General features: G+C 45.9%; 5 protein-coding genes across 5 annotated transcripts in view; 3 read left to right on the forward strand and 2 right to left on the reverse strand.

The window, feature by feature from the left end:
• Positions 1–551: 551 nt before the first annotated feature.
• SLC29A1 (solute carrier family 29 member 1 (Augustine blood group)) lies at positions 552–21,204 on the forward strand. Its single transcript, XM_056853021.1, has 12 exons — positions 552–628; positions 3,568–3,649; positions 4,968–5,158; positions 6,643–6,782; positions 7,440–7,574; positions 8,067–8,164; positions 8,395–8,491; positions 8,979–9,058; positions 9,170–9,278; positions 10,613–10,698; positions 18,996–19,195; positions 21,093–21,204. Exons 1-12 carry the CDS (start codon positions 567–569, stop codon positions 21,202–21,204), a joined length of 1,392 nt encoding a protein of 463 aa, XP_056708999.1. The 5' UTR covers positions 552–566.
• A 13,474-nt stretch (positions 21,205–34,678) lies between these two features.
• On the forward strand, positions 34,679–53,855 carry HSP90AB1 (heat shock protein 90 alpha family class B member 1). Its single transcript, XM_056852268.1, has 12 exons — positions 34,679–34,797; positions 38,009–38,155; positions 41,055–41,261; positions 43,246–43,405; positions 44,536–44,669; positions 46,168–46,479; positions 47,805–47,970; positions 48,609–48,799; positions 49,245–49,392; positions 50,850–51,118; positions 52,294–52,627; positions 53,710–53,855. Exons 2-12 carry the CDS (start codon positions 38,009–38,011, stop codon positions 53,817–53,819), a joined length of 2,178 nt encoding a protein of 725 aa, XP_056708246.1. The 5' UTR covers positions 34,679–34,797; the 3' UTR covers positions 53,820–53,855.
• Positions 53,856–57,965: 4,110 nt separating this feature from the next.
• Positions 57,966–74,457, reverse strand: SLC35B2 (solute carrier family 35 member B2). Its single transcript, XM_056852716.1, has 4 exons — positions 74,417–74,457; positions 62,053–62,246; positions 61,070–61,230; positions 57,966–58,901 (listed from the first exon to the last, which is right to left on the reverse strand). Exons 1-4 carry the CDS (start codon positions 74,425–74,427, stop codon positions 57,966–57,968), a joined length of 1,302 nt encoding a protein of 433 aa, XP_056708694.1. The 5' UTR covers positions 74,428–74,457.
• Positions 74,458–81,603: 7,146 nt separating this feature from the next.
• On the reverse strand, positions 81,604–105,841 carry NFKBIE (NFKB inhibitor epsilon). The gene is made up of 6 exons (XM_056853288.1): positions 105,477–105,841; positions 87,152–87,254; positions 85,931–86,165; positions 85,751–85,839; positions 84,257–84,505; positions 81,604–81,769 (listed from the first exon to the last, which is right to left on the reverse strand). Exons 1-6 carry the CDS (start codon positions 105,839–105,841, stop codon positions 81,704–81,706), a joined length of 1,107 nt encoding a protein of 368 aa, XP_056709266.1. The 3' UTR covers positions 81,604–81,703.
• Positions 105,842–131,768: 25,927 nt separating this feature from the next.
• TMEM151B (transmembrane protein 151B) overlaps positions 131,769–143,499 on the forward strand; it is a 17,647-nt gene continuing 5,916 nt past the window's right edge. The window contains exon 1 of the mRNA XM_056852982.1: positions 131,769–131,868. Within this exon, the coding sequence (XP_056708960.1) occupies positions 131,770–131,868 (99 nt within the window). The 5' untranslated portion in view covers position 131,769. The remainder of the gene's footprint in view (positions 131,869–143,499) is intronic.

The raw sequence follows: 143,499 nt of genomic DNA on the forward strand, positions 1-143,499 counted from the left end.
TTGAGTGAAAAAGTGGGCTGGATCAAGTGAATCCCTGCTGAGAACACAGCAGATACCACCAATGTAAAACTAACAGTGCAATCCTAAAGAGTTACTCCAGTCTAAGACCATTCATTTCAATGGGCTTAGACAAGTAACTCTGTTTAGGATTGTGTTGTAATAGAATGAGAGGTATAATTTTCTTCACTTATCATGCATGTGTTTCCAGAGAAATCAACAAAGAGAGGCTGGTTAAAGCCTTTATTGGACATCATATTGACATGAAACTTAAAACAATCACCTGAGTCAGGTTTTTCTTTAAACATTATATACTATATGAGAAAACTACATTCATCTTGATTCTGTGCAATGGAATTCACACTGATACCCCGCCCCAATACACACACACACACACACACACACACACAATTGTACATAGATCCAAATGATGAATCTTATACTGTCTCATTACTCTCTGTTGGGTTTTTGTTTTGTTTTTTAATTATGGCTCTCCATTAATTTCATTTTTTCCTGTTTCACTCTTCAGGGTGCTAGCAGTGAAGTAAAGCAGTGAAAATCCAGCAAACATGAAAGAGTCCTATACACTTGCACAGAATGCTGCGACGACAGACAACAGCCCTCAGGACAGGTATGGCTGGGGCATAAGGGCAGGAAGGAAGATAGAAAAGTGCAGACAAGATGCACTTTGCCCCACAATATTTGCTAAACACTGTACAGAACTTTCCCCCATTGTTCTGAAGCTAGTACTTTCCCCCTGCATGGATATAATCTTCCTGTGAAGGAAAAAAGTTATACACTATAATGTGCTATGCCTATGTCACGGCCTCCCTATGGGGGGGGGCATGGCTCAGTGGTAGAGCCTCTGCTTGGCATGCAGAAGGTCCCAGGTTCAATCACTGGCATCTCCATTTAAGGGACTAGGCAAGTAGGTCATGTGAAAGACCTCTGCCTGAGACCCTGGACAGCTGCTGCCGGTCTGAGTAGACAATACTGACTTAGATGGACCGAGGGTCTGATTCAGTATAAGGCAGCTTCATGTGTTCATGTGTATGTCACGGTTTTCAAGCGCCCTTGCCCTCGTCATGGTCATTTTAACTACCATCTAGCCCCTCTTTTTTCCAAGCATGTGACTTGTTCCCATATGTTTCAAGGTACGGATTTATAGACAGTCCCCCCCCCAGTGGGTGCAGCAAGGGCCTTCCCACTCTGTTCTTCTGTGATGGTGAGGAAACATAGTAAGCCTAGCAGCTTACTGTTCATACCCTTAATCTTGCATTTTGTTTCCCGATCTCTGTATCAGTTAATGGCATGGTCCAGCTGCACACATTCCTAACCTGAAAAAGTGCTCCTACAGCATTTAACAATGACTGTATCATGCCCTTATTTGTTTACTGATCTGGACTTGTGTTATAATTTTTATTTATACCTTGCTTTTCTCTCCAGTGGGGTGGGGACTCAAAATAGCTTACAACAGGAGTGTCAAACATAAGGCCCGCAGGCCTTGAGAGCTCTTATCTGGCCCGTAAGCCAGCCGAGGCAGCCACCCCGCCTCTCGATCTGGGATGGTGAGGCATAGCCTGGCCGGACCAAGTGGCATTTATGTCATATCCGACTCTCGTAACAATTGAGTTCAACACCCTGGCTTACAACATTATTCTCCCTTCTTCCATTTTACCGTCATGACCAATCCTGTGAGGTAGGCTAGGCTGAGAGTGTGTGACAGGCTCAGTGTCACCCAGCAAGCTTCCATAGCAGTGGGGATTTGATCCTAGGTCTCTCAGATCCTAAACACTAATCCATGGGTCCCCAACGTGGCACCCATGTGCACCGTGGCACTTGCCAACACCTTTCCTTGCACAAGTGAGCGGGGCCAGGATCTGTGCCACCACAGCACAAGGATCTTCACTGTGTGACTGAAGGTAAGCTATATGTATGCAAGATAATATATTTTTAAATATGTTCATTTTAAAAGAATCCAGTTAAGCAGAGCTTCTGCTTGAAATATGTAAAAGTTCCTCCCTCCCTGACATCTCATGGTTGGCTACACCTCTTGTGGTGTCCATTTTGTGGCTGCGCCCACCACCCTGCGTCAGAACTCCAAAGGTGCTCGCAAACTTGAAAATGTTGGGGGATCCCTGTCCTAACCACTGTTCATCCCAAGTTCTGGAGATGTTATTGGAATTGTTCTTTTGGGAGATGAGAACAAACACTCTAAAGATTGCAAATATGTAAATTTCAAAGGGAGGTGATGGGTGGATATTAATCTCGATGTTTGTATAATCCCTGAAGGGTACATTTACAGAGCAAGTGTCCACCAGCGCTGCTGGATTTCCCTCCCCCCTCCCCCAATGCAGGCGGGTGACTTACAAACCATTCCTGCATCCAAACACACAAGCTGGTGCCAGGACATTCAGTCCTGCCCCGTATCTGACTGAGCTTGGGAGTGGCCTTCCCTCTCCCCTCGTTTCATAACTTGCTTGGAAAATCCCCTGGACTGCAGGCAATAGAGAATAATAAAATGGCAATGGTAAGGAAGTGCTTTGCGTTGGAAGAAAACCGGAGCAGCCGGCTAGTCCCCTTTTTGCAGCTCCCGTGGAACAGCAGGGGGCAGGAGGTCACTGAGCCCCTATATCGCTCATGATAGCTCCACTTGCTTCGCATGGACACATATGAACACACAAAGCTGCCTTCTACTGACTCAGACCTTTGGTCCATCAAAGTCAGTATTGTCTATTCAGACCGGCAGCGGCTCTCCAGGGTCTCAGGCAGAGAGGTCTTTCACATCACCTACTTGCCTGGTCCCTTTAACTGGAGATGCCGGGGATTGAACCTGAGACCTTCTGCATGCCAAGCAGATGCTCTACCACTGAGCCACAGCCCCTCCCCATCTCCAGGGCAGCGCGTCTTCATCTTCAGGGCAGGAGTAGCAGTAGCAGATGAATGTGACCACTAAACATCACCTTTTAGTCTAAGGCTGCAATCCAGGGGGGGGGGATCTGCACAGGAGCCGGCATGACCCCGCGCCGGTGTAGGTGCTGCTTTATCATGGGGGCGGGGGCAAACACGCGGCATCCGGGAGAGACGGACCTCCGCTGGCCCCCGTTACCAGCGCAGCCAGTCTGGGAACTAAATCCCGGAAGAGAACAGCTGCACCGGCGTGGGGGGGGAGGCGTTCCCAGGGTGCTCCTGGGGCGAAGCTGCCTTTGGGCAGCTTTCTAACCCCATTTGCCCCAAGAATGCCCCCATGCGCACCGGCGGGGCTGCGCCACCCTTTTTGATGGCGTAGCCTCGATGTTTTCAATGGGGAATTTCCCCCCATTTTTCCATTTTTACCTTGTTTCCCTCTCTGCGGCGTTCGGGAGCGTTGGAGCCACACCCCCTCCTTTAAGGCTACTCCCCTTTTAAGAATGAGCTGCCCGGGTCACACCTGGTTGGCCACTGTGTGAACAGACTACTGGACTTCACGGACCTTGTTCTGATCCAGCATGGCTTTTCTTATGTTCTTACGTAGTGTCCAGCTTAGTCCCCACTGATTCCCCCCCCCCCGTTTTCTTTTTCTTTTTGCAGGTTTAGGGCCGTCTGGCTGATCTTTTTCATACTCGGCCTGGGGACACTCTTGCCATGGAATTTTTTCATGACAGCTACAATGGTAAGTTCACAAGTGTTGGGAATAGTGTTGCCCTCCCCAGGTCAAGGGATTTGCTGTGATGGGTATACCACACTAAGGAATACTACTGAGCTGCTTGAGGGACTGGAAGGGGCCTTGAGAAATAAACCCATATGCTGGCTGCATCCCTCAGCCAATGCCCTTTCCAGCAGGGAGTTCCAATGCAGCCTTGAACCCCCTTCTCTTTCAGTAAGTGGGCAGTAACTTCCTTGAGATAATAAGCATTTGCCAAGATCCTCTGGTGCAGCTTGCGCCGTAGCCAATAAGTGTGAGGAAGTTCCAGAAATTAGTCCATTATCTGAGCGCTGTAATATCTTCCATTTTGGTAGGACTTACGAGCGACCACCGTAGTCTGGGCTATGCCTATTGTCCTGTGCTTCACACATCTGACCAATTCTACCTGACTTCTGGTCGCTGAAATATTGAGGGAGTTGAAAGGTGTGGCAAAGGAAGACTTTGCAAAGGGAAGACAGGAATATTAAAAAAACTAAAGATATATGCAGTCCTCGCTTCTTGAGGGCCGCTTGATGAGTATGACTGAGAAGAGGGGCTCTGTCCTTTCTCAATATTTATTTTCCTAGACATAGCCCCATTTACCCACACGGTAGCAGTGCAGTCCTTATATATTTCCTTTAATGCTGTCAAAAAATGGTCCTTGTATTCCTCTTTTATATAGTATATCCCACAAATATTGATGTTTAACTGTATCAAACGCTTTGTATACATCTAACTTCAAAAGGGCTAATCTTTCACTCCTGTGATTTATTATATTTAAAATATTCCTTATAGGGTTTGCTATTGATCTACCTTTAATAAACGCATGTTGATCAGGTCCAGTCAAAGCTGACATGTACTGTTATAGCCTGTTCGTTAAAATTTTGGTAAAAATTTTGTAATCCTGATTAAGTAAACTTATAGGCCTATATGAGGATGGAGACAGGGGGTCTTTGCCAGGCTTAAAGTAACAACTATCTTAGCTGCCCTCCATGACTCTGGAGCCTTCAGTCCATCTAAAATACTATTGAATAATTTCTGCATCTGCGGTATTAATATTTCACTTGATGCCTTGTAAAATTCTACAGTGTAACCATCGAGGCCGGGAGCCTTAGCCTGTTTAATTTGATCAATCACCCCTTGAATTTCCTGTGGAGTTATGAGAAGAGGGGCTCTGGTCTGGTCTTGTGATGAGCGAATACAAGGTGCAGTTACACTGTGGAAGTGTTTAGTAGCATAGTGCAGGCCAGCTCTTATGTCAGTGAAGTTTGTTTCCTTCATGATACCGTCTCTGCCCGCTTTCCAGTACTTTACCAGCCGCCTGGGGGAATCCCAGAACACATCCTCTGTCGACCGTGTTGCTGATGTAAATGTCACAGGGAGGGGGGCAGATCCTCCTCCCACATACCTTCAGTCCATATTCAACAACGTGATGACCATCAGCGCCATGTTGCCTCTCCTCATCTTCACCTGCCTCAACTCCTTCATCCATCAGAGGTGAGATTTTTGCAGCTTCCTCAAAAATGAGTCCCACACACCCGTCTCTTTCCTGCTTTGTCCCTGCTCCCCTTTCTGAGACCCAGTGTGGTGCAGCGGTTCAGAGCAGCAGACTCTAATCTGGAGAAACAGGTTTGATTCCCCACTCCTCCACATGAAGCCTGCTGGGTGACCTTGGGCTAGTCACAGTGAACTCTCTCAGCCCCACCTACCTCACAAGGTGTCTGTTGTGGGGAGGGGAAGGGAAAGTGATTGTAAGCTACTTTGAGACTCCTTAAAGGTTGAGAGCCCTGACCTGGATGGCCCAGGCTAGCCTGATCTTGTCAGATCTCAGAAGCTAAGCAGGGTCAGCCTTGGTTAGTATTTGGATGGGAAACCACCAAGGAATACCAGGGTTGCTGTGCAGAGGAAGGCACTGGCAAACCACCTCTGTTAAGGTTGAGAAAAGTGGGGTATGAAAACCAACTCTTCTTCTGGCCCAGCCATTATGTTTGGGGATGTAGGATCTACTCCAAACTTAACCTTCCCAGGAGGACTCTGTTCCAAGCTCATCCCACAATATTTCTTTGGTTTCTTTTCATTTATCAAGTTGTGGGTGCAGAGTATCCCAACATAAACATAAATATTATCGTTATTCATAACTAGCATTGTCAATTTAAAAATTTGTTACCAGAGATTACAGTAATTATTTCAGTATTACCTAAAGGAGAACTGAAACTGGCGTCGTTTGTCAAGGCAGGTTCATTCATGTCTGAACCAGAAGTCAAACTGGTTTCTCTGAGGTCCGCAGCAAATATTTTCTCCATTGGTTTTCTTATACTGGATGGAGCTTATATATGTAATTAGAAGCCACTGAACCTTGTTAGTTGAAGCAGTCATTTCAAGAGGATTGAACAGTTTTCATTATATCCAACAATATGATGACAGTTGTCCAGACGTAAGAACATAAGAAAAGCCATGCTGGATCAGACCAAGGGTCATCAAGTCCAGCAGTCTGTTCACACAGTGGCCAACCAGGTGCCTCTAGGAATCCGGCAAACAAGACGGCTGCAGCAGCATCCTGCCTGTGTTCCACAGCACCTCATATAATGGGCATGCTCCTCTGATACTGGAGAGAATAGGTGTGAATCATGACTAGTATTCATTTTGACTAGTAGCCATGGATAACCCTCTCCTCCATGAACACGTCCACTCCCCTCTTAAAACCTTCCAAGTTGGCAGCCATCACCACATCCTTGGGCAGGGAATTCCACAAATTAACTATGCGTTGTGTGAAGTTTTTGGAGGGCAGGGTGGGATAAAAAAATGTGATAGATGGTTAGGTAGTGCTTGAATTGGAAACCGAGTTTTCTAAATTAGGCTAGAATTCTTCAGTAGGGTAAACAACCCGTCCCTTCGCATGGAATGTCCTCTGGATATACTAGTTGGGTTTTTAGTTTTCTGCAGTGAGTTTTCCTCTTTGTCTCTGTCCCTTTTCACATTAGGATCCCTCAGCAAGTACGGATCGTAAGCAGCCTGGTTGCCATATTCTTGGTCTTTATGGTAACAGCTATCCTGGTAAAGGTCTCTATGGAGCCGTTGCCTTTCTTCACCATCACCATGCTCAAGATAGTCATCATCAATTGTAAGTGAGGGGGTCCCCTGTTTATTTTTTTTACTCAGTTACAAGATTTATGGTCCCAAGTCATCAGATCGGTTAACCACTAAAAACAGAGCACAATAAAAACACGTCGTGAAACAAGTTATAACCAAAATGAAAGTATGTATATATAGCAACACAGAAATGTCTAATAAAACATAAAGCAGGAAGAAGGATCATTGCTAGCAGAACACAGTGATAGAAGGTGGCTTTGGGTTGGGTGAGGGATTATAAAGACAATTACTTGTTGTCTCATGTTTAGTTTATTTATTTACGGTCATTTGACCAGCAGATAATGTTGTCTCATATGAAGTCTTCCCCTTCACTGATAGTCTGAGAAACTACAGTCTGTCTCAGTACTCTTATTACCCTACTCCATACTAAATTTGAGGGGAATGAAGATGTCAGAATTCACTGCTGCTCCTCTCCTAACAGGAGGTATTGCAGGATGTGGGACACAAGTTGAGTCAAAAAGAGAAACGCTTAACCCCTGTATCTCCAGCTTTTGCCAGCCAGAAGGAAATTGAGTGTGTAGGAGCATCAGCTCTGCTGTGTATGAACTGTGACGATACACTGCACACGCAGACGGTCACCCGTGTATTCCCCTGTGAGCGTTCACATGTCTGCCTTTTCTCCTGACAGCTTTTGGTGCCATTCTTCAGGGCAGCCTTTTCGGACTGGCGGGGCTCCTGCCTGCCAGTTATACAACGCCTATTATGAGCGGCCAGGGCCTTGCGGGGACATTTGCAGCTCTGGCCATGATCTGTGCTATCGCCAGTGAGTAATCCTCTTTTATCACATGGTAATTGCTGTGCAGCTACCCACCACCCTTCAGCGGGGCAGCCAGGACCATACGATGGTCGGATGGGTGGAAAGATCCAAAACAGTCTTTTTATATCTGAAAAGGCAAAGGAAAGGGGTAAATGTAGGATCTTCTGTTCTTTGGGGCTTAACTGCCACAGTGTTATAAAACCCTTATACTTTGGCCAGTGATACTTGTGATGGGCTAGCCCTGGGGTCATAGTAATTTCAGAACAGTTTCCTGCAGGCATCAGCAGCAGTGATTTGGATTCTGTGGGTTGTCTTGTGAGTGATCCTCTGTTTGTGCGAGAGGTTGAACTAGATAATCTCTGGTTCCTTCAATGAAGGGGGAAATCTAAAGGTTCTTAGACGCACAGATCCCTTGGAGGGATGGGCAGCTGCCTCTCTTCCAGTCTAAATTAAGTGTGGAGAGAAGCTTCCACCATGACCACTTCACATCTTTTCCAGGTGGCTCTGAAATAGCAGATTGTGCCTTTGGTTATTTCATCACAGCCTGTGTAGTGATCCTGTTGGCCATTGGCTCCTATATGGTGTTGCCTCGTCTGGTAAGGATTCTGTTTTCCTCTTAATGGGCAAGTGTCCTTGGGGGTACCAATTTCCAGGGCTGGCCAGGGCAGCCTCTCCTGAATGATTTTCTCATCCTCAGGCCAGTCTAGCCAGAATGATTATTCAATTCTTGTTTCAGAACTGCTTCCCAGCAGTAGTGATTTATGGGATTTCCCCCCCCCCCCCAATCCATGCTAATATGAGTTGCATGTCCTGACTTTCTCTACAGGACTTCTTCCGTTACTACTCCATGAAGGACAAGACAGAGTATCAGACCCATGAGAACCATTCTGAACTGGAAACCAAGGTTGATCTTATAAGGAAAGGTAAGTGCCAGAGTGTAAGATAAGTTAAGAGGGAGGTACATGTGTCTAGTGGAGAGCCAGCATGGTGTAGTGGTTAAGAGCGGTGGTTTGGAGCGATGGACTCTGATCTGGAGAACGGGGTTTTATTTCCCACTCCTCCACATGAGGGGCGGAGGCTGATCTGGTGAACTGGGTTGGTTTCTCCACTCCTCCACATGAAACCAGCTGGATGACCTTGGGCTAGTTGCACTCTCTCAGCCCCACCTACCTCACAGGGTGTCTCTTGTGGGGAGGGGAAGGGAAGGTGATTGTAAGCTGGTTTGATTCTTCCTTAAGTGGTGGAGAAAGTTGGCATATAAAAACCAACTCTTCTTCTAATTTGGTGCAGGTGGAGGGTCTCCAGCAGGGCCTAACAGCAGTCAAACAACACACTTCAGAACACATATGAATGAGGCCATTCTTCTCAATCTGAAGTGCTGTCCTTATACATAACTTCCTCTCTTTACAGATGAGCCCAATGGTGTAGAACCAAAGAACCCTGCAAATGTGCCAAACCACGAGTCCTCAGTCCTCAGCATCTTCGGAAAGGTACTTGAGATGCAGATGTGGCCATACCCAGGTGTTTTCCTAAACAGGGGTGTCTGGAGTTGCCTTGGCTTTATTTGTCCACATTATGTATACTTGTGTCCTCCTCCCCAGATCTGGGTCATGGCTGTGTCCGTCTGCTTAGTCTTTACCATCACTATTGGAGTTTTCCCATCTGTCACCGCTGCAGTAACATCAACCATTGCTGGGGGAATAATCTGGGGTGAGTAAAACCGCACGGTTGTCACTGGATCAAGACTAATGACGCACCCAAACCATGTAAGAGATGGGCAGGTAGGGTTTTTTCATAAGAGTTTACATGGTGGTTCCCAGGCGGGGCCCCATCTACTAACTGCCATGATTGACATCAGTTCGCCTTGAGCAAACTAATTTTATGTATTTATTTTTTAAAAAATATAACCTGCCTTAATCGCCTCGGATTCAAGGTGGCTAACAAAGCAAACAGCACGTTGCAAACGCATGGACACAATAATTCACAGTCCAGCAACATGATAAACACAATACAGAAGATAAACATCGCAGGATTAATAACACAGCCAGACCTATCAAAACAGTTTACCTTCTACTATGTGCCCTCTGAAACGCAACCATTTTGCATGCCTTCCTGAATGCAGAAAATGAAAGTGTCCTCCATTCTCACAACAACACCATGTGCTTTTGACTATTACATGGAACTGTCTAAGCTGTGGGTAGGAATCAAACCACAAAGGGATATGTAAGAGCAGGAGAGAAGTCAGGTCTAGTATATACATCCTTCAGTTTTCTGCAGCAATTGCATATAAGTCCATGTCCTTATTTGCGAGGAAGGAAATCACAAGAAACTATTGTAATCAGTGTGTCTTCAGCCACTGTGAAGATGAGACGTAGCCAGGATGCAATCAGAAGAGCTAGGAAAGGGTGGAGAGAAGAATGTGGAGGCTGGCACAGAGCTGAGAGTAGAATTTATGAAGGGCATGGGGTCAGCCCTTGCTGAAGAAAGAGCAGACCTTTGCAGTGAGAACTCGTTGAAAGCTGAGAACGAAGCTGTTTCGTGGACCGTTCAGTCCTGCCTACAAGATGCTCTTTGTATTCTTGCATCTGCTATCACTTTACTGTTCTTCCCCTCCCCTCACATACTTGTTTGTGGCTTCCTAGAGGCACCTGGTTGGCCACTGTGTGAACAGACTGCTAGACTTGATGGGCTTGGTCTGATCCAGCAGGGCCTTTCTTATGTTGTTATGTACACACCAATTTCATCACTTGCATATCTTTTAAAGAATCGGGTTGTTGTTGTTTTTTCACTAGCTTGACAGGCCCCCAAGTGCTGCAGTAATGACTGGGTATAATTATGGACACTACACTGAATAATTCAGCAGCCCAGCTCGTTGCATGTTTGTTGAGTTACATGGTGGCGGAAGACGGGAGGATGTGGGTATAAGTGACTCACAGAAGGACACAGGTGTCTGTCTCATCCTAATAATTCTCTGTGTTCCTCCATTGAATATAGCAGTAGACAGAGATCCTGGCACTGATCACTCTTCTCCATTCTCTCCTCAGCTAAATATTTCATCCCAGTCTCTTGTTTCCTGGTGTTTAATGTCTTTGACTGGGCCGGACGGAGCCTGACAGCTGTTTGCATGTGGGTGAGTGAGGGGCCGTGAGGTGTTAACAGTACTCAATCCACCCGTGTCTACTTTTACTAACACACATTCGACAGGTCAGCAGCACAGCCCTGTTCTTTGTGCTGAGAAATCATGGCGAGAGCTGGGGAAGGGTGTGGAGAGATGCTGAGCTCAAGCCGGAAGTGGAGAAGCAGAATCCCCTGCTGTCTTTCTGGCCTCCTCCTTTGTTTTGTGCCAGGCAACGTTGGCTTCCTGAGAAATCCCTGTCCTTTCATCAGTTAAAACAATATTATTATTACCCCTCCAGTCAGGGTAGCTGAATTTGCCATTGTGCATGTAAAGAATGGTTGTATTAAATGAGAAAATAATTAGATAATTGTGGAGGGGCCGTGGCTCAGTGGTAGAGCATCTGCCTGGCATGCGGAAGGTCCCAGGTTCATTCCCCGGCATCTCCAGTTAAAGGGACCAGGCAGGTAGGTGATGTGAAAGCCCTCTGCCTGAGAACCTGGAGAGCCACTGCCGGTCTGAGTAGACAATTCTGACTGATGGACTGAGGGTCTGATTCAGTATAAGGCAGCTTCATGTGTTCAGGTAAGAAATGTAGGGCAAAGGAGAGTCATCAGTAGAAAGTAGAAGGAAGAAACCATCATCTCACATTGTTCTGTCTAGTTAGGGTGGTCTGCTAAGTGGACTGGCCATAATTTCATAGTCCTCCATGAGTGTACAATTTATGGGCCTGGCACTTGTCGTTTTGTGATCTGTGATCCTTGAGTCCATGTGGCTAGAAGCTGCAGCTTACTATTAATCATTACACAGTTAACAGCCCAGATGCAGTGCAGAATGCTTTCTGTCACCTTAAATGCCAAGCAGCCCATTTTACGTTCGTGTATTTATAGTCTGCCTTTCTCATTGAGACTCCAAGAGGATTGGACTTCCGCTAGGGCAGCTGAGCGAAGCACTCGTCTCCCCAGGGGCTCCCGGAGGGGGAACCAAGAAACGTCTTAAATAGGGGTGTCAACGCGCCACTCTCAATTCCTAAATAGTGGAACAGGTATCAGGAAATCTCCTGCAGCCGATGAAGAGCGGTTTGACTCCTAAACTCTCTGAGTTTTATGACTTCAGAGATTCAGTAGCAGTCCCGCCAGCTTGAGGAGGAATAAATCGCCGCAGACGTCTCTTTGGAATTTAGGCTTCGCTCTCCCCTATTACCATCTAGCAACTATACAGAGGCAAGAATACCTACTCTCCTAAAATCTGAGTAAGTTTAAAAGAACTCCTTTGTTTTACCTGGATTTGGAAGTCCCAGGAGACTGCTAAATACATCAGTCAAATCCGTATCTCCCCACTCAATGTTTAAATGACTCTTTAAAAACAAGAAAAGATCTGAAAACCCGGCAGGGATCTTACCAATTTGATCAGTGGGAAGACATAACAACTAAGATTTTTGAAAGACGCTTCAGTCGCCAATCAGGAACTACTAGGTATAAAGGGGAGGGAGGAGTGGAAACCCCCCCACCCTGAAGAGTAGTCTTTCTAACTAAACAAGCCTTCCTGCCACGTCCTTCCGGAAACAATCTATCATCGCGAGAGAGTCAGAGAACTTGGAATCGGAAGTGTGGTATTAGTGTGTAACTGGCAAATATTTCCCAAGTTCCTGACCACAAAGAAGACGGAAGGTTTATGACCCTGATTCCTGCAGCACCTCCTTGTTATTTACTACACTGGAATTTGCCTGGATCTTATTAACTGAGTTTCAACAGAAATTTTCAGAAGTAGCAACCATGGAATATCTGATTACACAGATGGAACAACTCTCTGCTTTGATGAGCACTTCATTTCAATTTATTATTCAAAAACTGGACATCATCTCAGATGATCTTAAAGACATAAAAACCCAAATTATCACAATGAGATCAGAGGAGATACTAGAGGGCCCTCTAGTTGACAAGAGAGATGAAGAATAGAAGAACCCTGCAAAGGAAACGAGGGATTACAATAAACAAGCTGCAATAGCTCATTTGACAACAATGATTTGAATCTGAGTGATTTTGACTTCTGTCCCCTTAATCTGCTTGATGAACTTTTCAACAGCTGCTTGGAGGACTTAATGAGTAAAAAAACTGGGGCTGTAAGGATCTTTTTCTTTGAATTTGGGATGGAAGATATTGCAACATGGATTTACTATGGAAATTATCTATCTGCAGAAGAGACTTTACCACCAATCTCCAAGGATGCTCTTCGACGATTACTGCTAATGTGGGAAAGTAAGGAATGCTGGAAATTCTGGATAAAGGGACTAATTTAAAAGAGTCTAGTGTCTCTTCTGGCTAAGATCGAAAAGGAACTGGTTAAAAGGATTGGTTATAATGGAAATAGAACTATATATGATATCAACTTACCAGAAAAACAATATGTATTAAATGAGTGTTAGGGAGAAATGGAGGACTTACAAAATAATTAATTTTTAATGGAAATAATCAAATGCTTTTTATTATACTAATCCATTTATTATTAGTGAGATTTACTATTTCTCTTCTTCTTTCTTTTATTCTTATTTCCTTTTTTTCTTTTTTCTTTCCTTTATATGATATTATTAACTATTAATCTTTTTTTCCTTTGAAAAATATATATGTCAAAGAGATCAGTAAATATTAACAATAGTATTAGGATTAGAATTTGGTGCAAAAGAGATTACTAATTTATCACAAGATGAAGGGAGGTGTAGGGGAAGTCAACAATTCTTTATTATATATAATTTTTTTAACAATGTTACCTATTTGTTTTTACTTTTTACTGTTTATGTCATTGTTAAACTGTGATTAATAATTTTGGAAAAATAATAAAAAAATTATTTAAAAAAAAGAGACTCCAAGCGGATTGCAGTGTAAATCGATAAAAGTTCTTACTCTTATCTGTTCCAGTTTCCATTTGTAGCTTTATTGTTTGACACTTCAGATGACTTGGGCCAAGTTGCTTAATCGGTCTATGAAATACGGATAAATTGATGTGTGTGAGACACCGAAGGCCCATGCTCTTGAGATGCTAGGGGAATGACCAAGAAAATGTGGCTTCAAGGGGTGCAGATCAGGAGTCATGGGCTAGGAACAGGGTCTACAAATAGCCATTAACTGTGGTAGCTAAACAGAACCCCCATGTTCAGAAGCAACATATCTCAAGTTCCGGAGACAAAGAAGTTACAGGTACTGAGTGGTCATTACTTCTATGCCCCTCTAAAGAGCACAGAGTCATATCTGGATGGCTGATGCCAGCAACAGGAGAATAATTCCTATATTCTAATGTTAGAGAGAGGCAAGCATGCAGATCCCCAAGGAGAACTCAGAGATGAGGGTGGGTTCTTTTTTAGGTGCCACAAAAAACCACAGTCAGTGAAAAAAGGAAGCCTGAATTTACAGTCTGCTAGGGACCATGACCTAAAGAGCAACAGAGACAGCAATGGAGGAGATTTCAAAATAGGAAGGGAAGGAAAATGTGTGGGAATTTGATCATTGAAGTTTACCAGAAACACAAGCAACAGTGGAGAGAGAAAAATGCAGAAGTGGGAAAGCACAAGGATGTTTCAGTATTTTGCTTGGCCAAGTCAGTGTGGGTTTGGGTGGAACTGGCCTGTTGTCCATGTGGATCTGGTTAAATGTTCCAACATCCCTCTGTTCCCCCCCCCCCGCATCTACGCTAATGTACAGCCTCCCAGTAACCAAGCCCGCGCTCAGGCTGACATGCAGCCAGCTGTCTGGGAAAGTACAAAGACACCTTAGTGACAGGGGCCAGTCATCAGAGAAAGGATCCAGCACAAGCTCCATGATCGAGAATACGAAGAGAGCTTGTGGATTCCAAGAAATGTGTTTTCTGTTGGCCACTTCAACCCACTCACTAGATCAAGGCCAAACTACCCAAGACATTCACTCGCTTTCTTTGCAGCAGCTGCCGACAGTGAGTTTCAGCTCAGGAAAACTGAGCTAAATTGGGCCCTGCACAGGTTTAAATGGACATTCTCCACAGCTGCTGTGTGGCTGTGGGGAAAGCAACTCAGGTCTGGGAAGGGGCAAAAAAGGGTTCCAGGCTTTCTTCTGGCTCTGATTAGGACCAGGGCCTCATACTGCTGTAGGTAAAGGTAGAGGTCCTCTGTGCAAGCACTGGGTCATTCCTGACCCATGGGGTGACGTCACATCCCGATGTTTCCTAGGCAGACTTTCTTTACGGGGTGGTTTGCCAGTGCCTTCCCCAGTCATCTTCCCTTTACCCCCAGCAAGCTGGGTGCTCATTTTACCGACCTTGGAAGGCTGAGTCAACCTTGAGCCTGCTACCTGAAACCAACTTCCATTGGGATTGAACTCAGGTCGTGAGCAGAACTTGGACTGCAGCTTACCACTCTGTGCCACGGGGTTCCTTGCTAAGGGCACTAGCATGTGTATATTGTCTTCAGGGTGCGCTTGTCTCCCCCAGCCCTTGAGCTCTCGAGGTGCAAGTTTGCTGAGGAGATCTGACAGAAAACAAGTCCCTTTGGATATTCTGCATCACATCTGGACATCAGTCCAAAGCAAAGATCTTTTACTCAGTAACCGTTCCCCAGTGGTCTGGAGGAGTTAAATGGGATCATTAAGCTATTCATTACCGAAAAAAGTACTGCTTGTGTTGGCAATAATGAAGAAATTGGCAGAAGGGCGGGAGGGGGGAGTGGTGAGAAAAGGGAGAACTGAGAGGAAATGTGTTGGGATGGATGGGAAGTACTAGAGGTCAGGAGGATAGTTTGAGGCTCTGTTCTTGTATTGATATTGTTACATTCTCACAGAGAGTTTTTATTTTGTGTGGTGAATATTTTATTTGAGTATGCCGTTATGTGGGCAGTAATGGAATAATGGCCCAGCTCTCATAATGTGAGGATAATTTTGAGACAACAAATTCTTATTTATTTAGAATATTTCTGTGCCACCTCTTCAGAGTTCTGCTTGAGGCGACTTGCAATTAAAAACCACAGTATAAAACATAAGCTATTAAAAAGCATAATGCGCACAACAGGTATCACACATGAACACTTCATGAAGCTGCCTTATCAGATCATTGGTCCATCAAGGTCAGTATTGTCAACTCAGACTGGCAGCAGCTGTCCAGGATCTCAGGTAAAGGTCTTTCACATCACCTACTGCATGGTCCTTTTTAACTGATTAGGACCAGGGCCTCATACTGCTGTAGGTAAAGGTCCCCTGTGCAAGCACCGGGTCATTCCTGACCCATGGGGTGATGTCACATCCCTACATTTACTAGGGAGACTTTGTTTATGGGGTGGTTTGCCAGTGCCTTCCTCAGTCATCTTCCCTTTACCCCCAGCAAGCTGGGTGCTCATTTTACCGACCTCGGAAGGATGGAAGGCTGAGTCAACCTTGAGCCGGCTACCTGAAACCAACTTCTGTTGGGATCGAACTCAGGTCGTGAGCAGAGCTTGGACTGCAGTACTGCAGCTTACCACTCTGCGCCAAGGGGCTCCTCATACTGCCGTACAGTGACACATTCGTTCAAGACCCAACGTTTAAAAAGTCTTGTGTAGTTTGACTGTCAGTCCTGATCATTAGACATGATCATTTTCTGTTTACTGCCTCCCCTGCCGTTGCCCCCCTTAAATGATTAAGACTGCTCTCTCGAATAAATGTTGTCAGCATACAACTGTATGAAGCCCTGCCCCGGTCACAGCCAGTAGGCCTCAGTAGGAGGCTCCCCTTTTGCCTCTCCCTCTGCATTAGGGTCAGCGATGTTAACTTGGCTCTTCTTGCCAAGTCCCTGAGCCATATCCCAAGGGGAGAGATGAACTTGTAAGAGAATGTTTCAAGAACAGCTTTGTGGAAAGTTTGACGCCACAAGCTCTGCGTAGGCATGTTTGTGCCGCGTGGCTTGTGCCAGACTTCTTTCCTGCCTCTTCACTTGGCAAAAAGAAGGCTGCCTTTGTGGTTAATACCAAACTGGGTGGAGGTATCAGTGTTGTCTATCCTACTGACAACACTTTCCTTGCTCCCACGGCGGACCAAAGCTCATTTGACAATCAGGGAACAGTTAAGTCTCCAGAAAGTTTATTTCGGTTCTTGGTGATTCATTACCTAGTCACAGTGGAAATTTTCCCAGCAAATAATCTGATCTGTGTTTTTGCCATGCCATGCTGCCTTTTCAGGGGATTCTTTTCTCCATTTTGGAGACGTTTGGAGATTCTCATGGTGTCATAAGAATGGCTTTACTAGATCAGACAAATACTATAAATCATAGATGGAGGGGAAGGAAAGGCAATTGAGTCCAAGCCCCTGATCCAATCGGGTGGTACAGATCAAGCTACATAATCCAGTAGATTGCACAAGTAAATTCACTGCAGTAAGGTACCACTAGTGAGCCTGTGTGGTATAGTGGTTAGAGTGTTGGACTAGGATCTTGCAGACCCAGGTTTGAATCTCTGCTGTGGAACCTTGCTGTGTGATCTCGGTCCAGTCATGCAGTCTCAACTGAACAGGGTTGTTGTGAGGAGAAATGTTGACTTTCTCTACCACTTAAGGCAGAATCAAACTGGCTTACAATCACCTTCCCTCCCCCTCCACACACCCTGTGAAGTAGGTGGGGCTGAGAGAGCTGTGACTAGCCCAAGGTCACCCAGCTGCACATCCCTAGCACACCCTACCAAAAGGGTATTTTTCGGGGGGGGGGGTTCCCTGTTCGGCTTTAGCCAAATGGACACTCCTAGCCTTTAGTCCCTGCCTGTCTCTGATTATAGAAATTGGCTGCAGGTTGTTGCCAGGTGTTTGGGCTGACAGGGTCAGCGTGATGGCCACAGGGAGTCCAAGAATGTGTATGAGGAACAAACTGTTCTCTATGATGTGTCATTTGAACCAGATGCTGAAATACTAAACCTAGGAAGACAATGGCAAACTACCTCAGTTAGACTCTTGCCTTGAAAACCCTACTAAGTTGCCATTATGTCGGCTGCAACTTGATGGCACTTTACGCATGCACACACAGAGCAGCAAGAGTAAAGAAAGGGGAAATCCTGTTTGAACAGTTCTTCACCTTCACACAGGCTTATAGATGGTGAACTCCTTGGGGCAGGGACCTTTATTTTACTTTGCTCTGTGAAACTGTGTATGTATACAATGGTACTAGAATGTTGGAATAAATGTCCTTCCACGCATCCTTTACAGGAAGACATTAGAGAACCCACATGAAACTCTGGGTCTCTGTGTGGAGTATCGACATAATACTTTTATGTTATGGCAGATCTGAAGGGTGCCCACACTACTGCCTGTAATTTGAAGCCTGACACCACCCTGAAGATGTCTAAACTGGACCTTGAATATCACGCTCTGCTTTTATGTGTGTGTAAACTGCCGTCAAGTCGCAGCCGACTTATGGCGACCCCTTTTGGGGTTTTCATGGCAAGAGACTAACAGAGGTGGTTTGCCAGTGCCTTCCTCTGCACAGCAACCCTGGTATTCCTTGGTGGTCTCCCATCCAAATACTAACCAGGGCTGACCCTGCTTAGCTTCTGAGATCTGACGAGATCAGGCTAGCCTGGGCCATCCAGATCAGGGCTCTGCTTTTAGGCTGCCTTTTATTGTTGGGATTGAAATGTTTTTACATAAATAAAACATTCCTATACCCAAACCAAGCCTGCCCAATTTGTGACCCACTGAAATGTACTCAGGCTGCCAGAAGCTAAACCAACCGCCTGCCTGAAACTGCAAAAGTAGGTGGTGAAGTTCAGTGGAGCATTCTTTTGGGAACTCCACCTCTGGGGAGTCTGGTGTGATTTCTTAGCTGTTTTCCAAAACTCACTGAAATTTCCCCAAAACTAAGCTCAGCAAGATTCTACCTTGAAATCTCAATTTAGACAAGGACTTGCAAATTGAGAACAACCAGATGGAGATCAGTAATAGCTGTCATGGAAGAGAAAATCCAGGCATACGTCACTCTGGGAAAATCCACCACAGGGTGAGAAAATCTAGGCTATGTGTGCCAGAAAGGAGGAAACAGGAGAAAGCAAAATGTGATGTGAGGCTTTGTGAAATGCACAGTTGGGAACCCTCCTCCCAGCTGAAGGCTTAAGCAAGGGGCTACAACTTCCAGCTTGAAAACACACACCTACCATTTGTGCTGGAAGCCCAGCTGACCCACTCCCACATTCTCAGACAGACACAGGGGGCAAAAAACACATCTAGCACATGGGGAGACTTGTCCAGGCACATGCTGTGTTAGCTGGTCATCTACTCGTGTCAAGTACTAATTATAAAAGTGTGTAAAGAAATCGGTTCTCTCTTCTCCACCCTCTGTAGCCTGGAAAGGACAGCAACCTGCTACCCTTCATGGTTGGGCTCCGTGTGATCTTCATCCCCCTCTTCATGCTGTGTAATGTGCAGCCTCGCGCAAACCTGCCTGTCTTCTTTGCCCACGATGCCTGGTACATCATCTTCATGATCTTCTTCTCCATCTCCAATGGCTACCTGGCCAGCCTCTGCATGTGCTTTGGGCCCAAGTGAGTATCTCCTCAGAGGGCAGGTCTGAGCAACAAAAGCCACCTGGCCTCACATGAACGCATGATGCTGCCTCATATTGAATCATACCCTTGGTCCATCAAAGTCAGTATTGTCTACTCAGACGAGCAACAGCTCTCCAGGGTCTCAGGCAGAGGTCTTTCACATCACCTACTTGCTTGGTCCCTTTTATCTGGAGATGCCGGGGATTGAACCTGGGACCTTCTCATATCAAGCAGATGCTCAACTTTGACAGCCACTAGAAAATCTTGGGCTTTTGAAGTGGCTCCTGCTCATCTTAATCCACCCCAGGTTATTTCTGTAGACTAATTTGGGTACAGGAATTCCCCAACATTTCTTCAGTATGCATCTAAGCCTGGTGACCACAAACTTTCCTTACTCTTTGGTCCAAGTTTCACGTCACACCCTGAATTCTCTCCCTCACCCTTCCGCAAACTGGAGGGAGTAGGGTTGCCAGGTCTCTCTTTGCTACCGGCAGGTTTTGGGGGCAGAGCCTGAGGAAGGTGGGGTTTGGGGAGCAACTTCAATGCCATAGAGTCCAATGGCCAAAGCAGCCATTTTCTCCAGAGGAATTGATCTCTATCGGCTGGAGACCAGTTGTATTAGGAGGAGCTCTCCAGCTAGTACCTGGAGGCTGGCAACCCTACCTTGGAGCCATGAATACACAATACGTACGAGGAGGGGAAAGACAGCCAACTGTAGGCCAGCTGGTCTTTATAGAGGGCATAGCAGAGGAAGTAGCTCCCAGCATGAGAGATGGGAATTCTCCAAAGGGGTCTGAACCCTGCCAGGCTACCAGCATGCATACACTGCTGGTTCTGTGTGATGTGACACGGCCCTTGTTCTGGCAGGAAGCATCCCCGTTCCTCCTAGAAGGCCATTCATTCAGAGGTGGGCCCTTAGCACAGAGGAGGAGGGCCTTGTGGCATCGGAAAGAATGGCCCCTTCAGAAAGGACAAGGAGCTGCCTAGGAGAGGAAGCCATCTTGAAGCCAGCAAAACCAGGCTGAGAAACCCACCCCCACCCCCATTTTTAAAAGCAATTCCTTCTTTCAGACTGAATGTTCCTCAGGCTACAATAACTGAGTACATTGCCTCTCGGGCAGTGGAAAAAGAGACATCAAAAACTTTAAAATTAGCATCAATACAGAAGACGAATGTTTAATTCATTCGTGTGAATGCATTGGTAAGCTTTTTTTTGCCTTTTGATAATTTATGGCATTCATAGCTAACCAACAGAAAAGAGCAAGCGTCCAGTAGCACCTTAAAGACTTAACAAAATTTCTGGCAGGGTATGAGCTGTCGTGAGCCACAGCTCACTTCTGAAGAAGCAAGCTGTGACTCAACAGCTCATACCCTGCGAGAAATTTTGTTAGTCTTTAAGGTGCTACTCAGTGCTTGCTCTTTTCTACTGGTAGTGGCAAACTAAGAAGAAGAGTTGGTTTCTATATTCTGACTTTCTCTACCACTTAAGGAAGAATCAAATTGGCTTACAATCCCCAGCTTACAAACCGGCTCCCCCTCCCCACGACACCCTATGAGGTAGGTGGGGCTGAGAGAGTGTGACTAGCCCAAGGTCACCCAGCTGGCTTCATGTGGAGGAGTGGGGAAACCAACCCGGTTCACCAGATTAGCATCTGCTGCTCATGTGGAGGAGTGGAGAATCGAACCCGGTTCTCCAGATCAGAGTCCACCGCTCTTAACTACTACATCATGCTGGCTCCCTAACATGGCTACCCATCATTATCTATAGCCTACAGTAACCAAGTTTAACACACATACACACACCCCGCTGCACACAGACCTGGTGAATTGTTTGTATGGAGGGGCTGTTGCTGCTGATCTGACGAGCCTCTTTGCTCTCCTTTCCCCCTACTAGGAAGGTGTTACCACACGAAGCAGAGACTGCTGGAGCCGTTATGGCATTCTTCCTTTCGTTGGGCCTGGCTTTGGGGGCGGTCTCCTCCTTCCTCTTCAGACACGTCATCTAGCAGGACACCAAGAACACCTTGGGGAGGAGGGGCAGAGGATCGGTGCCCTCTGCTCAGAGAGGGGCGGAGTGGCTTGCCTTCTTTCCAAGAACTCATTGCCTTAGCTGATGCACGTAGCATGCGACTTGGAGTGCGGCTCTCCTTATTGCGCCGATGGCTCAGCTCCTCTTCTGTGTGATCTTTTTCCCTTGCCAGCAATGTTTGACCTCTACCAATCCAGCATTATACAACCTTTCTGGGGTACATCTGGATGTTTCCATATTTATGCCTGCCAAGGCCACGATCATTCATTCTCTGCGCTTGAGCAGGGGCTGCTCGCAACTCTCTGTCCTTGTGTTTTTTACATTGTTGTGGTCTCTACTACCAGACAGAAGGGATTTATCCCCCTGTGCCAGCTTTGCAGCCCCACTTCTGCTTATACGGAACCAATGTGAGTACCCAAGATTTATCAGTATCTGCTCCAGGGTCAGAAGGAAAATATTTATCCCTACGTTATTGCAAAGCCAGCTCTGAAACAATCCAGGACTCCATCAAGCCAGTGCTATGCATCCACACCTCAATAACACAGCTGTCCTCTTGGGGATCATTTCTGGCATCTTCCAGCCACATGGCTGGCCAGGCCATACCTAGTCTCCAAGCTGGAAGAGAATATGGCAGACAACCAGCTACTCCTTCCCCAGTTTCCCCAAGCAGAAGGAGCTGCCGTGGGTGCTTACAGACCGAGCAAGCCAGTGATGGCTAGTATTGCTTTGGTAAATTGAACTCTTGGCTGGCCCTCACATTTTCTGCGAGTTATCGGGCTTGAATTTACTCCGCGTTACTTTGTAAATATATATATGTACAGGTGCCATTGTGTATAGACTGCCAACACCCCTGACATTTAACCTTCTCCCCTTCTTAGGAATCTTCTTTCCTAAGATTGCTACCCTACTTTGCCAGTAGGGTGTAGCAACAGAAGAGGGTTGTGAGGGATGTCCCTCATCACCAGTTCTAGAAAGGCTGGGGCCCCTTACCCTGCTCCCACCACCGGCTCAAGGCCTGGCCTTAAGGGCTAAAATTGATTTAGTTTATTTTATGGTTGCTCAAAGCAGCCAGTCAATTTTTAGCTCGTTATATGTGTTCTTTGGATTGTAAACCTCAGTATTTCAGCTGTTTTCTTTAAACTCTTGATTTTTTTATAATCACAAACATTGTCATTTTTTTTAAAAAAGAGAAAGCTTGTAGACCTCCGAGGAGCGGAGGAGCACCGGTGCGTATTTTAAACCAGAGAGCAAATTAAATATAGGGCTTTTTAAAAAAACTAATGTCTGGAGTCTTATTTCAAGAGGTAGAAGAAAGAGTCCAGAGTAGTAAAAGTATTTAGAAGAAGAGTTGGTTTTTATACCCAAATTTTCTCTACCTTTAGGGAGTCTCAAAAGGGCTTACAATCGCCTTTTCTTCCCCTCCACAACAGACACCTTGTAAGGTAGGTGGGGGTGAGAGAGTTCTGAGAGAACAGTGACTGGCCCAAGGTCACCCAGCAGGTTCTCTAGATAAGGGTCTGCCAATAATGAGGAGTGGGGAATCAAAAGCCGGTTCTCTAGATTAGAGTCCTCCGCTCCTAACCACGTTGGGTCTCTTTAGCGTTGCTAATCTGGTGAACTGGATTTGTTTCCCCACTCCTACACACAAAGCCAGCTGAGTGACCCTGGGCAAGTTACAGCTCTCAGCCTCACCCACCTCACAGGGTGTTTGCTGTGGAGAGGGGAGGGGAAGGTGATCGTAAGCCGGTTTGAGTCTGCCATAAGTGGTAGAGAAAGTCGGCATATAAAAACCAACTCTTCTTCTTCTAAGTGTGACAGCACCTTTCAGAAGCAGGGAAATGGCAAGAGAGCCGTTGGAATGGTAGCTGACACTTAGACCAAAGGCAGAGGGTGACATTACTGTGAGAAGGCAGAAGAGATTAAAAGGTTGGTGGTGTGGAAGCACTAAGGTGAGCCACAGTATGCCTTCAGGGCTGCATGAATATGGAACAAGAAGTGCCAAGTCTGGAACTAAGTAGTCAGAGGTCAACATGGAACTCTTGTTTCCACCTCAAAGCTGGGAACAAGGGCTTTGCAGCCAATAAGTGGCAGGTTGGAGGAAACTAGGTTGTCTATGTGGGGGGTAGCGTTTCCAGGTCCCTCTTCACCACCGGAGGGAGGTTTTTGGGGTGCAGCCTGAGGAGGATGGGGCTTGGGGAGGGGACTTAAATGCCATAGAGTCCAATTTTCAAAGCAGCCATTTTCTCCAGGTGAAGTGATCGCTATCGGCTGGATAGTTGGAATAGCAGGAGATCTCCAGCTAGTACCTGGAGGTTGGCAGCCCTAGTGGGAAGGGAGGATAGCACGGAGAAAGGTTAAACATGAATACATACCTCTATCCTGCCTGCTCAAATTGGGCTCCCCCTGCAGCTACTTTGTAATGGAGATGCCCAGCAAGGTACTTGTGCTAGGTATTAAATATCTAGTTCCAGCTTCAATCAGATAGGCAATTATTTGCAAGAGATTTGGAATCTGAAAGAAGGAATTGCTGCCTGTGAATGTGGGGTGAGTGCACACACTACAGGCAGCAGTAAAAAGAGCATTGCATATTTTTTTAAAAAATACTGTTTCCAAAACCTGCTTAACCAAGGGACTGCACACAACAGGAAGTTGAAACCACGGAGAAAGACCTCCAGCCACAATTGCTTGTAACAGCCATGGTGCAGTTATAACGCCATCTGTTGGCCTATCTCCTCACTGCAACACCACACCACACCATGCATACTACAAATACAATTTCTCCCTAAAGGGGACCCAAAGCAGTATACATTGTTCTCTTCTCCATTTTAACATCACAACAATCCTATGAGGCAGGTTACGCACCTTAAGGCATTAGTATAGCAAATAAATCCACACAATTCTAGAGGAAGGCTAAGGCACACTTAGTTGTAACTCCCAACTTGCTAGTTATGTCTTTGAACGAGAAAGAAAAATTCTTGCTGTTTAAGCTCTGAAGTATTTCCAGTTGTGGAGAAAGTGTGGGGTTTCAAGTTGCTGAACAGTGCGGCTCCCATTACAGTAACAATAAACTGTTCCTAACATCATAAGAAGCAGACAACACAGTGTTAGTTGCTAGTATAGCCCACTGACTTGACCTGTTTCACCTTCCTTGCACTGAACAGCTCCGTGTCTCATTTCAAAATACCCAAGCTAAGGGAATATGCAAGAAACACCCCTACAAATGTGGGCCGTTGCAGATTCCACAAGTCTCTTTCTGAACATACAATATATGTTTTAAGTAGTTTAAATTTCTTCTGTGATTCGGGAGGGGAAAGGAACGTCCTGATGCTCAAAGAAGCTGGCTCTCTGCTGTAGAATCATAGAATCATAGAGTTGGAAGGGACCACCAGGGTCAAATGTAGAGCCCACATCATTAGGCGACTTTTGATGCACCCCATTTGACTCTCGGCTGGCACACCTGGTGACTTACCGGTAGTTTTGTCCCAACTTGCTGTTGTTTACCTCCCTGTTTCATTTTAATTGTGTACATGGTGAGCCAGCATGGTGTAGTGGTTAAGACCGGTGGTTTGGAGCAGTGGAGTCTGATCTGGAGAACTGGGTTTGAATCCCCACTCCTCCACATGAGTGGCGGACGCTAATCTGGTGAACTAGTTTTGTTTCCCCACTCCTACACACGAAGCCAGCTGGGTGACCTTGGGCAAGTCATGCTCTCTCAGCCTCACCCACCTCACAGGGTGCCTGTTGTGGGGAGGGGAAGGCGATTGTTAGCCGGTTTGGTTCTGCCTTAAGTGGTAGAGATAGTCAGCATATAAAAACCAACTCTTATTCTTCTTCCTCTTCTTCCTCCTCCTGGTTTTGGATTCATTCCTCTAAATCTCATCCACTGCTTCCTCCTGTGTCAGCAGTTCTTTCTTTTTAAGTGGCTTCCTAAATATTTCAGATTCTTGCATTGATTGGTCAGACAAGCAGATTTTTTTTCATTGTGTTGAGTTGGGATAACTGCCTTTAGCAATGAGAAATCTGGAATTCTTACTTGAACCCTGATAAATCCCATCAGATTTGTTAATAGATTCTGCTTCTATAGCCTGTCACTCCAGCAGTGCACTGTAAGTTTAAAGTCCCCTGACCATCAAGTTAGGGAACAGACAGAATGAGCAGGAATTCTGCAGAGCTCTCACCATATAGGAAACATTCTTAAAGAATTAAGTGTCTAGATGGAGATATAGCTACACATGGTCTATTTGGAAACCACCTCAAACATACTCTAGAGAGTACAGTAAGTTTTGTTATTGTTTTAACCTGTATTACATAAACTTCCTCCATGAAAGCCACAAGCCCTTCTGCCCAGGGCATAGGTTGAACCCCTTTGTCTAAAACATTTCGCTATAGAGAAAATGGGATATAAGTATTTTAAATAAATAGATGCAGCTACAAGGCTCACAATGAGACCACTTTGCCTAGTCCTCCATCATGGTCCACATTCTCTCTGTACATATTTCTTGCTCATCTTTTTCTACGAATCTGTAATCCCCACTGCCAAAAAAACAAAATCCTGGACACAAATACAAACTATGCAACAGAATAACTCACATCTGTCTACTATATCTGTATTTGGGAAAAGGTTTCAAGAAGGAAGGGGGGTGCAACTAAACTTGCCTAATTCATGAAGCCCCGGGCGCAGAGTGGTAAATTGTAGTACTGCAGTCAAAGCTTTGCTCATGACTGGCTCAAGGTTGACTCAGTCTTCCATCCTTCCGAGGTTGGTAAAATGAGTACTCAACTTGCTGGGGGTAAAGGGTAGATGATTGGGGAAGGCACTGGCAAACCACCCCGTAAACATAGTCTGCCTAGTAAATGTTGTGATGTGACATCATCCCATGGGTCAGTAATGACCCGATGCTTGCGCAAGGGATTACCTTTACCTTTTTAATTCATAGCACATCAGGAAACTTCCTGATATGAATCCTTTAGCCTAAGGAGCCTTCCTCACACATAAGTGGTTTTTCTGTTGGGGGAAGAGCCACTTACACTGGAGGAAGGCTTCCACCTTTACTCAGTGGGGAGGTAGCAAGGAAGCCATGAGGTTCCAAAGGTTCTCACAGACTCAAGGGGGTTTACAAAATATTTTTTTAAGGAATCAGACATCCAATGCACAATGCAACAGGACTAGGAGTACAGAATTACAGAAAAATGCCAACAGAAAACTGTCAAAGGCATGATAAACCATAAACCGTAGACAGTGGATTACAAAAGTAGAAGACAGTGCAGTAAAAACAAGATGATTCATACAAATAAGCATTAAACAGAATACAATCTTGTGTGTGTGAGTAAAGTGCCATCAAGTCGCAGCCAACTTATGGCGACCCCTTTTTGGGGTTTTCATGGCAACAGACTAACAGATGGTTTGCCAGTGCCTTCCTCAGCACAGCAACCCTGGTATTCCTTGGTGGTCTCCCATCCAAATACTAACCAGGGCTGACCCTGCTTAGCTTCTGAGATCTGACAAGATCAGGCTAGCCTGGGCCATCCAGGTCAGGGCAAACACAATCTTATTCCCTTATAAAAGTGCCATCCTGGACTATTCCATTCTATTGCAATTCTAATCCCTATATAGAAACGCCCTCCAGAACATTTGTTTTGCACATTCTGCAGATTATAGAGGAATGGGAACCTTCCTGACCTTCTCAGACAGGACATTCCACAAGGCAGGACCACCACACCACACTGGCAGTAGCCATCCACAGATCTATAAACTTCTACTTTTTTTGCTATTCTGAGGGATTAGAAGGGCTCCATTCATTTCATTCCCAGGGAGGGAGCTATCCTGACAAAAAGCAACCACTATTGTTACAACAGGTTGCTGTGTGTACATGCAATCCGATTAAACAATGTGGAAAGAAGTGGAAGGAGGGCAGGGAGCTGTTCCTGTTGGCAGCAGAGGATTCGCAATAACGGGTTTAAATTGCAGGCGGAAATGTACTGGCTGGATATTAGGGGGGAAATTTTTTTAAGTAGTTGTTGTTTGACAGTGGAATCAGCTACCTAGGGAGGTGGTGAGCTCCCCCTCATTGGCAGTCTTTAAGCAGAGGTTGGACGAGCACTTGTCAGGGATGCACTAGGCTGATCCTGCATTAAGCAAAGGGCTGGACTAGATGGCCCCTTCCAACTCTATTATATAGTGTATATTGCAGATACCCCTGAAGAAGCCTTTTGGGCAAAACACATAGGGAATTTCTATTCTGAGTAATAATTTTTTTAACCTATTTTGCACCATCGGCCTTATTTTTATCTCCTGTTGCTGGAGCGGCCCTTTTATTTCTTTTACCGGTAATTGCAATCCAGGCATTAAAAGTGTGCAAAGGCCCTCCCTTAGCTCACTTTTTAGTTTGTTCAAAATTGTGAAAGCAAGCTGAGGCTTGGTGTTGGGATGGGGCAAATACAAGATGATTGTGACCAGCCTCCTAAACAGTTGAAACGATCTTCTAGAGCACCGCACTCCTGCACTCAGCTCCCTAGAATGGTCCCTGCAAAAAAAGCCCTCTGTGTCTTGGAACAGGTACACTGAAAAGTGATCCATCAGTCGACCGGCTTCCTCTGTAGAATCTCCAGCATGGCTGCAATGTGTGCCATAGCTTTGGCCAACGCCAGCAGCTTTGATGTGGGATTAAGGAACATGGAAACATTTTCCAGTAATAGGTCCTTCCAGGGAAGTTTTCTGATCACTTTATTCGGCACTGTGGCATAGAGCAATGCAGCCGTTTGTCATGTTTGTTTCAAAAGGTCCGTCCAGGGCACAGTCATTTCCAAAGATACTTCAAGGCCAATCCACACCACACTCAGAAGAAGCGTGTTTTCTAGGCTGTTCAAGACTTCTGTTATCATTTTGCCATACAAATTTCACAGCAACCTCTGGCTTGAACAATCTTCCAGAAAACAGCCGGGCATTCCCGAAAGGTCATTGTGTGAGGTGAACCAGCATCTTCTTGCTAAACTTGTACTGCAGTTCAAGGGCATACTTCAAGGACAGACAACTGCTCGTACCTCTGGGCTTTGTAGTCAGTTCCGTGCTCATTCTCGCTGAAAAGGGATTTGGACTTACGTTCCTCCAATCCGAGCCCAACTTTCTATCCTTTCCAGCATACTGGCTCTATCCATTTGGTCTAGCAACAGTCCCAGTTGGGAAAGTTACTGCCTGATCAGGCTACTTAGTCACCCCTAGCTTACTCGAAGGGACAAAAAGCAGCCAACCCAAAGGGAACAGGCCAGAACTCGGGAGAGACTCTGAGTATTTGGGAATTCTGGAGGGATGCATCTGTGACGAAGGCTTGAAGTAAAGTAGGGCTTTCAATACCCCAGGACCCAAAACAGGTCATCTTTTACTATTAAGAAAGCATGGTTAATCAGACCAGCTCAGAATCTCAGAATGAATCTCAGACTTGTCCACAAAAGCAAAATTCTCAACACTTTCCTCATGTTTTCTGTCTGGAGTGTGAAAATATTTGCTGTGCCTCACAGAAACTAACAAATCCATAACAAAAGGTCATACCCTGCCAGAAATTGGGTTTGTCTTTAAGGTGCTACTGGACTCTTATTCTTTTCTATAACAAACCCATATTTGAACATCTCTAGTTAAAGTAGAACATGTTTCATCTTCCACGCCTCAACATACGGTAGTTTAAATTTAAAGAGAAAAAGAGAATTATTACCATAAGTTCTATTATTCAACCTAAATATTACAACATCTAGAATTCACTAGAGAAGGGTATTTTGCCATCTTAACCAAACTGCTGTCAATTGTCTCAAACATTTGAACTTCTTGTATATCACTTCAGATTATCATCTAATGAATCATTGGTTTCTTTTTTGTTAAATTGTTTTGTTTGCCACCTGAATGATAGTCATAGAAAGGCTGCCATTTCAACACAGATACATCACAATTCTCTGAATAACATTCCCTCATCCAGGTCTGCATTTCCCATGGCAGGAGAGTCAGTACCAGCAACCCCCAGGAGCTTTTGAATCACCTTTAGCCACAGATTGGAACCTCTCCTTTTTACGGCTCCTGGTTCTCCAAATCAAGCGCAAATAAATAAATTACACAAATAGAGGAGAAGAGAATGTATTAATATTTAAAACAAAACAAGTTTTGGACAGTCCCAAGAATATGGCTCCAAGAAAGGCAAACGAGGAGCTGGGAACCAACGTCAGCCTCATGCCTCACCTACAAGAGCTCATGTCACATTGTGGCGGCCACAGTATAGGCAGCGGTTCTTAATTAGACACAGTAGTCCTTGATTGACAGGCAGGAATCCAACTGGCACTCTTTTCTCCAGCATGGCCCATTGGTGCTGGTTAGAGAGGCTGTGGCTCTGTGATACAGCATCTTCTTTGCATGCAGGAGGTCTCAGATTTAGGCCCTGGCATCTAAAGGGACCAGATGTAGGTGATGTGAAAGACCCTTGCCTGAAGGGACCAATGGCCTGGCTCAGTTTAAGGCAGCTTCATATGTTCAAAGCGACACCTGTTGAATTCCTCTCTGATAAAGAAAACAAGTATCTCAGGAAAGTGCTGCGACCACAACTTTCTTCGGTAATCTCAGAGCAGGTATTGTGATTCAAGGTATTTTGAAGCTACCCAACAAGAAGCCCGTGCCTAAGTGTGCTTACTTTAAGAAAGCCCCCCCCCCAAGTTTAACGGAGCTGATGTTAGTAAGAGTGCCTCACAATCCTTAAGGGTTACAGCATGTTCCACAAGCCTGTACTTCAGAGCGTAAAAAAAGCCATGCAGGATCAAAAGAATAGGTCCATCGTTCTGCTAACCACATACCCAGATGGCTGACAGCAGGACCACAGAGGCCAAAACCTTCCTTCAGTGTTGCCCTTTAGAACATGATATTCAGAGGTATACTGCCTGTAATCATGGATGCTCCATGATAAGCTGCAGTACTGTAATCCAAGTTCTGCTCACGACCTGAGTTCGATCCCAACGGAAGTCAGTTTCAGGTAGCCGGCTCGAGGTTGACTCAGCCTTCCATCCTTCAGAAGTCGGTCAAATGAGTACCCAGCTTCCTGGGGGTAAAGGGAAGATGACTGGGGAAGGCACTGGCAAACCAACCCATAAACTTAAAGTCTGCCTAGTAAACGTCGGGATGTGACGTCACCCCATGGGTCAGGAATGGGTCATTGCACAGGGGACCTTTACCTTTACTTTACCTTTTTTAATACAGTACTATTTTATAATTCATGCAAATAATTATTTTATTGTATTGCATTTTTACCCCCCACTCCCCAACCTGAAGGTTGGGCTCAGAGCGGCTCGATTATGATAATTCCAGACGGATAGCTGTTACTTTGTAGTAGTAAAATAAAACAGGAGTCCAGTGGCACCTTAAAAACCAACAAAATTGTATTCCTGGCTTATTTTAACTGTGCTGGATCTATCCGCCATTAATGTGTTCCTTAAAGCCTCTTTTCCTGCTGCCCTCAGCTTTTCCTAGCACGACTGTTTTTTCCAGTGACTCTGGCCTTCTCATAACGTGACCAAAGTATGACAGCCTCAGTTTAGTCATTTTAGCTTCTAGGAAGAGTTCAGGCTCAATTTGATCTAGAACCCACTGATTTGTTGTTGTTGTTGTTGGCGGTCCAGGGTATCCGTAACCCTCTCCTCCAGCACATTTCAAAGGAATCTACTTTCTTCCTATCAGCTTTCTTCACTGTCCAGCTTTCACACCCATACATAGAAATAGGGAATACGATGGCATGAATTAATCTAGTCTTGGTGGCCAGGGACACATCCTTTACACTTCAGGGTCTTTTCTAGCTCCTTCATGGCTGCCCTTCCCCATATGTGTTTGCATGTTAAGTGCCGTCAAGTCGCTTCCGACTCATGGCGACCCTATGAATGAAAGTCCTCCCAAAGGTCCTGTCTTTGACAGCCTTGCTCAGATCTTGCAAATTGAAGGCTGTGGCTTCCTTTATTGAGTCCATCCACCTCTTGTTGGGTCTTCCTCTTTTCCTGCTGCCCTCCACTTTTCCTAGCATTTTCCCCCATCTAGAGAGCAGCAAATCCAAAGCGGCAAAACCGCCCAGGCAACCATGGCCAGAAGCCTAACTAGGGCCGGCATCGGGGCGCGGAGGGATCGGGGACGGACTTTATGCGCTTCCACTCGGCTCCGCGGCAGTGACGCGGCCGGCTCGCGGCTGCAGCACCGTTGGCGTCGCGTTCCCAAGCCAAGGGCGGGAAAACGAGCGGGAGAGGAAATGGGAAACGGCCGCTGAAGCAGGGGACAAGAAGCCTCGGCCCAACGTCTCCCTCCGCCGCCTCGCAAAGCCTCTTGGGAAATAGTCCCTTCCCCCCCCCCGCTCTCCTCCCCTTGCCAAGGAAAGCCGCTGGCGGAGGCGGCTGCTTCTTCACACCAACGAGCCGCACAGCAGCTGCTCCGTGCTGCGCCGCTTGCGCGGACTACTTCGGGACCGCCTTCCTAGGCCTCAGCCGCACAAGATATAGGGCACGCCGAGGTTTAGGCCGGGGAGGAAAATGGTAGCCTTGAACATGCGTGTTTCCCCCCCCCTTCTCCGTCCCTCAGAAGCGCTGCATGCTGGGAAATAGCCCTCCCTCCCTCCCTCCCTCCCTCCGCCCCCCCCAACGCGAATTTATACTAAAGCTATTAAAAGAAAGGGGTGAGGAGGCTGAGCCTCCCTCCCCGCCCCCAAGCCGGGACTTTTCCTCTTGCAGCTTTCTCTTTCACTTAAACGGGAAAGCCCTGGTGGGTCCCACACAGTGTTACTCGAGCAATATCGAGAGTTATTGTGCTAAAATGACTCAACTGAGGCTGCCGTATTTTGGTCACGTCACGAGACGACAAGAGTCACTGGAAAAGACAATAATGCTCGGAAAAGTGGAGGGCAGCAGGAAAAGAGGAAGACCCAACAAGAGATGGATGGACTCAATAAAGGAAGCCACGGCCCTCAATTTGCAGGATCTGAGCAGGACTGTCAAAAGATTTGGGAGGACTTTCATTCATAGGGTCGCCATGAGTCAGAAGCGACTTGACGGCACTTAACACACACACACACATTGTGCATGGGAGGTTTTGCCTTGGATTTGCTGCTCTGTGGATGCACGTTTTCCCCATCCAAATTCTCAGAACTCAACAATAAGCCTCCCCGGGGCAGAGTTTTGAGAATTCAGATGGGGGAAATGTGCATCTAGAAAGCGGCAAATCCAAGGCGAGGCCTCCTGTGCATAAATGACCATAGTATGTCGGACGTGGGGGTTATTCCCAGTGATGTATTAAGAGTTTGAAAATGTGGTAAAAAACATCACTTTAAAAGGGTTTTTGGATACCACGGCTTATAAATGGTTGGAAGACGTCTTCGCAGCTAAAGGGACCAAACAAAGTGTGAACAGTATTTTTTTATAACGTTTTCAAACTCTTAATACATCACTGGGAATACAAGCGCGATAACCCCGATCCTCTTCTATTGAGGGCGGAGAGAAGCGCAGTTTGCAGCCGTGATATACAAAAAGCACCTGGAACAGATTTGAGGCCGTATTGAACAGGTTGCCCTAAATACAAGTTTCAGCTAATTTACAATTTTCAAGCTGAGTTGGCTCCATTGAGTGTCTAGCACTAGTGTACTGTCAGCCAACACAATCAATAATCTTTTGACTCCTTCCGTTTGAGCCCTTCCTTCACATTGCAGCCCATTCTGAAAAGCGTTTCAAAGGCGAGCTGGACCAAGTGAGGTCAAGTCACAAATCATACCTATGCTGAAGCATTTATATGTGTAAATCTCTGAAACTTCTGCTGAAAACAATTTATTAAAAAGCAAACCTGGGCGAATTCAGCCACAGTGTTTTTAGTTCACCCACCGAATTCACCCAAAGTTCTGACCTCTCTGTTGCCCCAAAGTTTTGACCTCTTGGGCCTCTCTGTTGCCCCACATAAACTGAGAACGGGCTGATGTTGTTAATTTGTTATTTCTCATAGCAGCTTACAACACTATCCCCGCCTTGATTTTGTCCTCACAACAACACTGTGAGATAGGCTAGGCTGAAAGAGACTGGCCTAAGTTGCCCAGCAAGCTTCACTGGCACAGTGGGGATAAGAACCAGATCCTTGTTTGACACTCCAACCACCAGATAATGCTGGAAATGTGTGGTGAACAAGCTGTCTTCGGATATAATTGAAGACCTACTGATAAATTTCCAGGAAACTCAGAACACTTTCAAAACGCTCGTGTATGAAGCATGAAGAATTTGCCTCTCATCTTTATAACCTATTACGTCTTTTCAAATATTTGTCAAAAGATGTAGCTACACTCTCGGTCCATAGAAAAGTTCCAAAAACTGCAGCCATGCATTAACATTTTATTAGGACCAGCCAAAAGATGGCAAAATAGCAAGGTTCTGGGTCCCCCAGAACTCTTCATCAGGCTCCATGTACGACCTTCCAAATTTGATCTCTTAACACCTGGCCTGGGCAGGTTCTGTATGTTACAAATAATTTTTGTTTTCTCTCAAATAACCGGTCTCTAGTTGCAGATCGGGGACAAAGTCTTTCCACGTTGCTAAGATCGTCACCACCGTTGCAGAGATGATGCTGGTTGTGAACCTATGCATGATAGACAATGGATTTCAAGAAGGCAACGAAGGCACTAAGAACTGGGATACAAGAGCCCCCGGGGAGGGGTGCTGGGGGATCTCACCTGACATTGAGACATAGGCCATTTATGCATGGGAGGTTTTGCCTTGGATCTGCTGCTCTGCAGATGCACATTTTTTCCCCATCCACATTCTCAAAACTCAAAAATAAACCCCCTATGCAGAGTTTTGAGAATTCAGATGGGGAAGCGATGCATACAGAAAGCGGCAAGACCTCCCATGCATAAACGGCCATAATAGTGCAGCTAGCTCATTGCCCAGGCTAGCCTGATCTCGTCAGATCTCAGAAGCTAAAGCAGGGTCAGCCCTGGTTAGTATGTGGATGGGAGACCACCAAGGAATACCAGGGTTGCTCTGCAGAGGAAGGCACTGGCAAACCACCTCTGTTCGTCTCTTGCCATGAAAACCCCAAAAAGGGGTCGCCATAAGTCGACTATGACTTGATGGCACTTTACACACACACAGGGCTACCAGCTCGGATGACCTGGCCTCCAGCGGATGGCTTTTCCCAGGGGCCAGGTCTACCAGGCTAGCCTGACCTCGTCAGATCTCAGAAGCTAAGCAGGGTCAGCCCTGGTTAGTATGTGGATGGGGGACCACCAAGGAAGTCCACGGTTGCTGTGCAGAGGAAGGCTCTGGCCAACCACCTCTGTTGTTTTCCTGCCATGAACCCCCCCCCCCCCGGGGTTGCTGTAAGTGGGCTGCGACTTGCCGGCACTTGACACACAGCTCACTGGCACACCCGACCCTTTTAAGGCGGAGGAAGCGAGAGGACGCGTTGGATCCGGACTCTGCCCCTATATAAGGCTGGAAGAGGCGGTCCCAGATCCTCTCCTGACTGTGCTGCGATCTCTGCCGTCAAGACCAGGCCGTGCTCCAGGCCGATCTCCCGCTGCCGACCAAAGTAAGTGGGGGTTGGGGGGGGGGAGAGGACCCTGCGCAAAAGTGGGGGTGGGGGAGGCGGTTTGGGCAAAGGGCGGCGTGCCCTTGAATGCCCGGCGGCGGGGGGCGGGGGCGCTGCTAGGGTGCAAACGGCCACGGGGGGGGGAGGGGGGAGCCATTTGCCACCCGCCGCCATGCGCTGCCCCGCATCGGTGGCGGGGAGACCCCACCCCCACCCACCCCCTAAATACCCGGCCCGGAGCCCGATCCCACCTCGGGGATGCCTGCGTAGGCTGGCGCGTCGGCTTCAACGCGGCTGCCGGCCTAGTCGGGCCTGATGCCGGGGCCCGCAGCGCACGTGCAGAAAGAAGTCCTCGGCGGCTTCCGCGTGCCGGGTGGGAGGGCGGTTGGCCGGCATCTCTTCCTTTCCTTTCTGGGTGGGGGGGGGTGGGGGGACGCATCTCTTTCCCTCCTGGCGCCCCGGCCTTAGATCCCCTCCCCTCGCCAGGCCGGGCGCGAGCTTTGTGCTCAGGCGTGGATCAGGGCCGCTGGAGAAACACGCGGTGCACCGTCGAGCGCCTGCTTAACAATAAGGCTGCCTCCGTAGAGGGCAGAGCGTCGGCATCCTTGCATTAAAGGCGAGTTTCTCATTTTTTTTTTGTTTTGTTTTTTTAATTTAAATTGATTTTCAACGTGTTATAAAACATAACAACAAAAAAGCGTACCCACCACGCGACGTAGTAATTCTTGCCTTGTCAATACAACCCTGTTGCAGATTTAAGAGTAGCAGTTCTCTTACAAAGGAATTTCAAAGGGAGATTGGAAAGAGAAACGGCTGAATTACGGTTGATATTCAGACTTAAAGTCAATGCATTTACCTGGGCTGAATAAAGACCTTGCATTCATGGCTCAGTACCAACGCTGATTTCTCCACACCCATCTCTCCCCTGGACATCACAGGCTCTTCTGCAAGCCACACCTCATCCCATCACGCCTGCTATTCACATTTACATACTGTTAACATTTACATACTAATGCTTGTCTGAATTCACTCTCCTCTACCTAAAGACAGATGGATTCACATTCTAGCTGTATCTGAAGAAGTGAGCCGTGGCTCACGAAAGCTCACACCCTGCCAGAAAATATTTTTGTTAGTCTTTAAGGTGCTACTGGACTCTTGCCCTTTTCTACTAATACACCTCTAGGACAAGTTACTGTTTGTGAATAGCTGGGATGGGTTGGTAATCTTTCTAACCTAAACTGTTACAGAACTATTAAAATGCTCACACAACATAATGTTGGTGGGTGAATACTGCGTTGACCTACTATATATTTATCTCTATATTTGCTGATATCAGAAGTTAGCTTATGTGGAATTTAAACAGCAGATTTAAAGATGATGAAATGCTTTCATAAAAGCGATTTTCTTTATTACTGAAAAATAGCTGCTGCCAGGCAATGACCTTTATTTCAGATATTACCGTGATGTTTTAAATATATGTTTACAGCTTTGGTATGTTGTAAAAGTGGACCGCCAATTCTTCTGGCCATTTTCCTTTAAAACATGACTCAGTCTGCAGTTAGCATCGCTCTTTGATGCAATCACCTTAAAATACAATGGGTATCACAAAACAAGCGTCGTGCACTGATGATATAACATTCTGCAGCCTTGATTTTGTGCATCCTTATGATAAAACCCAGCATCAATATTTGCCCAAAGACACCCTGTGAATCCGGGTATCTGCTGGTCAGCCTGGAGTTCAGACTTCCAGCTTAATCGGATCTGGTCTACGCCTGCAGCACAATCAGGTGGAACAGTGGCTTGTAAGACTTCAGACTGGTGGTTTGTGTGTGTGGGGGGGGTTGCCATTAAGTCACATCTGACTTGTGGCGTCCCCTGGTGGGGATTTCCAGGCAAGAGACGTTCAGAGGTGGTTTGCCATTGCCGGCCTCCGCGTCTTGACCCTGGTATTCCTTGGAGATCTCCCATCCAAATACTTGCCAGGGTCGAGGCTGAGAGCGTGTGACTGGCACAAGGTCACCCAGCAAGCTTCCATGGCTCGGGTGTAGGGGCATGTATCACATCCTACAAACTTTTTGCAATTAAAAAAGCCAAGCACATTGAGTAGAAGGTCTGCATCCTAACAAATCAAGCGCTGAGCTAGTTTCCCACTTAGAGGATTATTGAGGATTGGGAACCACCCTCACCTGTATTTTGAAATAGTACAGTCCAGCCCAGCTAGGGCTGCAACACTTGGGCCACCTCATGACCCCTTTGTTCTGCTGGGTGTCTACACCAGCCTCAGCCAGCATCAGTTCTGTAACATGCAGTTGCACTAGTGACTGAGCTGTGAACCTGGAGGTACTTGGCCCAGATCTTAACCTTTGTCTGTAACATGGGTTACAGATTTACCTTACAGGTTGTTTTAGAGGTAGAGACAAACAGTGTATTATGCTAGGTCATCCACAACTCATCTTGCTTTTCCCCCCAGTGCAGGTGAGGGGTGCTGTGGGCTCAGTTAACCATCCTTTTCTCCCTGATCTAATAAAGGCTGCTTTCACACATAGAGGTTTTGCTTTGGTCTGGGGTAGAACCTGGAGCAGGTTTATTTGGATCATCCATATGGTTTATTTTTAAATTAGTAATTTCTGTATAATAATAATAATGCCAAAGCGATACAGATTTCCATTTTAAAAAGTCCTGGGGGAGGAATAGCAAGCACAAGGCGAGGAAAGTGCAGAGAAAACTGTTGAGTGGATGCTCCAATACCAGAGGGATTTGCAGTGGTACTAAACACATGAAGCAGCCTTATACTGAATCAGACCCTTGGTCCATCCAAGTCAGTATTGTCTACTCAGACAGGCAGCGGCTCTCCAGGGTCTCAGGCGGAGGTCTTTCACATCACCTACTTGCCTAGTCCCTTTAACTGGAGATGCCGGGGACTAAACCTGGGACCTTCTGCATGCCAAGCAGATGCTCTACCACTGAGCCATGGCCCCTACCCTCAATTATTGTAGCGAGAACTGTACAGAAAACTATTGCCTTGTAGAAGCAGCCTTACACCTCTCCAACAGCTGGAAGGGCCTGGAGTCTGTACCACACCTGTAGTTTCCCACAAACTCAATTGCAGGTGAGGGGAGGGCATTTAGAATGGACGAAGTGCAAGGTATTGTTACTAATGTATCATTCCAGAGGAGCGAGGAAGGTATTAACATCTTGAATTGTCTTCTAGATGCCTGAAGAAATCCAGCATGGCGAAGAGGAGGTGGAGACCTTTGCCTTCCAGGCAGAGATCGCCCAGCTCATGTCCCTGATAATCAACACATTCTACTCCAACAAGGAAATCTTTATGCGGGAGATAATTTCCAATGCCTCTGATGTGAGTTGGGGTGGAAGTGTCTGGGGCAGAGGGAGGGATACGACTCCTGTCATCATCCTAGCAGAAGGGCAGTTGCCTGGCAAAAGCAGCTGCGCTGGTAATAACGGGTTGAACCCTCGTTTGCCACCCTCCACTGGGATGTTTGAACCTTAAGGAAGGTCTCCATCTTGTTGAGACTCAACAAGGAAACCTGTTGCGCTGATGAGGGCCTGTCATTAGGTACTTCAGACAGATCCTGCTGAATCAGGCCAAAAGTCCTGCATGTCGAGCTTCCCATTTCTAACAGCAGCAGGCCAGATGCATCCAGGAAGCACACCAGCTGACTGTGAAGGCAATCCTACCCCCCACACCTGGTGTTCAAAGTTATACAGCCTCTTAATCTGGAGGTTCTGTTTGTGACTAATAGCTATTGATAGAAGTATCATCCATGGTTTTTTATTTAATCCCTTCTTAAAGCCATTTGAAGTTTTCATCACATCTTAGGAAAGTAAACAGAAGAAGAGTTGGTTTTTATATGCTGACTTTCTCTACCACTTAAGGGAGACTCAAACCAGCTTACAATCATCTTCCCCTCCCCACAAGAGACACCCTGTGAGGTAGGTGGGGCTGAGAGAGCTCTAACAGAGCTGTAACTTGCCCAAGGTCACCCAGCTGGCTTGGTGTGTAGGAGTGGGGAAACAAATCCAGTTCACCAGATTAGCCTCCCCTGCTCATGTGGAGGAGTGGGGAATCAAACCCGGTTCTCCAGATCAGAGTCCACCGCTCTTAACCACTACACCATGCTAGCACAAGAAAAGCATGCATTGTGTAAAGAACTTGATTTCGCCTGGCTTGAGTCTGTTTCCAATAAATATTAGTGAGTGACCCTGAGTCCTAGAGCAGAAAAATATATATCTACTTCTCTAAGGTTATGCATAATACAAGTGGGGAACCCACAAGTATTTATGGGGATGACTTCCTTTCCCCCTGTATCCCCTTCATCACACTATTTCTTTTTGCTCCTGGCAGCCCTTATTATCCTTTCCCCTGTCCCTGCTTACTTCTCTCCTTCCCAATCCCCACCCAGCTTTTCTTTTACCTGCCCCCGCCCCAGTCTTCAGCTTTGATTATTTATTACCTCATTTATACCCCAGCTTTCTCCCCAATGGGGACTTGAAGCAGCTTACATCATTCTCTTTTCCTCCATTTTGTCCTCACAAGAATGTTCTGAGAATGACCAATCCCAGGTCACCTTGCGAGCTTCTGTGGCAGAGTGGGGATTGGAACCTCATCCTATGATATTCTAACCACTACACTACACAGGGTCTCAGCTATCCTTCCTCCCTCTCCCTGTGGCAGCCTCTCCCCAAGAAAAGCCTGGTCAACTTGCACAAGTAATATGGTAGCAGGTTGCTCAGGTGAGTTGTGTGGAGGCCACTGTTGAGTCTGGCCAAGTTGAGTAACGTCGTGTGAAGGCTGCCACTGGGCCCAGGCAAGTTGTGTGGCATCAAGATGTAGGTATTTTCACACCTGGGTGAGTTGTGCAAATTGCATAGTAGCAAGTTGCCTAGTAGTTGCTGCTGGGTATGGCCCTGATGAGTCTTCCCTCCAGGGCAGGAGGGAGAGGAGTAGGGAGGACTGGGAGGCCAGTGTAGCCCTGGAAAGAGCCCTGCTTTCTCCTGCCTTTTACTGAAGGAAACCAAATTTGCAGGCTGGTAATATTGTGGTTGCCTAGAAAGCCCCATAAAGGCCACTGAGATCTCAGGGCATTCATTTTTTTGAGGTACAGGGACTGCTTCTATTGTGTGCATGTGGGGAGGGATTACGGTAATCTCCCTGTGTGTGTGTGTGTGTGTGTGTGTGTGTGTGTGTGTGTGTATAGATTTCAGATTTTTCAGCAAACCCAGACCTTTTCTCAGATTTGTAGAAAGATCTGCTTCATCTGTTCATGGCTCCAACCTCTGGATTTAAGTATCCACGGATGGGGCCATGCTGAGAATTAGGTATGTTGGTTTTACGGTGAGCGTCCCTCCTTTCCCCCCCTAAAGTAATAATCTCCAAACGATTTAATCCTGCCTTATAGGGAATATGCTTCAAACTTTAGGTCATTTTGGTTGGCCATTTCTGCATTTTCTTGATCTTTAATGCCCTTTTTTAAGGCTACATTTGCTCAGAGGTTTTTCTTTGTCTTGGCTTCCCAATTGCAGCATTTGGAGACGGAGGCAAGGGTCATCCGTCTGATTTGGTCTTCTAATTGTCCACTTTCCAGGCCTTTTCAAACCTGGTTGATATGATCTTGAATGCAGTCCAAGCATATTAGCAAGCCACCTGGACTGGAAAGTGCAAATTTTGGAAGCCTCCCTCCCAGTGACACCATTTTCCTTGCCTCAGCTCTAATAGCTGCCATTTTCCTCTCCACCACTGGCAGGCTTTCTTTAGGTTTTTAAAAAGAATTGGTAATTTCTATTTTGTTAAACAAAATAATGTTATAGCGATGCATCACCATGATTTACTGATTCCTCTGAATTCTCAGCTTTTGTTTTTAAATGAAACTTTTTTGTTGTGGGGCAATCAGGGGCTAGTAGATCCTGGCAATAGATGGCTATGGCATTATTGCCCTGTAGCAGTCCTGCAAGATCTGATTTCTTAAAAAGCTTTTTGGTGGTGTGGCAGGGGAAATAGCATCTGACAAGAGACACACAGCTCTTAGGTGGACACTCTGCTGCTGTCTGTGTGGACACTGAAGTCTTCCTTAGCAAGACTTGTTGTTCTGTGATGCTCTAAGATGTCATCTCTTGCTGAACTGCTTTTGTTGCCTTAAGAATCTTTCTGAAGAAACAGAAGTAATGCAGTCCCCTGACTGGAAATGAAGGTTGGGTCGAGCACCCGTGACTTACCTGTTTTTCCCCCTGTCTTCTAGGCACTGGACAAGATCCGCTATGAGAGTCTGACAGACCCTTCAAAGTTGGAAAGTGGCAAGGAACTGAAGATAGACATCATCCCCAATCCCCATGACCGTACCCTCACTCTGATAGACACTGGCATTGGAATGACAAAGGCAGATCTCATCAACAATCTGGGCACCATTGCAAAGTCTGGCACTAAAGCCTTCATGGAAGCCCTGCAGGTGGGCATCTAGCATCCTCAGGGCTCGGACTCTCCTCTGAGTTACATAGTCTGCGTTATCAGAATACCTCACAGTGTGTAACATCTTGTTATAATCAGAGGCTAAACTTTGACAGCTGCACAAGGCCTTGTGCAGATGGATCTCTGATAATCCTGAAGAGGAGCTGTTTATGCCATTGGCAGGAAGAGGGGGGCAGGAGCATGGGTGAACACCAACGATTAGAAGAGGGGAGTGGCTGTGGCTCAGTGGTAGAGCATTTGCTTGGCATGCAGAAGGTCCCAGGTTCAATCCCCAGCATCTCCAGTTAAAGGGATTAGGCAAGTAGGTGAGCCCCTGCCTGAGACCCTAGAGAGCCGCTGCCAGTCTGATTAGACACTACTGACTTTAATGGACCAAGGGTCTGATTCAGTAGAAGGCATCTTCATGTGTTCAAAAAAATGGGAGAGGCTTGATGTCTGAAGCAAAGCGGGATGGAAAAGGCAGTGGGCATAGAAATACAGACCTGAGGGAAGAATGGCTGCAAGAGGCAGGGAATTGAAACAGAACGTAGGGATGTAAAAATGTCAGGTGTTGGTCTGGTCAACAGAAGAAAGAAAACAATGCTGAAAACAATTAGAATACTAATAAAAGAAACAGCAAAATGGCTCAATATAAATATAATAATTTAACATTTAACAAAGATGGACCAAAACATACACATACAAATAAACGCCATCAATCACATACATCCAGTGCAATAACCAATAGTCCACAAAAGTCCCAATTGCTTATACAATATCCTTACAAGCTTATACAATATCCGACGACTTTGGCAATTGGGACTTTTGTGGACTGTTGGTTATTACACTGGATGTATGTGATTGATGGCGTTTATTTGTATGCATGTTTTTGTCCATTTTTGTTAATGTAAATTGTTATATTTATATTGAGCCATCGTGCTGTTTCTTTCATTAATATTCTAGGTGTTGGTCTGGTGGCATGATGGGACAAGGCAAGCAATCTGCGAGGGAGAGGCATGCCTGGATTTCACATTCGTCTGAAATAACCAACCCAGTAGCTGCCTGCAGGTCTTTTCTATCTGTCAAGTCCATTTTTATCATATCTCTCCTCCAAGACACTCAGGGTGGTATCTGTGGTGCTCTCCTCCCCATTTTATCCTCATAACAATCCTGTGAGGAAAGTTAGGCTGAGAAAGAAGGATTGGCCCATGGGTACCCAGTAAGTTTAATGGCCTAGTAGAGGTTTGAGCTTGGGTGTCCTAGGTCCTAGTCAAACACTGGCCAATGCACTGGCTCTTACGCAGTGTAGTGTTTTGGAAACCCAAGAGGCAGACCGACTGAGGGATTTCCACAAGTGTGCTTTTAAAAAGACCCTCACTTGATTCTGTGAAAAACAGGGTCATCCTGAAAATTATGCTAAGCCCTCATTCCACCACTGTATGAGCCAGGCCTTGTCCACCCACTTTGAAGTACACCTTTGTAGGCTTCAGAGGGTAGCCACTGTTGCAGTAGAAGAGCTAGATTTGAGTCCAGTAGCATCTTCAAGACCAACAAGGTTTTCATAGTATAAGCCTTCAAGAGTCAAAGCTCCCTTCATCAAGTATCTGAAAAACGAAGCTTCCTCTCGAAAGGTTATACCTTGACAATCTTGTTGGTCTCTAAGATGCTAAAGGACTGGAATCTAGGCTCTTCATAGTCTTGAAGACTAGAAACGTGCTTTGTTCAGGGAAAATAAAAATGGACACATTGTTAGTATGCTGAATTCTGTACGCTTTCGCAGTTTTATCACAAAAGTGACAAGTCTTGAAAAAACTGACTTGGATATTTCTCCATTCCCATTCCTATGTGTTGCCTTATTTCCTTCTTGCCAGTGGAACATCTCTTCCTGGCCGTTCGGAAGTCCTCTGTGCATGCACTCCAGTGGTAATACACCAGGTGACTTGTCATCCTTCCCACACTTTTCACGCCTTCTTTTCCTTCCGCAGGCTGGTGCAGACATCTCCATGATTGGGCAGTTCGGAGTTGGCTTTTACTCTGCTTACCTGGTGGCTGAGAAGGTTGTAGTCATCTCCAAGCACAACGACGATGAACAGTATGCTTGGGAGTCCTCCGCAGGGGGCTCGTTCACAGTTAAAGCCGATCATGGTATGTGACGCCTCCAGTGCCATCTGCTGTCCTCCACTATCCAAGGAGAATGCTGATGAGCAGCGGTTCTTAGGCAGGGCTTCCTGGCTCTAGAACACCCAACTGGGGTTGTGCATATTGATATACCAGCACCGAAAATAAACCCAAAATTAGCCATTTCGGCAATATTTGGGTTTTAGTTTTACCGAAAGCCAAACCTGGGGATCTCCCCGAAGCCAAATAGGCAATTCCTGAAAAAGCCAAAATACACCTTTACCGGTATGGGTATTCGGCTTATTCTGGGTTTACCGGAAAAAAGTCGGGCAATAAACCAGATCCCGAAATTTACCGATTTGTTTTTTTGGCACAACCCTACACCCAACCAACCCACATGAGTCTGTTCAGAGTAGAAATGCTAAGTGGGGTTACGGTTTCTTCTCTCTCTCCCTCTCTCCTGTGAAGGCTTTTTGAAGTAGAAAAGTGACTAATCAATTGAATATTTGAATAAACAAATTATTGCCCTAGGTCACAAGTGGTAGGGAAAGGTGGCAATCCTGTGCATAGCTAGTGGAGCTACTAAAGTTTAAGGACTGTAGTAATCCCCATTTCAGCATTTATCTTCAGGTGAGGATGTAACCAGTGAGCAGGACAGCCACCTCCTCTCTATTCCTGGAAGCTTTTTCAAGAAGTACTGAAATGGCACAGAGGCTGAGATATCAAGCATAGCTTGTCAGCATATACTGCCCCCCCCCCCAGTCCCTGCACTACATGGAGAGGACTCCCTGCATCAGTTACACATTGTTGGGATTCTCTGCCTTTGTATTGTCCAGAAGTGCTGAATGAGATTGTAAAGTGACATCCTTAACTCTGGTTGATATAATATAAAGGTTAATCCGAGCTAAAAAGCTTTTCTCAGCCGTAGTGAGCAGCTGTTGGATAGTCATTGCTTCTTGTAGCCTGGAGTGAAGAGGCACTATGTAAATAGAAAGCCAGCATGGAAGGCTGAAAATATAGCTCTGACTTGCATTGATGTGAGATGTCCACTGGACATAAGCTCCAGACTAGCAATCCTGGCCTTATTCAGAGTCCACAACCAGTGCTGCGCAGTGTTTTCAGCTGGTATAACCACTTCCTCTTGCTCTGCGTTTCAGGTGAGCCCATTGGCCGTGGCACCAAGGTGATCTTGCACCTGAAGGACGATCAGACCGAGTACCTGGAGGAACGGCGTGTCAAGGAAGTGGTGAAGAAGCACTCCCAGTTCATTGGCTACCCCATCACCCTCTATGTATGTATGCCAGAGGAGGTGTTCTAGTTAAGGATGGCCTTAATCCCCACAGCTCCCTCTGTGATAACTATTTTAGAGTCTGGTAGAGCCCAAACTCTGCATGACTTCTGAGTCATGACTTTCACTTCTATTTCGTCTTACAACATTTCTCTGTTCTTGTCCTCACATGGGGAAGAATATTGATAAATCATCATTTCCCACATACATCCAGCCCCACCTTTACAGATTTAAAAAAATTTCCCCACTAAATGCCAGGTTTTTGTTAGGTGGTCCTTTGGTTCTAGAATGTTAGATTTCCGGGGTCTTGTATTTTCTGCTGTCGGCAGATGTGTTACTGAAGCTTAATATTTTATGCTACTGCCTGGTAAGATACCCAGGCTGTTTTTTCAACAAAGGAATTTCCTCACAATACCATGAGAAATCAGTTTAATTAAATAATAGGAGACTTTGCCCGTGTAACACAGGGGAGCTGGAAACCACTGAGCATGTATTTTTTAGATGTCCCCTCTACAAGTCAGCCCCCTTCAGTATTATTGATCCTTTGATTAGGGAAATGGGCTCTGGTGAGGAGGGTGAATGGACCAAAAGGTTTCTGCTGGGAGACAGCTCTCCAGTCACCACCCAGGTTGCAAAATATTGTGCAGTAGCAATGAAGCTACGTTGCCTTAATGTACTTCCTTAATCTGTGGAAATGTAAAATTGGGTGATTCCTACTTTTGTTGGCCTTGGTTGTAAACATCTACTCTGTATAGTCAGTTTCTGTTTTACCTGGCACACTAGCCGCAAATAAAATTTATAATAGGAGACTCCTTTGAGCCCAAAGTACCAATCCAAAAATAAGGCATGTCTCAGGGATCCGTTGCTCTGGCTGCTGCTCTCTTCAGTCAGCTTCCGCTGGAGGTTTTGGGTAACTCTGTGCTTCTGCATCAAGTGAGTTTGAGTGACCCTCACAAGAGGCTACCCGGTGTGTTTCAGCATGAGTCATTGCTCTTGGTTTTGCTCGTTCCAGTCAGAAGGCACGCCCAGTGAGTGACTCATGTGGAAATAGACCCTGGGTTTCCCTAAGGGTGCATAATTATTCTCTTGACACTTTAAACTATTTCAGGTATAAAAGCATGCATTCCATTTTTAATTGAGGGAAAAGACATGCCTTTCCTGTCAGAAATCTGAGGAAACACTGCTGTAGAGTGAGGTGTGTCCTATGGTGGGCTCTACACCTCAGGGCGTGGCAATCTTGCCCACATGCCACAAGGCAGAGTAGTAGCCAAATTTTAGATTGTCAGGGAGTTTAAGAAACTGGGAACTTATCTAGCACAAAGAGCAAAATGGCCACGTTGTCTGAAGGGAAGAGCGCGTGTCCTCGTGTGAGCCCGTGCAAACAAGCACTGCGCATGGGACAGTGGTTGAGATGGGAGAATATGGCTCAACACAGGTGATTTCATGTCATTGTGTCCGTCATTGCCAAGAAACATTCAGTGACAGGTTTCCCTTCTTGCAGCTGGAGAAGGAGCGTGAGAAGGAGATCAGCGATGATGAGGCAGAGGAGGAAAAAGCTGAGAAGGAGGATGAGGAGGCTGCCCCCAAGGATGAGGAGAAACCCAAGATTGAAGATGTAGGTTCAGATGAGGAGGAGGAAGGTGGCAAGAGCAAGAAGAAGACCAAGAAGATCAAGGAGAAGTACATCGATCAGGAGGAGCTGAACAAGACCAAGCCCATCTGGACCCGAAACCCCGATGACATCACCCAAGAGGAGTATGGCGAGTTCTACAAGAGCCTCACTAATGACTGGGAAGACCACCTGGCTGTCAAGGTGCGATTCAGTCTGTGCTGAAGACCATTCCACAGAATCAGCTTGGCCTCTAAGGCCCATAGAAATGGCAGAGGGGTTAAGCTGGCAGCTGCTTTTGCTAATGGAGAAGCAGAATCCTTAATGATAAATAGTTGCATGATGCATTTCGAGGACTGAAGTGTTAATGCTTGTGACAACCTGCTGTAATATATGGTCCATCAGCATGCGCTGCTGGGCTTCTTAAGGGTTGCCAATTCCATACCCAGAGAGTATCTCTATACCAACCACTGGCTGCCCAATGAAGAGAAGTGGAGGCAGGTGCACCCTCTCCCATGATGGGGGCGATACAGGACATCTATTGATACTGTTCCTAATATGCAGCTATATGCAGAGTCAGCATGGTGTTTAAGAGCGGTGGACTCTATTCTGGAGAACCAGGTTTGATTTCCCCCTTTTTCACGTGAGTGGTGGACTCTAATCGGGTGAACCAGATTGGTTTCCCCACTCCTACACATGAAGCCAGCTGGGTGACCTTGGGCTTGTCACAGTTCTCTCAGAACTCTCTCAGCCCCACCTACCTCTATTGTGGGGAGGGGAAGGTGATTGTAAGCTGGTTTGATTCTTCCTTAAGTGGTAGAGAAAGTCGGCATATAAAAAACCAACTCTTCTTCTTAAAGGCACTGAATTGCTTGGATTTCAGTTTGTGACGTGTTCTTGGTTCTGCCCATTTCCTCCACTCTTTCCCCCCCTCTTGCAAGAACACTAGGGAATATTTTATAGTATTTCTAGGTGCTGATTAAGTACTGCATGAGTAGATCATGTGGGGAGCTGATATGTTTGAAAGGGAAATGACTTCCATTACCACTGCTTAGTACTGCCAGTCTGCAAATGACTAGGCCTAAAGCTGACTATGTAGGGGCTACGGTAGAGGGGAATGGTGCTTTTGAGAGTGGAAATAATAAAAATGGCTTGGTTTGCCATATTCCATCCTGGTGTTTGGCTTGGTCCCTCTTGGCCTGACAACACCACCCTGTTGTGTACCTGAAAACTGGCCAACTGCAGCTTCTTTGCCATTTAAGTACTAATGAGAAAAACAGTATCTGTGGAGCTTTTTATTGCTTTGGAGATTTTAAAAGGACAGACAGGATGGAGCATCCATAGCATGGTACAAAGAAATCCCAGTACAGACTCTGGAGTTTCCATCTCTTAAAAGGTCAGCTGTGAATATTCTTCCAGTCTCCACAGAAGTCTTTGTTGGGTATCTTTCCTAGCAGGCCCTAAAGCAACATGCCTGTCGAAGGCTGCCAGTCCCTTACTCTTTCCTCTGATGTTTTCAAACTCCACAGCACTTCTCCGTGGAGGGACAGTTGGAATTCCGGGCGCTTCTTTTCATCCCTCGCCGGGCCCCGTTTGACCTCTTTGAAAACAAGAAGAAAAAGAATAACATCAAGCTCTACGTTCGGAGAGTCTTCATTATGGACAGCTGTGACGAGCTCATTCCAGAGTACCTGAGTAAGCGTCTTGTCCTTATCCAGTTAGATCAGTGGTTCCCAAACCTTTTGGGCCACCGCCCCCTTAGTTCCACAGACTCAACCCCAGCTCCTCCTACCCTATTCTATAAAAAGCATTATTCAAAATAGGGATTTGCAGGACTCACTAAAGAAGATAATAATAAAATTTCAAAACCGTAACAGTTAACTGCACATCTATTCAAAATCAAATTAAAACTTTTCAGTTGAAATTTATTCAATAAAACTAATGACCTTGATCCAGTGGTACCAGCCCTTCAAAGTCTGGGAAAAAATTCTGATAGTTCCCACCAGATTTGCCAGCATGGTGCCATATTGTAAATTAGTAAACAACATAGTTGAAGGGGCCCACCTCTAGCGCCCCCCTGCTTCCCCCTTGCCTCTCAGTGCCCCCCTAGGTAATCCCACCGCCCCCCAGGGTGTGGTACTGCCCACTTTGAAAACCACTGAGTTAGATTGTCATTCCCCCCCCTTTCCTCATGGAAAGATCCGTTTTGGGTGTTTGTTTTCGCCATTTTTATCAACCCAGTATCCAAGCACACAGACACACATCTCCAAGTTCATCAGCTGTCATAGGGACTTGCTTTTCTGAATTAACGTACTTGTGCTTTTTTAATGTAGATTTCATCCGGGGCGTTGTGGATTCAGAGGACCTCCCCCTGAACATCTCCCGCGAGATGCTGCAGCAGAGCAAGATCCTCAAAGTGATTCGCAAGAACATCGTGAAGAAATGCCTGGAGCTTTTCGCCGAGCTGGCGGAGGACAAAGAGAACTACAAAAAGTTCTATGAGGCCTTCTCCAAAAACCTCAAGGTGAGAGCTGCTCCGTCCTGCCTTTTTTTTTTTCAAAATCTCAACAGTCATAATTTATCTTCAGGGGAAAAAAACTTTATGATCTTGGAAAGGTTAAAAAAACCTGCATGCTGTAGCATTCAGGGCAGAAAAGTAAGTGGGTGGGTTAATGGGACTCAGCCATCTTATTTCCAGGGATGGAGTTTAAGTAATGTCCTTTCAGGGTGGGGTGAGGGGTTGTAAAACAAAACTGTAGTGCTTTCATAAGAAAGGTAGATCTTTTCATAGGTTCTTGGGGTAAGTTGTCATATTAAGGGTCAGTGCTTTCTTTGAAAAAAATAGGAGCTGTTTGGGGCTAAGAGCGGGGTCCCCCCCACTTATGGCTGATGTTAATCCTCTTGGCGCCCTGGAAACAGGACAGTCTATCAACCCAAGTAGATGCCTATCAAAACTCTTTTGTCCTCAGCTGGGGATTCATGAGGACTCGACTAACAGGAAGCGCCTGTCAGAGCTGTTGCGCTACCACACATCCCACTCTGGCGATGAGATGACCTCCCTCTCAGAGTATGTGTCCCGTATGAAGGACAACCAGAAGAGCATCTACTACATTACAGGTGACTGAGTCTTCCTTGGCAGGACAGGACTATCAAATCCTGTTGCCCCTTGGAGGGACTGTTTTTATCTGGGAGTTTATCGGGCGGAGAGGATCTGAAATTTATTTCTGCCACCTTATTACTGGTTGATGCCTGTCTGTTTGGTTGATACAGGGTTTTCCCTAGAAGCTGTGTGTGTGTTTTTGGTGAACTTCCCTCAGCAGATGGTCTTCCGGCTTAACCAACATGATCCTTGAGTCAGTTCCTAAACTGCTTAGCAGAGGGAGGGAAACCAAGCATGGTGCTTTAAGAGCTCAAACCTGAAAATAAGCAATCGCTGAGTACTGAAAAGCTGGAACACTTCTTAGGGTTTTCAAGACGAATTGGAAACACTCTTCAGATCTATAGCTTAATCCACATAATTTATGCAGACATTTATATGCATACTAGTAAATCAAGCATCCATTCTGCAAGCCTGTACCTGTTCCAGACATTCTGCCCACAACCATGGTTTGCTTGGCTTGTTCTGTGTTGGGATACCGGTGTGCCTTACAAAGCAGAAACCGTGCTTCATGTTTTGTCTGTCAGGCGAACCGCATCTAATTTTGTGACTGTGCTACTAATCAGTGACTGTAATCATTTGAAGGTATACTCTTTCCTTGCCCAGTTCCTAAGACACTTCCAGATGTTTCACTTTTCAGACCTTACTAGTAATTAGCATGTTACCCCCCACCCCACCCCAAATACCTTTTTTCAGAGGCAGGTCAGAGTGCTTCTTCACTGGGCATTCAATACTGGAGTTAGAGAATTTTTCTACTCTTTTTTTTCTGGCTTTAATGATGATCATCGTATTCTTTTAACGTTATTGCTTGTGCTGTCAGGCTCATTGAAAGGTTTTTAGCTACATAATGGTACAGATCTTGTAAATCAATTGGCAATTTGTAAAACAATAAAAATAATTATACATGTATACCAAATTTAAGGGCTGAAGCTCTTTGAGAAGTATGTTCTCTAGCAGTCTGAGTATTCCTGTGAATGAGTGAATGCCCCCAACAGTAAGGCCTGAGCCTTTGTGATATGTTTCTGTGTCTAATAGCCGAATGGATGGCTCGTGCTAATCACGGAAGCAGTGAACTCCGGTCACCCACAGACAAAGTAGGGTTTTCACATATTTGGAGCATTTTACAAAAATGCAGCAAGTTAGGATTTTGGATTCATTTACAGAGGCAAACTCCAGAATGATCTAATGAACACGGAAGATGTCTGTTTTATGCTCTGCTTCTAGCCTGAGGACTGTTTTATCATTATCATTTGAGATACCTCAGCTTGCTTTTTATTGGTATTTTTTTATTATTGACTAGATTGTTTCATGACCTTTTTTTATTGTGGGGCTTGATTTTGATCCGTTGTGAACAGCCTTGAGCAGGTTCAGCATACAGGTTTTCCAAATAAGTAAATGCTGCCTCGTCCTGGTGCAGGTGAGAGTAAGGAGCAGGTGGCCAACTCTGCGTTTGTGGAGCGGGTGCGGAAACGTGGGTTCGAGGTGGTGTACATGACAGAGCCCATTGACGAGTACAGCGTCCAGCAGCTTAAAGAGTTTGATGGAAAGACCCTGGTATCCGTCACCAAGGAAGGACTGGAACTGCCAGAGGATGAGGACGAGAAGAAGAAGATGGAGGAGAGCAAGGCCAAGTTTGAGAACCTTTGCAAACTCATGAAGGAAATCTTAGAGAAGAAAGTGGAGAAGGTAAGCCACTTCATGACCTTCTTTTGATTATTTTTCCTGATATTGCCTTCGGTGCCTGAGTACATACCTGTGGTGGTGGAAAGGGCCATCAGGTCACAGCCAACTTATAGCAACTCATAAGGTTGCCATAAACCCATGGGTTTTCAAAGCAACCTTATGGTTGCCATAAACCCATGGGTTTTCAAAGCAAGAGACAAACATAAGTGGTTTGTACTGCCAGTTAGTTGGAGAGGGATTCCCCCCCCCTTTGTATGCAGCCTTGGACTGCGGATCTCTGGTGCCTTTGCCATGTGTGTGACACAACCAGGAGTTCAGAGCGTGTAATATGTTTACTTTGGGAATGAGTGTAGGATTCTGTCGCTTTCAGAAGTTTCACTGCCTTTTTCAGAGGCAGAGGAATAGGGCATAAAGAATAAATCTTCAGGACCCCGCCTCCCATGGTATATTCCCCCCCCCCCCGAAGAGCGTTATACTCTGTTGATAATAACTTGTTGGTGGTCCCCGGCCCTAGCAGTGTGCTGCTGTCCTCGACTAGGACCAGGGCCTTTTCGGCCCTGGCTCTGGCCTGGTGGAATGCTCTGCCTAGCAACATCAGGGCCCTGTGGGACCTGAAAGAGTTCCGCAGGGCCCTTAAGACAGAGCTATTTTCGCCCGGCCTATTAAAGAGGACAGCCACAGGTGAGATTAATATTGGCCTCCCTTACCCCCCCCTTTATTTTACCGTCAATTTACTGGGGGTGGATAGCCGACCTGGTTTTGAGCTGGTTTGTCTTGGGTTTGGCATATTTTGCTGCAGTAGACACTGTATGTATATGAGTGTGTGTGTGTATATATAGATATATGATGTCTTTTTAATAATTGAGGAATGGTTTTATGGCTAATATGTTTTATTGTTATATTTGTAAATTTTAATGTTGTCACCTGCCCTGAGCCCAGCTGGGCCAGGGGAGGGCAGGTTAGAAGCACGAAAAATAAATAAAATTGTCTGCCTCTGCATAGCATCCCTGGACTTCCCTTGGTTGGCTCCCACCCAAATACTAACCAGGGCCAACCCTGCTTAGGTTATGATGAGATCAGGCTAGCCTGGGACACGCAGGTCAGGTTAGATACTCTTACCATATACTGTCAAGGCCCCACATACTTGTACTAAAAAACCTTTTGTGATGTTTCTCTAGGTAACTGTTTCAAACCGGCTGGTCTCTTCCCCCTGCTGTATCGTCACCAGCACCTACGGCTGGACAGCCAATATGGAGCGTATCATGAAGGCCCAGGCTTTGCGAGACAACTCCACCATGGGCTACATGATGGCCAAGAAGCACCTGGAGATCAATCCTGACCATCCCATCGTAGAGACCTTGCGGCAGAAGGCCGAGGCAGACAAGAATGACAAGGCCGTCAAGGACCTGGTGGTGCTTCTCTTTGAGACAGCTCTGCTTTCTTCCGGCTTCTCCCTGGAGGATCCACAGACTCACTCCAACCGTATCTATAGGATGATCAAGCTGGGGTTAGGTGAGTGTCAGGGTATGAGCCTGCTTTCTTTTAAATTAAAGCAACAGAACCTTGTTAATCAAGTGTTTTCCAGTCTTTGTGGTTGGGCCTGATGTGTTCAGTCCATGCACATGTTCAGTACCTGGTGTGCAGAGCCAGCTCGCCCTCTGAATGTGCACTTACTGTACTAACCCACAGGTGGAACCCTATCCTTGGAGAAAACATAGTGCTCTTCTTCTAGCACTGTGACTTCACAGCTGCGGGGGGTGGGGGGAAGCGCAGCAGCAAGAAAGATCCACTTGAGGTTCTAGCCACAGGCAGGAGAAGGGTGTGAAATGCTTGCATCTCAATCAGTAGAGGCAGAATCTTGGATTGAGTTTCTCCTCCGCCTTGCTCTGAAGACAGGGTGCTACTACACCCACACTTCTGTCTGAGGCTAAGAGTAACTGATGTGGATTGTACTTGTACAAATGCCCAGGAATATCTGAATGGGATTGTAGCCTGTATTACTGGCTGGCAAAGCTTTGAAAAGCTGATGTAGTGTACTAAGAGGGAGTCAGGAAGTTGCTGGCCCCGAACAATAACTCAGTACACTTGTACAATCCACTTATTACGTTTTAGCGCTCTTTCTGCAGTTTGGGGATAATACTAACCTACTGTACAGGTAGCTGTTGTGTGAGGACTGCTAAGAATAGTGTGCTATCCCCCTAAAGGTAGTCCCCAGTGCAAGCACCGGGTCATTACTCACCCATGGGGTGACATCACATCACATTTACCAGGCAAACTAGGTTTATGGGGCGGTTTGCCATGGCCTTCCCCAGTCATCTACCCCTGGCGAGCTGGGTACCCGTTTTACCGACCTCGGAAGGATGGGAGGCTGAGTCAATCTTGAGCCGGCTACCTGAAACTGACTCCTGTCGGGATCGAACTCAGGTCGCGAGCAGAGCTTGGACTGCGGCCCCGCAGCTTACCTCTGCGCCCCTAAGAGCGTTTCATGAGGCCAGTAGCCTACTTCCCTTTACCTCTATTCCCGCTACGCGCATAAACTTAGTGAGGCGATTTCTAATCAGAACTGTGCCTGTACTCGATCCTTCCATCCCTAGGTATCGATGAAGACGAAGTGGCTGCCGAAGAGCCCAGCGCCACCGTCTCCGAAGAGATCCCTCCGCTGGAAGGAGACGAAGATGCATCTCGCATGGAGGAAGTGGATTAAAGGGAATGCTGCTCTTCTTCCTGTCCTGCCCCGTCCTCCCCCTTGCACCGCCTCGCTCAGGGAGGCCCGGCCCCTGCAGCGCTGAGGGCACCCCTCAAGGCGGTTTCTCCTTACTTCCTTCATCAGTGGCCAGTTTGGCGAGGGACCTCCCACCGCCACCTGGCCTGTCTTTCTGCTTATTCAGAAACAGGGGAAGGGGGCTGGCACACACTGGCTCTGGGTTTTTTCCACCACGGTGGGTTTATCCTATGTTTTGCTGGGGGGACCCTGTTGTCCCTCTCTCCCTCCCCCCCAAGCTGAGGCAAACAGCAAACGTCCTTCCCGGTCACGGAGCAGTGAGTTAGCTCCTAGCATCCCGCCCTTGCCACCACCCTTTGTATCCAGAGAGCAGGGACTTGTAATCTTGTTGGCTGTTTGTATTTGGTTTTTGTTTTACTGGAATTAAAATAACAAAGAATGTGGTTTACAATGAAGTGATACCTTGGTGTTTTGTTTCTTTTTGTTTCAAGCCAGCAGGGTGTCCTTACAATCCAAGGGAAGCTTGTAGCCAGACATGGGGGTCCCTTGGTCAGGTATTCTGTTCCAGCGTGCATGTTAGCACTGTAGTGATGTTGCAAGGAAAAACAGCAACGCACATCAGTATTTCTTCTCCACTGAAATGCTAAAAAAGCTTGCCTGTCTTGCCATTTGTATAACTCGATAGGCCGACTATGGCAGACCAGATAAAAATGCACTTACTGACCATACATGTCCAACCCCTGCTCCATATTGTCGGTCTGCAGTCAGATTATTCTGAATTCTACTCTTGTTTCGTAGAGGAGGCAATCTGGTTAGTGATTAATGGTACAGGATTTTTCTTGCGGCTGCTTTGGCATGAATGGCATCCTTATAATGGTAGTTCGGAATTACCCCTGTGCTCCTTTTGTACTATGCCTACCTAATGGTCTGAGACATCACGCAAGCATAATTTAGTCTCCTTCGGGAGAAAGCCAGTACCAGCAGCTCGTGTAAAACTATTTGTGTCAAGAGCTCTTAAACCATATGTAGGTTGCTAAGGAGACTGAAAGAGCACCTCACTTACTTTGATGCTTGGTGATAAGATGTTTGCCCTTGACTAACCAGGAAAAACCAAAGGAGCCTGCCAATACAATTTTTGCTTTTGATTATCTCCCACCATGAAAATACATGAAGAATTCTTAAGAACATAAGAAAAGCCATGCTGGATCAGACCAAGGTCCAGCGGTCTGTTTACACAGTGGCCAACCTGGTGCCTCTAGGAAGCCCATAAACAAGATGGCGGCAGCAGCATTATCCTGCCTGTGTTCCACAGCACCTGATATAATAGGCATGCTCCTCCAATACTAGAGAGAATAGGTATACATGACAAGTAGCCATGGATAGCCCTCTCCTCCATGAATATGTCCACCCCCCTCTTAAAGCCTTTCAAGTTGGCAGCCATCACCACATCCTGGGGCAGGGAGTTCCAGAATCCATACTTATTTGGCCCTTAAGCCCTCTTGTTTTCAATGGGATTTAGTGTAACCGAACACACATTACCCTTCCTTTAAGAAATGTATATAGGTATTTTGTATTGTGACTAATGCAATTGATTCCTTTTCAAGTATTAATTGTACCAAACAGGTGTGTGAGGATCAGCATATCCATGCTGGGCGTAACTTCTTTCTACTCATCACACGAATACTTGAAAGAAAAATTCCAAATCCTGCCAATGCCAAATTTCAAGATTGCACATTATATTTTGAACCCATCCACTTGGTTTTCTAGCCAAAGCAATCTGTAGTCCCTTTTTGTCTTCTTTCTAGAAAATACCATAAGGAACTTTGTCACAAGGCTTCTTTTCAACTCAATACTTAACCAGTCATTCCCAAACTCTTGTCTACATCATTGGGTATTTCTAAAACTGCGCAAAAGGCCCATTTGCATCTGGAGATGGAATGGCAGAATCTTGAACAAAACTGTCCAACAACTATCTCACACTTTGAACAAATTTTAAGCTGCCTTGATCTGTCAAGGTCAGTGTTTCAGGTGGGAAGTTGTTCACATCACCTTTTATCTGGAGATGCTGCAGACTGATCCTGGGACTTCCTGCATGCCAGAAGCTTTCCCATTTAGTTGTAGACCCTCCTTTTTGTCTTGGCACATAAATAACTGGTGCTTGTTCTTTGAGAGGCCTGCGCCAACCACACCCCACATACCCACCTCTGGGTGAGTCACAGTACCAAGTGGGGCAGAATACAACCTCCACTAGCATTTCCATTTGTGATTTCTTATCCTGTGGCTGCAAAAACTCATTTTCCATACTGCTGTTCAAGCAGCCTGAAAATCAACCTTTTGACACACAGGCCAGTAATAAAGCCCAATAGCTAATGGAAATAATAATAAACTGTACTGGCTATTGCAATGTAAGTCAATTGGTTTATATTTGCAAATCCTGGTGTTTTCTCCCCACCAGATGAACGTGAGGGCAAGGCAACAGGAGAGTTACAGTTGTGCAGGGCACAGAAGCTCTACCCTTCTGAGCAGTCACAATTCCTCCATGCCCACCACTGGTTTAAGTCTTCACTAGGAAACACCAACTCCCTTCAAATTAGTTCACGGCAATGACAGCCTCACTTTTCTTTTTTAACAAGTCAGGATTTCAGAATGTAAAATACTGTGCTGAATTGACACGTGTGCAGAATGTACGAGTCTCACGAGACGAACTACGGAACCTGGAGGCTGATCTCTTAACCTGCCTTCCCTCTTGGACCCACGAAAGATACAAAACAGGCTGCCTACCTGTAGCGTCTTTTAAATTTAATAAAAAGGAGAAGTTGTTGTTTCAAAAGTACCGGAAACACACATTTTTCCCTTTATAATGTCAACTTGGCATTAAGAGGGTAAAACCCAGGCTTCAGAGCCAGGGACATCGCTCCAGCCTCGCATCCAGGACTGAGAGCCGCTGAATGGGGAGAAGAGGGCAAAAACGGTCCAGCTTCTGCATTGCCACGGAAACGTCCCCAAAGTATCCTGCCCCTAGGGAAACAGGATAAAAGGGCAGGGACGCCAGGCAGTGTAAGTAGGATAGGCAAGCCTTTCCCCAACGGTGCTGCTTCAAACATAGCTAGCTTCCTCTACAAACGGCATGCCCCCGAACTCTCTGCAACTTCCCTCCACTCTGCGAGGAATTCTGCAGCACGCTCAACATTCACAGGGGGAGCTAGCTGAGCTGGAAGCAGAAATCGAGCCCAGAGGCACACACGGCTTCCAGGTATTATCAATCCCAGTGAGAACCAAGCGCATACCACAGAGTCCCTTTCAAAGATGCAGAGGGTCAGGAAAGCAACATTCTCTTTGTGTGAGGATGCCTTCCTCCCATGCCAACCTGCGAGGAGCAGTAAAAACAAATACCTTCAGCTAGCTCTGAAAAGGGATGTTTCAAGAAGGCAACATTTGTGCTTTTCTAAACTGTACGCAGCAACTGGGCATCCCAGGAAAGTCCTGAGAATAGTCTCAAAAAGGTTGGGATTGCAGTTCAATCAGAAGGGAGGATGTTCAATAGACACCTAGCAAAAAAAGCAAGAGCCAAAAGACATTGGGGGACGGCACACAGCTGGAAAACGTTGCAAGGGGGGGGGTAAAAGAACACACGGGGGTATTCCAAGCCTGAAAGGAGGAAGCTCTGATTTATGAGGGGCTGTTACACAGTAGGACCGTTCTGAAGCCCAAAGCCGCCTCCAGTCAGTGCTGTTTCCTTGTTAAAGAGGCTGGAGTTTGCAGCACCGTCCCAGTTCCCCTTTCCACCAACAGTCTTTTTTTTTGGGGTGGAGGAGGGTTTAAAATAGAAAATTTAAAAGTGTTATATGCAGTTCCAGGGTGACAAGCAGAAACGGCACCGCAGCAGAGGACAAGAAAGCTCCGACGTACTCCGTTCATAAATAAGCCTTCTCCAAAGAAAGAGGCTGCAGAGGAAACCTAAAGTATTATTAACCTCTAGTCTCATTTAGCACAGCGCCCCTGGCAGGCTTGAAATGCTCAGACAGTAAGGCAACAGGAGGAAAGGTCCTGTCACTTCCTCCGAGCCAAGGCCTTAAGAGTTTGGTGACAGCCCCAGAGGGTAGGGGGCTACCACTGCCTTCCAGCCCCCTAAACCTTTTGCACTGTGGTCTCGGCAGGCGGCTTCTTTGCTCTCTTCTTCATGCGGCTGCGGGCGTAGACGCGGAGGAAAAGCGCCATGAAGACCACAGCTACCCCGAGCCCGCCCACCACCGTGACCGCGTGGCCGTAGATGAGGCAGGAGAGGAGGATGGCGAAGGCTTGCCGCAGCGTCATAATGATGGTGAAAACTGCGGCGCCAAACTGGTTGATGGTGTAGAAGATGAACAGCTGCCCGAAAGCCGAGCACACGGACAGAAGCACAGCATGGGCGGCAAACTCGGAGTGGCGGGCCATGAAGCGCGCCGACTCCAGCAAGGCGCCCTGCTCTAGCAGCGAGCCCACAGTGAAGAGGCAGGAGAAGACATTCACCCCAAACATCATCTGCACGGAGGACATCTTGTAGGTGAAGAGTGCGTCCTGCCAGTTGGAGGTGAAGCTGTCAAAGACAATGTAGCCCGCCAGGAGGACCACGCCAGAGAAGGTGGTGACGGTGGAGAGGTGTTTGTTGTGTGTGCTGGAAAGCAAGAACATGCTGACCCCTACGGAGATAAGTGCTGCTGTCAGGTACTCCCAGTATTCGTAACTCTTGCGCGACACCAGCTTTCCCATCAGCATGACTGGAATCACCTTGGAGGCTTTGGCCAGCACCTGGGTGGGGAAGCTGATGTACTTGAGCGCCTCGTACTGACACCAACTGCTGAGGATGTTGGAGAGGGAGGCAAAGGAATACTTGTACATGGGGGCACCGTGACGGGGCTGCTTGGTCAGGGCGCAGTACAGGCCGGCTACAGTGCAGGCGAGGATCCGGTTCATGAAGACGAGGAACTGAGAATCCTTGAACTTCTCGCCAGGGTCTGACTCGGTTGCTCCGTATGTTCTGGTCATCACACGTTCCTGGAGGACACCCCATGTCAAGTAGGAGATCTGCAAGGCAAGAAGAAGAAGAGTTGGTTTTGATATGCCAACTTTTCCACTTAAGGCAGAAACAAACCAGCTTACAATCACCTTCCCTTCCCCTCCCCACAACAGACACCCTGTGAGGTAGGGGAAGCTGAGAGTGACTAGCCCAAGGTCACCCAGCTGGCTTCGTGTGTAGGAGTGGGGAAACAAATCCAGTTCACCAGATTAGCCTCCACTGCTCATGTGAACGAGTGGGGAATCAAACCCGGTTCTCCAGATCAGAGTCAGCCGCTCCAAACCACCGCTCTTTACCACTACACCATGCTGGCAAGAGGAAAAAAATAAGTTCAGGAAAGCAAAAACAACCATGACACACAGAAAGATGGAGAGTTTGACCAATATGAACTTTCTAGCTCTTCTAATAACTCTGTCAACCAAGCGAGCTGACAAAAAGCTTTTTCCTGCACATCTAAAAGGTAACCGAGAGGCAGACCCAACCAGTGCATTTCACCCCAGAGACCCATAATAGTTTATATACTAAGCACTATCTGCAGTTATCTGAGGGAAAAGAAAAGAATGGGGGGGGGGGGACACAGAGAGAAATATACAGAACCCAAGGACTGCCACAATTCTAAACTTGCTAAACTGTACCTACCCAGTGCCTTGATTCTAATTTTGGAACAATATCTATTTTTTAAAAAGCCAACTCATAAACCATCCAAAATTCTTATCCATATCCTGCAGAAACAGAGCGATAAGGCAAAACACACACAGTTTCCAAAGCAGCAGCCACTCACAGAGCGGAACAATTTGTCTTTCTAAAGAATCCGAAATCTCCCATCTAACTGAACCTGAAGTTCTATCTTGATACGTAAATGACTGATATATTGTGTGCGAAAGATAAAACGGCACAATTCTAAAGCCTTCAGTTAGGTTCTAAGTCAGCAAACTTCAGCACTGAGCTTGCAGCATAGACTGAAGGAACCAGCCACTAAGAGAGAGAGTACAACTAGAGGGAACTTGGTTCCAACTTCAAGGCCTGCTTAGCTATGAACAAAACCTTCAGCAAGGGGTTCTCTCTCTCAGTTACCCATTTGTAAAAATGTAGCAACAGTGAGGTAACCCATGCAATGGTCACCTCAAGGTTAGACTACTGTAACTTGCTCTAAGCAGGGCTTCCCTTGAGGCTGCTCCAGAAATTGCAACTGATCCAGAATGCTGTGGCACGGGTCCTCACAGGGACCCCATGGATAGCAAATATATAACCTGTGTTCTGCTGGCTGCACTGGCTCCAAATTGAGTACCGGATCAAGTTCAAGGTTTTGGGTACTGACCTTTAAAGCCCGAAACGGTCTGGGACCCTTGCATTTGCGAGACTGCCTCTCCCGATATACCCCGCAGAGAGCGTTGCGCTCTAAAGGAAACAACCTTCTGGTGGTCCCTGGTCTCAGAGTTATCGGGCAGTCCTCAAACAGGGCCAGGGCCTTTTTGGCTCTGGCCCCAGCCTGGTGGAACTCTCTTTCTAGTGAGGCCTGGGCCCCGCGGCACCTAGCTCAGTTGTGCAGGGCTTGTAAGACAGAGGTGTTACTTCAGGCTTATGGTTGAGGACAGTAATGGTTTGTACACAAGCTGGCCTTCCTTTCTTCCCTTTCCATCTTCCCTTCCCTCCCCACATTTCCTCTAATAAATATGGTCCCCAGCTAGTGGTTTTTTGGATCTCCCACTTTTATCCCCTCCCCGAAATTACATCTACCACTACATTGGGTGTGCCACACAGTTTACAGAGATGGTACAAACAAAATGTTGAGTTTTTAAATCAGACATTAAATTAGAAGTGATTTTATCATCGTAATATGTAGAGTATTGTTGAAGGTGAAGTTCGTAAGTCATTATTATGATTGTATTTGTTGTTGGAAGCCACCCTGAGCCGGGGTTTTTTACGGGGGAGGGCGAAGTACAATAAATTGAATAAGAAATAAATAAATAAAATGACCACAGGATTATTGTGAAGAGTGACGAGATAATGATTGCAAAGCACTTCATACAATGCAAGTCCTACGCAAACAATAATTCCTACCACCACCCGGCAGCCTCAATTGAAGCAGAGCAACAATTCCCTTCCCTCATTATCACAGAAGTTGCTCGTAGTCATTCTTGAGGCCGGGCGCTGCAAAACACATCCGTTCTTTTACCTGTAGGCCCGTCGCACAGAACAGCAGCTTAAAAATTTGCCGGGCAGTAGAGGACTCTACGGTCTCATTCCGAGCTGCCAGCAAGGCGTCATCCTGGGGTCCTGACTTGGCCTCGTTGCCAAAAACACACGATCTGATAACTGGAAAGCAAATACCTCGGCCTAAAAGGTAGAAGGAAAAGCACATTAGCCACTGGAGTCAAGCTCATCAATGCGGTGAGGGAAAACTGCATCCATTAAAACAGACCACAAGTGGTACCACCCCAGCTTGGACGATCAACGGCACTTCTAACCACCACCTGCCTCTTATCTAGCCCATTATAACCCACTGTGTGCCCAGTGCATGCTGCAGCTAAGAGAATCGACCGAGGAACTAGTTTAGCTCCCAGCAATACAGGAAGTTGCACATATACTAATGCAGAGGCTCTGCAGCTTGTCTGACAAGGCCACCATTTGGCTGCTGCTCGCTGCTCCCCAAATTTACTCGATGGGAACAGCCACAGTTTCAGAGCTTTGCTAAGGCGACGGACCTTTGAAGCTGGGCACCGCATGAATTTCGCCAGCATTTTCAGCAACGAATTAACTCTGTTGGGAGTTTCGGCCCTGCGATAGCATGGCTGAAGGAGTGAAGGAGAGAATTTTCTAACAGAACAGTCCCTCAGTGGAACAGGCTTCCTTGGGTAAGCTCTCCTTCCCTGGAGGTTTTTAAGCAGAGGCTAGAAGGCCGTCTGTCAGCAATGCTGATTCTGTGACCTTAGGCAGACCACGAGAGGGAGGGCATCTTGGCCATCTTCTAGGCATGGAGTAGGGGTCACTGGGGGTGTGGGGTAGTTGTGAATTTCCTGCATTGTTCAGGGGGTTGGACAAGATGACCCTGGTGGTCCCTTTCCAACTCTACGATTCTATGATTCATTCAGTGCCTCATCAGCAGTGTCAGGAAAGCACCATGCTTCCAAAGAGAGGCCTGCCATTACAGCTTCTTACCTGTCTCAAGGTAATTGTTCTTCTTGAAATACTGTATCATCAAGAAGCCTGGCACCACAATGCTTGCATAGCCGGCAGCATTGAGCAAGAAACGGAACAGCCAGAAGTCTCCCCAGGAGTCCTGGTGGGCCACAGGTACCTCTTCACTGGCAGACACTGCAGGGAGAGCAGCCAGCACAAGAGCCAGGCAGAACCTGCCAAGAGAAAGAGCTGGCAGTAAGCAAAAGGGGATTCAGAGGCCTGCCAAAAATCAACAAGGGACACGTGGACACATGAAGCCGCCTTCTACGGAATCAGTCCCTTGGTCCATCAAAGTCAGTCTTGTCTGCTCAGACCGGCAGCGGCTCTCCAGGGTCTCAGGCGGAGGTCTTTCATATCACCTACTTGCCTAGTCCCTTTAACTGGAGATGCTGGGGAATGAACCTGGGACCTTCTACATGCTGAGCAGATGCTCTACCACTGAGCCACAGCCCCTCCCATCACACGTGGGGAACATGCAAGATTTCCCTCCACATCGCTCCTTCCTTGCTTCCCTTCAAGCAACCTGCAAAATCAGGACACCAAGAACAAAATGGCTACATCTCTATGCACAGGATTTTCAAACCAAATGCACCAGAAGTTGTGGCTTCCCCAGAGAACAAAGCACTTCCCTATTTACAACCAAGCGCCAAGAGAAACTACTAGCTGTTTCACAACCTGGCATGATATCCAGGGCAGAGACCTACATGAGCTTTGATATGTCAAAGCCTGGGCCTTTTATACAATGACAGCAAATTCTAATCATCATCCCCTTTTGTAGGTCAACCAAACTGTGCATATTAACCAAATAAAACAGAACACTGAAGCTGGAACTAGTGGATACAGGTCTTAGAATCAGAGTTGGAAGGGACCACCAGGGTCATCTAGTCCAACCACCTGCACAATGCAGGAAATTCCAAACTACCTCCCCCCCCACACCCCCAGTGACCCCCTACTCCATGCCCAGAAGGTGGCCAAGGAGCCCTCCCTCTCATGATCTGCCCAAGTTCATAGAATCAGCATTGCTGACAGATGGCCATCTAGCCTCTTCTTAAAAACCTTCAGAAAAGGAGAGCTTACCACCTCCAGAGGAAGCCTGTTCCACTGAGGAACCGCTCTAACTGTTAGAAAATTCTTCCCAATGTCTAGATGGAAACTCCTTTGATTTCATTTCAACCCATTGGTTCTGGTTCGGCCTTCTGGAGCAACAGAAAACAACTCGGCACCCTCCTCTATATGACAGCCCTTCAAGTACTTGAAGATGGTTATCATATCCCCTCTCAGTCTTGTCCTCTTCGGGCTAAACCTACCCAGCTCCTTCAACCTTTCCTCATAGCACTTGGTCTCCAGACCCCTCACCACCTTTGTTGCCCTCCTCTGGACCCGTTCATTTATTTAACTATAAATAAATGTATTTATTTAGCAATGAAGTCAGACTGGCCTTCCCACAAAGCAAGCAACTGTAGCAGCTGTGGGTTTCACTGGGAATTTTATTACAGAAAGGAACAGTGCTGCCATATGGCAAGGGCGACTCCCTGAGAACAAATATTCTACGAACCACCTTCTTGCCGGCAGAGAAAGCAGAACAGCGCCATTCACTGCTGCCTAGAGGAAATCGTAAAGGGTACACATTCGTCCAGGGAAAGAGCCAATGGAGTCAGGTAGGCAGTTTAATGACCGACAGCCCTCATGATTGCCTCTTCGGCCCATTAACCGACTCCACATCTCAGATTTAACCCACATTTGAAGAGAGAGCGCTGCAGCTCGTTCCTGTACAGAAATTCAGAAGAGGCAGGTAGTGGGGGAGGGAATCGTGGCCATGAGAGGCAGTGCCCGGAAGACCCACGCTCTGGCCGTCAGACTACTTGGGCAGCTGCTCTGCGCCCCAACTGGATTACCTGAGCCTAAAAGGCACTATAGCATTCAACACATTTACACGCTGTTCTCTGCCTGGGGAAAGAGAAAGGGAAGGGCGCTCTGGCTTCTGCCACCAGACAGTGGAGTAAAGGCAATAGGATAGTCCCACAAGCAAGACTGCCAGCAAGGGAAGATTGGCCTGGCTCAACGGCATATACAGTCTAACTATCAAGCTAATCTCCCTCCCCTCCATCTTCCTTCCAGTGAGTCTTTTTAAGACTGTAGGCCAGAAGACAGGACAGCTCTGTTACTGATGCAAGTTGGGAGATGGCTGTCAGAAAAAGCAGGGTATAAATATAGCAAATCAGTAAATGTGGCAAATAAATTAAAAATTATGGTGACCAGAGCCCTCTCACAGAGGGGAAAAAAGCTACCGTTTTCAAAATATTGTTTGCAGCAATGTGGAATATTTTTAATGCCACAAGTAATGACGATTGATCTTCAAGCTTGGTTGATCTTCAATTGTGAAAGCCTGGGGGCGGGGGGAATGAAAAAATGTGGGGAAATGTTTTTACCTAGCACTCCCCCCCCCCCAGTTTTTCCACTGGAAAACTAAGGTATTTATAATTTTACATTTCATAAACATTCCAAACAGAGCAATGTTATATGCTAATTTATAATTTCAGTTTTTCCCAAAATAACCCCCCTCCTCCCAAACACACCATGGCTTCAACATTTCTGGAAATTTTACACATCTAACTCTAACAACCCTATTCTATGCACAACTACTCAGAAGTAGGTTTCTACAAATCCCCAAATGAGCGTCCAGAACACTGAGAATCTAATTAGATTGCTATTCTTTAACAAAACCCTTCAACTGTTCATCCCGCCTCCTTCTTTCCAATTATCTTGTGCGGGGATACCCCACTGAGCAGCCAAATCTTGCAACATCCTTTGCAAAATATAAAACCAAAGAAGATCAGTTTTAGTAAGATCTAAAGAGGAATTTAAATGGCTATTTCATTCTGAAGTCACTTTCAATGCCTTGTCATCTGGGATTACTTATTTATGCCATGGTAAATATGATCAAAGTTACAGAAATAACTCCTGGAAAAATCCCCCGCATCTCATTACATAAAAATCTCGACATTCAGGAATTTCAAACCTTTTGTTTTCATCTCTGAATATACACCTATGTGGGATGTTAAATGGGTAGAGAACACTGTAAAATGCCAATTTTGTTACCAGAAAATATGCATCTCGTACCATCAGATTTTGGGGAACTATCCAAAACTCAAAACCATGGCTTTCACAAAACTTTGGACAGTATGGCTGTTTCAGCCTGCTGTTGGTGCAGTTTGTGATTTACTTTACAACACCTGGGGCTTGACACTGCTGAAGGAGTATCTCAAGATTATCCAGGTTTGAATCACTGTGGTGCATAGACAGAGTGTAGGGCTTGGTTGCAGGACATTCAGGTCAAGAAACTTCCCTAGAAGTCTTGGGCAACCATTTCAAGGGTTGTTGTGAAGACAAAACAGGAACAAAATGCAAAGCATTTTGCAAACTCAGAAGTACCACACAGCCAGTAACTAACTAACTTGGGAAAACTGATTGAAGAGCCTCCTGCATTTGCAGCAAAGATTTTGCCACTGCCACCTGGGACAAAGCAATGGGTTTTCAAAATCCCGCCTACAATTCCTTGGGTGGCTAAGGCTATGTCAAGCCCTGTGCCTTTCATCAAGATGGCAACAGATGTCTTACACAGACACCCACCAAAACTGGCCTGTATTATTCCCAAGGCACAAATAAGGCTCTCTTCAAACATCATTAGCAGCCTGGCCTAGACTGATCTTGTCAGAACCTGGAAGCTAAGAAGGGTCAGCCATGGTTAGTACTTGGATGGAAAACCACCAAGGAAAAATGGGTTGCCATGCAGATGAAGGCAATGGCAAACCACCTCTCCTCTTGTCTTGAAAACAGCACAGGCCAGGGGTCACCATAAGTCCATTGAGACTTGACAGAACAATTATTATTATTTCAAACATTACCTTTAAAGCAGTTATGGCTCCTGGGAGCACAAATTGCACAGGAGATTCTCAGCATGATTAGCCACTCTAGTCTAGCACTGCCCACATTTACTATTTTTGCCGTCAAGTCACAGCTGACTTATGGAGACACGGTAGGGTTTTCAAGGCAAGAGCCGTTCAGAGGCGGTTCAAGGCAAGAGCCGTTCAGAGGTGGTTTGCCATTGCCTGCCTCCATGTCACGCCCCTGGTATTCCTTGGAGGTGTTCCATTCAAATACTTGCCAGGATCAAGGCTGAGCGTGTGTGACTGGCCCAAGGTCACCCAGCAAGTTTCCATGGCAGAGTGGAGATTCGAACCTGGGTTTCCTAGATCCTAGTCTGTGGCGCAGAGTGTTAAGCTGCAGTACTGCAGTCAAAAGCTCTGCTCATGACCTGAGTTCGATCCCGACGGAAGTCGGTTTCAGGTAGCCGGCTCAAGGTTGACTCAGCCTTCCATCCTTCCGAGGTCGGTGAAATGAGCTTGCTGGGGGTAAAGGGAAGATGACAGTGGAAGGCACTGGCAAACCACCCAGCTAACAGTCTGCCTTGGAAACGTCGGGATGTGACGTCACCCCATGGGTCAGGAATGACCCGGTGCTTGCTCAGGGGACCTTTACCTTTCATCCGACACTTTAACCACTACACCCACATGGTTGAGTAATTTCAGCAAGGCTGCATTGAGACAGCTCCAGGCTGGAGCAGCAATCCTGGTCTACCCAATCGAGGAATAAAACAACCAAACAACATTTTCTCTCTCCATTTTGGGTCAGGAGCTCCCTGGCCAATGAGGCTCCTTCATATGTGGTATTCCACCCTTCCAGCTACCTTCGGATAGAGCTTATGATACATCTAGTGCTCTCATTTCTGCCAGGCAAGCAACACCAGCATCGGAACGAGGCATGAAAGAACCTTTCATAGTGTCAAACCCACAGAGTAACCAGGAAGCCAGAATTCATATATACACTTCTACTGTTCTCATTCATGCTGGACAAGCATACCTTTTTTTTTTTTTTTTTTTTTGTACACACACACTCAAATCCCTATAGATAAGCTGTTCTCTGCTAGGACAAGACAGATCTGGGACAACGCCTCCTTTGGCAGGCCATTTGATTTCAGCCCCTGAGGCAATGCAAAAGCTGAGTCTAAAGCAGGAGAATCCAGTTGTAGGCTGCTAACTGAAATAAAACCACAGCAAAGCAAAGCACAGAAAAATACTTGGAGAAAATACCCTTCACTCGCAGTTCCCCTGTTAACTACAGTTGTGTGGACACCCTCTTCAGCTTTGATCTTCAGTCCCAAAATCCCACCACTCGCTAAGGTATTAGAAAGAACTAACACATTTAAACAACAGTACCATATTCACAATTCAGAATTGCAACACTCAAAAGCCAGTGGGGGGCATTTTAATCTTCCAGGACATTCCATTGCTGACCTAAGAGAGGCAGTCTTCGAACAGAGAAGCTTCAAGGAGAGATTAAAAAGCAAGATTGCTGAACTTGAGTTCATTCACAAGTTCAGAACAATGTCGCCGCCCCCCACCCCCAGGGCTGCACAGGGACATAGGATTCTTATCTCAGTACGGATGCTAATTTTCTGCCCCCAAACATTTCCCCTCTGCTCCAGTGAAGTTGGTGGCATTTTGCATTGTAGCTTTGTACCCTGCCTGCCTGCCTGGCAACACCTCTCCCACCTCCTGGCTATAAGGACTCAGGGATCTCCATTTCGACCTGTATCTCACAAAGGGGTCTTTGACTCCCAAAAGCTTATTCCCCAAAAATCTGGTTGGTCTCTAAGGTGCCACTGGACTTGCATCTTGCTCTTCTACGGCAGACCAATGTGGCTACCCTCCTGAAACTATTCACAGGGTAGTATAACAATGGTAGGTGGGTGGTTTTATTCAATTGTTTTAATGTGTGGGTTCTAAGAGGCACCAGTGAGAGCATGTATAGTGTAATTACTCTAAACTGTTTAAAGTGGGGTACAAGGGTAAGGTCTTGGATGCATTGCACTGAATAACTAATTCAGCTTTTCAAATAAGGAATGAAGAGGCAGTTCCTCACCTCCCTTCCAATCCTGTCTTAGAACAAGGAGCTCCCAACTCTGATAAAGGAATACTTCCTGTGCATGTTTCTTCCTGCAGTGAAAATGTCAGACGCTGGTTACCTATCACTGCTTATGTCTCACCTAGGGGCTTCCAAAAATGTTTAGACTCTGCGGGTGATGGAGACAGAAGGACATGTATGAAGATCATTTTTAAGAAGCCTGTCAGCACGTATTGGCCTCTCTCTGTCTTTCTCTCTCTCGGATGTCTCTGTTGGCCTCCCTGACCTTGGGGAGAAACTCTTTACTGGACACCTAACCCTGCCCCCAACACACCCCTCATATAGCATAAGAGTTTTACCTTATTATTAGTTCTCCTTGTCCCTCAACGCTCAATGCTGGAGTGCCCAATAGTCCATCTCTTGCCATGTTTACCTCACATGGGAATCCTATCTTGATGAACCCCCTAAGATAGCAGGCCTTTTTGTAGCCTCCTCAGGGGTCCCTTTACTCTTCCTCAGCTCTCCTCCTCTTCCCACAGTCTCCCCCTCTTTAAGAAAACAACCACTGTCGAAGAGCTCCTTCAGCATCTACTCCCTGCCTCAAAATGCCCCCCTGCTGGTTTGGGAGCCTCTCTTTATATTTTCCCGGGGACCAGCAGGCCCCACCTCTCTGCGGATATGCCCATGGCTTCCTCTTTCATTTTTATGTTCAAGGGCCAACAGATATGCACACAGCAACCAACATGGCACTGTGTTTTATTTCTAGCTCTGCCCAGTACCAGTTAAGAGGGGACAGTTGCTACCTGCCACTTCTGACCTGACAACTAACTATGCACATCTTCTTCAGCTGTCATCAATAAACAATTTTAAAATGGTAATAAATAAATAAAACCTAGCTGCCAGCTACAGGCAAATGCTATAAACATGGAGCTGTTGTTCTAGCTGCACCTCTCATCCAAGGACTTCCTGGAGCACAGAGCCAAGAATAAGCAGGGGATGCTGGCCAGGTAGCCTTTGGAGTTTACCAAGGGATGAATTTTTTTTTTGCACCCGGTAATCATTAAAGAACATGCAGAACAGGCCACTCCCACATACCATCAGTACAAGAGGATGATGCTCACTTTTGAGCCATGAACTGGACCCTGATCAAGTATAAGAGCCCTTCATTGCCTGCGGAGAGATGTTCAGGTAGTCAATTAATTAGACAACTGGCCTTGGAAACAAATGCTAGAACATAAGAGATGCCCTGCTGGATCAGACCAGGGGTCCATCTGGTCAACTGTATAAATGCATAGGATGTACTTAAGGGTCTCTGTTTCCATTTATGTACAAAAGAGCCAAATCTTCCCTTTTCCTCTTAACTCCAACCCAACTTTTGTAACAGATCTAAAGCACAGAAAGGGACACAGACGTGCATTTCAGAAGGAGAACAGCATCAAATTGTTGGAGACAGAGAGATAAGGACAACGTTGAGTGTATGGGAAAATCTAGTCAGAATTGAACATTATTGTAAAGAATATTATATGTCACCAGGAAAAGCTAGCCACTCAGATAATTTTTCTGACACACCTCTCACTCTCTTTTGTATCTACTGTAGGCAAATGGTTGGGCAAGACTCGCATATAAACAGTCTTCATTCAACGAAGGATCTTGACTGCAGATCAAACTTCAGTGCAAAGTCTCCATGGCCTCCCTTTACCCGCCTGCCACAGAAGATACAGTTCCAAGACCAGAACTGAATGCATTTAAAATAAGAGCTTTCTATATACACAACAAAATCTACAAAGTGCACTATAAAATTGGGGCACTAACTGATCCTAGCCACACCACCAATCTATTTCTATTTCTCCACGGAAGAGGACAAAGTAACACTTGTAATACTGATCAAGTAGCCAGGATAAATACCAGACCCAGGAATTTGCAATCCATTGTCCTCATGTCACAATCACTGCTGACATAGAAACTACGCTGTGCCCCCAGCTAGGGTATTTGCTGCATCTGTGTGTCCTGGCAGGAGAGAGAAAACTCAAGATCCAAAACCGAGAGCGGGCACAATACCCAAGATGGGTTCCCATGCCAATGAAACACAGCGCCACATCACAGTTGCTGTATCTGCCTTTTCTTTCTTCTGCTATCAGATGAAGAGCACGTCCACACGCATAACGCTGGAGAGAGGAAGAAAAGAGGGGAAGGACATCTGGAGCCAGGCATTGGGTGGTGGGGCCCTACATCCTCATTTACAAGGCCAGATTACATCTCACACATAAACACATATGAGAAGAATGAAAATATTGACCCTTGACCACACAGGCCAAGTGAACAAAAGAATGGATAAAGGCAACTAATCTGTGTTAAACAATATCTGGAAATATGACAACCGCATTCTTTCCTTCACTTTGGTAGAGGGCTCGGGGAGAGGTACAGTGTGTGTCCTTCAAGTATACATTCTCAATCTTACGTTTAACCATTTTAGTGTTTAGTATGCGAGGGCAATACTAGAGGCAGCTTCTACAACTATTTTACAAAGCCTCTCTATACATACACACACACTGTGGGGGCAGGGAGACACTGAATACCCAAAACTACATTATCTGAAATCACATTACATTTAGAACTGCACTTGACTAATTGAGTTTTTCATTTATTGCCAGTCTTATTTGTGATTTTAAAACTGTGGTCTTCTGTGTATTTTTTACAGTTTTTTTTAAACACTGTAAGCCACCTTGAGTTCCACAAGACAGAAAGACAGCTAATAACAGTTATAAATAAATACAGCTCAACTTTCTAGTTCAAAGGGCCTTACAGATCAGAACTACACATCCCAGACACCTCTACCTATCAGCCAGCTCCAGTGTTCTTTGTTAAACACATCTATTCTGAGGTAGGCACAAGTGTCTCCTATCCCAGACAGATTTCTTCAGACTATTATGACCGTTGCACATTCTAGCAGCCTGCTAATACCAGTGATGTTTGCTTTTCAAAATTTGGATCACATCTCCATTTTATCTAGCTTAATATCCCATCCCTCATTACTAGCCTGAACACATGAACATGCCTTATACTGAATCAGACCCTTGGTCCATTAAAGTCAGTACTGTCTACTCAGACCGGCAGCAGCTCTCCAGGGTATCAGGCAGAGGTCTTTCACATCACCTACTTGCCTGAAAGATTTCAAAAACCTTCGAAGGAAGATGCATAAGCCATTCAGTGAGGGTGATATCAAATCATTTTTCAATCCTCACATAAGCAAAGATCAGCATCATTTCCAGTATTAGACATCCTTCGTATCAGATTTTTACCTTGCCTTTACCCAGAAAAGTGAAACCAGGTATACCATTCAAACCTATCTTCTACCCAATCACATAGCTGTGGAACAAAACAACTGGTTTCTCCTTGAATTTTTATGGCAGTCAATCTGATTGAGGTGGCAGACGTCAACTGAATGTTAGAGGACGGTTCTGCGTACCAGCTGTGCTTCTCCAGCCCACATGCAAAATTAGCATCTCAAAGCTGGTCCAAATCTTTAAATGGAGTAAGGCACTGAAAGTGAAGGGGATTTGTGACACTGAGGCCTATCTTACCCAGAATTCTATGCATGACCCAAAGTAGTTAGAAGCATTAGTATAAGCTCTGTACCTTATAACACATATTACCAAATAGTTACACTTCGTGCAAGCATCCGTGTACAAAGCAGCAGATGGAAACATTTGGAGGAAGTGAACTTTTCTTCTTAAGAAATGAACTGTGTACAGCCAAGAGGTCAACTTGACATTTCTGTCCTTAGCCAACAGGAATTTAGCCACTAGTGATGACCCCCCGGAGGACAGCACCGCCTCTCCTTTCTGCACAGATGAGGTTGTTTGTTGACAAATACTGTTTTTATAATAAACAATATATGTAGATTCCAAAATACTCTCTGAGTTAATATTTGAATCCAGCCAGTGAAACCCGGAGAATTTCCCCCACAAAAGCACATCAATTGTTGTTAGTTTCTAATCACTGTTCCAGTTGGTGTCCGTTATCTGTAAAGCCTCATATGACTAAGGTAAGTTATTATCTCAATCCCCACAACCCCCCAAGGAAGATCTTCAGATCTTCGGTTCTGTATTCCATCAAAAGAAGAAGTGAAATGCACAAAGGCTAGGAGTGGGGCCTTTTCAGACATGACATCTAGGCTGTGGAATCTGCTCCCAAAAGAGGCTTTCTAAACCTGACTACAGATTTTTAGAATGATAGTAACATAGCCAGGCTTTGGGGGACAATTGATCTGGATGGGTTTGGACCAGTGATCTTTTCTCTGTTGTTGCTGTCTGTTTCAGCTCCCTCTCAAGGAAAACTCATGACCTCACAGAGAGGTCATAAGGTCCAGCGAATGATATCAGATTAAATAACCGGTTACTCTGAATACATTTTAACCTCCTCTTTGCACCTTCAGTCACAAACCTCCCACTTTCAATGCATATTTGTCTGGAAAATTGCAATTTTTTACTTTAGTTAAATTGCTGTTCTCACTTCATTCTAAATACACTGTTGTGGAATAACTCCCCACATCCCTAAAAAAATTATTTGCAATGATTAATGTGCAACAGAATCCATATTCTACCCATGCATGCGTATGGAGAAAGTGAAGGGGGGAATCCTTTTGCCTCTCTAATCAAACTAGCAATGATTACAGCATGGCAAAAGCATTATGGGTTAACTAACTGAAACTACTGCAAATGTTATATGTTAAAATACAGAATCAGAGTAGGATAATCATTTTAGATTCATTAATGCACGATTCATCAAATTACAAGCCACTGATAGCAGCTTGCATTTAGAACACTGAGACCCTAGAGAGCCGCTGCCGGTCTGAGTAGACAATACTGACTTTGATGGACCAAAGTTCTGATTCAGTATAAGGCAGCTTCATGTGTTCAACACCTTGATGCCAATTCTACTGGTGGCCCTGGCCAAGTCATCCTCTCTGGTTTCAAACTGTCCAGTCTGGTAAAAGGGGGGGAGGGGGGGAGGGAACCCCATGAGCTGTGACCTACCTCACAGTATCATTATAAAATAAGAGGCTACCAGCTCAAGCCTACACATAGTTATACTTCCAGGACATTCAGCTGCTGATTTAAGAGGAGCAGTTCTCTTACAAAGGGACTTCAAAGGGAGATTAGAAAGAGAGACTGCTGAATTACAACTAATAATGAACCTCAACACCATGCATTCTCTGGGACTTAATAGAGATCGGAGATTCCTGTCTCATTACCAATGCTGATTTCTCCACTCCTGTGACCCCTCTGCATATCACACCTAACCCAATCAGGCCTGCTAATGTCATTTACTTGCTTTTGGCATTTACACTGCCATTGCTTGTCTAATTCATGCATCTCTACTTAAGGATAGACGGAATCACATTCTAGCTGCATCTGAAGAGGTGAGTTACGGCTCACGAAAGCTCATACAGAACCTGCCAGAAATTTTATTAGTCTTTAAGGTGCTGCCGGATTCTTGCGCTTTTCTACGGTTATACTCAGAGTAAAGCCACTTTGATTTCAATAGGGCTTACACTCAAGCAGGTGGGCATCCAGCTGTGTGTGTGTGTTAAGTGCCATCAAGTCGCTTCGGACTCATGGCAACCCTATGAATGAAAGTCCTCCAAAATGTCCTGTCTTTGACAGCCTTGCTCAGATCTTGCAAATTGAAGGCTGTGGCTTCCTTTATTGAGTCCGTCCACCTCTTGTTGGGTCTTCCTCTTTTCCTGCTGCCCTCCACTTTTCCTAGTCTTTTCCAGTGACTCTTGTCGTCTCATGACGTGACCAAAATACGACAGCCTCCGTTGAGTCATTTGAGCTTCTAGGGTCAGTTCAGGCCTGGTTTGATCTAGAACCCACCGATTTGTTTTTTGGGCCGTCCACGGAACCCGCAACCCTCTCCTCCAGCACCCCATTTCAAAGGCATCTGTTTTCTCCCTATCCGCTTTCTTCATCCAGCTACAGCCCCAAAACCCTTCGACACACCAATTTCAGCGTGTCGCACGGGCCGCTCACTCAGGATAGGTTTGACATCTCTCTCTCCTCCTAGTCGGGGTCCGCCAAATACTATTTCAAGCTCTTCGGCCACCTACAGGCAAGGCGGTCCTGAGAAGGGGAAACCCTGTCCCTTTTCTTCCCCCGACAGCGACCCAGAGAGTTGAAGAAACCCCCTCCCCCTCCCCCGCAGCACCCAAACTTCTCCGGGGAGCCCCCCGCCCGCTCCTCGCCCCTGCCCCGCCTGCCCGGGCCAATCCGCAGCCCCGTTTCGGCAGAGGCGCGTGGGCGCCTCCCTGCGCGCGCCACGGGGGCCTCATCCCACTGGCCCGGCCCGCTCGGCCGGGCGCCTCGGCGAGACCTACCTGCGGCCCATGATGCCGGCCGGGCCGGGGCGCGCTGCTGCTGCTGCTGCTGCTGCTCCCCCCCTCCGCTCTTCCGAGGCCGGCCGCGCCTCCCTCCCTCCCGGCGCCGCAGGACCAGAAACCGGCCGCTCGCCCCGGCCAAGCCGGGACTTCGGGGCCTCCACAGCGCCCCCTGCCGGCCCGGAGGCTCCGAGCCGAGGAGTCCGCTGCGGAGAAGGCCGGGCTCGGAGCGGGAGCGAGGGCGGCTCGAGCAGGAAGCGGGCCGGGGAGGGAGCGCCGGCAGGGCCCGGGCCCGGCGTTTTTGCGCCCCAGGCAAGGCGAACTACTTGTGTCGTCGTCCCGTCCCCCCCCCCCATTGCTAACCCGTTTTCAAAAACAGATGTCTTGCAGAAACATAAAAGCACAAAACTTTTTATAAGTCAATATAAGTAATAATATTCCATAGCAGTGTTGTGGTACTCATCATAAATTTTAAATATATATGTGTGTGTGTGTGTGTCTATATATAGATAGATATAGCACGATAGATAGATAGATAGATAGATAGATAGATAGATAGATAGATAGATAGATAGATAGATAGATAGATAGAGCACTGTTGTGGTACTCATCATAAATTTTAAATATATATATGTGTGTGTGTCTATAGATAGATAGATATAGCACTATAGATAGATAGATAGATAGATAGATAGATCTATCGATAGATAGATAGATAGATAGATAGATAGATAGATAGATAGATAGATAGATAGATAGAGCACTGTTGTGGTACTCATCATAAATTTTAAATATATATGTGTGTGTGTATATATATATATAGATAGATATAGCACTATATATAGATAGATCTATCGATAGATAGCACTATAGATAGATAGATCTATCGATAGATAGATAGATATAGCACTGTTGTGGTATTCATCATAAATTTTATATATATATATATATATAAAATTTATGATGAGTACCACAACAGTGCTATATCTATCTATATATATCTATATCTATCTATATATAGACACACACACACATACATATACATACAAATTTATATATATATATATATGTATGTATATATGTATGTGTGTGTGTGTGTGTGTGTATATATATATATAGAGACACACACACATACATATGTGTGAACTGACCCTATGCAGGGAGCTCTATGCAGTCCTCCCACAAAGGATCACCACCCACATATGGAGCTTCTTGCACCAGCATGGGATCCAAGTTCTCCACTCTCTAGAGAGCTCCCTTCAGTTCTATTTTTAAATTTCCGGTTGGATTTACAATTCAATCCTATAGCATTGTTTATTGAATGTCTCATCCTGTTCACTGTATTGACTCTCTCTGTGTAATCGACCTTGAGTCCTAGTGAGAAAGGCAGATGATAAATAGCGTTAGTAAAATAAATAAATGTGATTCCCCCACTTTTCGTCCCCTCTCAGAGCCACACCTTCAACCAGCCTGCGCTCTCATGGGTGAATGGTGAATCAAGGGTACAAAGATACTCCGTCAAAAATAATAATTGAAGTATTTTCAAATTACAGCAGTTGTATTAAGAGGTAAGCTTTAAATTCTCCAGCCAAAGCAAAGTTATAAGTTATCCATCTAGGTATTTGGTTCTCAATAACCATCACTGCAAATGTTTCTTCCAGAACTACCATAATGATGTAGAAAAATTCAGAAAGGAGGTGTATCAATGGCTGTTAGCTAAAGAAAACCTCTGACACTAGAAACAGCGTAACTTTAAATGCAGAGTGCTGATCCTAGATTATTATTCTGTTAATGCCTCGATTTTGAATATGGCAGGTTAACATCCTACCAGCTGATAAACACTGGCAGTGCATGGATGCCACGCGGCTTGAAAATGGACCAAAGCATCAAACAAGATCCTTAAAAAACCTCTGCCATAGGTTCTAATATGGTGGTGTAGCCAGCGAGGTGTCGTGGTTAAGAGCGGTGGTTTTGAGCAGTGGAGTCTGATCTGGAGAACCGGGTTTGAGTCTGATCTGGAGAACCCGCTCCTCCACATGAGCGGTGGATGCTAATCGGGTGAACTGGATTTGTTTCCCCACTCCTCCACACAAAGGGTGACCTTGGGCTAGTCGCTCTCTCTCAGCCCCACCTGCCTCACAGGGTGTCTGTTGTGGGGAGGGGAAGGGAAGGTGATTGTAAGCTGGTTTTATTCTCCCTTAAGTGGCAGAGAACTAACTCTTCTTCTTTGCTAAGCCACTATGTTTAACATTTCATTGCTGAGATTCAGTGGAAAGCTTTTGGTTTGGTCGCGCCATTTAGGGTCAGAAAGAAGTTTTTGGTTTTGGTTTTTAAATCCAGGTCAGTAGGCTTTGCTATGATGGGTGGTTTAGCTCACTTGCTCAAGTTAGCCAGAGCTCTCTGAACCACAGCACTTTGATATGGTCTTCCTTGTTTATGCCACACAATAGCCTGATTGCATAGATAGACTAAACTGTAGTGAGCTGGAGTGTTGAGAGTCGACTCTTGTTGAGGGAGGCGTAAACTAGATTTAACAGTCTATGGGCCTCTTCTAGCCTGGGTACTAACATCGGCAGAGTCTGCAGGCCTGGGCCCAGTTCCAGGACAGAGCACACCAGACCTGCATAGTAGCAGCTGACTGGGACTTTCCTACACTGACTGCAAAGAGGCAGTTGTTGATATGGGTGAAAGCACAACTTCCTGCTGATGTTTTGGGCTTTCTAGGCAAGGCTGCAGAACCAAAGCTTTTCCTCTGCCGTTGCTGCTGCAGAGTGACGCAAGGATGCATGTGACCTTCCTGAAAGCAATGCGTAGGCATATGTAAAAGTGTGTGGGCTACTTCTGTCATGATGTCTGAAAGAAAACAGGTGAACTCCTGGGAGTCGCAATCATATCTAAATATGGGATGACCACCAACACTACAATTCACACATCTCCCATTATAAGTGAAGAAGAGTAAAAAGCCCTCACCTGGATGGCCCAGGCTAGCCTGATTTCATCAGATCTCTGAAGCTAAGCAGGGTTGGCCCTGCTTAGTTTTTGGATGGGAGACCACCAAGGAAGTCCACGGCCACTATGCAGAAGGCAATAGCAAACCACCTCTGTTAGTCTCTTGCCTTGAAAACCCTATGAGGTTGCCATAACTCAGCTGCAATGTGACAGTCTTTTACACACACACACACACACACACAATTACAGAGGTGACTTTCAAATATGAAATTGGCAACAGTTGTGAGAGCATTCTGCTGTAATGTGCTGCCTAAGTTTAAAGTTCATCACATAGTCCATAGGTTAAACCCCCTCCTCCCCCAAGGGGATTAAAAAAAAAAGTGAAAAAAATCAAGGTCATATTAAGCCTCAGGTGCTCTAGCGATCATTAAGTATGGCTGGCTAGCATAAGGTGCAGATTGCCATTTGCTTCATAATTCTGAAAATTCTGCCCCATATTCCTGTATCCCAAATCTTCAGGCAGTATAATGGAATACTCCTTCTCTCAAAAATTGTAGTGTTTTCACCTTTTAAAATGTTATTGAGTAAACTCTGCATAAGACTTATTTAATTTTAATATCACCAAGCCATGTTTGTTCCGTGGAACAAGGCGGTTCCAAAATGAGGCATTCATTTATGGCATCGTAGAACAATAGAAAAAAGGACCATCTTCATTGTGAAAACAGAAACTGAGAGCTGTCTACTTAAGTACCTTGTGCTTCATTATACCTCCTTGCAAGAATCCAAAACTAGCTTTTTTTGCCGTCAAATCACAGCTGACTTTATGGCGACCTTGTAGGGTTTTCAAAGCAAGAGACTTTAGGAGGTGGTCCACGTCACAACCCTGGTATTCCTTGGAAGTCTCCCATCCAAATGTTAGCCAAGGTCAGGGCTGAGAGTGTGTGACTGGCCCAAAACAAGCTTCCATGGGTGAATGGGGATTCGAACCCCATTCCCAGGTCCTAGTTCGACACCTTAACCACTACACCACGCTGGCTCTCCTAGGTACTTTACTAATGGGTTATATATGGACTGCTGATTTCATAATGCTATATTAAATAGCCTTCAAACTGGACAGTGAGGCATGAAGAGATAGCAGGTGTCACTAGTAAAGAGGCAATTATAATTCTGAATTGTTTTGCTCACATTTAAGTAGAATACCCATAATGTCATAACAGGAAAGACTGTTTTTTTCTAGGAACCCCCCTCCCCCAGGATATCCACCCTACCCTGAATCCAGCCCTCTGTTTGTGTGGAGGGGGAGAGAATAAAATAACATGTACAGTGTATGAATCACCCTTTAATCTTGAGCAACCCTTACTCCAAAGGGAAGTATACAATACTGTTAGTTTCTGTTAATGTAGCCTGAAATTGCATAGTGCTGGATTGGACCTCTTCTTCTAGGCCAGGGGTCCCCAACCTTTTTGAGCCTGCGGGCACATTTGGAATTCTGACAGGGCGTGGTGGGCACAGCCACAAAACAGCTGCCACAGGAGGTGGAGCCAGTCACAAAATGATTGCCACAGCTCAACTTCAGTCACGCAGTGCAGATCCTTGTGCTATGGTGGCAGCTGCCGCCAAAGCAACATTTTAAAAAATCCGCACAGCCAATCAAATCTCCAATAGTCAATCAGAAACCTTGCTAGGCAAAAGCCCTACCTGGCTCCACCAACTTTCTAAAAACACTTGGCGGGCACCACATTGGGGATCCCCTGTTCTAGGTGCTTGCCTAGATGTCACGGGCCAAGAAGCTCATCACTAAAGCGCTAGCAGCTGGAAAGGGTACTGGACTTTGTGCTATCAAAGTATTTTAACTGCACCTCTCCCACTGTCGCCTGCAGTCAGTGACAATAAAGGCACAATAAATATCCTACCCTTGCACATTTTCTGGTACAGGTAAACGTAGTCCCCTGTGCAAGCACTGGGTCATTCCTGACCCATGGGGTGACATCACATCCCGACGTTTCCTAGGCAGACTTTGTTTTATGGGGAGGTTTGCCAGTCCCTTCCCCAGTCATCTTCCCTTTACCCCCAGAAAGCTGGGTCATCATTTTACCGACCTTGGAAGGATGGAAGGCTGAGTCAACCTTGAGCCGGCTACCTGAACAGATTTTCTGAGGGTTTGTTATATTGCAGGATGGAATTACACAGAGGAGCTGCAGTTAACAGCAGCCACAAGGTGGCAGCACATTTTAAATATAAGCAGAGTGCAGAGTTTATGAAGTCACTTAAAAAAAAAAAGCTTACTCTTTTTGCAAACTTCCCCTTTTCAGCAGTCCAAATCCCCACTGCTGTTCTCATGCTTGGACTCCCAAAGTGTTGTGATTCAGATCTGACCTACAGCTGTCTTGCCATTTGAGCTAAAAGCCTTTTCTAAATATATTGAACAAAGGATATTATTAGTTGGAAACTATGCTACCATAAACAGTCTGTGTTGGGGCCAACAATACCATTCGACATACAAAGTAAGCAGACTGTATCCAGCTGAAAAATCTTTATTTTGTTATTGGGAAACAAAATGAAACATGGAAGAAAGAAGAGAAAGCAAAGGTCCTCAATTAAGTCAAGCAAGATACACATAATGGAAAAAGAAACAAGTGGAGAATTACGCCTATTAAGGTGCTGCAGCTTCTCAGCCCATTCTTTTAAAAATAAAATAAACCCGAAACAGGGAAGGAAGAGGAGAAAGCCTCTCCCTAAAATATCCCAGCTGATTGCGCCACCCAGGACTTGCCACGTTACAAACAGCCGCTCCCAGCCAGCAATAGTAGGAGGGAGAGAGCTGGGAATTTCCCCAGTCCAGCAAAGTAAAGGTTGCATGTAAGCAACTCCTGTTCCTTTGTCTGCTGACCTAAAATGCTTCACTCATCAGCTGCAACAAGTGGAGGGGGAGAGAGGGGGAGTGTAAAGTGTAGTCTCTTGGTAGAGCACAGTAACCTTCAACAGAGAAATCAATGCCGGACACAACAATCCTACATCTCCTCATTTTGCTGGTCACTATTTCCAAATCACTCTGTTAATTTCTTGGAACAGATGACTTTGGGTCACTAGCCCTACAATTCAGAAGGCAGGGAGAGAAGCAACAGGAATGGATTACTCACAGGCTGAGGTTGACAAGTCACACACACAAAAAAGTTCTTTTAAAATGCTAAGAACTAGGACTCAGGAAGCTGTTCCAATGACATAGCTTCTCCCACAAGGGTTGCAAAGAGGCGAGAGCCTTCTCCTGACACAGCTACTACAAAAAACGAAGAAGGGCAATACTCCAGGAGGGGAGCCAGTAATCCCTGATGAAGTGGGACAGATCCTGGCATTTCCTTGTTGCATGAGCTCAGCTCCGACTGCAAGCAGGAATTCAATTTGCCAGTATTCCTTTGCCTGGGGGAAATATGGTATTTATAGTACAGCAATTTAATACAGAAGCTGGCACTTCCCAAGAGAGCAGAACAATCTAGCAAACCTGAACAGAACTGAAGCAGAACAGCACATCTCCCTAGGTCTGACCCCAAAGACAACAGTCATTTCCAAGCAGAAATAGTGGACGGCACATTTCTCTCTCTATGAGCTTAGCCTTCAAGGTCTCCTCAAGTTCTGCCTGTTCTGGGCAAAACTGAAGGCAGGCTCCTGTCCTGGCGATCTGTTTGCAATGAGGTTTCCTCCATGGGAGGAAGCATGTGGGCAATAGTGAAAGAAAGGGCTATCATGCAGCTCTCAACACCACAGATATACAAGCCAGAATACCAGGGCCTACTACAGCGGCCATTGAAGGAAATGCATGAGACCTAAGCAATAGCAGCTAGGTCAGGAAAGTCTTCTTAAAAACAAAAACCACCAGCTGTACTGACTTGAGACAAACTCCTATCACAGGCTTCTGGGGGAAGCAGAGCTAATTTGCTATCTGTATGCACAGTGCAGTGTGTGTGGTGGGGGGGGGGGGGGACAGCCCTCCAGGATCTCCGGCCTCTGGTCCAAATGTTATTCCAATTTTTAGCCAAAGCAGGTGAAGCAAATATAGGTTTCGTCTATCTGAACCGGTGTCCTTCAAAAGGGAGACACTTCCATTTCATCTTCCAGGCAATAAAATCAATGTACATGGAGCAGTTTTCCTCCAGCAGCAGCTCCCACAGCCCAGCGCGCTATCAAGACGTGTCTGAAGGAGGCACAAAGCCCTCGGCCTCTGCTACAAGGCAGAATTATTTTTCTGGGAGCCAGCTCTGGTCTGGTCAACCTGTAGCAGCAGCAGTGTTCTGGCCCACCATCTCCCAAAAAGGTGACGACCTAATTCAAGTCTTAGGATGCTCAACTGGAACACACCACAGGCTTCCCAGAGATCTTCAAGTCATCAAAAGGCAGGAGAGTAAGTATCTGTTAATGGGAAGGAGAAGAAAACAACAGGGTTGGTACTGGAACAGCCACAAAGAGCACACTAAAGCACTTGTATTACTGTTCGAATGCACAATGGAAGGATAGGGCACAAACAGCGCTACGTTCAAGTGCAGATCCCTCACGTTAGCGTTGTACATTCCATGCCCAAGGGGGCATTTATGACCAATCATTAGCCATAGCTACACATATGGGAGGGAATTTCATGGCAATAATTCCAGAAGAGTAGCTGTATTACAGTGCACTCCTGAGAGGAATGCCTGAGCCAGTCTTTGGAGGCAACGCGGCTGTGCTGCCTCCTCCCAGCATCAAAAATCCATGCAATCCTCAGACGGTTGCATGGGAGATACGCCGCCAAAAATAAAAAGGGGCGTTCCTGGCCTGAAAGGGCTTTGGAGGCCGCCTAAAGGTAGCTCCTCCCCCAGCCTGGAGCCGGAACGTCTCCCGGGAACGCTTCCTGGGACGCCGGCACGGTCTTTGACGATGTTCGGACACCACCGGAAGGCCCCGGAAGGCATCCAGGCCTTCCCGCCGGCGTTAGTTGCCCGAACGCTGGCGTGGGGCCCCCGGATGCCATCACAGCACCTTCCTGGCCTCCTAAGGGCTTTCGCCCTTAGATCTCAGGAATGTGCTGTTGGTCTATGGCACCAAATATTTTGTTCCAGCAAAAGCTTTTGCAGACTAAGTAGAGTGACACCACTAGAGGGAGGAAGGGCAGTAGCTCAGTGGTAGAGCATCTGCTTGGCATGCAGAAGGTCCCAGGTTCAATCCCCGGCATCTCCAGTTAAAGGGACTGATGTGAGAGACCTCTGCTTGAGACCCTGGAGAGCCGCTGCTGGTCTGAGTAGACAATACTGATTTTGATGGACCAAGGGTCTGATTCAATATAAGGCAGCTTCATGTGTTCATGTGTACAGTGCATCTGACAAAGCCTGGGTGTAACCCATGAAAGCTTATGCTAGAACAAAAAAGTCTTTAAGGTGCCATTAAACTCTTGTCTATATGAAAGGATAAGTCTGATAATCTGTAGGGATACCACATCCTTTTGGTAACATGGCCTTCCCAGGCATGTTACCGTACATATGCATTTATGTAAGACTTGGGGACTACCATGTACAGGGCGGGGAACTCTTTAATTTCAGCATGATACAAGTACATGCATATATATCAAGGACTGGATTCATCATTACCCCAAATACTATACACAGAAGACTCCCAGTTTAATTAGGTCTCTAACATGGTGCCAATACATAGGAATTCTTCAGTTTTCTTCTAAAGCTCTCTGAATTGGGTAACTGATTAACCAGTCATCACAACAGGAGATATTAATCCTATTGCAAGCTGGAGGAAGCACGAGTATCACATCTGTATCCTGCCTTTCCTTGAAGAAGCTCAAAGGGTTATTTTGTGTTATCCTCACAGCAATCCTGTAAGGTAGGTCAGCCACAGAAAGAAGGACTTGGCCCAAAGTTACCCAGTGAACTTCATGTGAGTGGTGACCTGACCCCAGATTTCCTCAACACGATTCCAAACTGTCCAATACATCACACTGGCAGAACAGAACGGCCACGTTCTCAGCACTGCAACCAGTTTCAGAAGTGAGAGGGAAGGAACCTGCTTCGCAGGCAGGTTTGTCTCTGCATCCGCAAGCACAGATTAAAGGTGACTCAGTGGCTTTTGAAATGTGTGGAAATGCAGAATTCCGTCCAACATAGTGTTCTACTTTTTCTTTATTATAGTCCTGTTTTACCACTTAATTGTGTGGATAGTGAAGGCCAGAATAGACCATTACTGGGTATAAAAATCGTTGCCTAACCATGACCTGACCTACAGGTAGCTCTGGTTTGCTTGTATACATCCAGAGCAAGGAAAGAGGGCAGTTACTAAACTGCTCCGCTGAAGCAGAGTAGAACTACTGCGATCCGCCTGCACTGAAGGAACCGCAACATTGCCGTGGAAGAGGTGAGAGCAGCAGCAATGAGGCAGGCCAGCCGGTTTAGCAGCTCCTCCCTGCTGGATGAATGCAAGGGTAGCCGACTCAGCAGACCTGGGATCTGACAGTCACAGGTACAGAGAGAAGAGCAACCAGAATCACTCATAGCCAGAACTTCAAGTCTTATTCATGGAGTTCTGCTGGCAGAAAAGCCCCTGAAGAACTCTGACACACAACTTGTATCCCTGCCTTTCTTCCAGGTCCAGGGGTGGATTCCCACAGAGACCTTGTGCGTGCACAAGAACCAGCTAAAAATAAACTATTGGATCTATCTCTAAATTTCTGGATGTGCCAGGCATTTCTGAGTGGATCAATATTGCCATTAAGTGCTATAGATTGCTAGAACATGTGCTCAGCATGTTTCCTTTTTGCAGGAGCCAGTCCTCTGACTGGACTTTGATTTCTGCCCATCCTGCTCAGCATCCTCCTACAGGTCCCTATGCGGCAGCAGCAGCCAGGTGCTGAGCCAAACTCACATCATCGTTGCCATCAGCCAGGTCCTGGGCTGTCTCGTCCTCCATGTTCCTCAGCAAGGTGTCTGCCCCCGAGTGACAGAGGATGGCAGCAATGGTAGCGTCTCTCCTGCCTACAGCTAGGTGAAGCGGGGTGCAGCCGTTGTACATCCGAGCATCCACCTGGGCTCCCATTTGCAGAAGGTGCTTCACAGCCATCTCGTCATGGTTCTCCACCGCTAAGTGAAGAGGCGTCTTTCCACTTGTACCATCCTGAAAGCGAGGAGAGCAGAATGTTAGATCATACATTCTACTCAATCTCCAAATCAGAAGAATGAAGAAGAATGAAGAGGAGGAGGAGTTGGTTTTTATATGCCGACTTTCTCTACCTTTTAAGGACAATCTCTCAGTGTGACATTTTTCAGGGCCGAATTGGCCATATGAACAGTATCATTAAAGTAAGTTTAAGGACAATCAGACCGGCTTACGAGCTTCTTCCCTTCCTCTTCCCACAACAGACATCTTGTAAGGTAGGTGGGGCTGAGAGAGTTCAGAGAAACTGTGACTAGCCCAAGGTCACCCAGGTGACTTCATGTGTAGGAGTGGGGAAACCAACCCAGTTCACCAGATTAGAGTCCCCCGCTCATGTGGAGGAGTTGGGGAATCAAACCTGGTTCTCCAGATTAGAGTCCATCGCTCTTAGCCACTACACCACGCTGGCTCTCAAAGTATCAAACTGCTTTTGGAAGGGTTAGAGCAGTGTTTCTCAACCAAGGTTCCATCAGAAATTGCTAGGGGTTCTGCGAGAAATAGTGATGGCTAGGCTAATAATATGTAAATCATATGTAATTCTATGTAGGGGAGACATTCAATATTATTTCAAGGGTAAAAAGGTTGAGAAATGCTGGGTCAGAGTATCTCCATACCAACATGTATGCAAAATATGGATGTCTGGCAGGAAACACACTGACATGGGAGTTCCTGTCCAAACCCATTAAACATCCTGCCCCTTGGAGTTCCAGTGCTAACCCAAAACCACAACCTGCAATTTGTTTTTCAGTTCACCAGCGTAATGGAACCAAAGGCAATTTATGACCTGGTCAAATTAAATCCAAATTTGTTCCTAGGAAAGCTGTACGATGTGACTTGGAACCATTCATACAGATCAAGTAGCTTTAGCGAACGTTCGTTTGAATAGAAGCTTTCTGATTGTGACTGGGCAGGCATAGGAACAAGGAGCTATGCAAAGTTCCAGCCCCTTAAGCCCTGCTCAACCCAGTTTCTGCACCTTGAGAATTTACCAGCCCTTGCCCACACATTTTCAGTATTAATCTTCATAGACACAATGGGCAGAAACGTTTTTTTTTCAAGCCAACGCCGAAAGCTTTCAGCACGCTGACATTAACATTCAATGCAACACCACATTCTGTATGGGTGTCATCAAAAGTACAGCCCAAATGTTGCCTTGACATACACAGGGTGTGTTGCTCTGCCAGCTGCCCTCGGGCTCAGCCATACCTGAACGTTTATGTCAGCCCCGTTCTTCACCAGCAGTGCCATCAGCTGCAGATTGCCTTTTAAGGTGCTGATGTGCAGGCAGGTCAAGCCTAAAGAACGAGACAAACCAGGGAGTTGTTAGAACTGGGGCATAAATACTCTAAACGCACATGCCCCCAATCAAACGGGGATGCTTCTCACCTTGCCAGTTCTGAAGCTGCAGGTATTGTAGGGCTCTCCTGGACTCCGAGGGCCTGCCAAAGACCGGCTCCGGCTGCAGCAGCAGCAGCAGGGCACAGTCCAGGCTCTGCTGCTCACAGGCCAAGTGTAGTGGGGTGTTTCCATTGCGGTCCTGTAATGCTGTGTTCACCCCTTTCAGAACTAATTCTTGCACCACATCAGACTGCTGCAGGTACACGGACAGATGTAGCGGGGTCTACACAGCAAAAAACAAAAGCAGTTCAGAAAGGAGGGAGAAACAGGGACAGAAATACAGCTGTGGGTTTTCCGTAACCGCACTACGAAAGTGCAGAATTCGGAAAGGGATGCTGAATTCAGCATCCTGGTAGTCTCAGCTTTCATGTAAAGAAAGCATGCGGACAATGCCTAGTAAAGTCTCAGAAGCCAGAGGTCAGGGTCTTAGTAGACTAAGCATTAGCTAAGAGACATGGCTTCAGTCTTCTGCATTGCCTCACACTCCTTCTCCTGACTAATAGAAAAATCAATGGAAAACATAGATTTTTCACTTCATTTTTCCTGGCAGAATTTGGATTACTTTGGTGACGATCCCCCTACCCTTATGAAACAGATTACACAAAGTTCTGATCAAAATCAAGGATGGATGCCAGTTTTCTATATAACTCTTTGACTGGCTGGCAAGGAATGTTGTAATTTCTGCACAACACACAGCAATGTCAGGTGCCTTATAAATAATAAATACAACAAGCCTTCTGATCCAGTAACAGGACAGGCACAGCTGGGATGCCATGTGTCCTGCAAGATGCAGATGCAACCCCCAGTCAACAAGTCGGATGAGTCTTTCAGCTCAGAAAAGGTGATGCATCCCCATTTAAAACACGACGGTGCATGTAACTACAGCTCAATTGGCCCAAAGACAGCGAGAATGTCCAGAACACGGATATGAGAAGCAGTGAAACACATGCCAAGGAAAGCCTCCCAGATTAGCAGGATAACAGTTCTGTGTGTGCGCTTCACACTTGACAAGAAGGCAGCAGGAAGCACAAGGAAAAGATTCATGTATCCAACAAAGAAAACACTAGTCACTTGTCATCAGCTTGCTGAATGACTTACATCCTCGTGGAAGAAAAAAAGGAGGGGAATACCCAGCTTCTGACTTACATCCTCATCATCTAGCAGAGGCTTTCCTTTCACTAAAGTGGAAGAAGCAGCGAGGCTACACACCTGGAATAAGTCATTCTGCATCTCCAAGACTTCCATGGGCAACTGGGCAATGCAGCAGAGTGCTATAGAGTGCATACCGTGGATGATCGCCAGGTGCAGTAGCCTGTGAGGAAGGGGGAAAGGGGTTAGTCTGTGCTGCAGTGTCCAAGTAATGCCAACCTACCATCCCCAAAAACACTTAAAAAAAACCCCAACAAGCCTGAAGAACAAGTCTTTACCCACCTCCTTGTTCACACATCTCCATCGGAACAGATCATTAAACACATTTGCTTGGAAACTAAGTTCAATTAGATTTAAGCATGCAAACACTAGTTAGTCACGCCTCTTCCAGAGCAGTTTTGCATCCTTACACTTTTTCACAGGATGGGCAGGACCAACAAACACTTTACACAGCAAAGGAGTTTGTCGCTTGCAGTCAGCCAACCACATATTTCCTGCTCAGCAGTAAAGGAGAAATATGCACCTGCAAACATGCTGAGGGCAAAATTAATAGCAGCCAATGTCCCACAAGCTTAATGAAGTCCTATCCTCACAAGCCAAGCATAGTTTTGCCATGACACAAACTTGGCATCTATGCCAAAGGTGGACCCAGAAGAAAAGCCAGGGCCAATTTTGTCCTCAGTGGAACAGGCTTCCATGGGAGGTGGTGGGGCTCTCCTTCTTTGGAGGTTTTTAAGCAGAGGCTAGGTGCCCCTCTGACAGCAATGCTGATTCTATGAACACATGAAGCTGCCTTATACTGAATCAGACTGTTGGTCCATCGAAGTCAGTATTGTCTACTCAGACCAGCAGCGGCTCTCTAGCCAGGGTCTCAGGCAGAGGTCTTTCACATCACCTACTTGCCTAGTCCCTTTAACTGAAGATGCCGGGGATTGAACCAGGGACATTTGCATGCCAAGCAGATGCTCTACCACTGAGCCACAGCCCCTCCCCAAACTTAGGCAGATCATGAGAAGGAGGGCAGGAAGGGATGAGTGAGTAGTCAGCCCTTGTGGCCTTTTTTTTACATGCCCAGGGTAATGGCAATTGCCACTTTGGGGTCAAGAAGCAATTTTCCTCCAGGCCAGATTGGCCAGGGATCATAGAGGGGTTTTGCCATCTTCTGGGCATAGAGGAAGGGTCTCTGGAGAATGGGGGGTGGTAGGTAGTTGTGAATTCCCTGCGCTGTACTAGATGACCCTTGAGGTCCCTTCCAGTTCTATGCTTCTAAGTCACAGGAGCTCTGATGCAAGAGATAAAACATACTGAACATTCACTAAAGTCAAAAAGATAACTTTCTAATTGTCGCAGTTGTGGAAGTTAATGTTCTAAATGTGCACTAGAGGCTTGGAAGGGAAGGGGGAAAGTAGCTCAATTAAAAAACAAGCATATTTTCATATAATTTTAAATTGGGGAGTCATTGCCTGCCTTCCTCGTTCAGAATTAATTTCAGAAGAAATGCAAAATGCACCAGCATCATCTACCAAGTCATCTCAACAGGCCTTTCTTTACTTAGCACTATATATTTGGTAAGGATCCCTCATTGCCAAGTGGTTCAAAGTTACAATTAAAAAACAGATATTTAAATCTGGAGAATCTCTGAGACAGGGAACGGGGAACCACTTCTGCATCCTCTGCCTGCCGATAAAGGGGATTTCCAAGGAAGCAAAAGGAAGGGATGTGGGAGGTAGCACTGACAGGCCTTGGAGAGAAGGGGGAGGTGGGAAAGGACAACTCTGAACACAGGCCCACCGCCGGGCAAGGCTCCAAAGCACCAATCGCCCCTAGTCGGGGTTGTTGCGACGGGAAGCTGTGGCCCCATGAGCCATTTGGAAACTTCTACCCGGGCTGCTGAAATCATAGCAGCTAGACTTCACAGCGCAGAGAACTGCTGCACACTTTGCAGCCTAGACGGAAGAGCGTCTGTGGCTCGGCAAGCCGGCTAGGCTCCAGGGGAAGCCCAAGGTCACATGGGCATGGGGAATTTCCCTACCCATCAAAGCAGTGGCCACCCACAGTTGCCTCAGCAACAGCTGGGGGAGGGCCAGGGAGGCTCATGCGCAGCTGCCATAGCCAGCACAGGGCTGCGCACAGTTTAGCTCTGCCAGGCCAAGGCATGTAGGAAACGAGAAATTGAGGAGAAGCAGGCTGGGTTGTTCCTGGGGCTTGTTTTCACTATTCGGTCTCTGGCCTTTTATGCAGGAACGTTTCCCCGGGGTCATCCCCGCCGGCACCCTCGTGTTTTCCAGATACTGTTTTAGCCAGAATTTGGAAAATGCGGGCAAAACATGCGGGGAGAGCGAGGCGACCTCTGAGTGTCGGAAAAGGCACGCATAATCAAAAGGAAGCCCCGAAGCAGACGCCGGGGGTGACCCCGGGGAAATGTCCCTGCATACAAGGCCTCTGATTTTATAGGGCTTCATCACACGCATCCCTTACCTGGATGTTCCACTGAGTTCAACCATCTAACACTTGTTATTTGACAGACTTAAAGGAAAGAAAGAAAAATAGTAAATTCCTAGCTAGCTCCTGAATTAGCTCCTCTCCCAGCAAACAAAGCAGAAAAAAGCCTAGGCTACAATTTGCACAGTTAGTATCTTAGATTTCTTGTTAAATTCGATATAAAATTCCTTGTATGGCAATATAAGGTAAAGGTTCCCTGTGCAAGCACCGGGTCATTCCTGACCCATGGGGTGACGTCACATCCCGACGTTTACTAGGCAGACTTTGTTTACGGGGTGGTTTGCCAGTGCCTTCCCCAGTCATCTTCCCTTTACCCCCAGCAAGCTGGGTACTCATTTGACCGACCTCGGAAGGATGGAAGGCTGAGTCAACCTTGAGCCGGCTACCTGAAACCAATTTCCATTGGGATCGAACTCAGGTCGTGAGCAGAGCTTTTGACTGCAGTACTGCAGCTTACCACTCTGTCCCACGGGGCTCTTATATATGGCAATATAAAATACCTTTATTTTATTTTTTTAATGTATTTATTGCACGGTCAAGTCGCAGCTGACTTATGGCCACCCCGTAGGGTTTTCAAGGCAAGGGATGTTCAGGGGTGGTTTGCCATTGCCTGCCTCCGCATCTCTACCCTGGTATTCCTTGGAGGTCTCCCATCCAAATACTAGCCAGGGTCAGGGCTGAGTGTATGGGACTGGCCCAAGGTCACCAAGCAGGTTTCCATGGCAGAGTGGAGATGTGAACCTGTCTGACACTTTAACCACTACACTATGCTGGCTCTCTTCTTTTATAGAATATTCCTAAATATATATCATCAAGTGGGATATGTTTACCTTTCATTTTCTTATGATGGTTGTAGCAGCAACCAAGAGGCAAAAGATACAAATTTATGGTCCAAGTCTAAGGTTGATAGTGGCCAGTAGTTTTTAAGACGTGAATGTGTTTTGAGAGAGGCTTTGCTTCCTGTACTGTATACATTTTTTTAATCCTACTGTCAGATCTGGTCAAACAGGTTAGGCAGATTTTTTTTTAAATGTAAAAAAACCCTGCAAACCTGCTTAACAGAGATGAACATGGGATCTGTTTTGGGGGGTGGGGTTACTCTCAAGTCACAGCTGACTTATGTAGGGTTCTCAAGTGGTTTGCAATTGCCTGCCTGCCTCCGCATCACAACCCTGGTATTCCTTGGAGGTCTCCCACCCAAATACTTGGCAGGGTCAGGACTGAGAATGTGTGACTGGCCCAAGGTCACCCAGCAAGCTTCCATGGCATGAGTGGGGATTTGAACCTGGCTTTCCCAGGTCCTAGTCCAATACCTTAACCGCTACACCATGCTGGCTCTCTATGGGATCTGTACACACTATAACCAGCCTGTATCCAGCCCAGATCTCCATGTTGGAAAGTATGGGTTATGATGGTTTATCATCACACAACAGAAAAAAAAGAAGAGAAAACCTAGACATTGAGACTGCAGGGAAAGCTTTGGTTTTAGAGCAATTAACATGTACACAAATCTAACACTTCATTTCACATGTCTTCCGGTTTATCACCTCTGGGATGCCAAGCAAACCTTTGTGCAGCGTTATCAAAGACAAGCGTCAACATAAACGAGCATGAGAAATCCCAGGACCTTTGAGAGGATTCATTACCAAAGAGCTAAGAGACCAGACAGCAGTTAAGGGTGTTGGATTAGGGTATTCTTGGCTGAATGAAAAGCCAGACGATTTGCTGCATGGTACTTGCACCTGGGAGTTCTGGCAGTGGGAACCAGGGAAAGTCTCTTATTCCGTTGACAGCTGCTTCCACATCCCTCTCATACAAGTAACCATGCCAGTGGCAGAGTTCTGTGTTTCACCTGCTTTCAGGAAGCCGTGGGTTCTCCCTACGCACACGGTTTGTCAGCTTATCTTTGCCAGTCTTCCACACCCTGTGCGTTCTCATGTGGCTAGAGGTGTATCCCTGCTCTCCAGCAACTGGGCTACAGATAAGGGCTCTCAGGGGCAGGGACTTTCCAAGGCAGTTTGCAGTGAACTTTAAACCACTGTCGCTTTTATCTGCCAGCGCTTAAGCACAGCTTTCAGGACAGAGAGGCAGCCGCGTGAGAAATAACAGAATCCTCTGGACCGCCTCTCAAGCCACTTCCCTTAAGAACTCCCCACAACAGCTAGCAACAGCAATCATTCTCATTGCAGGGGGAGGTCTGACCTTCAGGAGCTTCAACAAGATGTAGATACTTAGCAGCTTCGGGAAACAGAAATATTTCTTCAAATATTGATTCCGCTGGCCTTACTCAAAGGGTACCTTTTCCGAGCAAAAGCTGCTTTGTCCTGGACCAATCCCAGGCCACCGAAGGATGTATGAAAACAGCAACCATGTTAGGATTTCTGAGCTATGGACATGAGCGCTCTACATGCAATGTAAAATCGCGTCCATATTAAGATGTTGCAGTCCATATTAAGAGGAAGGAGCTCTGCATGCAATGTAAAACTGTGTCCATATTAAGATGTGGCAGTCCATATTAAGATGTTTGCTAGCTACAAGCTCAAAAAACGCAACAAAGCTACACCTTCATATTTGCAGTTGTGAGATTTTTTTTAGGTAGAAACTTCCCTGTTCCAACAGCCAAGGGAGTATATCCCATACATGCCATATCACACAAGGGCTATATACATTCCACAACGGCACTACTCAAGCACAGAATTTAGTATCTTGAGAATATAAACTTTCATTAAAAACCAAAAAGCTAGTTTCTAGCCCTTTTGGCAACATGCAGAGGTGAGGTGGCTAGCCCTTATGGCTAGAAACAGGGTTGAAAATGAATAGGCAATGTGGCTGACAGATCTGTAATGGGGGGGGGGGCACACAAAGGTCCAGGATACGGTCTAAAGGCACATGATGCAGCCCTCTTGCTAAAACTGTTTGGGTCTGGTCGATACCTGTATGGTAGGCTTCCTGGGACCTCTCTGTACACTATGTTGGACGATGGAAGAAAGGGGATCAGGACACGGAGCAGGGAGGCTCCGCTTCTACACTATAAATGAATGCATATTTTACACATTTTACATGCAGAGTGTATACAGATCACATAATCCACTTCTCCTTCAAGCTTTTCATTGTTGCTGCAGAATACATGTGCTTATTTGATGTAGAGCATGCACATGATTCATGGGAGAAATGCATCTTTGCCGAGTCACCGCAAAGTCTGATATGCAATTACACTGAGAGGGAGCAGAGGTATTTTGGTGCTGAAGTGGGAAGTCCCTGATCATGCACGTCATGAAGCCAGGCGAGGAGGAAGACTCAGCTGCTGTTTACTTGGCCTCAGTGTGGGGATTTTGTACTGTTCCCTGCCTCAATTACTTCACAGAACTACTAAGTGTACGCCTGCTAGGGAATAACCATACTTCTGAGCTGTTCAAGATTTCAACACCCTCTCCCAAACTCAAGGCAGTTAGGAAAAAAACTAAACAATACAGGAAAGGTTCAGTTCTAGATTAGGGGCTCACCTAGAGTTGCCAACCTCCACGTGGTAGCTGGAGATCTACGACTATTACAACTGATCTCCCGGTGACAGAGATCAGTTCCCCTGGAGAAAAGGGCTGCTTTGGAAGGTGGACTCTATGGCATTATACCCCTCTAAAGTCTCTTCCCTCCCCAAACCTCACCCTCCTCAGGCTCCACCCCCAAATCTCCAGGTATTTCCCAACCTGGAGCTGGCAACCTTAGTCTCACCTGCTAAGCAAGAACCTCTTACAGAGCTCCACCTCTCCGCTCCTGTCTCCTCAGTCTAGCAGTGAGCTACCTACCCTTGAGACAATCCAACAGCAAATATGAAGTTATCAAAATAAAAGTTCAAGACACATCTTCATCACCTGGCAATTTCCCCCCTGTAGCCTGATCTTGTCAGATCTCGGAAGCTAAGCAGGGTCGGCCCTGGTTAGTATTTGGATGGGAGACCACCAAGGAACACCAGGGTTGCTGTGCAGAGGAAGGCACTGGCAAACCACCTCTGTTAGTCTCTTGCCATGAAAACCCCAAAAGGGATCGTCATAAGTCGGCTGCGACTTGACGGCACTTTACACACACACACAAGCCACGTATAACGGCGCAAAAACAGTAATGGGAATATGTGATAGAGTGTGTGAATTCTCCACCCATTAGCTGCATTCAGAAATCATCACAAACCTTGGTTTATCGAATCCTAGTTATTTGTGACATCTGAATGCAGACAGCCCAGCAACCTGTGATTTACTGGTTGGAACCAAACCGGGATTTCAGAATAGAGTTTCAAACCATGGTTTGTACCAAGATTCCCGAGTAGTACTGCTTGTAGCCGCCTGGGCAAAGAAATGGCAGCATACAGAAGCAGAACAGATCAAAGAAATCCTTCCACTCACCCACAGTCATGTATTCTGTTGTTTTCAAGTGAGGGAGATGGGACATGTGGGTAATTGAACTGTTGACCCAGCATTTGGAAGGATCAACAATTCAAGCAAACAGAGGAAATTCCCCCAAAAAGGAAGAACGGAGGGTGTGGAAGGAAACACTGCTGGAATCAAGGATTCAAACAACCTCCTCCTGGAGGATATACAATGAAGAAGAGGGGAATTCCACATTTGGCCCATGCAGGCCCTTTAAACTGCCCTAATTAATCTTTCACAAAGAACTGAACGGCAATAACCTTGGCATTACCTCTGTTCTAGTACACCCCTAATCAACAGCTCTCTCCTTGCTATTCCAGCTCTCCCGCTCTACTGCAGAATCATGCCAACACACACTTTACTAATCAACTATATCAGATGGCCTTATATTAGCCAGGGGGCGGGGAGGGATTGTTGTAGAGTTCGGTGTCCGAAGGGCAAAGTGTGGAAGTTACGCTAGCCCCCGGGGTCAAGTGGCTGGGGGCAAACTAGCCCTTTAATTTACTGGGAAAGTTCCCAGTGTCCTGTTGCCCCAGAGGTCTTGTTGGTGGCCAGGAGCAAGCAAAGCCGTGCCCCAGCAGTATCAGCGCCTGCTCAGCTCAGATTTGCCCAGTAGTGGGCACGTCTCATTGGTTTAATCCTCCTTGGCTGTCACAAGGAGCAGAGATGCCTGGCCAGCTGCTTGGATCAGACTCCACCATAGGCAACTTGGGAGGATGCAATGAGCAAACCGACATTTATCACCACTGGCAGGGGCAGTTCAACCCTGGGCAATTTTAATACACCCCTGAATGTGTATTAAAAAGGGGGTTGTCGTTAACACTTCTGAACTGTTTCAACCAAAATCTCCAAGATACATTGCATCTCATGTCCATGACTTTAGTTCCCAGCCTTCTCACACTGCAGGGTTTTGCCATAAAGTTTAGCAAAAGACAAAGATGACATGACAAAAGCCAGCAGGAGAAGCTGTCAAGGATAAACATAAAATAACATTCATGGGGGGACACCCCTGGGTCTCACGCTGCTATATTCTGGAAGAGGGAACCTCACTACTCAGATAACATTGAGGGGAGAGGCTATGGTTCAGTGGTAGAACATCTCCTTGGCATGCAGAAGGTCCCAGGTTCAATCCCTGGCATCTCCAGTTAAAGGGACTAGGCGATGTGAAAGACCCCTGCCTGAGACCCTGGAGAGTCGCTGCCGGTCTGAGTAGACATTACTGACTTTGATGGACCAAGGGTACTGATTCAGTATAAGGCAGCTTCATATGTGTGTTTGTTAGCTCTGGTGTGGGGGGGAGAGGGTCCAGTCCATTCAGGATCATCCCCACTACTTAAAAAATATGTCTTTCATGCTTTCCTCTTTTATTATGTGCAGTTCAGAATTGTACAATTGCTCAGAGACCACAAACCCAAGATATCTCAACAAGCTTCTTCCAAGGTTCCCAGAGCTTCAGGGTGCCCTCACTGCCAGTCCCAGGAAACCATATTTCTCTTATGAGATATGCCACATAGAAAAAATATACACTCCAGGATGGAAGGAACACACAAATGTCTGTTTTAACCATCATTACCAATACTGGGCAGCCCCAGGTAAGCCATTCCTCATGCATTAGCATGAGCAGCACCTTTTGCTCCTTCTTGGATGTAGGAAGAATGTGTGTCAAGTACCTGTAGTCAAGTACCTCCATGGGTTAGCCCATGGAGCTAACCCAGGAGTTCACTGGCAACTTGACATTGCCGGCATTATTCCTGTTGTACCACTGTGTGCCAGTGGGGCTCCCCAATGACAGTGGCAGAGGAGTTGACCAGGGTTCTCACCGGCAAAGGGGAATCCTACTGTCCCATCCTCAAGGGACAATACTAATGCCTTCTATCAGTTTGCTAGAGCAAAGGCCTAATCCAATACATGTAAGCTAAGAATACCTACAGTTCTGTACGTGCATGAGAACCAGTATGGAGTAATAGGAAACCTGGACACAATTCTTATTCAGACATAAATAAATAAATTTTATTTGTGGCTAGTATACCAGATAAAACAGAAACTGACCATACAGAGTAGATGTTTACAACCAAGGCCAACAAAATTAGGAATCACCCAATTTTACATGTCCACAGATTAAGGAAGCACATTAAGGCGACATAGCTTCATTGCTATTGAATAGTATTTTGTGACCTGGGTGGTGATTGGTGCGCTATCTCCCAGCAGAATCCTTTTGGTCCATTCACCCTCCTCACCAGAGCCCATTTCCCTAATCAATAATATTAAAGAGGGCTGACTTGTAGAGGGGACATCTAAAAAAATACACGCTTAACGGTTTCCAGCTCCCCTGGAAGCAAAGTCTCTCCACCCTGGGGATCTTCTTAAATCTCCCTTCTAATATGGCAGATGGTAGTAGGGCTGCACATCTGGCCAGTGTATAATTATCTTGGGGACATTTCTGTCCTTCAGCCGAATGGACCTCTCACGCCTACTGTGAAGGGCAGGAGGAGGGGGAAGAGACGCATGTCACTCCAAGCTCCCTGGAGGAATGGCAGGATAGAAATGCAATACTTTTTAAAAAAACAATAATTTGCAAACAGGTTTTCTCCTTCATAATACTTCCTCTGCAAATTACTTATATCACATGGGTTTATCCTTATGGCTGTCAGATCAAGTAACTGAAAAGGGAACTAGAAATATTCTTGCACATTGTATTACTGGGACTATTCAGTTTATACTTGTCTCAAATATTGTGACTCAAACTTTATAGATTCCTCATTTATACAAGCAGATACCTTTTGCCAAACCAAGTACGTACGGTTTCCCAAGGCAATATAAACGAGACTGGGAGAGAAGCAGTACATGAAGCCAGGTCTCCCAGGTCCAAATAATCTGAACCCTAGAGTACTCTGCCTTTCCATGGTTAGATAACTGGAGAGTTTATATAACCACCATGTATCTCTTTGTACCTCCACATGCCACCGCTTGCACCAGAACATTCCCTTATGAATATGCCAGAGTGGTTTAATGTGGCCAGTCAATAATTCCATGAACCCAAGTGCTATATTTATTTGGCTATGAGCCACAATTGCCACATTAGCATCTGGTAACCTCTGAGCTGCTTAGGGATGCCATATTGCTGAATAGTATTTGCATTGTTCCACATCAAGATCTAGAATCACCAGCAATGGAAAAATGCAAAATTGCTCCATACAGCGTCAGTCAAGTAAGTAAAAATAACCAGGAGTCATGATCATAGAAATAGCTGCACTGAATGGGGAAATATATTTCCATGCAAACTGCATCTGACTGTAGAGTTGCCTGCCTCCAAGTGGAGCCTGGAGATCTCCCAGAATCACAACAGATCTCCAGACTAGAGATCAGTCCTCCTGGAGAAAATCTGGATTTGAGTCTAATAGCACCTTAGAGACCAACAAGTTTTTTGGGGTATAAGCTTTTAAGAGACAAAGCTCCCTTCGGCAGACAATGGGAGCTTTGACCCGAAAATCGTGCTGGTATCTAAGGAGCCAGTGGAGTCAAATTTAGCTCAGCAGACCAACATGGCTACCTGCTGAAACTAACTTCATGGAGAAAATGGCTGCTTTGGAGGATGGACTCCATGACATTATACCCAGATGAGGCCCTTCCCTTCCTCAAACCCCTCCCTACTCAGGCTTCACTCCCAAATCTCCAGGGATTCCCCAGCCCAAATTGGCAATCCTAACCTGACTGATATACGGATTTGTTTTGTTATAGTTTGTGGCCCTGAGTATACTTATTTAGAAGAAGAAGATTTGGTTTTTATATGCTGACTTTCTCTACCACTTAAGGAAGAATCAAACCGGCTTACTATCACCTTCCCCTCCCCACAACAGACCCCCTGTGAGGTAGGTGGGGCTGAGAAAGCTCTAACAGAGCCCAAGGCCACCCAGCTGGCTTCATGTGGAAGAGTGGGGAAACCAACCCAGTTCACCAGAGTAGCCTCCGCCACTCATGTGGAGGAGTGGGGAATCAAACCTGGTTCTCCAGATCAGAGTCCACCGCTCCAAACCACCATTCTTAACCACTACACCACGCTGGCTCCCTGCCTTTCTGGATTCACCCTACCTTTCCTTTTTAAAAGAATCTCCCAATTGGCTACCAATAGTTACCTTGAAAAATCAAGTAAAGCAGTAGTAAATACTACATCATTTATCAATCATACCAACAATATAAGTGTAAAACAGCCCTAAAACAAAACAACACGGCAGAATCTAAGGAAACAAACTAGATGATTAATTCATTTCCAACCTGCCAGGACTATGGTGAAGTTATGCCTAAAGGCCTACAAAGGTGGTGCTCATTGTATTGCCACGGATGGAAGGAGGTCCACACATTGGAGATAGCGGCTGCGAAGGGTTTCATGAGTTCCCAACCAGCCTTACAGCAGACATTTTGAGGTTTCCATGGCAGGGCGTCACCAGCTGACCTTGAAACTCAGACAGGTTAATACAAGGTCTTCAGGAACTTGGTTGCCAAATGCTTTGGAGTTTTAGAAGTCGAAACCTGCTCTTTGAATCAGGTTCAGAAACAAACTGGAAGGCAATGCAATTGACAGCGTACTGGTCTTGCATGTCCACAGTGGCAGACTCCTGTTAAAATCCTGGCCACCGCATTTTATACCAGAAGGATATAATGGTTGGTGGTATTCAAGGCCCACCCCCAATATACTGTGCCTGCATTTGAGATTTTCCCTAGAATCTCACCCAGCAAGGTATCCATACTCTGGGAAGTATCTGTACTTAAGGCACCAACAGCAATTGGAATATCCATCTGTTGTGCAAACTCTTTCTTTTTGCAGTTATTAGTCTTTATTCCTCCCTTCTGACCTTTACTAAGTGCTCAAAAACATGTTTGTCCTTTAGCTGTGTTCAGAGATGAACTGACAGTATCTAACCTTTGCTGTATAAAAAGCCTGTTAGTATTTTATGTGTAAAGTGTGAGAGGGCACAGGTGCTATACAAGTTACATTGGTATGCAGTGGATTTTATTCAACCTCCCTAAAGTCACTCTGCAACATCTGTGAGAAACAGAGTGACAAGCAAAACACTTCCTCCAGCTCCGTTTCTATCTATGCCCAGAGATCAAAAGTGAAGAGCAGGTGCTCCAGAAAACCGTAATTTAATTTAGCGAAGTTCATTTTAATAGCAAAACTGCTCTGAGAACTTTTCACAGTTCAGCTAAAATTATACTGCAAACCCTAAGTGAGGCCTGCTTACATAATGGAAAGAGCAAGCATTCACAGCCGGGAATGGTAAATTAAGATTGCACATTAAGAAAATACTTCTTTCCCCGTAAAGTACAACAGCTAGGAAGTTCTGGTTATGGAGCCATTTTACAGTTGCATTGAGAGCCACCATAGGACACATGAGTCTTCAAAATGAAAGTTGGAATTCAGGATCTGAAGTCCAAAAGAGTTTAACCCCACAGCTGACTAAAAAAAAGGAAAATCAAAACATTAACAAATTAGTCTTTTAAGCACCTTGTGATGCTATTCTACCATATTAAGGTATGATTAACTTTCATGAAATGAAGTTTTTACCGAGCCTCTCGGGAAAAGTCAGGAAGATATTCTGAAGGATCTCCCCCCCCCCCAAACACACACACACACACACTGTAACATTCATCTTTTTGTATGCACCAAACAGCAAATTAAATTCCTCCTCCAATCATGGGGAAGGGGAATCACAATCCTCTCTGCATTATGAAGAAGAGTTGGCTTTTATATGTTGACTTTCTCTCCCACTTAAGGAAGAATCAAACCGGCTTACAATCACCTTCCCTTCCCCTCCCCACAACAGACACCCTGTGAGGTAGGTGAGGATGAGAGAGCTCTAAGAGAGCTGTGACTAGCCCAAGGTCACCCAGCTGGCTTCATGTGGAGGACTAGGGAAACAAATCCAGTTCACCAGATTAGCGTCTGCCGCTCATGTGGAGGAGTGGGGAATCAAACCCGGTTCTCCAGATCAGACTCCACCTCCCGCACAGGCATGAATGCAACTTCTTTTCATCTTTTTTGGTCTCTCACATGCTAAAACACTCAGACACCATGTAATGCAGACCAAAGAGCATCTTGCCCACAGTATCTGCACTTTACAATGGCCACTGCTTCCTCTGCTGAAAGACTGCTATTTCCAATCTGTCCAAGCACAGTAACATTTGCATTATAAAGCTTCTAGCAAAGTGCTATGGGACTACGCTAGAGAGATGGTAATTATGCCAACCATGTACAACCATTTTAACTGGGACGTTTCGTTCTTGAGCAGTGCTGGTTCTTCTACCGGGACTTCCCAGGATCAGGGATGCAAAGTCTTCAGCATGTCATCACTGAACAAAGACATTCTCCTATCCTGGAAACTTCATCTTGAAAGGTAGCAAACAGCCACAAACTAGTCAAAGGGGAGGGGCTGTGGCTCACTGGTAGAGAATCTGCAGAAGGTCCAAAATTCAATCCCCGGCATCTCCAGTTAAAGGGACTAGGCAAGTAGGTGATGTGAAAGACCTCTGCCTGAGACCCTGGAGAGCCGCTGCCGGTCCGAGTAGACAATACTGACTTTGATGGACCAAGGGTCTGATTCAATATAAGGCAGCTTCATGTGTTCAAAGCCCGGTGCCCCAGATAAGGCCAGAAAGACTACACAGCTTTAATGATTGCTCACCTACTGGCACCAGGAAAGGACCCCCTTCCAGATAGATTTAAATAAACTCACTGAACTTCCCATCTTTTTCATCCATCTAAGCTCAGTCCACATCACTGACACATGATTTCTCATCAGTCAATAGTGGCAACCACACAGCGCAGGCTTCCCCTGCCGCCTCTTCCTTCCACTAGAGACCACACGCACACCCAACACTACTAAAATAGATCCGACTGTTTCCACCCAGTACAAAAAGCAGTTTCTCAGGCAGCAGCTTGGGCTGGGAAACCCCGAGATTCATCAGAACAAAGAACTACGAGGGAAATGCATTTTGGATGAAGTAAACGAAAATGGCGGCCATGCTCAAATGATCTTCTGTAACCAGTCTTTGAGAGCAGGAAGTCAGCCAGCATCCCACTGCGATAAGGACAATATCTGCTCACACTCTCATCATTGGAAAGAAGAGACCACAGGTATTTTTGAATGGGCAAAATCCCAGTTTTGCTTCACCAAATGCCCTCAGCCGTGGCTGGTTAAGTCACATGGGTACTTGTATGAAAGTGGCTGACGCGGTACCTCCTATCTTCTATTTCAAGGCCCCAGGTCAGGACTAGTAAGAAATGCAAGTTACTTCCAAGCCTGATGGGATTGCTCTTACATAGGGTTGCCAGATTCCTCTTCGCAACCCTATGTAAGGTTTTTGGGGTGGAGCCTGAGGAGGGCGGGATTTGGGGAGGGACTTCAATGCTATGGCATAGGGAACTGGCAACCCTATGTAAGAGCTGATATCCACGCTTGCATAAGGTGACCAAAAGGCACTGCGGGGGTAACAATCTGTCCCAGAAGCAGCCCCCAATCCCACTACAGTGGCTGTAAGAAACAGGAAGCAGAAATCTTGCAGCCACGAACTTCTGTTCTTTCATCATTAGAATTGTTACAAGGAAGTGATATTGCCCAGGGGAGACTGCTGAGAAACAGTGAATAAAACATTCCCAGTTTTGCTTCACAAAATGCCCTCAGCCCTAGCCGGTGCTCCTTCTAGCAGAAGGAGAAGAAGGAGGCGCGGGGGGGGGGGGGAAGCAATGTGGCTGAAGACGACTCTCGACAGCACATGCAGACTTTCCAGTTAACGCATGTTCTTGTTCACCAGGCAACGGAAGACACAGAAATCATTTGCCGGGTTTCGAGAAAAGATTAATGCTCCCACCCAATTCATCCAAATGAGCTCCATATTCAAGGACCCCACATTCTGGAAAAGGGGATTGCTTTACAGTCAGATTCCTGCTGTGCTACACCTGAAGCTGCCCTTGGGGTGGATCCTACTCCTACCCTACCACACCACTGGGCAACGTCTGAAGCTTTCCTTCAGCCTAAGGACCCTTTTTCCAAGTTAAGCAGCTCTTCTGTTGGAGGAAGGCTCCTTGGAAGATGGCTCGATCAGACAAAGTGTGTCTGGCCCTCCTCCCCTCCCAGGTTTCTAAACCGGGAAGTTGCAGGAGAATTTGCAAAGTGACGTGATTTTCTCACCACCTCACTCCACCATCACCACTAGAAAAATCTGTTTCAGTCACAAGCCCTCTGTCCCAAAAAGCAAGCTTTTCCTCCACAGCTGCAGAAGCATGGGAAAGGTTGGTATGACCAATGGAATTAGATGTTTGTAATGTATGTCCAAGACAATCAGCTACAATACCAAGCATGACACATAGGGCCCCCCAAGAAGAGGAAATAAAATATTGAGAAATTCCACCCCTGCCTAAATCCTTCCCTAAAAGACATTATAAACTCTTAGGGACTTGAGCATGTCAATTTCGACAACCTGCTCAGTCTACTGCTTCTTTAACTGATGCTCAACTGCCCTCGGTAGGCCCGTATCTCCTAGAATATGTCCAGATCTTATCAAGCTATGTGTGTGTGTAAATTTACAACAGCACATTTTTTCCCACATGCCTTGGATTCCCCCAGCATGCAACAACCCCATTCTCGTCTGTGGCTGGCCCCCATTTCATTGCCCTACTGATAGCTACTGGCCCACCATATTTGCCAAGAGAAGAGACAAGCTAAGACATACAAAAGATCACTGCAGGGGGACAAATAAACAATTTAGAAATTATACACATATATGGAAAAGGTAATCATGCTAGGAAAAGTTAAAGACAGCAGGAAAAGAGGAAGATCCAACAAGAGATGGATTGACTCTGTAAAGGAAGCCACGGCCCTCCATTTGCAACACCTGAGCAAGGCTGTTAAAGATAGGATGTTTTGGAGGACAATGATTCATAGGGTCTCCATGAGTCGGAAGCTACTTGACAGCACTTAACACACACATGCATGCCCCTCCAGAAAACTACTTGCTTCCAGGGGCCTGAGTAAGCTAGTTTTTCCATCTGACTTTGTTCCCCATTGACTGTCAACACCCCACACTTCCTGGAGTTTGCTCCAGCCTCATCAGGCCGTTTTTGGGTTTCCCTCTCACAAAGTCATTGTTCTGCATACTGGGGAGTCCCTTGAGTATGCAGAAGCACCTACTCAGTCTGTGGTTTACCTAGTTTTGCTTCCACCCACTTTACTATTAGATATAGTGAAAAACGGGGGGTCCACAAGGAATCACTGGGAGTGGAAAAACTGAGAAATTTCCACAGATCTACAGAGATTTCCCTCCCTGGGACTCTACAAACTCTTATGCCAATTTTCCTAACGCCCCCCCTTAAAAAAAAACTCTCTCAACTGCTCTCATGCAGCACATGTAGTCTGTATCGAGGCGTTATTTTCTGGTTAATTTATAAAGTAATTTTTTTTCTGCATACCAGGGGAGTTCCTCACATGTGTAGCTAGCAACCTCAGTCTTAGCTTGTGGGTGGCCGGCTTTGGTTGCTTTCCTGATTGGCACAAGCAAACCAGTTTGCTCTGAGATATAGGTATGACAGCAATGGAAATAAAGATTATGAGAGCCAGCGTGGCGTAGTGGTTAAGAGCAGCGGACTCTAATCTGGAGAACCGGGTTTGATTCCCGCTCCTCCACACGCAGCCTGCTGGGTGACCTTGGGCCAGTCACAGTTCTCTCAGAGCTCTCTCAGCTGCTGCTACCTCACGAGGTGCCCTGTTGTGAGGGGGGGGGAAGGTGCTTGTAAACTGCGTTGAGACTCCCCTATGGTAGAGAAGAGTTGGTTTTTATATGCCGACTTTCTCTACCACTTAAGGAAGACTCAAACCAGCTTACAATCACCTTCCTTTCCCCTCCCCACAACAGACACCCTGTGAGGTACGTGGGGCTGAGAGCTCTAAGAGAACTGTGACCAGCCTAAGGTCACCCAGCTGGCTTCCTGTGTAGGAGTGGGGAAACAAATCCAGTTCATTTTGCTTGGAAGCAGGGATGCAGGTAGCTTTGCAATGCAAAGACAGATCTTTAGCTTTCAAAAGTTCTTCAGAAGAGCTAATGTGATTCAAAGTCTACTATGTTGAAGGGAAGGGGGTAAACCTCCCCTAACAAGTAAAGCTAGACATTTAAATTAATAATGAGATTAGTAGTAAGTAGCCAAGTAAGTCCCATCAAACAAACGAACACACTGATATATCCTACAATGCCCTTCACAGAAAGTTGTGGAAGGAATGAAATAACCCCTCTAGTCCCAGATGCCAAACATGAAGATAAGGACACCTTAAAGTGAATAGTGCGCCGGAGATAACACTTTGAAAACCATGTGCATCCTACTGAACTCCTCAGATCTCACAAGTTAAGCAGGGTCAGCCCTGGTTAGTTGTTGGATGGGAGACCACCAAGGAATTCCAGGGTTGCTATGCAGAGGAAGGCACTGGCAAACCACCTCTGTTAGTCGCTTGCCTTGAAAACCCTATGGGGTCGCCATAACCCGGCTGCGACTTGACGGCACTTTACACACACATCCAACCGGCTCCCAGTTACATATGCACATGAACATAAGAAAGGCCATGCTGGATCAGACCAAGGCCCATCAAGTTCAGCAGTCTGTTCACACAGTGGCCAACCAGGTGCCTCTAGGAAGCCCACAAACAAGACAACTGCATGTGTTCCACAACACCTCATATAACATGCATGCTCATCTGATCCTGGAGAGAATAGGTATGCGTCATTTTTACTAGTAGCCCTCTCCTCCACGAACATGTCCACTCCCCTCTGAAAGCCTTCCAAGTTAGCAGCCATCACCACATCCTGAGGCAGGGAGTTCCACAACTTAACACAGTGGACCAACAGGCATTTTCCCACTGTGTGAGTTGGGCACAGCTCCCCCTTATTATAAAGTGCGGCCCCATGTCCAGGACATGACTCCTCCCCCCAATACAGCAAATTATCGTCTTTATTTGGAACAGCATCATAGATGTGAGCCGTGGCCTCGCTCCTTCCACCCACCCTAAGGGACTTAGGTCCCCTTCATTCTACCCCCAGAGGCCGGAGGGTGGCAAGGAAGGGCGGGGGCATGTTACATGGACTCCCCACCTGGGCCTCCCCTCTCAGGAATTGTGTTCCTTTAAAAAAAAAAAAAACGAAGGTCAAGAAAGGAGGGGCCGTGGCTCAGTGACAGAGCCTCTGCTTGGCATGCAGAAGGTCCCAGGTTCAATCCCCGGCATCTCCAGTTAAAAGGACTAGGCAGGGAGGTGATGTGGAAGACCCCTGCCTGAGACCCTGGAGGGCCGCTGCCGGTCTGAGTAGACAAGACTGACTTGGATGGACCCTCAAGGGTCTGACTCAGTAGAAGGCAGCTTCAGCTATTCACGGAAGAGGAGCGTGCCACGTTACGCGTGCACGCGAAGGAGCGCCCTCGAGCCACTCACGTGTCTCCGTCTTCAGAGACGAAAGGGCAAGTCTCCAGCTGCGGCCGCCGGAGCCTTTCTTCTTCTTCTTCCTCCTCCTCCTCCTCCTCCTTTTCGGGAGCCTTCCCCAGCCCCCGCAAGGCCTCGACGAGAGACGAGGAGCCGTAGCTGGAGTCGAGCCTCTCCTCCGCCTCCGAGGAGGCGTCCGCCCTTGCCTGGCCCGGGCCCGGGGGGCCGGCGCCCCTTCCCACCCCGGGGGCCGCCGAGGGCGACCGGGGCTCGCCGGGCAGGGAGCGGCTGCAGCCGAAGCCCGAGTCGCACTGCCCGTCTTCCAGCTCCGAGCCGCCGCCCGCCTCCTTGCCCTCGACGCCGCGAGTCCCCGACATGGTGCAGCGCCTCCAGACCGAGGGGCAGGGGCAGCTCGGGCCACCGGCGCCTAGACCCTCGCCGGCCCAGGGAGCCCCGACGGGGGAAGCCGCGCAGGCTGCATGCCGGCAGGCACAGCAAGAGCACCGCTCGCCAGCCCGCCCCGACGGGCTCCGCTCGCCCAGCCTGCGGCGGCTCCGCTCCGCCTCTCCCCAGGGGGAGCGCCCAGGAGCTCCGCCCACCGGCGCCCCCTGGCGACGAGCCGAGGAAATGCCCCGAAGCAAAGCAGGCGAGACTACATTAATTCATGCCGTCGTATTCCCTATTACTATGTCAAAAAGGGCAAGAGTCCAGTAGCACCTTAAAGACTAACAAAAATATTTTCTGGTAGGGTATGAGCTTTCGTGAGCCACAGCTCATACCCTACCAGAAAATATTTTTGTTAGTCTTTAAGGTGCTACTGGACTCTTGCCCTTTTTGACTACTGCAAACAGACTAACACGGCGACCCACTGTGAACTATTACTATGTATGGGGGTGAAAGCTGGGCAGCGAAGACAGCGGATAGGAAGGAAATAGATTCCTTTGAAATGGGGTGCTGGAGGAGAGGGTTGCGGGTTCCGTGGACCGCCCCAAAAACCAATCAGTGGGTTCTAGATCAAACCAGGCCTGAACTGACCCTAGAAGCTCAAATGACTCAACGGAGGCTGTTGTATTTTGGGCACGGACAAGAGTCACTGGAAAAGACAGCCATGCTAGGAAAAGTGGAGGGCAGCAGGAAAAGAGGAAGACCCGACAAGAGGTGGACGGACTCAATAAAGGAAGCCACGGCCTTCAATTTGCAGGATCTGAACAAGGCTGTCAAAGATAGGACATTTGGGAGGGCTTTGATTCATAGGGTCGCCATGAGTCGGAAGCGACTTGACGGCACTTAACACACAAAGCAGGTGAACAAAATGTTTTGGGAGGCGTTGTAATTAATTCTGTTGCACAGCTAGGGTTGCCGCTTCACTACCGGCGGGAGGAAGAGCATGCCTATTGTGAGGTTCTTCAGCCGACCTCGGCAATCCCAAAAAGCCACTCGCTCAGACAGGCAGTCTAAAGCAGGGAAACGTTTATTTAGGAGCCACAGGTACACATGCCCTGACCTGGATGGCCCAGGCTAGCCTGATCTCATCAGATCTCAGAAGCTAAGCAGGGTCAGCCCTGGTTAGTATTTGGATGGGAGACCACCAAGGAAGTCCAGGGTTGCTGTGCAGAGGAAGGCACTGGCAAAACCACCTCTGTTAGTTAGTCTCTTGCCATGAAAACCCCAAAAGGGGTCGGCATAAGTCAGCTGCGACTTGACGGCACTTCACACACACACACACACACACACACAGGTACAACATGAGCAATCCACGGTTTCAAAGCTGCTAATGGCGAACCAAACAATGAAGCATAGTTTTAAGCATAGAGTCATCCCAGGTGCAAAACCAAGCGGCCTGGGAGTTTAGAGGTAACAGTGTGCCTGGTAGGAAGCAGGGAGTGAGCAAGCCATAATATTGAAGTGCCTGCTAGAGACTCAAGGTCAGAGCAGGGGGTGAGGAAAGGAGCAGGTACAGCACAGGAACAAACCCAAAACAATACAGGGACAGAGATGGGCCTAACTCATGTCAAGAGCCTGCCTGGACAGCCAGACTCCCGGCAGTGTGAACCACTCAGAGAAACAAGGCCTAGAGACACATGAACAGCAAACAATGGATACACTTGAACAGAACTAAGCATGGTGTGGTTCCTGACACCTATTATATTAGGTGCTGTGGAACACAGGCAGGACGGAGCTGCTACAGTCGTCTTGTTTGGGGGCTTCCTAGAGGCACCTGGTTGGCCACTGTGTGCACAGACTGCTGGACTTGATGGGCCTTGGTCTGATCCAGCACGGCCTTTCTTATGTTCTTAGGAGGTTTTGGAGGCGCAGCATGAGGAAGGCGGGGTTTGGGGGAGGGGCAGGACTTCAATGCCATAGAGTCCAATGGCCAAAGCAGCCGTTTTCTCCAGGGGAACTGACCTCTGTCGGCTGATCTCTATGTAAATCTGTGTATACCATCATGTGTCAACATCACGTTTTGTCTGATTTGTTGCACTTATGCGTTTTTGTTTGGCACACTGTGTACACACCACTGGGTATATAGAGTGTACATGTGCAGATGCAGGTAGATTTAATCAGTTGAAACCCGTACGATTAACCAACAAAGATTTTGTGATTGGCAGATGAGTCTACAAATCAGAAATTGATGAATTCAGGACTTTTCTCCTACAATAATTGATCTAATATAAATGTTTGGGGAATGGGTATTAGTGATTTGGTTACTGGGAACATTACAGAATATAAAGTTTTGACTCATTCTATTATACTGTGAATTTTATGCGGAATTTAGAAGAACTACAATTGATCCTTGGTTACAACGATTTGGTCATTTGCATCAATCCACAATTGAAGAAAGCTAAATTATCCAATTTCTGCTTGAAGATAAAACCCCTGCTATTTCATTCAATGTAGCTAAATTTTGCTGGAAGGCCATTACCAAAAGGAATGTCCAAAATAAAAAGGGTTATGTTATTAGTGATACATTAGATCAGTGGTTCCCAAACTTTTCGGGCCACCGCCCCCCTTGGTTTCACAAACTGAACCCCAGCGCCCCCTACCCTATCTAACAACACAGTTGAAGGGGCCCACCTCTAGTGCCCCCCTGCTGCCCCCTTGCCTCTTAGTGCCCCCCTACATAATCCCACACCCCCCAGGGGGTGGTACTGCCCACTTTGGGAAACACTGCATTAGGTGATGACGGGTGAAGTAATGTATAATGTGCAATGTTTATTTGGTACTCTATTATGCTGATAATGTATTTAATCAGTTTATTTTAAGCCATGTTACTTTGCTTTCCATTTTTCCATTTTTCTTTTATTTTTAATTAATGCTATATAGGTACTTGTACTGCTTTGTTATTTTATGCTGGCCAATGGCCGTAACAATAAATTAACAAAGTTGTGACTGATTTTTCTTTTGACATGCTTCAAATGTACATGCTGTGACACAGACTTCTTTCATCACTGGAATGTTTTCAAAAATATTTTTGTGTACTTAGGCATGTTGAGGAACAGAGAATGACCGTTTATACAATGATTCCAGTTGACCATTCTTTTGCTCTCCTGACTTTTGTAATTTTACAGTGCCATCCTAAGGGGGGAGGGGTTCAAATGGGCTCAGGGAGCCGACTGACCCATACACTGGCGTATCTCTGAGATAAGCTGGTGTAAGAGCCAGTTACGCCAGTGTAAGACCTAGCGCTGCTATACAGCTCTCGGGCTCTGGCCCAGCTTTTGCAGCAGCTGGGTGCTGGCACAATTGAGGCACAGGGCTCTGAGCCAGCATCAATGTGAGTGGCTGGAGCTAGTTGTCTCCCTAAGCTATTTCAGCCCGGGAACACCCCCTGAGAAATGTTCAAAGTTGCACCCCAAAAAAAAAACATGACGGTGCAGCCCATAGATGCCCATGGAATGGGGAAAAACAAGTGCCCACTGCCACATCCACGAAGTCCCAAGCAGCTCTAGATACTCACTACGGGTGTGTTCAATCACCTCCCTCGCCAGCACCCAATCGCAACCCTCCTAGCCCTCCAAAAACCCCAGCCAGGGCGCCTCACGAGGATATTTTGCCCCAATATGCATCACTTTACACATTGAATCGCATTTGTCATTTTAATGCCCATTCCTCCAGTTTGGAGAGATCCTTTTGGAGCACTTCACAGTCCGTTTTTGTTTTAACCACCTTAAAGAATTTGGTGTCATCTGCAAACATGGCCACCTCGCTGTTCACCCCAGCTCCAGGTTGTTGATGAATAGGTTGAAAAGTACCGGTCCCAACACAGATCCCTGAGGGACCCTGCCGCTCACATCCCTCATTGGGAGAACTAACCATTGATTCCTACTCTCTGCTTCCTATTTTTCAGCCAGCTCTCAATCCATAAGAAGACTTGTCCTCTTATCCCATTACTATGAAATTTGCTTAGCGGTCTTTGGTGGGGGACTTTGTGTACTTGGATTTCCAAAAGGCTTTTGACAATGTCCACAGGCTCATTCCTGTCCACATGCTTATTGACACTTTCAAAAAATTCTAAAAGGTTAGTGAGACAGGACCTACCTTTACAGAAGCCTTGTTGGGTTTTGCTCAGCAGGGCTTGCCCTTCTATATGCTTGACAATTCTATCTTTCATAATGCTTTCCATCAATTTACCTGGAACAGATGTTAAACTAACTGGCTTGTAATTTCCTGTGTCCCCCTGGAACCCTTTTAATAAATGGGTGTTTCATTGGACATTCTCCAGTCCTCTGATACAGAGGCTAATCTAAGGGGACATGTTACATATCATCATTAGAAGTTCAGCCATTTCCCATTTGAGTTCTTGAAGAACTCTAGGATGAATAACATCTGTTCCCGGTAACTTGTTAGTTTGCAGTTTGTCGAGATGTTATAGAACTTCCTGCTTTGTTACCACTATTTGCTCCAGCTCCCCATTCTCCCCTCCCCACAACATCTGTTCAGGAAAAGGCATCGGCCCTTTATCTTCAACAGTGAAGACAGATGAGAAGAATTCATTTAGTTGCTCTACAATCGCTTTACCCTCCCTTATTGTTCCTTTACTCCCATTGTCATCCAATGGTTCCACTGCTTCCCTAGCTGGTTTCCTGCTCTTAATGTACTTAAGGAATTTATTATTGTTGGTCTTGATGTGTTTAGCGATATGTCCCTCAAAATCTTTTTTTGCATCTCTAATTGTTTGCTTGCATTTCCTTTGTGCAAGTTTGTGTTTGCTTTTGTTTGCCTTGTTTGAGCAATCCGCCCACTTACTGAAGGAAGCCTTTTATTCTCTAGTAGCTTCCTTCACCTTACCTGTTAGCCATGGCGGTGACCTCTTGGACTTTATACTACTTTTCCTGACCTGTGGTATACAATCTACCTGAGCCTCTAGTATTGAGGACTTGAGTAACCTCCAAGCCTTTTCCAGAGATTTAACCCTCCTAACTGTTCCTTTCAACTTTCTTTTTACCAGGTTCCTCATTTTAGAGAAGTTCCCTCTTTTGAAGTCAAATGTAATTGTGTGAGATTTCTCAGGCACTTTCCCACATACATATACATTAAATTTGATGCCATTGTGGTCACTATTGCCAACTGGCTCAACCACATCCACATCCCGCACTAAGTCACTGGCAGCACCACAGAGTATTAAGTCCAAGATCGCCTCCCCTCTGGTTGGTTCCATGACCAACTCTTTGAGGGCACAGTCACTGAGGATGTCTAGAAATGTAGTTACATGCACTTGTGGAGTCCTGGAGAGCTTTTTCTAGATGGAGATTTGAGGACGTTAGTGCCTAAATGCCAACATTTGTGCTGTGATGGTTGTGCTGTTTCATAACAGTACAATCTGACATACACAGTATATACCCTTTGCTGTGGGGAAGGCAAAACCCCCAGGACCAAACCCTGTGTAATCTGCCTCTCAATTAATGGCGCACCAGACTACTTTTAGGCCTTTCCAGCATACCAGAGTGTCAATGTACTCTCTGGGATCATCCCTTCAGCATTACAGACTCTTATTGCCACAGTCTGCTTTGCTCAAGAAGGGTCTTTATACTCCACCATCAGCTAGAACTAGTGTAAATGTAGTTTATTAAAATCCTGCAGTGCTCTGTTTCCGTACAGCAAGATCCTAAGTATGCAGAAAGAGTAAGTCCCATTTGATGCAATGGGGATGAATTGGTTCCGGCAGTATTGCAACTGAGCCTTTCGTTAATCATACCATAATGTCATTTCCTTTTTTCAATCCCACATTTTCTTTATTTAGAAAAAAATATAGATCTGTCAGTTTCACTGCTTCATTTTTTGCACGCCCACAGAACTGAGAATCACCTTTTAAAAAATCTACATACACACAATTACAAGTTCATGTTTCCGCTTTCCATCAGCAGCCCTTTAAACAATAATTTCCTAATATTGTTTCCTTTGTAATTTCACTATTTGCTCTTTATTTTTAATTGTCCATCAGTCAAAATATTTCATAGTTGCAAACCACAAGAACTGACAATGTTTTTTAAAAAAATTCACACATACATACACGCAAAAACAAGCTCATGCTTCTATTTCCCATCGCCCTTAGTTGACCCTTTAATTTAAAATCTCTTTTTTACTTTCCTGTTTTACAATAATGGGAGAATGGACTACATTGCAGACCATTTCAAAATGTCAGTGTAACTAGGAAATGACAAGGAGTCTCCAATCATGTCACCTGCCTGTCCATTTCTCCTTCTAAGGGCATCAGTAGGAGTTTTTCAGTCCACGCTGGACAAGTTAGTGCTGCAATGGTATTCAAAGCCAAAAATATCACCACAAACCAACTGTGAAAAAAAAGACTGAAAGACTACATGGAAAACAAGTCACCAATAAATTCCTGACAATAGTAGGACATATCCCTCTTCTGGAAGGTGGAAGAAGGAACTGGTTATCTTTTAACTGGCCTGAAAATAAAATCAAATAGATTTCAACAGGCACAAAGGCAAATTTCCATACCTGAGAAAGTAAGCAGGCATGAGCGCCAGTCCTCTTTCAGCAAGAAACCACTATGAATCTTGATTGCCCTTCTCACCTGTCTTTCCCCCAAATCACCTGCACTGAAAGTGAAAGACTAGGTATTGTTAAGGGAAGGCAGGCCCTGGAAATGTGGACTAGTCATGGTCTAACTTCCTCCGATTCCTGACAGGAGGGTGTGAGTGGGTTGTAGACAGAAATATGTGGTTTAATCCCAGACCGATTATCTCTGCAGTGAAAATAAAGAAGCTGCTAGGAGAAATCATCATGGGAAAGCCTTGGCCCTCAAGGGCATCTGGTTGGTTGAAACAGGATGCTGGACTAGATGGACCACCAGTCTGATCCAGCAGGGCTCTTCTTAGAAGCAGCTGGTTCACATAATTGACGGTGTTCATATCTATTACACCAGTCGATTTACTATCATTACTTGACTGCTGGAGAAATGTTGGATGAAACTATTGACCGGCATCTGGTTGTATCACTGATATCCCACTACGTCTTGTCAGTTGTTATATCATGCTGGCATTATACTATAGTTGCCCAGCAGACCTTTCTGCAGCGCCTCTCAGGTGCAACCAAACATGCACAGCAACCACAAAGAGATATAAATGAACAATTACAAATAAAAAAGAAGTAATTCTTGTGATTCTGAGTCATTTTCCTTGTGATCGCTTGAGCTAATCTTTCTGTTTTCTCCCCACCCACCTCCTTCCCCTTCTCTTTAGGGTACTCTCTCTTTGTTTCTGCTTCCAGTGCACATGTACAGCTAATGCTCCTTCACAATCATATATTAACGGAGAATAGATCTACCAATAGCTGGTAAAACAAAACAAAAAATGATAAAATGGAGGAGAGGAAAAAGATATACACTGCTTTGGGTTCCGGTTGAGGAGAGAGGCGGGAGAGGTCTAGATGAAGTAAACAGAGAGATGATAGGATACAACACGATACCCACAGGAAATCTGTATACAGGGAGACCAAGACAAATAACAAGGCATTTGGCTGGCCACTGTTGGAAACAGAATCTGGAACTAGATAGACTTTGTTTTGATCTTCAAGACAATTCCTGTGTTCCTTGCTCCATATATGGAAAATATATTAATTTTTTTCATCCCACCTCTAGGAAACATCCTGCTCGGATATGAATTCCCAAGAAGATGTAATGCTAAATTTAATTCAAGTGTGTGTGCAAATCACTTCTTTTTAATGAAGAATAGACCCATCCATGGCTAGTAAAATGATAAACTGGAGAAGAAAAAATTGTCCTTGTTGTTTCCCAGGACAACTTGGAACGTTCGGCTTTTCCCACTCGCAACATTTAGAGAGATTATGAACTGAAAATTCTCCAAAGCTTTGCCTTTGGCTGTGATTCACAGTATCATGTCCTTGCTTTATCATGCCAGAAAAGGCTTTCACCCCTTCCAACTTTTGATAATACAATTTTATTTCTAGGATTGCAGGCCCTGTTTCTCTAATCAGCAAATGAATTGACACCTTTATGAATCTTTCTATCCTTTATTGAAAAAGGGAAAGGTTCTTTTTATTAAACAACAGTGTACAACAGAGAACTAAAATTATTGACTTACACAGAATGTAGATAAGCAGGCAAGTACAATCAAAGATCTTAACATTATTTTAATGCATATTAAAAACTAGTTGTCTGTTAGAACAAAATCAGAATTCAGTCTCTTGTTCAATGCTCTTAAGGAATATCAAATAAGCCAAAAGGGTCCCTATATCTTACCAAGCAGGGGTCCTTCAATCTCTGACTGCTGAGCTTCAGTCCAAGGAAATCTGATTTGGTCTGCACAAGCATGTACGGTATAACAGAGAAAACGTATCTATCTGATTAATCTCTGAAATCACTTAACATGATCACGTGGCTATTTCTAAGTAGCTGGTTGGCTATTGTGATAAGCAAAATCAGCACAGACACATCTGTTCACTTCAACAAATACTGACGAGCACATTTCTGAAATACCTAGGTAGAAGGCCCTAAGCTGTCTCATCAAAATAACTTTCTCAGCTAAAATACTTTCTCAGGCCTAGAAACTGCAAGCAAAAGATGACATAACTAACAGGTGTCTCCTTGTACTGGGGATGAGATCATTGCTACTGCGACAAACTGAGGTTGCAGTAAGACAAACAGCACATCATTGTAACCTGTCTAGAGCAACTATACAGAGCTGTGATCTTAACTAACTATACATTGGTAAAGGAGTGGGAGGTAAAATACAATATCCAAGAAAACATGCTACCTCCAGCTTTTCCAGCATGGTCATCATCCAAAATAAGCTGCTATTTCAGGCATGCTGCCATAGCTCCCTAATCACAGAGGGCTTGTCTGGCAAATAAAAGCGTAAAACCCATTGGAGTGGAGCTTGGACATTTTACAACGTAAAACACACCAATTCCTCACTCATCACGACTTGTTATTATCTTGGAGATGGAGTAGAGTGGTGGCTAAGCTCTGATTGAGGGAATTGCTGGTTCCAACCTCATTTTAGCCACAAACACGCTAAGAGTGAAGTCCTAAGCAGACTTACACCTTTCTAAACCCATTGACTTCAATGGAGTTTGAAGGGTATAACAGTGCTTAGGATTACACTGTGAGTATTCTTAGGAAAGCCACTCCTTTCAGCCCTTCATTTGCAAAACAGATGGTAGTGATACTAGCCAACCTTACAAAGCGGTTGTAAGAATTGTGATGTGGTAGGTGATATGTTTTGATATCAGAAAACACTTTACAAATGCTAAGTATTATTGTTACATACCATTTATCTGGCTGGTGTGTCAGGGCTGAAAACCTCCAGGTAGAGCCTAGTCTCAAGATGACAAGGATCAGTTCCCCTGGAGAAAATGGCTCCTTTGGAGGGTGGCCTCGATGGCATTATACCCCACCGAGTTCCCTCTCTACACCAGACCCTGCCCTCCCCAGGCTCCGCACACAAATCTCCAGGAATTTCCCAACCTGGAGTTGGCAACCCTATATGGCTATAGTGGACAAAATATCAGACCAGGGTTAAAGCGTTGACTCTGCCATGCACTCACGGTTTAGCTTTGGGGTGGTAAATCTCTCTGTTATGGTTCCTCTTCCTGATCTGTGAAATGCAAATAATAGAAGTATATCACACAGAGAGGTTTTTTTAAAGAAAGTACAAAGAGGGCCCTACGATGACTCATGGTGGAGGGGAAATCCTACTCCCTCCCCCACCTTCCCCCTCCACTGTGCTGCTTCTTACCTCTTGGTAAGGGCCATTTATATGTCACCTTTGGGCCATTGATAGGCCACTTTCCTCCCCAAAGGAGCGAGCCCTGTGGCGCAGAGTGGTAAGCTGCAGTACTGCAGTCAATGCTCTGCTCACGACCTGAGTTCGATCCCGATGGGAGTCAGTTTCAGGCAGCCGGCTCAAGGTTGATGCAGCCTTCCATCCTTCCGAGATCAGTAAAACGAGTACCCAGTTTGCTGGAGGTAACGTGCAGACAACTGGGGAAGGCAATGAAAAATCACCCCATAAACATAGTCTGCCTAGTAAACATTGTGATGTGATGTCACCCCATGGGTCAGTAATGACCTGGTGCAATCACAACCTTTACCTTTTTTCTTCCCAAAGGGGCTCAAAGCATCTTACAGAAGCTTTCTATACAACCAACTTAAAACAATATTATTTAAATAAAGAAAAACACATTCTTGGCAAGTCCTGATTCACTGGGCTGGCTGTTGTAGGCCCCTAGCCATGCCATGGTTTAAGTACCTGCAGGCAGAGGAAATAAGTCAGGAGAAAAAATAAGGCTAATGCTGCTGGTGCAAAATAAGGTAAAAATATATTTTATTACTCACTTAAAATCCCCAAAATTCCCTATGCGTTTCACCAAGAGGCTTCTTCAGGGGAATGCAGTAATGTTCCAAAAAGAGTTCAAGATCAGTAGCATCTTGTACTCTTTTTGGAAAATTACTGCAAGGCTAACCGATTCCCCTGAAGAAACCTCTTGGCAAAATGTGTAGTGAATCTGGGAGATTTTAACTGAGTAATAAAATATATTGTTACCTTATTTTGCAGCCTTGGCCTTATATTTTTTAATCCCCTGTGACTGGTCTCCTTGAAATAACCGTCAGACCAAATTGTACTCAGCTGCTGCTAGCAAGCTAGCAGGATCTTCCCAGCTTCACCCCTCCAGCTCCTCTATCCTCACTTCCCTCTGCTTACTGCATCCTGGCTGCTGACAGTATTCACACAACATTTTGGGTTGCCATGGGAACCCAAAAGGCCACCCAAACCCCAGCAGGATTCTTTTGTGACCTCAGTGCATGCAGAAATACTGCTATTAACTTTTCTAACACCTACATTAGGGTGTTTTTTTTTAAAGACAAGAGTTCTCTGAAAAACTGGGGGCTCCCACTAGGTTTGCACCACCCTCAATCATAGTAGTGGTTGGCCCCATTGTATAGATTTGCCTATCTGAACTGGGGCCAGCCCTTGACTATTAGATAACAGATATATCATAAATGCATTTTATGCTAGTGGATTGTTATAGCCCAGTAGATGGCGCCCCATGCTAAGACTGGACCACAGGAGAAACATTCACAAATATCCTTACTACTACACAAATGACGCTGCCTTATACCACCAAGTCAGACCATTGGTCTGTCAAAGTCAGTGGTGTCTACATGACTGGATTTTCAATACAAGCAGAATATGAAGCTTATGGTCAGGATATGGCCTATGCACACCTGAACCAATCAATTATTTTACAGTTGGCCTTGGTCCAATATGTTTGTGTGTTAAGTGCCGTCAAGTCGCCTCGAACTCATGGCAACCCTATGAATCAATGTCCTACCAGAATGAACCAATGTCCTATGAACCAGAATGTCCTACCTTTGACAGCCTTGCTCACATCTTGCAAACTGAGGGCTGTGACTTCCTTTATTGAGTCAATCCATCTCTTGTTGGGTTTTCCTCTTTTCCTGCTGCCCTCAACGTTTGCTAGCGTGACTGTCTTTTTTAGTGACTCTTGTCTTCTCATAATGTGACCAAAATGTGATAGCCTCCATCCAATATACTGCATTGAAATACCACTGGTTACAGTATGATGGTTTTGAGAATAGCCAGGAACGTGTCGTAAATGGGGCCAGAGAAGCATATCAGTTACTATAGAGCTGCCCAACTCTGTCAGAGACTTTCAGTTGAGCTGTGCATCATGTCTGTGTGACTGGGCTTGAGTCTACCATCTGCAAAGCTCCAGCTGTCTCCCAACCTACTGGAAATCTGCAAGCTTCTTGGACTCCTAGGAAGCAGGAGTTCTTTGAAATGAGGTGGGGACATCCCAGGGAGCAACTCTGGCTATTAGCCCAGACAAACCAACATTCCAGGCTACCACCAGGATCTCTACAGAGTCACTCTTAAAACTCCCGACACCCTCCCTCCTAGTACCCTCCCTCCTAGCATTCGAAATCTACTGGGCTATAACAATCCACTAGCATAAAATGCATTTATGATATATCTGTTATCTAATAGTCAAGGGCTGGCCCCAGTTCAGATAGGCAAATCTATACCCATGGGAAATCCTCAGCACTGAACTGGGGCCTTCGTAAATGGTTGGGAAATATAACAGATGTAGAGGATGATAGCGCTTCACTGCAGTGACCACTCTGGGGGGGGTGGGAGTGAAGAGAGTTGCATCTGTTGCTTAAAACAATAGATTAAAAGAATGTGAAGCTGTGAAGATGGCAGGCAGCTATCTCTGGAGGTTCAGAAGGAATTGGGCTAGGCACTGGCTGCAAAGCAAGCCTCTCCAAGGCTTAATGAATAAGTGATGAGCTATTACGGGTTGCCCAGGTAACCAGCTGTTCCTGGCACTGACACCATTTAAAGGGCCTTCTGTGCCCACGTTTATTCCCAATAATGTTCATTCTTTGCTGACCACATTGGCAGATGTGTTGCTACAGTGGTGCCACAGTGAGGTAGAAGAGAGTCAATCAACGAAGTGGGTCTCATTCCCCAGGTCTGCCTTTTGGAAGCTCTGGATTCATTTGTTTTTGTTTTTTTTACAATTCAGCTGTGGGGTCTTACTCATTAACATTATCCTTATTTTCTTTGCCAGGAAATTCACAGTAACAGATCTGGGCACCTGTCTGCCTCTGCTTCAGAAATGACAGGATTGTGTAGGAGGAGAGCAAAAGGACCATTTGCAGGCTGGAGGCAAATTAATTGCTTCAGGAATCATAAATGGCGCTCCATTGCAGAGTACATGATTTACACCCTGAAGGTTGCAGGTTCAGTCCTCGGTGTCTTCAGTTAAAGAGCCCTGGAAGCTGGACTGGCAGAGACATTTACTGCACGTGTCTACCAATCAAGAACACAATACCGAGCTAGATGAACAAATAGCCTGGCTTCATCCTAGCATGCATGTTTCCAAAATATACATGTTTTTTCACTAGCCATTTTCATCTACCATGTTTAGGGATGTTACCCATACATTTGGGCTGGACTTTCCCACATTGAAATGTGAAGGCCTGCATGAGCACCATTTTGAGTTTTATTCAGCTCCAACATCCGTACACAAAAAAAGTCAAGATAAATGTGAGAAATGAGACAGAAGTGTTTCACGGAGTTCTGGGAGAAGCACCATCCTTCCTACAATCTTATAAGAGCATTGCCTTGCTGAATCAAACCATCTGTCCAGTGTTCCATCTTTGGAAACAGCTGGTCAGATGCCCCTGGGAAGCTCATGAGCAGGACAGGAAGGTTTTGCCCTTCACTTGTTTGTCTCCCCCAATGTACATTGCCTCTGAATATGGAGGTTGAATGTAATTATCATGGCTAATCAGCATTCATTGACCTGTCTTCCAAGAACCTATCAAATTCCTTTAAAAATGTTTTCTAAGAACTGGTCTTAACATTACATTTATCATAATGTTGGCACCCCATAGGGTTCTCCCCCTGTTTTGTCTAGAGCAGGCAGCTTGAGACTTTGATCCAATAAGTCCCCCATCTTGTTCCATCGTTAAAAACAACATAGGCATTATTTCTTCCTTACATCCAATGACCAAATACCTTGCCTGCTACTCTTCTCCTCAGGACTAAGGTGGTCTCTGGCTTACTTCAGAACCACCTTTATAAAAAGCTATTGGACCTCAATACTTTAGAAGTATACCAACAAGGGAATTAAGGGAGAAATCATAGCTAAATGTCAGGAGTGGATGATGATGGCAGATTTGGAGGGGACAGTCCTCCCAATTTAGGAATTTTTAGGTATGTGGGAAGGAGCAACCCTCTGTTTCCCTCCATTTTGTAACTCCTAGTAATTTAGGACTGCCAACCTCTCATTGGGACATAGAGAGCTGATCTCCAGAATACTGAGATCTGTCCTCTGGAGAAAATGGCTGCTTTGGAGAGTGGCATTATACTCCCCTGAGGTCCCTCCCCTCCCCAAATCTATACCCAAATCTCCAGGAATTTCCCAACCAGGAGTTGGTGACCTTACTTAATATCAATTTTTGGATCCAGTTTTTTCTGATAGTGGTGTGATTTCCTCATTTCTTTCATTGTATAGAGATTTTTCTATATAGTGCTTGAAAAGTAGAAATTCCTACACAACACCACCTGTTCCCAGGCCTGTAACCAAGAATCTGATCAGTAACTATAAGATAAATGCCACCATCAAAGAAATCCCTGCAACTCGAAAGCTCAAGATGCAGTTACATTTGGAGTGTCTATCCGCACAATGATGTAACAAAAGACTTCATTCACAACAGTGGGTGGGATGTATCTGTTAGAGTACTGCAGCATATTATCATGCAATTCCACAAGAACATGTATGAGATTGTTGCTAAGGAAACTGTGTAATGGCTCTAGCATAAAGCCTGTTTCATAATACGGTATATAAAATACACAGAATATTAAGAGTTCCTCCTCTTACAAAAGAGAACACACACTAACATTACAAAGTGCAGATTTACAACTTGGGCAAGTGATCCATCGGGCATGGTCTCCTTATCCCTTGCAAAAAGGGCAGCAACCTTGAACATACATCTTTACCCTGTGCAGACTGCAGATTGGCAGTCACATCAGCAGTTGTCTCAGGTTTCCACTTCTTGCTGTAGCACTGGTTTAAAAATGCAGTGCATTCCCCAGGACAGCTTCAAAACGGAACCATGCACAAGGGCTATTTCAGACTCTTAGCATCTATTCCTTGTTCAAGTATTTATTTATTTGTATAGGCACATTGTAGAGCTTTTAGTTCAGGCATGTCCTTTTTCCATTAAAAAAACGGTGACAATTCTAGTTAATATAGAATCAAGATGATATATCCTATCTTTGGGGTAATGAATACAAATATTCCAAAAGGTGAAAGACATTGAAAAGAAAAAAAAAAAAAGATGAAAGCTGGTCCAGATATAGCAGTTTTCAATTTGGAGTTAGAAAGGTTCTTCGAGATATTTCCTACTATTTTTCTTGAATGGGCAAAGATATGAAGTTGTCAACGTTTAAGAAAATGTAAAGGGTAATGGTGGTGAGCTCCCCCTTTCTGGCAGTCTTCAAGCAGCAGCTAGATGAACACTTGTCAGGGATGCTCTATGTTGATCCTGCATTGAGCAGGGGTTTGAACTAAATGGTCCGTATGGCCCCTTCCAACTCTATGATTCTGAATACTTGTCAGCAACCAACCCCTTTGTGCTTTCTAATGATCTTAGTTTCCAATGGTCTTAGGAAACCAGCGCATTCCTATAGGCATCTGGAAGGAACCAGTGCATCACAACTGTCGTTCTCTGTCATACCTTTTAGCATTACTCATTGAGTTGTGCTCCCCTTAAATTTTGAAAGTCTATTTTAGACATGGGGCACAAGGCTGAGGTCAGTTCCTCAATGTATTTCCTTAAAAAACTGCAAATTCTAATAAAAAATCTAAAGGAATTAATGCTCTTAGAAACCCAAACATATTCCCCAAATCATGAAAATTTTAAGCAAAGGGTTATCTTGCACACCATGGAAACAGGAAACATGTAATCTCATGTTCTGTGTTCTCTTACGACTTATGGTACTTGTATCCATACTTCTGCTGTGGTCTGTCAGCCCTAGTCCTCTTCATCTTCAAATTGCGAGCAACACTGAAGCTTATATGTTTTCATTTGAGTTGAGGAGAATGGCACTCAGGGTGGATGAAAGTAGGAAGGGAAGTCAAGACTGGGATTAGCTGGGCACTGGGGTGGATGTTTGTATTATCATTGCACAGCCAGGTGCTTGGGGGCTGTTCTTGGAAGAAGTCAGCAAATGATGAGGTGTATGTATAGACGACACTAGAGGCAGAGAGAGGGGTGGGGAGAATTTTATGTATTGGCAAATGGCGATGAAGAAGAAGAAGAAGAAGAGCTGGTTTTTATATGCCGACTTTCTCTACCACTTAAGGCAGAATCAAACCGGTTTACAATCACCTTCCCTTCCACTCCCCACAACAGACACCCTGTGAAGTAGGTGGGGCTGAGAGAGCTCTGTCAGAGCTGTGACTAGCCAAAGGTCATCCAGCTGGCTTTGTGTGTAGGAGTGGCGAAATCAACCAAGTTAATCAGATTAGCCTCCCCACCTCATGTGGAGGAGTGGGGAATCAAACCCAGCTCTCCAGATTACAGTCCACCACTCCAAACCACCACTCTTAACCACTACACCACACTGGCTCTCCATATCTTATGATGTTTTATGTCACATTATCTCACATTACTTCTTTGTTCTTAAAGAACAAGCCCTCTGACCTTTCCCTCCACTAGCATGTATCTATGGCATCATCTCTACATCAATATGGTTGGGGTCATCTTCAGCAAACACTGAATTAGGAATACCAGGAATACCCATCATCTGGAGTACTTGCTTTGTAGTGTTTTGAGATCCATACCTCCACCCACCCCTTCAAAGTACTCAGTGTGAACATTCCAGTGACTTATGAATATATCTTTTAAAAAAAAGATAACATGCATATTATTTAAAATAGGCAGATTCAGGGGAAGTATATCATACATAGAGCTCTTTAAATGGATCTGTCCTCATTTCTCAGTTTTAGATCGCACAGAAGTGCTTTCATTTCAGGATGCCTAAGGACAGAGCCTGCCCTGCCCTTCTTTCTCGGCCTTACAGGATCTAGGCTATATCTATGTAGGTGAGAGAACGTAGTTTTCTGGCAGGCTGCAAAATTCACAAAGGCTCCTCCAGCTTGCTGCTGTTTCCATGGAAACGGGGGAAGGCAGAGAGAAACTGCAGCCCCACCTTCCCTTCAGTGGTGATGTTCCCTATAAAGTAGACAAAAATGCAGATAGCCATATTAGATGTAGTTTAGTTTTCTTAGGGCAAAAAATCTAATTGAGGCTTTGGAGTTTTACAGCTTTCTTCCTCAGGCTTCCTGCTAAACAAGACAGAAAAAGACGTGGGGGACGGACAAAAAAGATGTTGTAGATGAGGTAATAGTTTCAACTAGCAGCCATTCCAGATCCAGGACCAACCTTGGACTCTTAGGCAGCAGCATGAGATCCATTACACTGCAAGGATATGACGTCACAGTCACATGGCCAGAAGAGGGGGAACCAGAGCTATGACCTTACCTGTGTCAAGGCCACAATACCCAAGAGCACACCAAGAGTGCCAAGGTAAGGAAACACAGGCTGAGCACTAGGAGGTACACCACTGTGTGGAACAATCCAAGCATCAGAACCATGAAGGAATCCTCCCCACCACTTAGGGTTGCCAGCTCCAGGTAGGGAGATTTTGGGGATGGAGCCTGAGAAGGGCGGGGTTTGGAGAGGGGAGGGACTTCAATGCCATAGAGTCCAGTTGCCAAAGCGGCCATTTTCTCCGGGGGAACTGATCACTCTCACCTGGAGATCAGTTGTAATAGCAAGAGATCCCCAGCCACCACCTGGAGGTTGGCAACCCTACCAACCACTGAATGTTCTTGCATCACCATTCCACTTTTCCTCTTAGTTTGCATGCAAAGAGAGGCAGAAGGAGTGGCGTCCTTACTCTCCATGCAGGCCCACTTGCAACAAGTCCTTCTAAAAAGCATCAAAATAAAAATTGTAACTCCACAGGGGTTCGCAACCCAGTTGGTAGGGCTACACAACTCATGTGAGGGCCTAATCCTTGGGTTGAAGATCACTGGTTTAGTTAAGCCACTTTAAAATTTCATCCAGCATCACTGGATATTGTGCTTCTGTTGTGCTATAGCAATCATTTGTAACTGGATATCCCTGGGTGGGCAAGACAATCCATGACCACTTGTGAAAGACTGCTATAGCACAATAACCAATCACTATGTGGCTGCAGCCTAAGAGCCAAATCAGATGAAATTAGGCTTCCCAGCCCTGCCTACTCTTGCTGGCTCTCATCTGCTGAACAGAGGGAGCAAATGAGGTAGTCGCTGGTGAAACTGCCGAGACATCACTTCTGGTTGCCACACCCACAACACTCTAGGAATTTCCCAACTTTCTATGGCTTTTACCATAGACATCTGAGGGAATTCCTAGTGTGTCAGCAATACTCCCCCTCCACATGCTCCATCCTCCAAAAGTTCATGGAGGTTACCAGCATAGGACTGGCAACTCCAGATGTGATGCTGGACAATTTGTTGCTGTGGGCTTAGTCTGTGATCCATGGAGCAGTTTATACCACATTACAAAAGTAAGGGCATTATGTTTTAACAAACATCAGCCATGGATATAATGGGATGGTTTTATTCAATGACTACAAGAATTTAGAATAAGTTACCTTGACCTAACTGGAAGGAAGGAGCAGAGGGTGTGACAAGAAAGTGCAGTTTAGATGCTGGAGGGCACAGAGAGAGGAGAAAGCCATTGCTTTGAGTTGGCTAATGCACTTTGGGGGTGCAGCATCTCCCTTTCTCAAGGGATCTGATTTGGGTAATGGATTTGTTGCCTTGGAGGAGTGCCTCTTAGCATCTACTTATGCTCTTTATAAATGAAGCAAATACTACAAAATTGGCATAGGTCTCCAGTGTTCTCCAAAGAGAACCCAGCCCAGGTTAAATGCAACACCTAGAACTTCTTACCATTCGGGAAGGTGGTATGGATTACCAATGGATTACCAATAAATTGTTTAATTGCCATACAGCACCCATGGGGCCCACATGCTGTTCTTCAACCTCTGCCCATACCCAGCTGCTCTTCGTCCATTGGACATTTCCTATATATTTCCCTGGCAGGGCAAACAGCAGCTCTAGGTAGCCTTTGAGATAAAATAAATGGCATGAGCAGGAGAGTTAACTCCTCTTTTTACACCTCAACCCTGGTCCAAATTGCACCACCTTCAACTGCTATTTAGCAATAAAACAATGCACTAGAGATCCATTCACAGATTCACCAGTTCCTTATCTCATTGGTCTGTAAGCAAATCAATTTTAACATTGGTGTTTAAGTAACAGTAGCTACCACATGTCTACTACAGATTTATATCCAGTGCAGCCATAGAGGTTAACCAAACAACTGCCTGGGAGGAACACCAAAAATTCCAAGAAAACCTGCCTCAGCTACAGTACCTACACCCTTTGGAAAAATATGTGAGTTGCTGCCTGGAGGAGGAGGAGAAGAAGAGCTGGTTTTTATATGGTCTACCACTTAAGGGAGACTCAAACCAGCTTACACTTTCCCTTCCCCTCCCCTCCCCACAACAGACACCCTGTGAGTTAGGTAGGGCTGAGGGAATGTGATTTGCCCAAGGTCACCCAACTGGCTTCCTGTGTAGAAGTGGGGAAACAAATCCAGTTCACCAGATTAGCCTCCGCCGTTCCTGTGGAGGAGGAATGGGGAATCAAACCCGATTCTCCAGATAAGACTCCACCGCTCCAAACCACTGTTCTTAACCACTACACCATGCTGGTGCACAGAGGTGCACAGAGAATGGGTTGATATCCTTTGCATGTGTTGGAACATGAGCAAAGGCCTTCTAACCTCTACTGGTTGCCAGGGGCACAGACGAAGTTATAAAAAAGGAAGATGTGATGAAGTGACATTAAAAAACAAGGAAATAATATTCCTGCCAACTCTTAATAGTTGAGTGTCCTATTGTTATGTTGATCAGCATACTTTAAGATACAAGGAGAATTGGCATGTTTGCAAACTTTTAATTCACACAGGGCAGCGAAACCAACCCTGGATAGAGAAGCTGAATGAACACAAACAAGAAGATAATTGACATAAAGTGTACACATGCCTCTCTGGGTTTACCACAGGGGGCTTTCTCTCTCTTCAGCCTTCAAAAGTACAGAAGTGCCAGCAGTAATAAGGCTCACTATAAAAAATATGCTTGTATTCACTTTAGAGACATACTTTATTAATATTTAATGAGCCAATCCCTATGTTTTCTTGCCTATTCTCAACATTCTAGTATGTTTCTGTTTGCTTGTTTGAATTAAGATTTTTTTACTGGCCTTATTCAAACAATCAGATAACAATATATACGAGTTTGGATCTCATGGTAAATCCCTGTCAGTGGTATAGGACATGAGAGCCAGCATGGTGTAGTGGTTAAAAGCAGCGGGCTCTAATCTGGAGAACCGAGTTTGATTCCTCACTTTTCCATAGGAAGCCTGCTGGTTGACCTTGGGCTAGTCACAGTTCTCTCAGAACTCACTCAGCCCCATCTACTTCACAAGGTGCCTGTTGTGGGGGGGGGGAAAGAGAGAAGGCGATTGTAAGCTGCTTTGAGACTCCTTATGGTAGAGACAAGCGGGGTATAAAAACCAACTCTTCTTCCTCCCCTTTTCTGCTGAAGACCCAAATGATCCCTGAAATACTTAGGGTTGCCAGGTCCCTCTTCGCCACCAGCAGGAGGTTTTTGGGGCGGTGCCTGAGGAGGGTGGGGTTTGGGGAGGGGAGGAACTCAATGCCATAGAGTCCAATTGACAAAACAACAATTTTCTCCAGGGGAACTGGTCTCTATCGGCTGGAGATCTGTTGAAATAGCAGATCTCCAGCTAGTATCTGGAGGTTGGCAACCCTAGAAATACTGCTACTGGAGGACAGCCTCACCTCCCCCCGCCAAAAAAAAATAGCTTAAGGGAAGAGTTGGAGGTCTGCAGTGTGTGTGGAGTGGGGTGGGGGAGAATCAGAAAATACTCTTTCTTCCTTTAGCAGAATTTGCTGTGGGATCCAGTCCATGGGCTAGATAATTTACCCCTGCTTCCCCAGCATATCCAATCGAATCCAACAAAGAAAGTCAAAAAGAGAAAGTGGGCTACAAGAATAAGCAGCCAAACATAGTAAGAGTATGGTGCAGTGGCTAGAGAACTGGACTAGAATTGGAGAGGCCTGCGTTCAAACCCACACTCTGCCATGAAACTCACTTGGTGACCTTGGACCAACCACTCTCTCTCAGCCTGATCTAACTTGCAGGGCTGTCATGGGGATCAACTGGAAAGAAAGAACCATGAATACCATATGGAGTTCCTTGGAGGAATGGTTAGAGACAAATGTGACTGTAAAAGTGGGGGGAGGCTCAGTATAGCAGAAGAGAAATGAAATAGAATATAAGAAACTGTTATAAGGTCAGTGTACGAACTCAAGCAACTTGAGTCGCTGCTCATAAAGAAAGAGAAAGTTGTGCAAAATAAATATGAGGGTGTCAGGGTTCTTATAGGGTTGCCAACCTCCAGGTAATAGCTGGAGATCTCCTGCTATTACAACTGATCTCCAGCTGATAGAGATCAGTTCACCTGGAGAAAATGGCCGCTTTGGCAATTGGACTCTATGGCATTGAAGTCCCTCCCCTCCCCAAACCCTGCCCTCCTCAGGCTCCGCCCCAAAAACCTCCTGCCAGTGGCAAAGAGGGACCTAGGGATCCCCCAGAATTGCAGCTCATCTTCAGACTACAGAGATCAGTTCCCCTGGAGAAAATGGATGCTTTGGAGGGTGGACTTTATGGCACTATACCCCACTGAGGTCTCTATCCTCCCCAGACTCCACCCTCAAATCTCCAGTTTTCCAACCTGGATCTGGCAACCCTACCCCCCTATCACCCGCTGGTGGCTGTGGGGACACACACCTGGCAACCCTAGATGGGTGGTCACTAATGACAGGGCATTTTCTGCAGTGGCACCTCGCAATTGGAATACTCTCACCCTTGAGGCTTGCCTGGAGCCTGCTTTACTGTCTTTTAGGCACCAGGCCAAAACACATATTTTTACCCAGGCTTTTAATCTGGGGGGTTATCTTACCAGCTTTTTAAAATTGTCTGACTCTGGTCTGAGGTCTGTTTTATGAATAGTTTTATGGTGTTTATGACCAATGGCTTGTTTTAATGGCTTGTTGTTTCACATTGCTATATTGTTTTCATTGTAAGAAGCCTCGAGCAGGCCTCTGCAGAGGGCAGCACAGAAATATTCTAAATAAATATGTAAATATTAGGCATAATGAACCTGAAAATGTCTTCGTAGAACTTGCTTCCAAACACTTTTGCTGATCAGGAATCTTTACCTTCCTAGTTAAATATATGGAAAGGAGGTAGCAATCCTGAATTAAGTGTGTCCATGCGGCAGCAGGTACATAGAATCTTTCAAGGGAAATTAAAATGATTCAGTGATGTTGCCTTTGCAGCAGGCAGAGGACTTCTTAATGTCAACCTAGGATTCAAGAAGGTGCTTGTTGAGAGTGAGAAATGTGGGTGGTGAGCTTGATGGTATCATATGCTGAATTCTTTCTCCTCCGGTTCCTTTGCTGTCGCAAGTTCCTTTTCTTTCACTGCCTCAATTTATATAATCCAGTAAGCTCTATGGGACTCCTGTTTGTGATGCCTGGGTCCAGCTGATTGTCGCTGCCTCAGTGCTTTCCTGGTTGGACACACTTTTTCTAGGTTGTTTAAAGGTAAAGGTCCCCTGTGCAAGCACCGGGTCATTCCTGACCCATGGGGTGACGTCACATCCTGACGTTTACGAGGCAGACTTTGTTTGCGGGGTGGTTTGCCAGTGCCTTCCCCAGTCATCTTCCCTTTACCCCCAGAGAGCTGGGTACTCATTTTACCAACCTCGGAAGGATGGAAGGCTGAGTCAACCTTGAGCCAGCTACCTGAAACCAACTTTCGTCGGGATCGAACTTAGATCATGAACTGAGCTTGGACTGCAGTACTGCAGCTTACCACTCTGCACCACGGGGCAGAGTGTTGTTTACATGTCCTATATTACATTAGTCCAAAATGTGACCTTCGGTCATACTCAATTTTATTACATTTATATACAACTAAAATAATTAGAATGTGCAAATGAGAAGGACTTGGTTTGACAAGCATTCAGGGAAGTGGCAGCCCTGTAGTGTAGGCTTACTCTTCCCACGGCCTAAACACAAGCCAGACCTGAAAGAGTTATGGACAAGGTCCGGTAAAGTGTTAAGAGTTCTCTGAGCATTCAGTGTGTATGTGCAGATTTCCCTCCCGCAAGCCCTCAGTCCTGTATAGGGGACATCTTCCCTTACCTCACACTAGTATTCTTCCTGCCTTTTTACAATTCACATTGGTTCCTGCCTTCTTCCTACCTTCTTCCTGCGTTTTACAATTCAGATATGTATATGGTGGTTTATTTATTGATAGTAGTCAAAGGCCATTGCAAAGCAACTATGTTTATAGATATATGCTGGGCTTTCCCCTACAGTCTTTGCTCTCATTCTTCAGCATAATCTTCAGTATATTTGAAAGCACATCTCAACAAGCATGAGAACTAGAAATGTATTTTAAATGAAAGCTAATTTTCTCTAAGAAGAGCCAACAAAATATAGAAAATAGCTCTGTGACTCACAAGCCATACATTACCAACCCATATTTTAAAATCACAATGCACAGGACTGTAGAGGGAAGTTTAAATTTATTGCTTCCAGCATTTTGGCAGTCCTGGATTAAAGGAAAGCCTGCCCTTACCATTTTGGTTAATAGCCACAAATATTAATTTAGAAATAGACTGGGGAAAGCACAGAAAAATCCCAGCTATGAGATTCTCATTTCTTTGGACATTTTCAAAGCAATTCCAAAAGATTAGAAGCCAGAACAGAACTCAAGATAAGTGTTGCAAAGTTCATAGGAAATGCATCCTTGCTGGTCTCACGACCTTCCACCTCAATACATTTCAACTTGACTCTTGTGTGTACATCTGGACAGCAGCTATTCATCCTGGCCACTAATGGAGCCTTTGAGACTCATCCTCTCATCTCTCTGGCAGGAACGTTAATTGTCTGCAGCAAATCACATCCACTCACTGATTTAGAACATGAGCTGATTCCATGGGGTTGGTTATATGGATAGGCAGCCTTTGAAAGTAAGTTTTGGAGCCTCCTAAGTGTGTGAATTTTTGGCGGGAACAGGCAACTGATCAGCTTTAAAAACAATAGCCTAGTATTAGAATTTCTTTCCAGCCCCCTAAAATATAAAGTAAGAAAGAAAGAAAAGAAAGAAAGCCCAGGATGCTCTAAGGCAAAGCTTCTTAAACTGTGGGTCGCAACCCCATATGGGGGGTTGTGTAACTGAATGTGGGAGTCACGAAAAAAATTGGCAACAGTAAATGGTAAAATTATATGTATACCAAAGAATTGTTTTAAAATAAATTTGTTTATGATTTATTATCAGTAAATATGATTTGCATACCTATTTTATATACCTATATACCTGGGGTCATGTAAAAATTTATTGGGCAAAAAGAGGTCGCGAGGGGGAAAAGGTTTAAGCCCTGGAGAACCGGGTTTGATTCCCCGCTCCTCCACATGAGCGGCAGAGGCTAATCTGGTGAACTGGATTTGTTTCCCCACTCCTACACACGAAGCCAGCTGGGTGACCTTGGGACAGTCACACTCTCTCAGCCCCACCTACCTCACGGGGTGTCTGTGGCAGGGAGGGGAAGGAGATTGTAAGCCGGTTTGAGTCTCACTTAAGTGGTAGAAAAGGGCAAGAGTCCAGTAGCACCTTAAAGACGAACAAAAACATTTGCTGGTAGGGTATGAGTTTTCGTGAGCTGTGGCTCACGAAAGCTCATACCCTACCAGCAAATATTTTTGTTAGTCTTGAAGGTGCTACTGGACTCTTGCCCTTTTCTACTATTGCAGACAGGCTAACAGAGCCGTGGCTCACGAAAGCTCATACCCTACCAGCAAATGTTTTTGTTAGTCTTTAAGGTGCTACTGGACTCTTGCCCTTTTCTATTACTGCACAGAGACTAACAGAGCTGTGGCTCACGAAAGCTCATACCCTACCAGCAAATATTTTTGTTTGTCTTGAAGGTGCTACTGGGCTCTTTCCCTTTTCTACTACTGCAGACAGACTAACAGAGCTGTGGCTCACGAAAGCTCACACCCTGCCAGCAAATATTTTTGTTAGTCTTGAAGGTGCTACTGGACTCTTGCCCTTTTCTACTACTGCAGACAGACTAACAGAGCTGTGGCTCACGAAAGCTCACACCCTACCAGCAAATGTTTTTGTTAGTCTTGAAGGTGCTACTGGACTCTTGCCCTTTTCTACTACTGCAGACAGACTAACACGGCGACCCACTGCGAATTATCTTAAGTGGTAGAGAAAGTCGGCATGCAAAAACCAACTCTTCTTTTTCAGGGGTTGGACTAGATGACCCTGGTGGTCCCTTCCAACTCCATGATTCTGCTCTAAGGTGGCGGGGGTGGGGAATGCCCAGGTTCTTGCAAACGCCGCTGCTCGTATGGAGACCGTTTTTGGAGCTTGGAAGGGAGCTCCCCCACAGATTGAAATGCAGAGGGGGGGGCGTTGGAGGGAGAGGAGCGTGCGGCTGCTCGCCGCCACACGGAGCGGTGCAGACAAAGGGGGGCGGGCGAGCGCGGCAGCCTCAAGGTCACACGCTCCCCCCCCCTCCCCGCACGAGGGGGGAGAGAAAAGGGGCGCGCGGCGAGGAGGCCGGCCCCTCCCCCCTCCCTCCACGCGCCTAACGGTTTTCCCGCCCTTGCACCTGCGAGCCGCTCCCTCGCTCGCCCCCCCTCAGTTCCCCGCCCCCTCTCCCCCCCTCGGTGCGCGCGCACCCGGGCGGGTGGCGCGCGAGGTTCGGCTCGGGAGTTCCCCTCAGGCGCGAAGCCAACGGCTCTTCTGAGGCGAGCCGTGGAGGGTCGCCCTCGCCCGGCTCTTCCCGGCCGGGGCGCCCCCTGGGCTTCGGGGCGGGGGACGCCATGCCGGAGGCGCCGCCGGCTGCCGGGCTCTCCCCGCCCGGCCCCCGGCCCTGGCGCGGCCGCCGGGGTGGCGCTGCCCGGCTCGCCGTGGCGGGATAATGCGCCGCCGCCGCCGCGTCTGCTGGTCGCCCACCCGAGAGGCCCCGAGCCTCCGCCGCCGCCGCCATGTCCCCCCCAGCCTCGGCGGCCGCGGCCGGCAGCAGCAGCGAGAGAGGCAGCAGCACCTCGGTGCCTCAGGAGGAGGCGGAGGCGGCCCGAGAGGAGGTGAGGAGAGCGAGAGAGAGAGAGCGGCGCTGCCTGCCTGCCCGCCCGCCCCGGGCAGCCCCTTGCAAAAACACGTTGCTCCCCCCCGTCTGCATGCGACCGGCTTTTGCATGGCACGCTCGTTGCATCCGTCGCGGTGAGGCTCCGCTCCGGCGCGGGGCTTGGCTTGCACCCCGGGCCGGTGCGCTTTGCATTCACAGGTACGCAATCTTCCGCTCGCACCGTTGCTCTCCCTACCCCAGCCGCCGCCGCAGCAATCGGGCATTCGCCTGCCTCTAGAGGGCCGTTTATGCACGGGGTGGTTTGTGTTTTTTTTTTGCCTTGGATCTGCTGCTCTGTGGATGCACGTTTTCCCTGCCCCCAATCCGAATTCTCAGAACTCAAAAATTAACCCCCGTGCAGAGTTTTGAGAAATGTGCATGCAGTAAGCGGCGAATCCAAGGCAAAACCTCCCGTGCATAAATGGCCGAGGAGACCCTTCCTGGAAGGCTTGCAATGCGGCTCTCCTCGCTAATCGCCCCCGGGTAAAAGGAGTGGTGATGCCGGTTCTTCTCCAGAGAGTCACATCCCTCGCTGGGCTCTTCCGTCCCCGCTGTTGCTAACAGATTTGACCCTAAATAAAGCTAAGGGGGGGAAATCTATCCTCATTAAGAATCGCTTGACACAGAGTTGTTACCTCTTGATCCCTAAAAGGACAGATTTCCCCCCACCACCACCACTTCGGGGCATGCATATGCAGGAGCCTGGGATTTTCGTCCATGATTGAGAGGCCTGAAGGAGGGGGTCGTAGTTATGGTTCTGGCTCAATAAATCTGGTATAAAGGGGCAGAACTATGTGTGTGTACACAAACTCTGAATTTGTCTGGAAAATCGTGGCTGATTTCCTCTGTAAACAGCAGGTATTCCATCGAGGCACATTCCAGAGGGGTATCCTTGTCAGTCTGTTGTAGCCCATATGACAAAGTGTCTCCTGGTACCTTCAAAGGCTGATACGTTTTTTGTGGCAAAAAGCTTTTGTGATCCAGAGCCCAGTGTCTTTAAAATGCCGTTTTGTCATTCCTTAAGGGCAGTGATTGTGTTTCCTTTTTATAACAAATGGAGAACCCAAAAGAGCCAAGGCTCTATGGCAGTGAAAGAGTAAAACAAACCATCTGCCCCAGAGCTGAGGCTGCTTGTTCATATGCTTCAGTTAGTGATGCCACTCTGCTTGTTATGTTACATGTGGTCCCCTTTCTCATGTTGCGTTATAAAAATCAGTGATTTTCATTGCCTGTAGCAATTACCTACCCTCAAAAATCTGTAAGCGTGACAAAACTATCTTAAAAAACAACACTGCAACATGTGAATGCTAAACAGAAACCGTGAAGGTTTTTTTTTTTGCAGAGAGAAAATCATGATCTCTGCCATGTAAACAAACCTTAAGAGCGAGAGGGCTGCTGTTAAGGTAAACACTAAGAACACACTGCGGAGGAAGCCAGGATGTCAGAAAAGATGCTGAAAGGTTTGTCCTGACAGGTATCAGGCAAAGAGAACATTGACTTTCTTATGGTTTATAGCAGGAACCATGTCCTGAATTTCTGCACACACATGAGAAGAAGGTTTATTATGATAAGGCAGGTGGTAGATAGCAGTCAGTTGTCTTCCACAATAGCAAGCGTCAGTGGGCATTTTCCCCTGGTCTCCTGCCACTGAATTTATGCATGAGAACTGATGTCAATAATACTGGTGTGTTTGTTGGCATTCCCTGTTTCATTGGAGTGAAGAAGAGAGCCACATCTCTCTATTTTGGCCTTTTTTTCTTTCTGGACAGCATGTATAGTTTTGGTAGCATTTGCGTGTTTAGCTAGTTAGTACTATGTTACTACTACCTGTTTTTTTGCCAGAATTTGTGTAAATGGATTTGAAAGGTACCTGTACAGCAGCTCACTGCTGTTCAAAATTCAGAAGCATTTTAATAAGCAGTTACTGGTGTAGTTGTTAAGCTCTAGCTGTTTTTTCTCATATATTCATTAACAATAATCATAATAACCATAATTAACAATTAACTCTGAAGTGTTCAAACCACTTCACATACATTACAATCCTTTCAGCAACCCTATAAGGTAGGTTAAAATTATTAAACCCATTAGAGAGAGAAAGAGAGAGAGGTTTGTCTAATTCTGCCTTGTGATTTAATGGTAGAGCTGAGATTTAGGACTTTCCTCATTTGTAGTTGAGTCTCTTGGACACTATGCTGCAACAGTTCAAGATGGTTAGAGGGTAGGTTTTTCTTCATGCTTTAAAGGGAGAGGACGGAGTTTAAGTAAGGGACAGTAGTTTTAATCTGATGTGAAAAACGTCAGTTTAATTAATCTAGAATAATATTAGTAACTAAAAGAGACTGAGGGAACTTTCCCCTGGGAAGTATCTCTCCAAAGAGAGGGGTGGAAGTGAGGACTTAAAAAATGAGGACTTAGTGCAATCTTAAACAGACCGTTGTGGGCTTAGAAGTGTGGAACTTTGTTTAGGTTTGCAATGCAAGTGAGGTAAGGCCACATCATAAAAGTTCTATAGTCTGGTAGAGAGCTGATGTTGCTGGTGGATCTACTGTATCTATTGTTGATTCTGAAGGTTAGACAAGGCTTTGAGAATATGGGCATCAGTTACCAAAGTAATCTTTCCCTCTAGTTGCTCCATTACTTGAAAATTCAATCCAATACTCCCATCTCCATCCAAATGCTGAGCGTTAATCCAGATCAATTTCTCCTTGTCCTTTTCACCCTTCAGTATATTTATTGTTTACCCTACTGTTTTGGTTTCACAGTTTTTTCATAAGAATTTTGTTCCAGCACACACACCCCATGCTTGTTCTTTCATGCGTAGGATTGTAAACCCTCCTTCTTACTTAACTTCTGCTCTCCATTGCAAAGAACCAGAGCTGACCAGCATCTCTCTTGCAGTATTAATCTACCATTGAGGTACTCTTACAAAGCTTTGGCTCTACTTCTAATTATGATCCACAGCTGCCCTGCCCAAGGTCACCCTTCCTGTTATTATTATCATTACCAAATCTGCTGTTATTGTATTTTCCCTGCACTTCCATAGTTACATATGCAAAAATGATAGGTCTCTGTCTCAAATAGCTTACAGTTTAAATGTTGACAGTAAGGAGTGGGAACAAAGGAAAGGTGGGGAACGGCTGAATGCTGGAAATGTACTTGAATATTATACATTTCAGTTGTCTAAGGTCACATCCAGATGTACTCACAGGGAAGGATCTGTATGCGTGATTTTTTGTTGACAGTGAGCTCGACTTCTCTTTGAGTTCACTCCTCAAATGACACACATCGTTGCTCCACATTAAGCAGTACTTTCCATGCCTCCCCATGTTTCCGGTGTGAGGATTTTTTTCACTGCATTGCATGTGATTCAATAATTAATAATACTTTTTTAAAAAAAGTTGAGAAACAATTTGGAGGAAGGGGAGAGACTGGCTTTGTGATTGCCATGAGGGCCAGGCAATGAGCACTGTGCACATCTCTTTTGCCTTCAGATAGGAAGAACAGGTTTCCTTTGAGCTTGATTTGGGAGACAATATTGTACGTTTGATAAAAAATGGCAAGTGTGTTTCCATAGTGGAATCACTCAAATTATGTTTGCAGGGATGCACTCTGATGGGTTAAGCCAAAGCCTTTCATACAAAGTATAGGTTTTGAGGAGGAGGTTGAACTAAGAGAGAGAAAAATATGGTAACTTATAGGTGTACTGGAAGGGAATTCAAGGTATTGGGGCAGTGAGAGAGAGTGGGTAGCGTTATTGAAGAGATCAGGAATTTTTGTATGAGAGCCAGCGTGGTGAAGTGGTTTGGAGCAGTGGACTCTGATCTGGAGAACTGGGTTTGATTCTCCACTCCTCCACATAAGTGGCGGATGCTAATCTGGTGAACTGGGTTTGATTCCCTGCTCTTGCACATAAAGCCAGCTGGGTGACCTTGGGCTAGTCACAGCTCTTTAGTGCTCTCTCAGCTCCACCTACCTCAGGGTGTCTGTTGTGGAGGTGATTGTAAGCTGGTTTGATTCTTCCTTAGGTGGTAAAAGAAAGTCGGCATATAAAAATCAACTTTTCTATGATTGAAGGTAGTAGAGCTTTGTCAAAGTCACTGACAAAGATATGATGGGAAATAAGGGCATATAGAGAAGAATGGAAAATACAATCATGCTAGGAAAAGTTGAAGGCAGCAAGAAAAGAGGATGACCCCTCAAGAAATAGACTCTATAAAGGAAGCCAAAGCGCCCTCAGTTTGCCAAAGCGCCCTCAGTTTGCAAGACCTGAGCAAGGCTGTTAAAGATAGGACGTTTTGGAGGACATTGATTCATAGGGTCTCCATGAGTTGGAAGTGTCTTGATGTCACAGAGAAGAATGGTATGATCCATGGGGAGCTTTAACAGTAAGGAGAATGCTGTGGTTGGTAAACTATGGTAGGGATTAGAGAAGGAACATTACATGGATGTGGTTATGAGGGAGGTAAATTATTTTGGCTTTGGCATTTTGAATAGAGGTGAGAGGACCAAGATGTGTGACTGGGCAGGGACAGACAGAAGACAATTGGCAGTAGTGTGGGAGAGGACCAGTAGGGCTTTGAACAGTTACTTCCACTGGACTGTAACAGCTTTGACCTCTGCTGAGTTAGGTCTGTTGCCTAAACCGATAATTTCTAATGGGCTTAGGTGGACTTAGCTTTCATAGGATTGGCATGTGAATTTCTAGAAAAGGAACTCTTTTTAAAAACAATTCAAATTCTGTGGTCATTTTGTAACATAGCCTAGTGCTTATTCAGGGCTGAGGCAAAGTATTGATCTCAGCGTATGGTAGACATTGGACTGCAAAAGAGAAAGTTACTCAGTGTGAGCACCATAGAGAAACCTGGATTCCTGGATGAAATGTTTTTATTACTCAGTTATGTTTTCACATAAATGCAGTGCCTGATGATAACAGCTGGTCTTGCAGCCTTCAGGACAGGTAGCCTTTGGATACAGAATAGGGACAGCATGTCCTAACTCCCCAGTTTTGTGTTTCAGTCCCCTGTGTTGTCTGGAATATGAGAAGATAGTCCAGTGTCATCCCCCCCCCCCCCGCCGGAGTAGCTATGTGGGCTGACAGGGAGTGGGTATGAATTTAGGTCATGTTAGTATAAAAGAAAGGAATTGTTTCATCAAGGAGAGAAAGGTTTCCAGATGTATTGGTACCAGTTTTCTTAAGCAAAGGATGTAGATAATGTCCAAATGTAGCACAAAAACCATTGAAGATTGCTTAGGTGCTGACTGGGGTGTTCATCCCAGAATCCTTGAGGTGTGGACTCGAAAGACTGAATCCATCAAGGCATGCATAATTATTGGCTGTGGGAGGGAAATGGTGGTTAGGAGGTGCTGAGGTCTTCAGTATAATTGTTTGATTCCTCTTCTGGAGGCCTGCCTCACACCTTGAGAACCATGTTGGTAGAGAACACTTCATTGGTCGTGTTCAATTAACATGCAGTTCTACAAATCACATGCAGTATATAAATCCTGTTGATTTACGGCTCATTCCTGAGCCTTGCAGCGGCCGGGGACGGTGTGGCTGAGGCACCACTGTGGCGCCTCCAAAGAGGTTTCCTGGCCACTGCAAGGCTTAAAAAGGCCTTTAAAAAAAAAAAAAAAATGGGGAAAATAGCATTATTGACACAGCAATGCTGTGCCAAGAAAAATCTGGTGCAGCAACGCTGTTGCTGGAGGGGGCATTCCCAGTTGGGAGGGGCTTAGGAAGCTGGTTACAGTCAGCTCTGCCCCTGGGAAGCCCCCCCCCCATTGGCGCTGCATTTCTCTTCTGGGATTTAGGTCCCGGAGAGGCTGCAACATCAGAGGAATACCGTGCAGGCTCCACAGCACCTAGACGCCAACGGAACTGCCACCGCCGCCAGTGTAAGTCCCTCCTATTCCATAATAAGAGGGAACATACGCTGGTGGTGGGGTCATGCCGCTTCCACTACACTTTCAGCCCAATGCTCAGGAATGGGCTGTTAAATGGAATATTCATGAGTAACTGGGTGCAGGATTCAATGACATCTTCCCTTTAGCTGTGAAGTTCTTCTGCTAGCACCACACTATTGTTGACTGTGTAACAAGGCGATTCTGGTATCTCATTTTCCTCCTATTCTCATCCCCTATGGACAGTACTGGAAAAGCTTCCTCACTGTTTGTAAATAGTAGCCAGGAGCTGGAGTCCCTTGTGGTCAAGACCTGTAGGGAACTGCAAAGTAAAACCAGGAACCTGGAAAATAGGAATCTGAAGCTGAGAAGAAGCTGCTGTCATTCTTCCTTCCTTGGAGGTGCCTTGAATTGTCAACAGCGCCACTGAAAGCACTACTTTTTCAGAAGCAGATTCTCTGCTGCTGCTGTAAGGCTTGAATGGTCTAGAGGTATCATTAGGACATGTAAGCCATCACATTGTCTCCATCTAGATAAAGAGAGTTGCAGCTCCACAGCAGTTTCATCAAGGTCCATTTTTACCTTTGGCTTACCCCCTCCCTTTCTCAACATGCGCATGCACGCACTCACACACACAGAGGTACATAAGTACTGATTCAAGCACCCTTTTAATGGGGTGAAGCTCAGATTAGCAGTTTCTGAAACTCATTCAACCCCTTCATGGTATCACTCAGGTCTGTTTTTTTACTGTCAAGTCACAGCTGACTTATGGTGACCCCATAGTGGTTGGTTTGCCATAGAAACTAGGAAACAAACTATGGAATTTAAAAAGCTTTGCATAGTTTAAACTACATTTGTAATGTTAATATTTGGAGTGCTTTGCTTGTCCTTTCAATAATCCTGAGGGACGTCACTGTTATTTTTTTTTAATAGAGGAGGAACTGATGACAGCAAAGGCCATATAGGTTAGATTAGAACAGGGATTTACATACAGTCTAGCTTGGTGTGCTTTTAAGGTGGGCCATGGCAGGAAATGGACAGTTTCTGAGCCCCCGAGTCAGTGGCACACCTTCATTCTTCTCAACAGAGCATTTCTCTGGGTCCCTGGTAGCTCATTCTCTCTCTTTCCTTCTGCAGTTAGAAGCATTGCTCAATTTGCAAAGGAGTAGGTAGAGAGCCAGCGTGGTGTAGTGGTTAACAGCGGTGGTTTGGAGCGTTGGACTCTAATCTGAAGAACCAGGTTTGATTCCCCACTCCTCCACATGAGCAGCAGACGCTAATTTGGTGAACCAGGTTGGTTTCCCCACTCCTACATATGAAGTTAGCTGGGTGACCTTGGGCTAGTTACAGCTCTCTTAGAGCTCTCTCAGCCCCACCTACCTCACAGGGTGTCTGTTGTGGAGAGGGGAAGAGAAGGTGGTTGTAAGCTGGTTTGATTCTTCCTTAAGTGGTAGAGAAAGTTGGCGCATATAAATCAACTTTTCCTCCTCCTCCTCCTTGGTGTGACCTTTGGGGAGCATGTGTGGACCTAGGATTATGTAATTCAGTTTCCTTGGACAGAGCCTGACACAACAGATCCATTCTTTGCAAGCTGACTAAAAGCTAGGATTTCTTTAGGATTGATTTAGGAAGAAATGAAGCCACCATGTCTCCAGTCTAAGATATAGTTGCTGAAGGGGAGGAGGAACAAAGCTGATTATATTTTGTATCTTGACCAAATGATTGTGTATGACAGAACTCTGGAAAGTGCATCTTGTGCCTGCTTGTTACCTAGTTTCCCTTCTTCACACCCAGCAGCTCTTTTATTGTCCTGTCTGTCAAGGAATTTAACGCATCAGCATCTTGCCTCTACTTTACATGACAATTCTCAAACATAGTGTCACTGAGGTGGGTCCCCAGAAGAGTCACATGTCATAGTCCTGAAAGTTGGTTCGAGTTGTGAGGCTTAAGGCAAGTCCTCTCTCTGACTTAAATTTTCATATAGGAAAAAATGCTGTTTTAACTTACAAACGCTTTCAGAGTACTGACCCCCTATTTCTCAAAAAACACTTTAAAAAGCTTTAGAGATGTTTGGTTCTGGACAATGGTAAAAGGTAAAGGTCCCCTGTGCAAGCACCGGGTCATTCCTGACCCATGGGGTGACGTCACATTCCGACGTTTACTAGGCAGACTTTGTTTTTTACGGGGTGGTTTGCCAGTGCCTTCCCCAGTCACCTTCCTCGGAAGGATGGAAGGCTGAGTCAACCTTGAGCCGGCTACCTGAAACTGACTCCCATCAGGATCGAACTCAGGTCGTGAGCAGTTCTTGGACTGCAGTACTGCGGCTTACTACTCTGTGCCACGGGGCTCCTTTATGGACAATGAGGACAGAGCAAAGGTGCATGAAACAGAACAAGATTATTGTTTCATTTCATTTTATGGGACAGCAAGGCAACCCTACTACTTATCCAGTGAGGCAGTTCTTAGAACAGAATTCCCTTTATATGGGTCTCAGCACATTTCCAGCTTAGCTTTGCATGTTGTGCAATCTGTAGTGCCTTTTATCTCCTCCAGACCATATCATGGTAAGAGGCCTCCCTTGATACCTTCCTGAGGCAGCTGAATTAGAAATCCCTCTTGACTTGCAGTGACAGCTGTCATGGTGTTGTTGTTTTTTCTGGCAGGGAGTAATTTGCACCTCTGAGAGAGAAGGCAAATCACTCCAGTACCTAGTGGGATTAAAATCTGCCCTTTGACAGCATTTTTTCAGTGTTAATGATGGAAAAATTGTGCATTGGTAAATGCCAGTAACACTAGATTCAAGTCCAGCAGCACCTTAGAGACCAACAAGATTTTTGGAGTTTGAGCTTTTGAGAATCAAAGATACCTGACGAAGGGAGCTTTGATTTTTGACACCTCATACCCTCCAAATCTCTAAGTTGCTGCTTGGCTCAAATCTAACTGTTCTACTGCAGATCAACACGGCTACCCTCTAAAACAAGTTTTGTATCTCTCTCAAACTATCTAGCTAATTATGCTTAATCCTAATATGCAGGCCCTATTTTAGAGTCCCACCAAACACCAAAGTCCCACCAAATATCATGGATTCCCTTTGAGTTTTCACACCTCCTAAGAGATCACTAGCATTGACATCTTGATCTGGCATCCCTAACCCAAGTTCCCTTAAGACTGAAGTTGGATGTTCGGTAATGGCCTCAACATGCTACTGACGGTTGTATTCTGAACTGTTACCTCTCCAGAGCAAGAGGGGAGTTGTTCCTTGCTTCCATGTTAAAGTTTTTCAGGCCATCTGTAAACAATTACATCCTATTCTGTCCTCAAAATGAGACTTCCAGGTTTGAAAAGGAGGGCATCAGCCCTTCTTGTACCTTGTGTATCATCCCTCTTCCTTTTGAGTAAACTAGATTACCAGTACTCTTTTCAAAAGCAATAGTTTCCTCTGGAAATACATTTAGCTCTAACATACTTCATCTTAGAAGATGCAAAACTAGAACAGAAGCAAACAAGAGCAAATGACTCTCCACTGAATTCGTAGTGAGGACAGATCAGGAATACTTCCCATTGGGACTGTTGAGGCGGTTCATTCCTGGCTGTTCAGGAGGGGAGGTACAGAGGCCTTCGTAACACGATCCTGTTACCTCTTCTTGCTTGCTCTCATATCAAGGCTCATGCATCTCAAACACACCAAAGATGTTTTTGGACAATGTGTCCAAGCAACAATATGTAATCACCTTCTAAGCCAGGATTGTCAGGAGACCAGTGGTGGCAGGCCACCAGAAAAGAGGTATATGCAAATGAGTTATGAATTTTGTCTTCTGTGCTGAGAGAATATTTTACAAATAGATTGTTGTGCATTCTTCACAGATGAGCAATCCTTTCTGCATCACTTATCCAATATAAGGTATCCTAGTTTTTCCACACCCCTAGAAGAAAGGACCTTAAAAATACAATTGACACACATGATAGGGATAATTTGACTGCATCGTGAAAGGTGTTGGTTTCTCTGACATAGCAGAAAGTCATTAAAAAATCCTCTTTATAATTTAACTATACTCTCTGAAACGATCGCCAATAACACTGAATTCCTGAAAACCTGCTGGCAGGGTTAATAAGACCCTATAAATCTGCAGTGTATAAATGCATAACTAGGAGATTAATTCATGATTGATTAATCTGTTTACATAGGCACTAATGGTCTTACCTCTACCACACTTGTGCTTAGTATGTCTAGAGTAATTTGTTGCATTGTACTATAACTGTTATTTGCATAATTGTAATATTTAGGATTTTATAGAATTTGGGGCCCTGACCTGGATGGCCCAGGCTAACCTGCTCTCGTCAGATCTCAGAAGCTAAGCAGGGTCAGCCCAAGGAATTACCAAGGTTGCTGTGCGGAGGAAGGCACTGGCAAACCACCTCTGTTAGTCTCTTGCCATGAAAACCCCAAAAAAAGGAGTTGCCATAAGTCGGCTGCGACTTGACGGCACTTCACACACACACACACACGCACACACACAATTTGGGATACTTTGGCGATGACTGAACTGGCTGGAAGATGGAAGGAAAAGGGAATGATTTGAAAGAGAAGGAGGTGGAGGATAGTAGGGAATTTAGAATTAGGGCTAGAGATCAAGTCACTGTGAATTGCAAGATGTCCCATGGGGAATATTGTGTGCATGTGAGTAGACCTCGGGGCTGCAGTGAAAAGATTAACAATTCATGAATAAATTATGTTGAATGCTCACAAATCGAAGACAGGCTTGATAAGGACTTTTGTGTTTGGGAGTCTGAAATTCTGTGCCTTCCATAGTTTCTTGCCTTTCAGTATAGTCAAAAGTCCCTGTTTTGCAACAGGGGTATTCTTGTAAGGACAACTAATAGTAGAATATGATGGGAGGCTACTCTGTTCCTTGGAGTTGTTATGCTAAGTTGCAAAGTAAACAGGGCACTCCTGCAGTTTTGCTGGACTGAGAGCAGACAGACAAGGATACTAGGGAACTAGTACTGGGCATCAGCCAGGGTTAGCACTGGATATGAGGAATGCACAGCATCTTGTCTTACCTATAATGTGCAGGAAGCTCCACTGTCCCTGTTATGCTTCCTTAGAAATTCATAGCCACTATTCATGGGAAACAAGTCAAATCCCCGATTGGTAGGGTTGCCAGCTCTGGGTTAGGAAATACCTGGAGATTTGGGGGGTGGAGCCTGGGAGGGGGGGTTGGGGAGGGGAGGGACCTCAGCAGGGTTCAACACCATAGAGCCCACTCTCCAAAGCAGCCATTTTCTCCTGGGGAACTGATCTTTGTAGTCTGGAGATCAACTGTAATAGCGGGAGATCTCCAGGTGCTACCTGGAGATTGGCAACCCTTCCAATCGGTATGTTCCACTGGCAAAAGCTATGGGGGGCAGTAGGAATTGTAGGAAAGCTAAAAGAAGACACTGGCATTTAGTGTTCCATCATGATGGGAGATCAAGCATAGCTGTGTTCACCTTTCAAAGAGACTAGAACTGGTACTGAGGAGGGTCTGAGCTACTCAGCACAAATCAGATCAGTTGTTAATGTTAAGTGCTCTCTCATTTTCTCCATCTGTCTCGTTCCTTCTTTCAGTGCCCTTTATAGTGTAAAGCCACCTGCTTTCTGGGAGGAGGATGTTGTTGGGAGACATAATTAACTCAACCCTAGAGGCCA

Source organism: Euleptes europaea, chromosome 7 (assembly GCF_029931775.1).
Source record: "Euleptes europaea isolate rEulEur1 chromosome 7, rEulEur1.hap1, whole genome shotgun sequence".
Taxonomy (NCBI): domain Eukaryota; kingdom Metazoa; phylum Chordata; class Lepidosauria; order Squamata; family Sphaerodactylidae; genus Euleptes; species Euleptes europaea.

Bases quoted from the DNA above. Each gene is read 5' to 3' on its own strand.
- HSP90AB1 (XM_056852268.1), top strand. From the start codon at position 38,009: ATGCCTGAAGAAATCCAGCATGGCGAAGAGGAGGTGGAGACCTTTGCC. The intron at 51,119-52,293 runs GTAAGCCACTTC...ATGTTTCTCTAG, and splicing joins TAGAGAAGAAAGTGGAGAAG to GTAACTGTTTCAAACCGGCT. The intron at 52,628-53,709 runs GTGAGTGTCAGG...TTCCATCCCTAG, and splicing joins GATGATCAAGCTGGGGTTAG to GTATCGATGAAGACGAAGTG.
- SLC35B2 (XM_056852716.1), bottom strand. The intron at 61,231-62,052 runs GTAAGAAGCTGT...TCTACCTTTTAG, and splicing joins GAACAATTACCTTGAGACAG to GCCGAGGTATTTGCTTTCCA. The intron at 58,902-61,069 runs GTAAAAGAACGG...CTTGCCTTGCAG, and splicing joins TCTGTGCGACGGGCCTACAG to ATCTCCTACTTGACATGGGG.
- SLC29A1 (XM_056853021.1), top strand. From the start codon at position 567: ATGAAAGAGTCCTATACACTTGCACAGAATGCTGCGACGACAGACAAC. The intron at 3,650-4,967 runs GTAAGTTCACAA...CCCGCTTTCCAG, and splicing joins TTTTCATGACAGCTACAATG to TACTTTACCAGCCGCCTGGG. The intron at 6,783-7,439 runs GTAAGTGAGGGG...TTCTCCTGACAG, and splicing joins CAAGATAGTCATCATCAATT to CTTTTGGTGCCATTCTTCAG.
- NFKBIE (XM_056853288.1), bottom strand. From the start codon at position 105,841: ATGTCGGGGACTCGCGGCGTCGAGGGCAAGGAGGCGGGCGGCGGCTCG. The intron at 86,166-87,151 runs GTGTGTAGCCTC...TTTGCTGTGTAG, and splicing joins TGCAGAATGACTTATTCCAG to ACCCCGCTACATCTGTCCGT. The intron at 85,840-85,930 runs GTGAGAAGCATC...CTCGTTCTTTAG, and splicing joins GCAGCTTCAGAACTGGCAAG to GCTTGACCTGCCTGCACATC.